Genomic DNA, 144,179 nt, shown 5'->3' on the forward strand with positions numbered 1-144,179 from the left:
CTTGTTATGAAGGAAAACCGCCAATCTGGCAACCCCGCTGTCAGCGTAGAGCCGAGCAAGTTTAAAAATATTTTCTAGACAAGGCTATATTTCCACCTTTTAATGCCGCTGTTGATATATTTTTTAAATAATTGTTTGTATTGTTTTTTTAAAATATCTGTATTCACTGCATGATCATATCACTTTATATTTTTACCGCCATGCGAGCCGCAAATAGAGGCTTGGCGAGCCGCATGTGGCTTGCGAGCCGCGCAATGAGTAATACTGCCCTAAGGCATCACTTTGCTTAACACTAAGTGAATAGTAGCAATTTGCTCGTGGATATGAATCATTAGGTCAGTCTTTGTGTATACAGACCATAAAAAACGGTTTCTTCAAATGGATCATAAAATCTATTGCTTATTTCCGCATCTTCTGCGAAGCCATCAGGCGACCACGATCGCCTGACCCATAATTGATATATAATGGATTGTATTATGTTTTTTCTGAAAACAATAATACAAAAGTTTGCAAGCAAGTAGAACACTGTTGTTCAAAGCTTTGTTGGTCTGTTAGTAAACATGCACTGAAAGCACGTGAATATATAACCGCGTTGTTCCCAGGCGCTCTGAACGCCTGGGACGGGATGCTTCAAATGGGCGCTAATGGCGAGGGAGAGGGCCTTACTTTCAGGTACACGGGTTTCGCGGTGTAGAGAGCGCAGACGGGATTGCCGATGGAGAGATATCAGTTTCCGTTACATGTTTCGGGTATTGCTTTGTCAAATTGTCCGTAAAAACTCCATATTAATTCTCACTGTCTTTGTTGTTGTTACTCTTTTCATGTTCCTGTGCCCTCTTTGGGGACTTTTTAGCGGCGTACACTACAGTCCATCGAAAGTACAAGACCGGATATTGCGTCGCGGTGGACCGGGATAACGTTACAATACCTGACCCTATGTAACCGCAGTGGCCAATAAAGACACGGGGGTGTGTGAAGAAGGCGGGATTTTAAGCTTTCCTGCTCCTGCGAAAATGTCGATGGATTAGCAGGTAAAGGAACGGCAGAACAAGCCGTGAGTCTAAATCATTTCACTGATGTGACAATTTATTGAAAGTGCTAACTGTAGTTGAGAAAGACAGCTGCAGCAATTGTTAACGCCTTCATTTCCCAACGGTGTTGTTTCTATTGGTAAAGTGCATCGGCCCTCATTAACGGTAAGTATCAAATAATCCACTTTAAACTCCTACTTTAATAAGCATCAGTGTTAATGTCTAGATAACCGTTCTAGATATATGCATGTTAAATATTACCATACTATGGCTGCTTGTTGGCCAACGTGTCCGATTAATAGTGTAATAGTGAACCAATTAAAACAATGGAACGCTGTGGTGTGCGTCATAATAGAAGATGTTGGAGGATGTTGCGCACTTCTATTTACCTTTTCATTTAGAACACGCGCACACTGCATTATGATCCAGTAGTGTATATGTAATAGAAATGCTTATCAGTTAAATATTACCTTTCATCGTCAGGGACCGTCTCTTTATCCATAAAATCTATTTATTATTATTATTATTATTATTATTATTAATAATAATAATAATAATAATAATAATAATAATAATAATAATAATAATATAATAATAAAAACTTCATACTAATGTGACAATTTCACAGGTCTATGCTGGTGTTATTCACCTTTTTATGTTAGTTGTAACATTACTGTAGAAAAAAAAGCATATTGACAATTTGAAATATTTGTGATTGAACAATAAAAACCGATCAATGTTCAGTTGTGTTTGGCCTATAAGTCCAAGTAGCCTAATTGTTATGCAATTACATTGGCCCAAAGTTAAAATATAAACGTGATGTGATGTATAACTGATTGTTGTTGGCTAAACAGCGTTGAAATAAAATCCACATAAATAAGCAAAGTAGGCCTGTAGTTTTAATAGTTGTGATACATTTTCTGTGAATGAAGGTGCGTAGAGTCTATGCCCATAGTGTACTTCTTCTATGTATTTCCATCCTTCCAGACGTTTCTATGCGATACGCACTTCTTATTACTGATGTAAACAAACCATCCAAAGCATTACTTGTGTTGACCTCGTGGTGGTGCCATTTTTCATGTTTTGACGTTTTTATTGTTATGATCGTCATGATTTAGAAAAATCATAGGCCCTACCTATCTGGGCGTCAAAGCCATTGATTTGGCATGTATTTACGTACAATGCTGTGACGCTAAAGTGACTATAAACAGCGGATCTGAATGAGGGTCTCCTGTTTGTTTCAAATCAAATCTGACAAAACGCTAAAAAATCCAATACAAATACGTCAGTCTTTTAAAAGTAAGTTAAAATGTTTTTTGGCCTTTAATCGTGGATCCCTGTGCCTTCTTTTTACTATTTTTTTCATAAAAGATCGAAAGAAGTTGAGCCCAGTGTCAGTGAAAGGTAAGTTTCTCTGCACCTTCCAGGAAATGCATGTGACAAACGTAACTATTACACAACCCTAAGACAGCCAACTAATTATCCAGCTGCATAGAATAATGCATTTCTGCTGCTAAATAATAGCCTTGGAATACATTTCAATCCCCACGAAACAATAACATTGAATGCTCAAACATTTAATTTCATGAAATCTGAAGAATCGAGGCCTTTGCTAGCAGAGGGTGCAGTCATTGTGGAAATCATGAATAACAGGAAACAAAATGCTGAGTCACAGAGGCAGCAAAATTCCACATCAATAAATATCTTGTTGTTTACGTCATGGGTACAACTGTTTATAGACAGAAAATGAAACAGAGAAACACAGATTATAGTAGTATTCTACACAGAATATAGTTGTAGTATAACACAGAATATAGTTGTAGTATTCTATATATACCCATGGACTTTTTTTAAAGAAATTATATATTTCTTGATGCGTAAAATTACATCCAAATTAGACAAACCCTGCCAGGAACATTTCATGGAAATTCAGATCATATCAAAACTTTTTTAAATAAGCGACAATAATTTCCATTCAGCTTTCTAATATCCAGATGTGACACTTGGAGGCAGCTCAGGAGGTAGAGTGGTTGACTTGTTACTGAAAGGTTGCTAGTTCGACCCCCTCCTAGTTGATTGTTGAGGTATCCCTGAGCAAGACACCTAACCTTGTAAGTTGCTTTGGACAAAAGTGTCTGGTGAATGCCCTAAATATAAACAAAAAATATGGGGTGGGTGTGCCTTAGCCTCTATATGGACAGAAAATGCAAAAATAGGGAAGAGTTTGTCTCTCACAGTCCGCAAAATAAGCACAATTCTGTCATATTGAATAATGTTAAGCCCAAAATCTTCCTGTACCTTCAACAGATTTATACAGAAAAAATGATTAGTTAATTATTAGGAACGCAGGCTGGAACAGTGCTGTGTTTGTGTACTTTAGGTAGGGCAACCAGAACAGGAAGTACAAAAATGGGTATTTTCCAGGGTCACATGGTTAAAGTCTGCCATTTCACACGAGCTGCATTCGTATCTACTCCGGCATTACACATAATCTGCACGGAAATTACACCAGGGTTATGTTTTTGAGACAAAAATAGTGCTTCCTTGAAGATACCTTACAAAAGAGCCCTTTGATGGTGTAAATCTGAATGCCGAAATGTCTTAGATGTTATACAAACGGTCATGTGCCTTTAAAACCAGAGGATTGAGAGGTGATCGCAGAGACACAGACAGCTGGGAGAGTCGCAGACAGAGGATCCAGGGTATATGTGTGTGTGTCTCGCTCGAGCTGGAGGAAAGAGGGGCAGCAGAGAGAGGGAGAGAGAGGAGAGAGAGAGACCCAATTAGAAGGAGCGTGAGGGGGGAAATGGGGACACGGCCGCGTCACAGAGCAGAGAAAAGGAAGCCATGGTAGCAGGTTCCCTTTAACTTGAGATCTGCATGCGCTCAGTCTGCCTGTTTGGCAGCTAGCAAGTGGGATACCAGAACTGGTTGAAGTCATGTTTATGTCAGCACAAAGATCTGAAAATTAAATGCTGCGTCACACTTGGGAAGAGGAATAGGTTGATAATGCATGCGCATGCCCAACTGTGTGTTTGTGTGTGTGTGTGTGACTTGGCGCCGGGCTGTTGGTGAGTTATGTGTGATCAGAATGAGTGGTGTTTACATGGGTATCGGTTTGGAGCAGCATTCTAAGAGGAGCAACATGGTTGTTACAACAAGATGAACATCGAGTGTGCCTGTTTTTCAAAGGCAAGGGGAGGAAAGAGAGAGGGAGGCAGGCAAGAGATAGAGCGAGTGAAGGGAGAGCAGGTCAGGGAGTGAGAGAGAAACAGAGGGAGAAAGATTGTGGATTAGTTGCTACGTCACTTTTTCACATCGGGGGGTAAACAGAAGCTAACATTACAGAAGCTCGGAGTCATCGGGTTCCTCCACCTGAGAGTGGACGCAACGCTTTTTCCGACATCCTCCTCCTCTTCATCCTCCTTGTCGGTAGTTCTGCTTTCTTTGCCTGTCGCTATTGTGTGTTTGTGTGTGTGTTTGTGTGTGTGTGTGTGTGTCTGTCTTTGTGTCTGTGTGTGTGCTGCCTCTGCTCTGCCTGTGAGCTGGATTCAGGAGTTTCACATGGATGCAGTAGAAGAGTGTTGTTTAGATGTGATGGCTAGGTGTATATCGAGGATGGGCACAAGTGCAGCAGAGGGGTTAACATCAGAACATTCTGGAGGGTTCTTGTTGTCGAGGCGAAGCGAATTCAGGAATGTTTTGCAGGGAATCATAGAGGTAACCGAGTGATGCTGTTTTGCCACAATCAATGTATTTGATGCAAAAGCTATATTTTAAACCAATTGCAGTCTAGCGCACTATGCGCTCTGATTGAAGGGATATTATGAAAGGTGTTTGCTGGTCTTTATTTTATATCGGAGTATAAATAGGTGCGAGGTAGAGGTAAACATCACGGTATTGTAGCAAATGACGCCTTTTTTTCTTTGACATTAAGCCTGGAGGATTTGGACATGTTGCTACGCAACAATTATACGGACATGTTTTATAATGCTGTTTTACCTGTAGTTCATTCTTGATTGAGTTCAAGGGCAGCCAAGAGGGTGCAGAGAAACACACATTTGTACATTTATTCTACACCCAGTTTGCCAGTATTTGATCTGGAAACAAACCTATTCTGAGTGTGTGGCTCGTGATACTTGTGTCATAAGGTTGTTTTTTCATGTCTCACAGGGCCACCGGGACTGGCTGAAGCCCTTCCCAGGACACATTTGTTTCTGCGTAGTTAGGAGAGAGGCTGAGGCTAGTGACGCAGTCATTTCTGGGCTGGACTTGTATCAGTACATGGTTTGTAGCCCTCTCTGGCCCTACCTCTCTCTCTCTCTCTCGCTCTCCCTCTCTCCCTCTCTTCCTCTCTCTCTCTCTCTCTCTCCAACTCTCTTTGAAAAAGGAAGGACTAAAACAGGCAAAATGTCATGGCTCATGATCAGAGACAAAGAGGGAAGAAGGGAGAAGAGTTGTTTACCTTGCATGCTTTGGTGACTCTGCACTGGCAACTCTCCAATTAACTGCACTTCATAAAGCTGGTGCATCGCAAGCCTTTGAGCAAAAGCAGAATTCTCATTGGCTAGGAGGATTTAATTTGGCTGCAAAAGCAGTGCTGGATTGGCCAGGCCCAAGCTCACATCCAGAATACAATAATCTGATTGGTTGTATGTTTCAAGTAACAATGGCTGCTTGGGTTAATAAAGTAAATTGACTGTAGTAAGGGTTATTGAGCGCTGAGCTAGTGAAGTTAACAGACACTGCGAACAGCGTCCATTCTTCAACTGTCTTTGATAATTACGTCCTTCAATGCAGACAACGGTACAGTCGCCAACAAAACTAACTTAATTAAACTTCTAATTAGTACTAATATTTACTTTAGCAGCGGCTTCCGCTGCGAAGAAGGCCGACCCCACAGCCTATCAGAGGTAGCGAGCAACTTAGAGCCCACCCAGCCTTTAGGACTCTTTCTATGTGCTTCAAGATGACACAGCAGAGGGGAACTTCTCAGTAACAAAGTGTTTTTGGGAGAGACATGCTGAATAAATACATCATGTTTTCAAACTCAAAAATAATTGTTTGAATAATCGTGATTTCAATATTGACCAAAATAATCGTGATTATGATTTTTTCCATAATCGAGCAGGCCTAGTCCTTTCTTTAGATCATTAACGAAAAAGTTTCCTAAAAGCTTAAATGGCGCATGCCTACTTAAGTCCACCGTTGCCTAACGATGGTCTGCATTGAGTGTTCCTCTTCTTAAGATTAGTTTTTTCGAGTTGTTTCTTCATTTCACTTTGGTTTACGAAACTGTACCAACTTTCAGAGTGAGTGGTTAAAACATATTATAGCAGTAATACTCTAATAATTATTTATTTATTTATTTATCGATACATATTAAAATGAGCTGATTTGTAACATGTTGGTGCTACAATGCGTTCAATGGAAAAAAATCGTAAAATTATGTGATATTCTGAATGTAACTGTGTAAAATATTGGGGGGGTCCTGAGGTTAACGCTGTATACGTTGAAAGCATTGGACAGAGACGATGACCACTATCTGACACTGCTTACTTACAGCCACATAAACACAACCTCATCACAGGCCACCATCGGATCACCAGGAATTGACCACGATGTGGCTTTGGTCTACGTCAAAGTGGATAAACTCATGTCTCAGGGGACTTGGTGGTTCTCGATTGTTATAATCAAAGGGGTCTGTCAGTTGGTGGTATTCTCACCATGGAGAGAAAGTGCCCAGTTTACCTAGGAACACCCGGGGCAGCAAGCCCATCAGTACAATAAAATGGAGGAAGAAAAGAGAATGTTCAGGAAAGACTAGTGTTAGCTAGCGTAGGCACCTGGCAGACACAATACCTGGCTGCTTTGTAGTTGGGCGGAAGTAGCTCTGGAGGTAGAGTGGATTAAATGTTAACCGGAAGGTTGCTAATTCGATCCCCGGCTCCTCCTAGCTGAGTGTCGAGGTGTCACTGAGCAAGACGCCTCACCCTGACTGCTCCTGGTGAGCTGGCTGTCGCCCTGTGTGGTTGAACTCGCCGTCGGTGTGTGAATGAATGGTTCTCAGTTGCTTTGGATAAAAGTGTCAGCAAGCTCTCACACAAAATGTGACGTAAATGTAGTGCTCATTGACACACTGCCTCCTCCTTGTCCCGCCCTGTAGCCGCAGGGGGAGTCGGGAGCCACTGCCACCATCGCTCCGCCCCAGCCGAGCAGAGGAAGAGGGGGGATGGCTTACATCAGTGAGGGCCGGTTGGGGCGCTCTGCTCAGATATACAGGTGAGACCATGACTGCATTACTCCACCTTCTAGCCGTTGATGTTTTAGATTTTTTCAAATGCAGATGTGCATCCGAAAATGTATTTTAGCTGTGTCTTAATACTTGGCTAATTCAAACAGCAGTGATTGCATGCAATATTTGTATGTTTTGAATAATGGGTTAACGTCATTCCTTCCCTCAGTTCAGCAGTACCACACCCATGACTAGTATAATGCTAGTATCAAAAATCGGACTGAAGATTCAGCTCTGAAGTCTGATAGCAAACTCTAATGTGGGTAAAATTACTTGCTTGTTTTGACCAAACACGTTGCTGGAGGCGGTGATCAATAAACACGTAAACGGCGTACACAAACTCGGCCAGCAGTAGTTAACTGTAAAAAAGTAAAAGTGTACAGGTTTCAAATCCACCCATTTTAGACGGGCTACTAGAGAATTACATTACAATCCTCTGCTTAAAATGTCATCCACTGGTGTGATTGAGTGTCTTCTGTAGAATATCTCTTAACGAAACAGGAAACCAGGTGTAACTCCGCCCCTTGCCACTGTTGGTTTCCTGCTTAGGCTTTGCCGTCTCCCCCAGAAGCACTACTATAACATGGGAGGATTTGTATTTTCCCACAGTATCTCTTATACCCAGTAGTAAGTCACCTAGGCCCTGAAAATGAATATGGCCACTGTATGTCTATTCCAGCTGTCCCAGTTTTGTTATCTTCCTCAAATATATCAAATAGCATTACTGTACTTGCACAATGCATTTAACTTTTTCCACACTCATTTCATTGTGAATTGCATTCCTTAAACCATACGTTGTTGTTGCACTCAGAGCCACGAGAGGCTGAGGATCCTGGGCCTGTATCACTGGATGATAATATCAAGTCTCTGGGGAGCTAGCACATAGGTTGGAGTCTGATGATCTGGTGGGTGTGACTTTCAAACTAACGCAGAAAATACCTAAGGTCAGCCTTATCATATGTGCCTAACTTTTTCCTTTGTAATGTTTCAGTTTGTTTGCGTCACAGGTGGAACAGACCCTCAGAAATACTCCCCTTGGAAGCTGGTTTCCGATGGTGGCTTAGAGTGCGGTCCTCCATCTAGCACCATTTGAAATCAGTGTTCTTGTGGTGGGATGTGAACTTCTCCCACAGATGCTGGATGCGTGCCAGCAACACTGCATCACACTTGGTGGGAGGGGAGGAAAATGGGATTTCATCACCCAGGAAGTGTCACCCACCCCATACGAACGTTCTGGAAGGACGCGGTTAGCAGTCACAGTGACTCAGTAGCAGTGACTTATGTGTTCCAGATGCCTCATACACCACCCGCACAAGTTGCTCTTGTGACGTAATTTCCTGGCTTGTAGCACTTATAGCGTTCCCGTTTGTCTTTGTGATTGTGTCATGTCATTGGCTAGTCATTGTTAGCTACATTAGCCTCTTTAGCAAACCAGCTAGAAAACAAACACAACTTTACATTGTATTTCACGCACAGCAAGACCGTGCAATGCATAAATTGGTTACCGGAATAACGAAGAAATGTAATCAAGTGTGTAAGAGCATTTAAATTCGACATTAACATGACCAACGTGGTACAAATACAAAGAAAATAAATCCAATTTTGGGCGCAGCCATTTTTGTTGTAGAGTTGTACGGTCAGCCGCACTGAACTTTGTATACTCTCAGAATCCCGAGTGGGGCCGACCAAAACCTTTGGTCGGTCCCAGCTGAAATGCCGCAAGAAAGCTGGGAGATTTCTCCACTTGCAACTCGTGCGGGTGGTGTACGACGAGGCATCTGGAACACACCATCAGTTAGCGTGAAGCAGTTAGCCGTGACTCAGTTAGCAGTGATTCAGTTAGCCATGACACAGTAGCAGTGACGCAGTAGCAGTGACTCAGTACCAGTGACGCAGTTAGCATTGACTCAGTAGCAGTGACGCAGTTGGCATTGACACAGTAGCAGTGGTGCTGTTAGCAGTGACTCAGTAGCAGTGATGCAATTAGCAAGCTTAAGGTCCTCTTTTCCAAGGTTGACTGATTTCTTTTGGTGTTCAGAGTCTTCTTGTGTTTCTAGCACCATTTGAAATCGGTTACAATGAAGGATACCTCATCGAGAGGGTGAGCTCCTCTGTGGCGGGCCCGTGGGCAGACTGGTGGCTGGAAGGGTTTAAAAAGGGGCCTTAGTTCTAAGATCACTAGTTCTCTTCAATTGAAGTAGCAGGGCTTTAGTGTAACTGAATGTGTTGAATGTGGGCTAATGGCCAAGAAGCATTCATCTGAAATCTTGGATTTTTAAGCGTTATACAGGAATGTAATATTTGGTATTAATACGTGATGAATGAAAATTAAATGCTGAATGGATTATAAAAAATGTAATCCATTTGTTGACCGATATTAAAGACTCAGAATCACTAACTACATTTCATACTTAAACAGATAGAGTACAGTTACATAAAACGTGGACGGAAGTACTTTAATCATTTTTATAATTTCAAGCTCATGTTCATATCAAATGGTTGTCAAGGCACAATGAAATACAATGCTAACAAATTATGGAAATTAATTGTTGAATGCAGTTGACCATTTTGATAGATATTTTTAAATGGCGTCAATAGATTTTTTTTCACTTTTTACATTTTGTCACATTTAGAATGTGGAAAATCGATAACAATCGATTGGAACACAATGATCAGAGGCTTCAGATTTGATCTGCACACACATATTTATATCTCATTTCAATTATTTACAACCACAGAATGTTAATTCCATGGCGCTACAGCCCCAGCAAAGCCTATAAGTGCAAATTGTTAAAAAATAAATACCATTGGGCGATGATTCATTTCAAAAAATGTTTTTTCTCCACGTTTAGAGATTTGAGTGGGGGACCACAGGAAAAAAAAAAGGAATTTACATTCACACATCCAACCCAATACCATCAACTCCACTATGACAACTAAACAACAATCCATTAGTTAAACACAAACCCCCCTAAAAACATGCCCGTTTACATGTTTTCTTATAAACATATTTTTGCTGATTTGATAATTCATCTGCTTACAACCATATATTGGGTTCAAAACGACCAAGGCCAAATAGACCAACCAAGAACGAGTAGCAATACAAAACGGCTCCATTTTCTTTTAACAAAAATAAATCTATAATACAGGGTTGATGGCGGAGTATTTAACCAAATAATTGTACTTTTGCAGCAAGTGCAGCCAGAAATGTTTCCATGAAACGCACTGACCTTTTCTCAAATATTAAAACATGGAAAATAAACATGTTGAAGGTGGAAGAGAAATAAATAATTGAAAGCAACACTATCAAACTAATGCAGCATTAATTCAGAAGCATTCATTAGAGTAAGCTATGCCTAAGGCAAATCAATACGATTTTGTGATCGATGTCCTTCAGATGCCAAGTGAACAGATTTCAGATTGGTTAGAAAAGTACAGCAGATACATGTGGATGAATACAGGATGCATTATATTTCCTGGCAAGCATCCAACTGTGCTAATTCTATTGACTGTGGACCCCAGTTGAATTGTTTGCATATGGCGGGAGATTACATTCAAATCCTGGTCTAGTGATAATTCTTCCCTCTCGGCTTGGTGTGGTAATCAGTGGAACATCGTCAGGGCAACCTTCCCCCGGAACAAAAATGGGGAAAAAAAGATAAGAGTATGAATGATCTCATGTAAAAAAAACTCAAATACAATGCAGCAGCAGGAAGGTGATGAACATGATGGTTAGAAATATTTTACAATGCACTTTTTAGTTTTGCGTTTTTTGGGGTTGAGGCATTTGATCCTCAAACCCCTACTCAAATGACATGTTGCATACTTTACTTTTCTCAATCCACTTCCTTACCAGCCATGCTACAATATCTTGTCTTCCTCTACTCGAACTGGAGCACGAAGAGGTTGAGAGCTGAAAGTCATACGTATGTGGTGACTAACATAAAAGAGACACAAGCAATATGCAAGACCCGAGACATGTTGTGGATCTATAGACAATAAAACATCAGATAACAGTACACTGAATATAAGGCCTCGAATATAAGGCCTATCATGCCGTCTTCACATCATTCAGTGAGCACAGCCTCATTTGTTCAAAGAAACTCACATGACTCCCCATTCACCTTGCCTCAGGATCCAAAACTCTTCATTCACAACAGCCAGTGCTTGATTTTTATTGTACGTAAAGTATAATTGTTGGTGTGCAGAAAGAGTTGAACAGAAATAAAAATCAAGCAAGGAGAGTTGAAGGCGCAAGAGCACAAAACAGTCAGAAAAAAGGAGTCCAGAAACCCAGCAAAGAAAGGTTTCTTTCTGCATGAACATGAACTCTTACCCTCTCTTTTTCCGAATTAGCCAAAAGGCGAGGGATATGATGATTATGACAATAACTATTTTGGGAAAAGAGTGAGATGCATGAATTGACATGGCAAAACAATGGCGAAATGGCTTCGGTAAAAAAAGAAATGCATTCATTGGGTAACCTGAGTAATTTGTCAGCAAAATAAGATTTGGTTTGAAGCTGCATCGTGAACATTTTTGTCCATCACTTTAATGACCAACTTGTTTGGTCATCATTTCCTCTCACTGTGTGTAGTTGGTGCTAAAGGGCTGGTTTCAAACCCTTTAGGTGGCTTGTCACACGTAGATTATCGACCATTAAGCTGACAGACATTTTTATTTGCACTTTTTAAGTAAGAACTTAATTTTCCTCAAGCATATGCAATATTTGTAGGACATGAAAAACTTTTTGTGAAATGTAACATCATTCGTTTGCATTGGCAGAAATGAAATCTCTAATTTCCAATCTATGATTTATCAGCCCGTGATTAGAATGTGAACCTTTCAACCCAATCTTTGTCCTTAGGCCTTCAATCGGAAAGATTAATGCAATTCAGAAAAATATAATGCAAGAACTTAAATAATGTGCATGCAGGTGTTAAAGACCATAAAACCTACCTATGATTAGTCCTATAAACCACCAGGACTGCGACCACGTATCGGAACCATCTAAAAAAAGAAGAAGATTCTTTATTTGTCACCGAGCGAGTACAAGTACTCCTTGATATCAAAAGGAGATCCCTGCATTTAAAGATCCCGTATCATGCTTTTTTAGGGTAAATAATTGCATTTGGGGGGACTACTAGAACGGGTCCAGGCCTACCGCCTGGGGCCTGGGTCCAGGCCTACCGCCTGGGGCCTGGGACTAGGCCTACCGCCTGGATCCAGGCCCACCGCCTGGGTCTGACTGATTACATAATGATCATCACTTGTGAACATTGGTGATTTTGACACATTTGACATTGGCTGAACACAGTCATGGTATGCAATATTGTAATGCTAATGCAGCTAAATAAGTAAGGAAGGATCATTCATCGGTATCAAAAGGAGATCCCTGCGTTTAAAGATCACATATCATGCTTTTTTAGGGTAAATAATTGCATTTGGGGGAACTACTAGAATAAGGTTACATGCATGTATGTTAGAAATACCCCTTATTCTCACACTGTTTATTTCAGCGTCTTTCAAAAATGTTCAGTTTTGTATCATGTCACTTTAAGGCACCCCTTCCGAATAGCCCAGTCTGCTGTGATTGGTCATTCTGTTGCAATTAGTCAAACGCTTTGCCCGTGCGTTGGAATAATTAACACCCTCTAGAAGTTTTAAACATTGCGGATAGCCGGGAGGCGCGACTTCTGCAATGCCCACTGTCTGATTGGACTGTTACGGAAGTAACGTTTGGGCTGTTTCACGCCTTTATTGAGGGGCGTTCTCAGTGGGTGCAAATACTCCCCCTGGCTCGGACTTAGAAATGTCTAGCTTTGCAGACGTAAAACGTATACATAAGTCATCGGTGGTTCCAGGCCTACCGCCTGGTGGCTGGGAGCAGGCCTACCGCCTGGTGGCTGGGAGCAGGCCTACCGCCTGGGGTCGGGGTCCAGGCCTACCGCCTGGGTCCAGGCCTGCCGCCTGGGACCAGGCCTGCCGCCTGGGTCCAGGCCTACCGCCTGGGTCCAGGCCTGCCGCCTGGGACCAGGCCTGCCGCCTGGGTCCAGGCCTACCGCCTGGTGCCTGGGTCCAGGCCTACCACCTGGGGCCAGGCGTAAGGGCACTAGCAGGAGGAAATGGATGTATTTTTGGTGTGGGTTTGTACATTCTCCCCGTATGAGCCAAACGATAAGGGTTCAAATGGGGGGGTCCTAACCTGTGCTCTCTCCACAGGCTGACCCGAGGCTGCTGTGTGACGCCGCAGACGCAACTTCCGGGTAGCCGGCTTGGTTTGTTTGGTTTGGTTAGCAGGACGCTTAGCGTCGACCTGCTACCTCGGTTTGTATCTTGGTTTGTATCTATTTTCCGGCATTTATATCTGCGACCTGTTCTGCATACTCTGTATTGTATTCGCTGTTTCCCCCGCTGGAGCTCCGTCTGCATCAACCACGGTAAGCATGGATTCCGGTTGCTCTTGTTCCGCCTTTCTCATAAATAAGATTGCTCTGTTAGAGAAACGTATATGTCAGTTGGAGGATGAAAGGGTGGCGAGCATAAAGAAGACAGATGCTCCAGAAAGTACAGAGAAGAGACCCGCCAGGCGGACTCGTAGAGCTAACGCTATCGTTAGCAGCGACTCCGTCAAGGCAATTCTGTCGGCAGCACCACCTGCGAGGCAGACTGCTGTCAGTAGCCTGCCTCGCAAGTCCTTTTCGGGGGTAAAAACGCTAGTCATAGGCGACTCTGTTACACGTAAAGTTAGACTACACTCGCCAGCAAAAATGATTTGCCTACCCGGGGCCAGGGCTCCAGACATTGAAGCTAATCTTAGGGTGCTGGCAAACACCGACACTACTTTCGACAACATTGTAGTTCATGTCGGCACCAACGATGCTAGGACAAGACAAACTGAGGTCACAAAAAGTAACATAGCTAGGCTTTGTGACTTCGCCAGAAAGATGTGTCGGCATCGATTAATCCTCTCTGGCCCTCTACCCGATAAGGGTAATGATGAGCGCTATAGTAGATTATTGTCTCTAAATCGCTGGCTGGCACGATTTAGTTCGGAGCAGGGCTTTGGTTTCATTGATAACTGGCCCTCCTTGTGGGGCCGCCCTGGTGTGCTCATGAGAGACGGCCTACACCCTACTGGGTTAGGCGCCTCAATTATGTCAAAAAACATAGACAGATGTCTTATCCAGGCGTGACTCATCCAATCACAGCACGCTGGGTTGCAGGAGCTTAGCAAACCTGCTAGCAACAGGTTAGCTGATCCAGTTTATCAGGAAGGTGTATCTATTGCACCAATCTTTTTAGAGTTGAGTGTTAACCAGACTCCCTCTGAAAATAACGCTGTTCCTATATGTACGGTGGTGCGGCCTCGCACTGTCTTGAGGTGTAAAACCCGCAGGCAAGGGCCGCGACCAGTATGTCGAAATCGCACCATCCCCTTGATCGCTTCAGAGCTGAGTGTTAATCGGACTCCCTCTGAAAATAATAAAATGGAAGCACTCAGAATAGGGTTCATGAATATAAGGTCGCTTTCATCTAAGGCGCTCTTGGTCCATGGTCTAATTGTTGATAATAAGATCGACATACTGGGCCTTTGTGAAACCTGGTTAAAACCAGATGAGTTTCTAGCCCTAAACGAAGCTACTCCCCCCAATTACGTCAGCGCTCAAGTATCTAGAGAAATTAAGAAAGGTGGTGGAGTAGCCCTGATATCTAATTCTAAGCTTAACTTAAAGCCAAAGAATAGATATACATTCAGATCCTTTGAGGTGCTTGCGTTCTGCTCCTCAGCTCCCTGACAAGCGAAACGAGTTCCAGACTCTTTCGTTTCAGCTATAGTATACCGTCCCCCAGGACCGTGTTCACTTTTTGTTGATGAGTTTTCTGACTTTGCAGCTGATCTGGCTACATATTCAGACAATATTTTGCTCATTGGGGATTTCAACATTCATGTGAATAACCCATCTGATGCCCTCGCAAGGGCTTTTCTGTCCATTACAGATACGCTTGGCTTCAAACAGCTCGTCCAGCACCCAACCCACATCGGTGGAAACACGCTGGACCTCGTTTTGACCCGCGGTGTAGACATCTCACAGCTAGTGGTCTCTCCCTACACCTCAGCTTTATCAGACCATTTTTTGCTCACTTTCCAGGTGGTGGTATCCTGCACCTGCAACGATCAGCAGGCTACTTTCAGCTGTCGCCGCATCACACCTGCAACCATTACAGCTATGGCAGATAAGTTACCCCGTTCACTTGCTCCTCTTTGTAACTATAGGGGTTCTGTGGACTGCCTTACTGATGACCTCAACTCTGCCCTGTCTGCTGCCATTGATTCAGTTGCCCCGCTCGTAATTAAAAAAACGATCATTGAAAAAACCAGCTCCCTGGTTTAATGCAGAAACGCGCACTATGAAGCGAAGCTGCAGAATCCTTGAACGCAAATGGCGCTCGACTAAACTTGAGGTCTTTCATCTTGAATGGCACAACAGTCTGCTCACCTATAAGGGTGCGCTGACTACTGCCAGGAACGCCTACTTTTCCCGTATCATCAACTTGAATAGAAACAATCCCAAGTTTCTTTTTGACACGGTGAAGAGTCTGACTCAGAATCAGACTGAGACAGTAAGTTCCTCCATCATGGCAGGTGAATTCATGGATTTCTTTGTGAATAAGATTCAATCGATTAGAGAGGAAATTGATGCTTGCCGTGCAGCTTGTCCTACACATCCTGTGGGGCAGGATGGGGTCCTGCCTAGTAGGATGGGGAATTCTGACGCAACTTTCTTGGAGTTCAAGGCAATTCCTCTGGTGGAACTTGAAAAGGTGATAAAGGCATCGAAACCAACAACTTGTATGTTGGATCCTCTCCCTTCCAAGGTTCTTAAAGAACTTCTTCCAACTGTGGGGCCTACTATCCTCTCGCTTATGAATCTTTCACTTTCAACAGGAATTGTTCCCTCCAATTTCAAGGCTGCGGTGATAAAACCGCTACTCAAAAAGCCTGGCCTAGACCCTGACTTAGTCAGGAACTATCGGCCTATATCGAACCTGCCCTTCCTGTCCAAGGTACAGGAAAGAATTGTAGCAAAGCAAATCGTCGATTATCTGACGAGGAACAATCTCTTCGAACCTTTCCAGTCAGGGTTCAGGAATTTCCACTCAACTGAAACTGCTGTTACAAGAGTTGTAAATGACATCCTTCTTGCCTTGGATAAAAATACAAGCTCAATGCTTGTGCTGCTGGACCTGAGTGCTGCGTTCGACACGATCGACCATAGCATTCTTCTTCACCGTCTTGAGCACTATGTTGGTTTTGGGGGTACGGCTCTTGGTTGGCTTGAACCGTACCTCACAGATAGAACCCAATTTGTGCTCCATGAGGGTTCAGAATCAAAACACTGCAAACTACGCTTTGGCTTACCACAAGGGTCGGTCCTTGGCCCATTACTTTTGGCAATCTATATGCTTCCCTTGGGCGACGTTATCCGCAGCTTCGGAATTAGTTTCCACTGCTACGCGGATGACACCCAGCTCTTCATTCCAGTGGATTCAGGGAACTCGCCCCAGATCCAGAGGGTTGAGTCCTGTCTAGCTGCGGTGAGGGGCTGGATGTCACAAAACTTCCTCCAGCTTAACACTGGGAAGACAGAGCTGATAATTATCGGCTCGAAGCGGGACCAGAGAGAGTTTGAGGATGTCTCACTGTGGTTGGATGGACTCGCCATCCTACAGAGTGCATCAGTCAAGAATCTTGGGGTCCTGTTCAACCCTCAACTGTGCTTCAACCAACATGTTAGAAGCATAACTAGAATTGCCTTTTTCCATCTGAGAAACATTGCAAGAATCAGACCAATGTTATCTGCAGCGGATGCAGAGACACTGATTCATGCATTTGTTTCATCAAGACTGGATTATTGCAATGCACTGTTCTCGGGACTACCAAAATCTACCACAAAAAGTCAAAAACAGCTTGTACAGAATGCTGCAGCTAGACTGCTGACCAGAACGAGAAGGTTTGATCATATCACACCTATTCTCGCCTCTCTGCACTGGCTACCAATAACTTTCAGATCGGACTTTAAGGTGCTACTGCTAACCTATAAAGCCGTGCATGGATCTTCTCCATCCTACCTGAAGGACCTGATCATTCCTTATAGTCCTTCTCGGTCCCTCCGGTCTTCGGGAGCTGGCCTTCTTTCACTGCCGAAGGTTAAAAAGAAATCGGCCGGACAGAGAGCGTTTGCCTATCGAGCCCCCTTCCTATGGAATAGGCTGCCACAAGTGATCAGGGAAGCTGACTCTGTGGAGCTATTCAAAGGAAAGCTCAAAACGCACCTCTACGATCTTGCATTTGGAACATAGGATTGTGAAAACGATTGTGAAAATGCGAAGTGAAGACCACTCTGGTTGTTTGTGTTTTGTTAATGCAGTATACATTCCCGCTATGTACTGTTCCGTTGTAATTCACTATTCTGTCTGTTCTAGCATGTTGCGGTGACTGGACTGGATGCCTGGACTCTCCTCATGGTCAACCGGCCAGCACCACATCACCATTTTTGTGCATGTATTTACCTGATGGTCAGGAGTGCACCCATTGCACTCCTGACCATCCCTGGAAGAAGGATCCCCCACTATGCGTTTCTTCTCAAGATTTCTTCCTTGCTAATTTCAAGGGAGTTTTTTCTTGCCCTTGTGGGGGCTTGGGTAAAGGGGGGTGTCATAAATATTTGACTTGTTAAGCCCTTTGAGACTGTAATGGTGATTAAGGGCTATACAAATAAAATTGAATTGAATTGAAATGCCTTCAATGACGGTTTAAACAATTCTTGCAGATATATTTAATGACATTACTTACCGGGAGAAATTGTTGGATCAACAGTGAGAACTAAAATCAACAGCACAGAAACAAAGATGCATTTTACTTGATCGAACATCGTCTGACTGATTACATAATGATCATCACTAGTGAACATTGGCTGAACACAGTCATGGTATGCAATCATGTAATGCTAATGCAGCTAAATAAGTAAGGAAGGATCACTCATCGGTATCAAAAGGAGATCCCTGTATTTAAAGATCGCATATCATGCTTTTTTAGGGTAAATAATTGCATTTGGGGGAACTACTAGAATAAGGTTACATGCATGTATGTTAGAAATACCCCTTATTCTCACATTGTTTATTTCAGCGTCTTTCAAAAATGTTCAGTTTTGTATCATGTCACTTTAAGGCCCCCCTCCCGAATAGCCCAGTCTGCTGTGATTGGTCATTCTGTCCACTCTGTTGCAATTAGTCGAACGCTTTGCGCGTGCGTTGGAATAATTAACACCCTCTAGAAGTTTTAAACATTGCGGATAGCCGGGAGGCGCGACTTCTGCACCGCCCACTGTCTGATTGGACTGTTACGGAAGTAACGTTTGGGCTGTTTCACGCCTTTATTGAGGGGCGTTCTCAGTGGGCGCAAATACTCCCCCTGGCTCGGACTTAGAAATGTCTAGCTTGGCAGACGTAAAACGTGTACATAAGTCATCGGTGGTTCCAGGCCTACCGCCTGGTGGCTGGGACCAGGCCTACCGCCTGGTGGCTGGGTCCAGGCCTACGGCCTGATGCGTGGGACCAGGCCTACTGCCTGGTTCCTGGGTTCAGGCCTACCGCCTGGGGCCAGGCGTAAGGGCACTAGCAGGAGGAAATGGATGTATTTTTGGTGTGGGTTTGTACATTCTCCCCGTATGAGCCAAACGATAAGGGTCCAAATGCCTTCAATGACTGTTTAAATGATTCTCGCAGATATATTTAAAGAAATGACTTGCTGGGAGGCCTTGGTGGAACAACATTCGCACCTTTCGAACCTGTGAACATTGTGATTGACACATTTGACATTGGCTGAACACAGTCATGGTATGCAATCATTTAATGCTAGTGCAGCTAAATTAGTAAGTAAGGATCATTCATCGAACCATGCTACACGCATACAGCCAAGCCCTAAAGGTTTGATGTCAAAGACAGCCAGGTAAAGGGGAAACTTTACCACACAAGGCAAATGCTTTTAAGAGGATACACCAATACCATTTCTTACTCCAAACTTGTTGACAATGTTCAGCATCACTGTATCAGTTAGTACTTTAGGGTCAGGATTATCGATTAACACATAATCAATTAATCATCTTATAGGGAGACGCGACGGCTCCATCTGTCAACAACCCGAATATCAAGATAGCAGCTTAATAGATCTGGTATTGTATCTCACACCAATATCTCCGATATTGGTTTTAATCAATATGGCTGAGCCCGAATATTCTTTGTTCGGTAGATCAAATTTCAACACTTTAGTATTAAAAAAGTATAAGCACATTTTAAAGTTTTTATGTCTATGCATATTTACGTACCACAGGTAAAAAAGGTACGGTTCCATTTGGTCTTAATATCCCAGCGATGGAATAATGTAATGGAGACATCCCTCAGACAGGAGTTGACACTAACGGTTGCCCGCTTGCCCGGGGCAACTAAAAATAATAGTTGGGCAAGTTGAGATGATTTCTGGTTGCCCAAAAGGGCAAGTGCATTTTTTTAGGGTTTGTTCATATAAAGGCTATTTATTTAAGACTTTATAAAAACTGCAGAACAACCATTTTCTTCCGCAAAATCACACCAAATAGATATATTTGCAATTGATCAGCGCGCTGTCTTCTTTTCTCTCGGACAGCGAGTTAACAGACACACAGCGCTACAGCGCGAACATAGCCCCGCCTCCTGTCACTCGCTCGCATTGCGGTCTCTGGCAGTGATTCGGCACTAGTCTCAATGCTCTGTGTGACGGACGGTGCTAGCTAAAGGTTAGCCAACACATCTAACATCTCAGTGCAGCGCAGCGACTTTAGATTAAAGCAGATTACCAAGGAAAGTCAAAATAATCATTTAAAGTCATATGCAAATGCAAGAACACGGTTTTGGGCTAAACTGTGCCCATGCACAGCAATAGCGATCTTTTTCACGAAATTGGACCTGCACTATATACTATATGAAAGCTGAGCCTCCACTGATTCCGACAATCTAAACCATATCATTCTGGGACTAAGTCTCGCAAATAACAATTTAAGAAGAAACTTCCCCTTTTCTTTTAACAACCAAAAATGAAATTTTACCTTTGTGAAATCTTTCCACAAAGTTGGATCTGATCTCATTAAACCACCATAAACAGATAATCCAGCGGCCATATTTTGCAACTAAACATGGTATTTACAATAAATTAGGTAAAATTGCCTTCAATCAGAACACATGTTCTTCAGCGCAATCTAGTGGCCATATGTGTATTTGCGAATGTTTGGCTGGGTGTCATTCGATTATATTTGCCAAGAACTTTAAATAGAGGTGTCAAGTGTCAAAATGGTAAGATATATACCTGTTTGTGTCTCTTAGCACAACCGTGATACCAACTGATAATTATTTTAGGTGGAAATCTAATCTTCGACTTATGCCGTAAAGTAGTATCCACATTGAATATTTCACTTGCACAACAATCTTTCTATTGGCACCAAGATGTAATATTATAGCCCTACCAGTTTGAGATATACTCTATTTACTTTGGTTACTTTCTTTCCTGGAAAAACCTTTTTTCCCCAGGTATCAAAAATGGTATAGAATATCAATATTTTTCCAGGTATAGTATCAAAGTTAGAAAATCCAGTATCGTGACAACACTACTATAAACGTGACTGAATGTTTAGTTAGACTTACAAGAAACGTGAAAGTTAAAAAATACATATCTTTGCTACTACCTTGGACATTTAGTTATTTACATTTGCATAAAATCCAGATGAAAGCATGCAGGTCTACATATAACTGGGCAATAGCTTTAATAGGATGCAACGGTGGACTGAAATCACTTCATGGCACGATGTGACCATTTGGTAAATAAGTAAACAAAGAAGTTTGTTATTTTTTAAACATGTACATATGTGGAAGCTAACATTCAGCTTCAGTCTGAGCTAGGATGAGTTTTCTGAGTTCCCCAAAATTAGGCCAGGTGCCTGGCAAAAAGAGGCCCGTTCACAATTCTATTTTAATTTGGGCACGTGCTTTTGAAACCTTAGTGTCAACCCCTGCCTCAGACCTAGTTTCCCCTAAACGCTTAAGCAGTCGTCAAACTGGCCAAACACGTTTCTATACGTTATGGTGATCGGTAATCCGCGATAGCGCCTGTGTCTCTTCTCTTCGTGTAAACAGCGCTAGTTATGCCGTGTCATTGCATCAGACCACCTTATTCATAGGCCTTCCCTCATGCTACGACGGCCACATGTTCTGGAACCCATCTGGCTCAGGAGGTAGAGTGGGTTGACTGGTAACTGGAAGGTTGCTAGTTCTATCTCCGGTTCCCCGGAGTGTCGAGACTCCTCACCCTAACTGCTCCTAATGAGCTGGCTGTTGCCCCGTGTGGTTGACTTCACCGTCGATGTGGATAAAAGCGTCAGCAAAATCCCTTTAATGTAAATTTAAAATGTGACCGAGTCAGACAGACCAATGAGAAGATCCTAAAGACACGAGGTCCATGCACTAATCCTACGTGATATTCCAGTTTTCCTTGAGGAAAAACGATGAGTTGATAAAATATGATTCTGCGGCAGAGGTCTCCATCGCGTCGGATCAGGGAAGGAATGATACGCACTAGGATTTATTTTATAGAAGAATATTCGTTTGGAAAACGAAACCAATATTCAAAGCTTAAAATTATGTATTTGGGCGAGCCCTAGACTCTGATTCTTTACATTTACAGATTACTGTATTGGTGGACCCCTAATAATATACAATATATAAATCAAGATTTTTATATAGCTCAAGAACAACGCTACCGTCTTTTGGGGTGGTGGCGATGGTCTTTGGGGTCATTGTTGTAGGGGTGGTAGTAATGGTACTGGGGGTTGTGGTGATGATAATTGCTAGAAGAAAATATCAACAGAATCAAATGAAAAGCCAACAATATACTAGTTGCGTGAACTGAAGTTCAAACATTTCCAAAGGAAAGCCCAAAAACTGCCACTTTATTCATATTGTGGTCTGATAAATTGTTTGGAACATAGAATTAGCAAACAAATGCGGTAATTATATATCAACTTCATTCATAAGCAGCCCTTACCTTTGCACACTGGCGTTGATGACCATGTGCTGGTCAGTTGGCAGGTCATGATCCCCGTCCCTTCCATCTTAAATCCAGGGTTACACTGGTACTCAACCGAACTCCTGTGTACAAACGGAGGGCGGCTACCAGACTTTTGCGAACCATTTGGAATGATCGGCACTTTGCAGCGAACCACTGCAGAAAAATGGTAATAGAAATGTGTTAACATGGATGCGTACCCTGGTTACTCTCTCAACAAGAGTATGCAACTCATCAAGAGAGGTTTAAGAAAAGCTGCCAAAAACATTATAACCTACTTAAACAAGTTGGAGGATTTGGTGTGAATTTTCCATTGCTTGAACATTTTAGTGACGCTGAGCCATTGATGGTGTAATCCTTCAGACATTTGTATCTCACAACGCTTGCATAATCATAGAAATCCCGGTTTGGAGATGGAGCTTCAGCATTATCAACTAAAGGCGCTCGGTCACATTTTACAACTGAAAAAACAAGATAGATATTAGATATGGGGGGGGTCCCAATATGTATGGTAACTAAATATATGCACAAATATGCTTTATATGGTTGGAAACCTGAACAGGTCGGCGTTCTGCCTAGCCAACCTCCAGCTCCACAGGTTAATTTGTCCGGCCTCCCCAAAATGTACCTTAAAGAAAGTCATACAGAAAATATACGTGATCATACATAATAAAAAAAGTATTGTATTATTGTGGTACATAATTTGGAAATGATCTAGAAATGTTCTAAAGATACTTCATAGATCACCAAAGTATGACATAAATGTGTGTAAATAAGAATAAGGCATAACTTTTGCTAAAATGTACTACAGTTAATAGCTTTTACTGATCAGGAAAAAAAGATGTAAAGGTAGAATTGTGATATAGTCGTTCGTACTTCTTAGTTTGGCACATGAGGAGTCTTTACCTCATCATCACTTCCCCATATCGCAAGGTACAGTACTTAACCCTAGCAAGGAAACACTAACCCTAACCCAAAAAAGTTAATTAATTAGTGGGAATAGATTGAGATAACCTCATTCTACATACCTACCTCCACGGTTTCCATTCCCACAGTATTGAATATCTCTGTGGCCAGACAATGTAGGTCTAAAAACAACCTTCAACAACTCCTTAGCCCTCTTAATTTAATTTAAGTGCCCATCTAATCTACCAAATCCAATTCCCGGTCAATGCTTAGTATTAAGTGCACGGAAAGGAACCAAATACGTCCTTGATATTTTATATTCCTACAAGATTTACATTTACATTTAGGGTTAGCAGACGCTTTTATCCAAAGCGACTTACAATAAGTGCATTTGTTACAATAAGTACATTTGTCATAAGAAGTGAAACAATATATCGCTGTCGGTACAGTAAAGATGTTCATAGAACCAAGTGCAAGTATTACAATCGCTAGGCTAACCCATTCCCCGTGTAAAGCAATGATAGCAGCTACTGTAGATGCTACACAATTAAGTACATTGAATAAGTGCAATGTACAAGTGCCTGGACGTACAACATTCAATGGTGGCTGTGCATTGGTTTCTATGCAGAGTCGAGGTGAACTCTGAACAGGTGAGTTTTGAGTCTTTTGCGGAAGCTGGTGAGCGACTCTGCGATCCCGACATCGGTAGGGAGCTCGTTCCACCACTGAGGTCCCAAAACAGAGAAAAGTTGTGACTTCGCTGATCGACCTTTGCTAGCTCTTAGCGATGGCAGTACCAGACGTCCAGCTGAGGTAATTGAGCGGAGGGATCGAGCTGGGGTGTGTGGCTTTACTAATGCTTGGAGGTAGGCAGGGGCAGTTCCATCGACTGCCTTGTATGCCAGCACCATCATCTTGAATCTGATGCGAACTATTACAGGAAGCCAGTGGAGGTCTCGGGAGAGGGGGATATTGAAGGAACATTTAAAATGAAATGGGGATGCAAATAAATAAAACTTGGTTAATCACCAACCCTTCGTTGCAGAAGAATGTAGCCACGTTCCCAAAAAAGGTTCCTTCACTGTGGTCCACTTGTCCGTTAAGTATCTCGAGACTCCCACAATTGAACTCTGCAGAAAAACACAAAAAGACATAATAAAGTCAGAAGGCCATAAACATTGATTTAAAGCAACAACTACGAGGGGAAAACACTTCATGGTTTAAACTGTCCGAATAGGTGAGGTGTGAACTAGGGCTGCTTGATTATGGAAAAAAAAATCATAATCACGATTATTTTGGTCAATATTGAAATCACAATTATTTATTTAAGCACCAGACCGGGCGAACAGCAAGGGACGCGGAGGGATTCCGCACAGCGCCGGGCAAGTGACACGGCGGGAGTGCTCGCTAGACCGGGAGAAGGGCGAAGCGACACGGAGGGATTCCGCACCACGCCGGCGATCTAGAGGCTCACGGAGACCCTAGCACGAGTATACAGACTATTGATTATTCTCGTGAAATAAACGCCGAATGCGGCTTTAACCCTTGATTTCTGTGTGATTCCTGCCGGGTATCTGACAATCGGGGAAACGGGTTGCCACATATGGTGGAGAATGCAGGCAACTCGACCGCGCTACGGGCCGGTATGTGAGGGAACCCCCTTCAGCCGGCATGCAGAACCCGGATGGGACCGCAGCGACGGCCGCCCAGCAGCAGCAGCGGGAGACCACGGAGAGTCTGGCCCTGCTCTACGAGGTCGTACTACGGCTCACCGAACTAAGCGCCGCGACCGCCGCCGCAACCGCCGCCCCGTTGCAGCCGGAGACGACGCCGCCAGAGATGACGCGGCCCGAGACGAGGCCGCGGGAGACGAGGCCGCGGGAGACGGGGCCGCGAGACGAGCCACGCCGGCAGCAGACGCAGCCATGCATGCGAGCGACCTGCTGGGCGCAGGGGAAAACGGGAAGCCCGACCATACCGGCGCGGGTAATGAACCAGGACGCGCAGGCCCTCGTGGATACCGGCAGCGTGGTCACTCTCCTCCGCCCCGACTTGGCGGGCGGGAAGGAGGGCGCACCCATAGAGGTGACCTGCATACACGGGGACACCCGGACGTTCGAGACCTGCCACGTCGTCATCCGGACCCCGCACGGGGTATTCACGACGCGGGCAGGGATCGTATCCCACCTACCGGTGCCGCTGCTAATCGGGAAGGACGGCCCGATCTTCCACCGGCTACAGGACCCGGCGCGTGAACTCTGGAGCCGGAGAGAACCACCCCGCAGAGGGGTGAGGGGAGCTCAACAGGCCCACGGGGCCACCAGGCCTCCGTCGCCCCCTGGAGGGCGAACAGAGGAGGCTGAGCCCGCGGCCTCACCGGCACCAGAGGCCGTGGCGCTGCTCGAGGCCGACTCGGAGCCAGAGCTCGAGGCCGACGTCGACACCGAGCCGGAGGCAGAGGCAGAGACGGAAGCGGCAGAGACGTCAGTTGAAGCAAGGGACTCAGCTAAAGAAGCTGAGGGCGATCACCTGTCCGGGTCGAACCCCAACGAAGACGCCGTCACGCTGGACGTGGATTGGGACGACCTCCTGGAGACAGGTAAACCTGTGAAGCCTCCAGATCCCGACAAGAGCGCTGACGACCACCTGGTCCCCTCTGGACCCACGGGCCACGACGATGACGACGACGACCTGATGGAGGAGGTGACCAAGGACCCCGGCCCCAAGAATGCGTAGACCGCCAAGCCGCTGCAGCAAATCACATTGGACCACGAGTGGGCCGATCAAGCCCAGAGCCGGTGGAGGGCGGAGGGAGGTCATCCTGGTCACCGACCACGCCCCCCTGAAGCGGAGGGCCGGAGCCAGGGACACCAACGCACGAGTGACGCGGTGGTTCCGGGCCCCCCGAAACATCAGGCATTATCTTCTAGGGAGGGAGGTCATCCTGGTCACCAACCACGCCCCCCTGAAGTGAATGGCCGGAGCCAAGGACGCCAACGCTCGAGTGACGCGGTGGTTCCCAGCCCTCCAGAACGTCAGGTACTATCTCCTAGGGAGGGAGGTCATCCTGGTCACCAACCACGCCCCCCTGAAGTGGATGGCCGGAGCCAGGAACGCCGACGCCCTGTCACGCCGGGATGCCTGCCTGAGCGGGTTCACCGACGACCAGGGGCCTGAGCAAGCGGTGGAGGAGTGTGGCATCCCGCCGCCGGACCTCGGACCGGGCGGGTCCGAGGACACGCAGTAGACAGGGGTTTACCGTCGTCACCCTCCAGCCGGCGACAGAAAGCACCACGTCTCTCCCCCCAATCAGCGCAATCGGAGACACCTGGCCGGAGGAAGGGAAAGGACCAGGAGCCGGGCTTAAAAGGCGCACCAGACCGGGCGAACCAGGAAGTGCCACGGAGAGAGTCCGCACCAACGGGAGAGTGACACGGCGGGAGTCCGCACCAACGGGAGAGTGACACGGCGGGAGTCCGCACCAACGGGAGAGTGACACGGAGGGAGTAAGCACCAGACCGGGCGAACGGCAAGGGACGCGGAGGGATTCCGCACAGCGCCGGGCAAGTGACACGGCGGGAGTGCTCGCTAGACCGGGAGAAGCGACACGGAGGGATTCCGCACCACGCCGGCGATCTAGAGGCTCACGGAGACCCTAGCACGAGTATACAGACTATTGATTATTCTCGTGAAATAAACGCTGAATGCGGCTTTAACCCTTGATTTCTGTGTGATTCCTGCCGGGTATCTGACAATCGGGGAAACGGGTGGCCACAGTACATGAATTTAGACGTATTCCCTGCTGACCGTCTGGGGTGGCTGTGCAGAGCCCTAAACACTAGGGACGCCGGTCGCCATTCACTTGTTCAAATTTCCAGGATTTATCTACGTAGAACAATCCAGATTTTCCATGTATGGTAATGCCCTTCGCAGGTCTTCCGGAAGGTAACCAATCACAACAGAGTGGAGTTGGCAGGAGGGGGGTGAGGGGGCGGAGAAGGACGAAGCCAAGTGTTGACAGAGAATGCTGAAAGCGCCCAGATGAGAGGAAGAGTTTCCCGAAAATCTACAGTTTTTTGTGCTGTGATTCGTGTCAAAACTCGATTAATCGCCCAGCCCTAGTGTGAACACAGCCTTAAATGTGTATGTTATGTATTCATGGTCTGAATAAGACTTAGAAGATTTGAGGGAAATTACCTAGATGGGTTATTTTATTCTTGAGAAAATGTCTGGTTCCAATTTGTTAATGGCAGTAAATAGCTGCAGTATAAGTTAAAAAGTCCAGATTTATAGTAAAGCGATCACAAATACAGCCACAGAATACGAGAGAAACGAAAGAAAACGTCTGCATTTTTCAACCTGGATTGTCTGATAATTTTTGCTTGCAGCCCTGTTCGACGTAAACGGGCGGCTATGTAATCCTTTGGGGCAAAAGCACTCATCGCTGTAGTCCTCTAAAAGTGATGTCTCTTGCCACTGACTCATATTATATTCTATCATTTTGGAACGGATCCCTACAAAGGAATGAAACTTGTCTCTTTGCCTTTCACCTGATTATGGTCTGTTTGTTATTGCGTCGAAGCGAGTCTCGCTCAATGAGAGTGGAGTTGTTGCAGGAAGATAATTGAAAACGTCAGTGAGCTGCACATGACATCTGAGAGTGTTCTCGCTCAATACTGGACCAATCTCAAAAAACATGGTCTGCATTATTCCTTTTGACCCATGATTGAAAAATAGGCTCCAGGTTAAAAAATCGTAAAAAAGTTATTAAGTTAAATAACAACAAATACTTGAGCAGAGCAAGAAGTTGTAATAACAAAATGATAATATCTGCGGTAAACCTAGGGATGGGAATCTGAGCATTTCGATCCCTTTCATCAATGCCAGCTTGTTTTTCTGACAGTTACACATGCGCATTTCAAAACATTGAACCCTTCATAGCATAGAGGAAGAAACGGTCCAAAGTAGGGATGCAAGAAATATCAAAAAAACTCTTAGCCAATACATGGTCCAAATCTCATCAAGTACACACATCGTGTACTCATGAGCAAAGAAGTCAGCAATAGTTACACCAGTGTAAGCTTACAAAGATTCTATATAAACCTGGGACCGTATTTACAAAGAATCTTAGGGCTAAAAGAAGCTAAGAAGTAGTGAATTTAGGAGAAACTCCTAAAATAATGGGCGTGTCAAACATAAATTTAGGACTCCTAATTTATTTTACTAAGAGTTCCACTCGCCTGCACTTGACAAACCAATCACTGTACTGACTGGCTTTATTTTGTACTATAAATTAATCTGGCTTCAAAACTTTACCAAAGTACATAACATAATACAAAATGCATAAGTTGTTGTAAAATGACGACCGTTACCGAGGCTAGTAATTCTATGTTAGAATTTAATGCCATGCAGGCAGGCTTAGCAGAAAAGGTATCAGGAATCTATCATGAAATCAAACCAATCGGAAGAATCGATAATGCCATCGGTGTCAAAAAAACTATATAAATTCAATTCTCATCCCTAGCAAAAACACGCCATTCCATATTGTGACTGTCACACTGCCGTTTAACTTATCAAAAACACACAATTACCAAGAAAGGACAACTTGACATTTATTAATTTTAAATTGTTAGGTCATGTTAAATGAAAGACAAAACAACATGGTCTTAGCCACCGTGACATGGCCCATGTGTCCGGTTTATACACATTTATTTTGGGAGAGTAGATTTATCTTCTATGCAGCCTTGACATTCTTGCACCCAACAGCAGAAATCATCCATATTTGGCACATTGAGGACACAACCTGAATGATTTTCTCAAACCAGTCCATGCCCCAAATTCTCATATTTATTTTACAGATATTCTCAAAAGAGCTTACAGTTTACTTACAGCATGAGGGCTACGGGATTCCAGCTAATTGTTTTCATCCACCAGACACAGTGGCTGGTGCACCAAAAATGTAGTTATAGTCCCTGTGTCAGTGCAGTAAACATTTAAAACAAATAATACTCACTCGTGCATCCAAGTGTCGAAGGTGTCCATGTCCCAGCCTCACAAGTGGTTTTACCAGATCCTCCAATACTCGTGTATCCCACTGCACACTCAAATGTTACTTCTGATCCGTCTGGAAAATTGTCTTTCAGGATGTCTGCATCTATTAAAGTCATGGTGTCTCTTATAGGTCTCTCACAATCTTGAGCTAAAAGGAAAAAGCACAATAAGACAAAATTTAGTTTTCATTTTGGCACAATAAGCCAAAACGAATACATGAGCATATTCGACATTAGCAGGAAAGCGCATACATTAGTCTACTTGGTCTATGGGGTCTTCCTTCGTGAAACAATGTAAACCAGTGTTTGAAGAAGTACTCTGATATTTTACTTTAGTAAATGTAAAGTACAAATGCTGAGACACAGAATTACTGCAGTAAAAGTCAAAGTACCACATTGGCATTTGTACTTAAGATTCAAGAGCATATTCATCCATTCTTTACTTGAGTAATTGTGGTAGATGTTCTTGCCATGTTAAATGCACTTATGTCCCTAAGATTAAATCAGGTTTGGAGTGGGGGTGAAGAACGCCACTGGATGGATTAATTTCAGCATTGAGTCACTGCTTGGACTGGCTATTGTAATGCTGCATCCCTCCTGGCTAAATAACTCATTAGCATTTAATAACTGTTCAGTGTTACTGTGTTGTGCATTGATGAACAGGTCATGGTCTCCTCATTATCTGTGTCACCCGAGGCTGCTTTCACATGCAGAGCAGAAAGTATTACCACAAATGTATTATTTTATGTCAATAAACCAACGTTTTGGATTTCTGACAGGGTCAAAGAAGAATTCGGTTTGACGTTCAGTATTCCCTAGTTTTTGCTTCCTCATCTCAATAAGTAATTGAGAGCTGATTAAATTCAGATTGGTTCTGTTTATACATGGAACAATGTTTCACACATATTTCCCAGAGTGCCTCAAAAAGTCCTTGATATGAAATATTGTCCAATGTCCACATTTGTCTCCCAATGTCATATCAAGGACATCGTTAGCCTGACATCACCCGACGGACCGCAAGGTCTGGTTTAGATAATTGGTTCCTCGTGCTTTGATTATATTTTGAAAAAGGCTACGTTATAAATATAAATCCAGATTTTTATTTTTAAACTAAAGTAACAGAAGTGCTCTAGAAATAAAATCTAGTATAAATAAAAGCACAAATATTTTCTAGACAATGCACTTGAGTGAAAGTGTTTGAAATTAGTACCGTTCGGTGAAGAATGTACCAAAGTACATTAACCGTGGGAGAGATAAAACACGGTTCATTCAGTCTCATATAATGTTCCGCTGATATAGGTTATGGAAAAAAACATGAAGGGACATTGTTATTCTTGACCGAGTGGGGGGTTGAGTTCCCCCACTCTGTATCAACAGAGCTTGTGAATGTTTTCACAAATCGCCCTTTGTCTCACACAAGTGGTTTCATGAAGGCCAGTGACGTCGCCGGAGGTTACAACGGGGATACAACTTAGCCCAAAACGCAGCTTCTCTTGGGAGTATGAGGTATCTCAAAATCCCAAGAGAAGCTGCGCTTTGGGCCCACACCACGTCAATAGTATGGCTCAAAACGTTATCTCAGCCAACTTTTGATTAAAACATCACATCATATAGATTAACAAATCAAGAATAACCATTTCCAGTCACGTATTCTTCCATAACTCCCAGCAGCGGAACATCATATGAGACTGGATGAACAGCCTCCCATCCCTACCATCTCGGTCCAGCCAGCAAGAGTGTCAACCTAAAAGACATCAGGCTGAAACAAGCTCAAAAAGACCTTGCGAGAATCAAAACCACAAATTTCTTCATATTTATTTTACTTCGTTAATTATTCAGGGAAGGTCATAGACCTCTGAAGAATGAGTCCCGCCTCTGAGGCTCCTGGTTCCATCGGTCAAATGTCTATGGGAAACAACGTGGGGTTTTTGAATGATCGTACAAAACAAACTCTGTAGGTGGCGAATAGGGCTGAACGATTTTAAGAAAAAATTGAAATTGCGATTTTTCTGGCAGAGATTGCGGTTTCGATTTCAACCACGATTTATTTTCTTTAAATCAAGTTTCAGTGTAAATTAATTCAAACAATGAATTTCATTAAGATAATGCAAGAATGAAACTGCTGGCAACAGATTTCAGATGCAAGACTGTTTATTAACATATCAGTTATATTAACCAAAAAATTAAAATAAAAAGAGAGCCCTCTTTCTTCAGCAGCATCAAAATAATAGCACTTTTGTAAAATAACGTACGCTTCATAAAAATGATAAATTATAACAACAAAGTGGAGCAAAAAAAGAAGTCTTACCTTAAAAGTAGTGCAAAATGGCTCAAAGGAGCTAGCTTATGAACATCAACATCAGCAGCAGTTACAGATATTCAACCCGTGTATTCAGAAACCTGTGCTTCTTCTTCAAATAAAGTGTCAAGAGGAAGTGAAATGTAAAGGTAGTAAAAATAAATAATAATAATAATAATTCAAAAAAGTTTAAATTACCCTACATTTTCCTCATCAACAAAAGATGTCAAACTGGTTAAATTATTTTACATCTAGTCTGTAAACAACAGATAAGTAAAAAAGAGTGAACACCTTTTTTAATGGAACAAAGACATGTCAGGGTAATGTGCCGATAAGAGATTTCAGGGTAAGGTGCAGAAGAACAACAACAAAAATCAATAAATCTTCCCCTTCATCCCTTCAGAGATTTTTGGCCAAGAAAACCAACATGTCAACCTTTGCTGGCTTCAGACTTGCACGCTGACATGTGACAATATTTCCACTGGCACTGAACAGTCTCTCTGATGGTGCACTCGTTGCTGGTATGCAAAGGTACTTACGAGCCAACTTGCTAAGCCATGGGAAGTTGACATTGTGCACTCTCCACCAGGCCAGTGGATCTTGCTCTCCATCAATGGTAGGAGTTATGAAGTAGTTGTCCAGTTCTGCTTTAATGGTATCCTCCAACTGCACAGTAGAGGAAGCAGGGACCGCCTTGGTCTTGAAAAAGCTGCCCAGTGACCGCTTTCGCTTTGTAGAGGTGGATGGTGGTTCTTCTTCTGCACTCAGGGGCATGGGATGGGTTGTGACACAAGCCCTCTGCTCCTGCAACACACAGTAATAAGAGGCATCAATGTTTTGCTATCAGTTGTGATTAAGACAAACAAGGCATTTTGTCTAAAAGTTTAAAATGTCAGTAGAGTATAGTTAAAAAAAAAAATTAAAAAAAAAACATACAACTTTTTGTTTTATTTTGAAACAACAAAGAAAAAGGACAGCTTACCTTTTGTGCCACCTGTTCCATTTCCATCTTCACTCTGTCTTTGATGTATGGGACATTCTCTTCACTTATGTAGCTTGTCTTGAATCTTGGATCAAGGAAGGATGTGATGTCCAAGAGCTCCTGTGTCACTGGGTCGCTGTATTTCTCTTCGATGTAGTGGAGAGCTCTTGATTTGATATCCTTGGTGAGATTCGTGTCCTGGTCAGTTTCAGCAAGCGTTGCTGTTTTGAGGAGATGGAGCACTGGCTTCAGGTATGACACGCTTACGTAGTCCTCACCTGAGAGGGCGTCTGTGAACTCCTGAAGAGGACCGAGGGCATTGTTTACAGATTCAAGGACATCTGTGTCTTGCCAAGTGGGGACCAGGTGCCGCGTCTTCCTGTCTTCAGACAGAACCTGGCACAGTGCCTTGCTCTGCTCCAACACCCTCCCAATCATTTTCTGCCGGGAGCCCCATCGTGTCGGACATTCAGTGACCAGTGACTGTTGAGGTAGGTTCAAGTCTTGCTGTGCCTGTTTTAGTGCCGCCTTCTTCTTCCAGCTGTGAGTGAAGACCGCAACCAGCTGCTTGCAAAGTCCTGTGGCCCGTTTGATTCTTTGCTCATCTTTGACAGCATTTTCTGGGGGAAATCATTACATGTATTACAAATTACAGTATGAAAAGCCATAAGGATAGCTCATAACACAGTATTCATAACATACCATTGATTACATCTGTTGTCATCTTGTATTAAGTTCAATGACGTTTTTTTTAGCAGCAGACGTCAGGTGGTACTACCACAGTAAGTTATTGCCCATAAATTAATTTGTAATTGGTAATTAATGTACAAGCAATTAATATGCTTCTTAGATATTCCACTAAAAACCAAAAACTCTAGTGCTCATAACTACTGTCCTGTCCTCTTCATAATAACTCAGAAATGCGGCGTGCAAGTGGACCCGATACGGTCCGCATCGCGGATCCGTTCCGAAAGCCGCGATACTCCGCGGCGGATTTGCGTGTGGGTTATTTACGTAGTTACGTTAGTTACGTTATTAACTTAGTTACGTGTGATGTATGACATGAAGCAGTACATTCCCTTGCACTAATCATATACCAAATTATAGAATAATGGCGTATTACTATTATAGCCTAATGACATTTAAAAAGTCGAGTCCTCGTCTTAATCCTCGACTCCCTAATGCTCGAGTCCAAGTCAAGTCACGAGTCTCTAAATTTAGCTCACGAGTCGGACTCGAGTCCGAGTCCCGGACTCGAGTACTACAACAATGACACTCGCACAAACACACATTTTTGTACTTACCAATTGCAAGATGCAGCCGGTGTCCGAAGCACTGCAGTCTGGTCCATTGGTTAAGTTCCATTGCTTTGACCATATTTGAAGCGTTGTCTGTTGTTATGCACGTTTGGGCCTCTTCTTTTAGACCCCAGTTGGCCAAGCACTCCCTCAGCCCCATGGCAATATTCTCCCCGGTATGGTCAGTGGGGAAGTATGCTGTCTGCAGGCATCGGCTACACAACTCGAAGTTGGCGTTGACGAAATGCACGGTCAAACTCATGTAGGGCTCGGTCGTTCTGCTTGACCACAGATAGTAGTATAGTTGACGCATAAAACTCTGTGTTTTCCAGCTCATTTACAACTTTGGCCTTACATTCTGCGTAGAGCTGTGGGATGGCAACTTGATTGAAGTATGTGCGGGAGGGCAGAACATACCTCTTATCCATTGCGCGTAGCAAACTTATAAATGCGTCTTTGGTCACTGTGTTTACAGACACCATGTTCTTTGATATGTAAGTCGTTACGGCAGCGGTAATCTCCTTGTGTCTTCGGCTAGTTCTTTCATAAGGCGTCACACTGGCGAACAATGATGTTATTGTTGGCTGTTTTGCCGAAGTATCGCTGCTGCTTGATGTTTCGCTGTTCTTTTTCGCCATGCACTCCTCGTACAAGTTCAGGTGGTGAACTCTCAAGTGGCGATATAAATTGGTGGTATTGCCAGCCGATGTAGCCACTTTTACACGACATGTTTGGCACATCACCTGTTTCTGGTGTTCATCAGTGGCCTCAAATCCAAAATACTGCCAAATGACCGACGTGCATTTTTTCTTTGATATTAATTTCGTCGGCTCCGCTTCTGCTCCCGCTTCAGCCATGCTTGAAATTGAATGACGAGAACACGTCATCTGGGCACGTGGAGAACACGTCATCTGGGCACGCGCAGCCTGCAGCTTTCAGATCGGTAGCTGACACAGCCTTGGGCATTCATGTGAAATTATTGACGGAATTATTATTATTATGCACCAAGAAAAACCGCAGCTTTGACGATCCCAAAATCGTGTTGTCTGAGATCGCGGTTTTCGGTCGAAAACGATAGATCGTTCAGCCCTAGTGGCGAATGATTAAAAGCTGCTCACATTTTGAACTACACACTTTTTCCATCTAGATTCCACTTGGGTTTTGGATTGTCGGTGCCGTTAAAGTAGCATTAATAATCGTTTACTACTTTAACGATACCGACAATCAAAAACGTGAGCAGCATTTACTTCTTCGCCACCTACAGAGTTTGTTATGTACGATCATTCAAAAACCCCATGTTATTTCCCCATAGACATTTGACGCCTTCGTACTTCGGCTTAATTTTCATTTCCCTTCAGTACTACGTATGGGTTTGCGGTATATTTGCGGGTTCAGACTCGACTCCTCCCAGACCCACGAGTCGCTGACTCAATGTTCGTTCACTGACTGTGAGTGGTAAATAGGAAAGAGGATTAGTGAGCGAGCGTCCGATAGGGCTGGGCGATATGGACCAAAAGTCATATCTCGATATCTTCAAGCAGAATATCGATATAAGATAAATATCGATATTTGTCGAAGGGGGGCGGGGGGGAATAGTAATTTACCATTAGTATTCCTACCGTTCGGAATTGAATACAGTTTGATGGTTGAATAAACTGTGGACTAGACACTGCCTCCTCCTCGTATTTGAGAACATTATAATATATAATATCAGGGCCAAAAGCTGTGTGCGTCTCCGAAATATTATGAATCGTAACGACTGCGTGGGGGGGCGGGGCGTTGCTAGGTTACTTGTTTATGTTTTATGTTTGGGTCTCGCGGAGTGAGAAACCTTGAAGTTAGTTACTGTGGAGTTACCGTTATTACTATACCTACCTACCGTTTTGTAATTCGTCAGACACCTTATATCCAAACAATTTCCATGCTATGGAGCCGTTGGTCTTTCGCTTACAAACAAGCTCCTCGGAGCCGCTTGTGCCGGCGGACTCCATGTTTCGCGATTTCAAAAAGTGACGTGAGTGGGGGGGGGGGGCAGAGACTGTGTGTGTGAGCCGGAGGCAGAGCGGGAGAGACATAAGCAGAGTTACGAAATAGCAGGCGCGGTTCGAAACTGCTGTTATTTGAAACAAATGTGCTGTAATTTCAACGCAAATTAAATTATATTGATGTTGACGATATGGTCTCGTTCCATATCGCATTTGAAAAAATATCGATATATTTTAAACATCGATATATCACCCAGCCCTAGCGTCCGATAATACGAAACGTAAATGCATGCTATCTTAGTATTTTCTGTGTCATGCCAGATTAATAAAATATTTGAATGTCTCGTCAATCGGTCTCGTTCTTTCATGGTTCGTTCTCCACCCGGGACCCCGACCATCATTGCTAAATTAAGTGTTATCTTGCTGATACGTTAAAAAAAAATCAACTACACCCCCCAGCCCGCTGCGTTTGGTTAAAGTTGTGATGTGATTGATGACCGATGTTAGTGCCATTTTGCCATATTGTAATTTAGACTTAGATATTATTAGGATTTCGATATTATAGCATTGAGGGAGAGTTAAACTGTTTTGTATCTTTTTATGGCATTCAGTAAAGACGGAGTGAACACTTCCGTCGTTTCAACAGTAAACACGCGTAGATGTCGTTCTTTCTGTCAAAGAGTGGTTAATCGACTGAATATGTTTAGAGCAATTTACAAATGCACAAGAAGGGAGTTTTAGCCACTACAACCGACTACCACGATCGTTTGAGAATGAGAACGAGGGAGGAGCCGAGTCAGACTGACTCAGCAAAGAACCGTGCATTCCATGATTCGATTCACCGCTACCGGAACCGCAACTGAACGAAGGAACAAACGATTTTGAACGATTCTTCTTGGCGAACTGACCGACCCGAACTGAATCAAGGAAAATAATCTTGAAATCCATCACTAGTGGCCAGACTCTGTGCAAATGAAATTAAGTAAGTGGCTGTTTCCCAATGTGAAGGAAGCATGCTCAACAGCCGCCTTTTAAAGGACGCTACGTCATAGAACGCTGACAAGCACTGTTCCAATGTTAAAAACACTCGGAAAGACGCGCCCTTTATTTATGATAATTCCGAGATTTTTCAAGGATGCATCCTCAACGAGCCATAATACCCACAATCCTTTGTGTTCACATGGTGGGTATTTAAAAAATGCGTATGAAAGCGATACACATTGCTTTACACAAGTGAAGTTATTTGAACGTTTTCAGAAATATTTTTTGCCGTATTGCTTGTTATAGATCAATCATGTAAATGCAAAAAATGTACCTATGCGATTTTTTTAAAACGTTTTTGCAACGTAATGATAGGCTGTATTTTGCATGGATTGATTTGTTTTAAAATGCAAGTAGCTGGTTTTTAAACAAACTACTGTCGCCAATAATAATTTAAACAATTAAAATATAAACATATTTACCACTGGAACAATATTAAAAAGCGGAAGCGTTTCAACACCAGCAAGTCGTTCCAAACTCTGAACGCTACAAACGCTAGGCAGCACTCTAGCCCAATCTTCATATGACGCAACTCGCATGGAAGTGTTCTAGCAAGGCTGCAGCTTTCACTTTCTTCCTCTTTTTAATGATGCCCTGATAACATACAAATAAAAACAGAAATACTAATGTACAATAGATAGATAATAGATAAACAGTAGTAGGTCAAACAACCTGAACTACATTTCAATATATAGCAATAATACAATGGGACAATTAAGAAAGCTTTTTAAAACACGAGCAATCCTTATTTTATGCGACTTCAGTCATCCCCTTGAACGTCTCAATTGAGTTTATAAAGTTCATAAAGTTACCGACTTCGATAGATAAATGCATTGCTTGCCTTGAACTTGTCCCAGAGGCCCCAGCAGGCTGAACAAGAGAAGCACCAGGACCAGCCCCATCGGGGCCTTACAGCCGAGGACCAGTTCCGAGTCCACCATGTCTGTCCTTACACTCTGCAGACAATAACCAGAACAAAGATAAACAGTCAAAAGGCTTAAATACATATAACACTGACCATGTACGTTACATGTTCTAAGCTTCCGCTTCATAATCGATCGGTATAATAGCCAAGACTGTTAGCTGACTTAACGTTACCGCTGAATTGGTATTAGTCCAGTATTCCCCAATCAAAGTAATCCTTATATATGTTAAATATATGTTACTTTTGTACACTAGATTGCTTACTTCTTGCTGCGTATATTCCAAGTGTAATGGGCGATGCGCAAATAAGTGTGGCGTCAGGACTGGCAGGAAGCAGTCCTTATTTGTGGTCATAAAGTAGGCTTGGCCTTAAAGCCACAGTACATCATTCCTGGAAACTTGGTATTAGCATTATTGGAAAGAGAGGGCGGGACTTTCAGTTGCATTTGGTTTACTGCCCGATGGCGAGAGAATTTCCGGTAGAGTTAAACCCGTTTCCATCCACTCATCATTGTTCTTCTTGTCATTCTTTTTTTTCCGTTCCGGGGACTGTTAACTGATGCACATAGCCTATAGGAAGTAAGGGACCGGAACCTGAGCTGCGGTAAACCAGGGATATGTTTACACTATATATGGTAAATAGAGCTCGTAAGTCTGCCCCTTCCGGTAGACCCCCATGGGACCTCTGAGAAAATAAAATATGAACGTGTTTCAATGGAGAGAAAGTATTTATTTTCTGGTCCCAGTCTTAATATGCCCTGGATTACACATATGTTGTTTCTGGATTTAAATGATAATTTTTCATGCAAAGAGTTTGTCCGTTTATTGTGCAATTGTTCAGTTAAAGGCTGTAGAGAAAACATGAGAAAGACTACACGTCTCGTATGTGACGTCACGCTCCCTACGACTGGCGTGGACACGACCAACAATCTCCCCATCGCATAACTGAAAATCGACACATGCCCCGACTTATAATGGTTTCACCACTTTCGATGCTGTTATCCTCCTCTTGGAAAAAGGCAGTGAAGTGGAGCAGAGAGATCGCCATGTCTGTACTAGAGTGGTGGTGACGTATATCATTCGCGTCGAGAGCAGCGAGGTGCTGTAGTTCATAAAGTGGCCTCACACAAAACCTAACATTATCTAACTTCTTCGAAAAAAATGTTTTGTTTCCTTTGCATGAAAGATTATAATTTAAATCCACAAACAACATATGCGTGATCTCTTATGTCCCATGGGTGTCTACCGGAAGGAGCAGACTTACGGAGAATAAGTCCCGCCTCCGAGGCTCCTGGTTCCATCGATCAAATGTCTATGGGAAATAACCATGGACATATTATAGAACAGCGGATTCCAAAATGGCGCCCATTCATTCCTATGAAAACTGCTCAATGTCGCAGGGCAACATCAAGGAGTGATTTGCTTCCGCATCGTGGGAGACTAGCCACGCCCTAGTTCATGACGTACCGGATGCAGAAATATTCATCGTTTTCTATCGTTAGCATTGTAGCATCATAAGCGAGAGGTCTGAGCGATAGAGGTGGATTCAATGATTCGTTTACGTGAACCAGTTCGCGTCAGTCAGTTCGCCAAGATGAGTCGTTCGCGAATCGTTCGTTCGTTCGTTCCGCCCAGTTTCCGGTTCAGTCCAGTTTCCGTTTCCGGTAGCGGTGAATCGCATCATGCAATGCACCCATTGCATGGTTCTCAGCTGAGTCAGTCAGACTCAGTGCTACCGGAAACTCGACTGAACTGGTTCAGTCCAGTTTCCGGTGAATCGAATGGCGAACCGAATCACTTTATCCTGAAAGTTGAGTCAATATCGTTAATTTTATATATCAAAAAAATACCCGAGATAAAGGAACAATGTGAAACCCTAACCCTAAAATGTAAACACCAGGCTACTTGACAAGAAAATGTAACGGACCACCTGAGGCTTTACTTCACCTCAGAGATAATGCGTTAGTTAATAATGATATGCCTTGCGGCATATCATGCGGCATCACCTGCGCATAGTGCTGCTGCGTAGGCCTACATGGACGTTCAAAGTATGTTTACTTCATGTATCGTTGAAGCTAACTAAGTAAAGCCTACTTATAACTATAACCTGCTCCTGGTGCAGTGCAAGCAACAGTGTGTGCCGTGAGTCGCCTCGGTCCCTCGTCTTCCTGAACGAACTGTCTGCGAGTCGTGGGTCTGGGAGGAGTCAATTCTGAGTCACGAACGACGCGAACGAGACGACCGACGAGAACGAGACGACCGATGCGAACGACGCGAACGAGAGAGAAGAACCAGTTCGGATCGTTCGTTCTAACGATTCGTTCGTTCGAACGAATCAGTTCGCGACCGAACCACCTCTACTGAGCGATCGCAGTCGCATTGTTTACCGACCATGGAAGTATAAGTTTACTTCATGAATATGAAAGATTGCTGCATATAACACCAAGAAACAGATTCCTTTCAACTATTTATAAAAAATGCAATCAATAATTTATATACAAATAAATGGTTACATATTGATCACCAATGAGGTTGGAGTAGCCTATCCACATAAATTATTGTAATACACCAACATTGTTAACTGTCACACAGCTAAACAAGCAAATTAATAATTAAATACTAACGCAACTGAAATGTTTATTAGGCTATTAACAATATTATGAAAATGATACCGTAATTCACCCGTTCCTTGTCTTTGGAGCTTTTGAATAAATGGATCAATACATAGTGAATCGCAATGATCTCAAGCAGAGGAACGTGAGAGTCATTGAGCAGCAGCTGAACCAGTCTAAAAATCCCTTTATCACTCAAACACTTTTAGTGATAAAAAGTCACCACAGTGCCTAAAAACCATCAACGTCATTCATGTTAAGTAAAAGGAAAAACCTCGGGCACGAGAAGTTAACGGAGCGGTGCACTAGGCCCTCTCGAATGCCGGGCCGAAACAACATTTGTTTCACTACGACTCCTTTCAGCTGCCCACCCCTCCTTCGCCAGCAAAAAATAATAACATAAAACGGCTAATAAAACGCTTGAGGTGAAAAAACGCTTGACGTTTTGAAAAAAAGAAAACTTACATTTTTTTAGTAAATGGCATAAAGATAATTATGAGCCTTTGATTGATATCCAGACATTTTTTTGCGGAGACACAATCCTGTTCCCCACTTGTATTGGAGTTAACGGAGATATCTACTTCTGGGCCCCTTGAATCGAGGGACCAATCCACAGCCCGCTTAAACAGCTGCAATACCAGGCTTGGCCGCTGAGCACTGGTGGATTGCGGAAGTAGGCACTGTTCCCGGGGGCTTGGAAATAACATGGGGTTTTTGAATGATCGTACATAACAAACTATGTAGGTGGCGAAGAAGTAAAAGCTGCTCACGTTTTGAACTACACAGTTTTTCCATCTAGATTCCACTTGGGTTTTGGATTGTCTGTGCCGTTAAAGTAGCACTTATAATTTTTCACTATACTTTAACGGCTCCGACAATCCAAAACCAAAGGGGAATCTATGGTATATCTTGTATTTATACTTGTTGTTTTTTTACATACTTTTAATAACTATTAATAATCTTTTTCTCATGAAATTACGATTCACAATTAATTTAAGTACAGTGAATCAGGCAAGATAACACGTCGTGAAAATGTTCATATGTTTCCTCTTTTATTAGATTCACGAGGTTATCTTAATCAACTTCACAGTAACATTCATAAATAATATATAATAATAATACATGTCTCTCATTTTTAAATATATAATTTAGCTGATGAGTCATTTCCGGTCAGGATGTAATGGGTTTGGTTCTCCATTGTGTGATGGAGGCTGTAAAACCTCACCCTGCCAAACATGCTGGCGGGATTCCTGGGAAGGCTATCATGGAGACCAAGCCACTGTGACTCAGCTTTGACTCAGTTGTTAGTCTAGAGCAATCACATCCGTTGTATTCTTCTGTATTGTGTGTCGAAATATGTTGAGAGAGGTGAAGGGAAGGAATGTTTCAAAATGTAGATTCTACCCTTTCATGGTATTAGTAATTCAATGGTAACTAAGGACCTAAGTCATCATGTTACTTTATGGCTAATGTTATCTTTAAGAATTTAAGATAGGCCAGAAGGAAACTGGATAGTGACTATAACGATTGCCAGCTGTAAGCACAATTGGTCAATGGACTAGCCACCAGCATGATAATGTAGTTAACGGTATAATATGTACGATTTCAGCAAATAATTACTAGACCTAGGTTATATGTTTGATTTTATTGTCTATTGACATTATCTCAAATGTATCCAACCATTTCTAAACTCAGAGAAGTTGTACTTTTATGCATAGTAATGTCCCGGGCCATTCTGTCGAATGTAAACAGCGTCCTCTGCCCTTTAACCCGCTACATTCAGAAACTTTGGGAAACACAGAGTGGGGAAGGAAGTCTGTACACTAAAAGAGCTGGCATGTGTTTTAGCCAGTACATTTACTTATGATAGATATATGAGGGAGTGAGAGAGATGAGATGAGAGTGAGATTTACTTATTAATGTTGAGTGCGAGAATCATTTATATATATATTTGTTGCGTTAGTCTTGATTCTGTTAATACTAAGTTTTGTATTTTTGGTGGGTGTCACTACATAAGTATGGTTTATAACATTTATTTTGTGCTAACGCAATTACAACAATTGGTTAAAGACCATGATTATGGCAATGACTTCTGTCGTGGCAATTTCCATAAACAGATAATGCGTCTAGGAAAGATGAGATTTCTAAATGCAAAAAGCAAAAACTTGTAGAACAAATATAACCTAGGTTTTATGCATGCATACATTAGACTCCTCTCTAGCAGAGTGAGTCCAGAATACAGGTTGAGGATGTCCTATCCCTTGTGATCGTTTTACCCAAGTACAAAGGTTAATATTAGATGCCACTGAGGAAGGTGGGACAGCTGACCAGAGCACAAAGGTTAATATTTTGATTGACTCAGAGGAAGGTAGGAAAGCTAACCAGAGCACAAGGGTTAACATTTTGACGACATCACTGAACCAAGCACAAAGGTCAGTACATAGAGGCCTAAGGAAAAGGGTGGCAAGACAATACACGGAATGGAAAACAAAGCCTATATGACTAAAAGGTAGCAACATATGAATTTTTCCTTCAGACTCCCCCCTTTAATTATTTATAGGAAATGGGATATTTTTTTGGTGTGGGTTTGTACATTCTCCCCATATGAGCCAAACGATAAGGGTTCAAATGCCTTCAATGACTGTTTAAACAATTCTTGCAGACATATTTAATGACATGACTTCCCGGGAGGCCTTGGTGGAACAACATCAGGGCCTTCCGAACCTGTGAACATTGTGATTGGCACATTTGACATTAGCTGAACACAGTCATGGTATGCAACCATGTAATGCTAGTGCAGCTAAATTAGTAAGTAAGGATCATTCATCGAACCATGCCACACGCATACACAGTGTGATGTCAAAGACAGCCAGGTAAAGGGGAAACTTTACCACACATGGCAATTACTGTTAATAGGATACAGCAATACCATTTTTTTCACTCAAAAACTTGTTGAAAATGTTCAGCATCACTGTATCAGATGGTACTTCAGGGTCAGGATTATCGATTAACACATAATCCACTAATTATCGATATTGGTTTTAATCTCTATGGCTGAGCCCAAATATTCTTTGTTCGATAGATCAAATTTCAACACTGTAGTATCAAATAAATATATATACATTTTACAGTTTTTATGTCTATGCATATTTAGGAATCACAGGTCAAAAAGGTACGGTTCCATTTGGTCTTAATATCCCAGTGATGGAATAATGTAATGGAGAAATCCCTCAGACCTAGATTCCCCTCAACGCTTCAGCAGTCATCAAACTGGCCTAACACATCTTTCTATATGTTATGGTGATCGGTAATCCGCAACAGCGCCTGTGTCTCTTCTCTTCGTGTGAACAGCGCTATTTATGCCGTGTCATTGCATCAGACCACCTTAGTCGTAGGCCTTCTCTCATGCTGAGTGTTGAGGTGTCCCTGAGCAAGACGCCTCACCCTCACTGCTCCTGACGAGCTGGCTGCCCCGTGTGGTTGACTCCACCGTCGGTGTGGATAAAAGCGTCAGCAAAAATCGCTTCAATGTAAAGGTACGGCCACACTGAACGCATACTGTGCGTTCACGTCAAACGCGATGGGGCGACAAGATCCCATACACAGTGAACGTAGAGACGCATATCGGGCGAATTATTCGCTAGAGAAAACCGGCGACAAGTTTTGATTGGTCGCGCCACACTTTCGCCCTGCACAGGCGAGCGCGTTCAAGAGGATTTGTGGCGCGACAAATTCGCTCGAATTGAAATATTTCAACTTTGACGCGACATTCGCGTGATGACAGCCAATCAGCGGTCTACAGCGTGGCCACTGAGTGACATGTGTAACGTAACAGCCAATCAGCGTTCAACCGGCCAACTCAGTGCAGTGCAGTTCGGGGTGAACCGCAGCATGGAGGAAAAAGTGATTGTTGCCGTTTGCGACTCCCGGAGCTCTATATATAATAGTATATAATATAATATAATTATATATATAATATCACGGCCAAAAGCTCTGTGCGCCTCCGGATGGCCGTAGCGCGGGGAGCTCTCGTAGGAAGTGACGTGCAGTCAGGGGAGGCAGGTGAGGCATCATAAAAAAGAAAAAACTAATTATGATAAAATTAAAAAAAAAGAAAAAAAATTATATTGTAGCGTCGGCCCGCTGTTGCTGCTCCAGCTGACTCGCCGTCAGCAGGAGCCACCCCTCCGCCTCCCCGATGGTCTGGTCAGCCTCGGTGGTCTGGAGAGCCGCCACCATCGGAGACTCATGGGCCCGCTCCTCCTGGCGCAGGCAGTAGCGACACTCCAGGACTGCACAGGGCCGTCGGGAGAGTGCGTCAGCATTGCTGTGGAGCCGCCCCGCCCGATGCTGGATCTCGAAGTCATACTCCTGCAAAACTTCCAGCCATCGAGCCACCTGGCCCTCAGGGTTCTTAAAGCTGAGGACCCAGGTGAGGGGGCGCATGCGCTCAACCCAGTTTGCTTTTTCACCGTTGTCACCAATGTAATGTTTGTAGACACTTTTATTGTATAATCGCACTTTACTTAAACTAATTAATGTATTTGATGTATGTATGTATGTATGTGTATAACATAGTCTTGCATCAAGACTAAATATTCTGATCTGACATAAAACCGCGCTGAAAAAGCATGAAATGAGGCAGCCAGTACCTCTGCCTCACTGAAGGGGGCGTATGCGTGAGCCCACAGTGTTTACAGGATGCTTCCTTTAACTTATTTTAAGCAGTCAAGTGCACTACATCAGTTTGTTTATTTAAAAAAAAAAACATTTCTGACTGCAAATATGCAAGATAATGATTCAAGGCCGGTACTATATAACAATTGGGTTCATATATTTGTAAATCTGACTCACCAGCCACGGACCTCACCGCACGTCTCTGCTCGTAGGGATTGGGCTTCGGGTGTCCTTGCAACAATACTGTGTTGTACACGGGAAAACCAGGGCAGAATGTTGATGGGCAATCTTCAATCTTCATCCTCCGCCATCCAGCGATGAGGACCGGCGTATGTGGCTAAAGGCGCTAAATTTGAAGAACCCTCCGAAAAAACCCTACTCTGTTCTTTTCATTTTGTGGACGGCAGACCATCTGACCAACACCCATACCCCGAGAAATGGATGGGAAATGTTATTCCTCCGGCGAATAAGGCTCGTCGGATGCTTGTGAGGCTCCAAGGTAAGATAACATTTTAGCACTAACAGCTATCAATATCGCTAGTCGTTAGCCAGCTAGCGTCTAATGAGTATGATCAGCATATACCCGTAACTATGCCTTGGCTTGACCTCAATAAATGGACAGCATTACAAGATAAGATCAGGTTGAGGCTTTCTAATTTGATGTCCAGGACTGGTTGTGTTGAAAGGCAGCAAAATGATTAACCTTATCGTCGATAACTTACTGATGTCTGAGGCTGTTATTTTTACAGAACCCTCAATCAGCTCTGCAATCCAGGAGACTGATGGGTTGACTGATGGGATGACACACCGTTATGCTTCTACACAGGGGAAGTATACATTCATGGAAGATCACATCTTTGCTGTCAGTGACTCACTCCATTGTCCTCACCTCCATGAACAGTCAAAACAGTGTCCTGAACAACATCTTGTACACACCAAACTTCTCCGGAATGATCGGCTGTGTCTACTGTACAAGTGGCTGCCTTTGAGGCTTTATCCGACGACCTGAAAGAAGGATGCAGCATCTCTCAGCTACATCCCAAGGATCAACTGTTGATGACCCTGATGGAGCTCCGGCTGAACCTATTGCAGGACGACATCGCAGAGAGGTTCAGAGTGTCTCAGTTTGTGGTTAGTAGGATAATCTCTCAGTGGCTGGACTTCATGGAGGAGAAGATGAGGTGCTATGTTCCATGGCTGCCCAGGGAGACGATCCAGGCAACGATGCCACAGAGCTTTAGGGAACATTATCCATTAACCACATGCGTAATCAACTGTTCTGAGACGCCTCTTCAGAAGGCTCACAATCTGGACTCAAGAGGCGAGTCTTACAGTCATTACTATGGACATAATACAATCAAGTTCCTCATAGCTATTGCACCATGTGGTTTGATTATGTTCATCTCTCCGGCATATGGTGGGAGATGCAGTGATAAGTTCATCACAGCCAACTCAGGGTTTCTGGAGTGTCTGCGTCCAGGTGATGAGGTGATGGCTGACCGAGGAGTTGTTATCCAAGATCTTCTGTTTGAACGTAAAGTCAAGCTCGTCCTGCCAGCTTTCACCAGAAGAGGCCTTCCCTTGTCCAAAGAAGACACCACCAACATGAGGCGCATAGCCAACATCCGAGTGCACGTTGAGAGGGTCATACGCTGCGTGAAGAACTACAGAATAGTCTCTCAAACAGTGCCCATTAACCTTGCCCCGAAATTTGACAAGATTCTAAGAGTCTGTGCAGGTCTATGTAATCTTCGTGGGGACATTATACAAGAAGATGAGGAATAAGATGTTCAATCAGTTATAAGTTAAATCAGTTGTAATGGTTACATGGTTAAAATGTTGTTTCTTTTGTTGTTTATATTGTTAATTTTTACAAATCTATAACACACTTTAACTGATATCTGTATTTTTATACACAAACATGATGTCTTTGTCAGAGAGGGTCAATAAAATAAACTTGACACATTTGAGGCATTTGCTAAATCCTTCAATGACTGAGTTAATGCTTTGACATAATACTAAAAACTAATTACATTAAAAACAATAGCCAATAATATGTACAAATATTAGTTAAAATATGTACAAGTAGTATAAAGTAATCATTTGCATAACTGCATATAACGCTCACAGAGCAACAGGCGACCTTCATTATACTCGTCTGAAACAAAAGGAAGCATGTCTCTGAAATAGAATGCTCTTAGTCTAGCCACAGTCTTTGCACAGAAAGCCTCATCATATGGGATGTGAAGCATTACCTGTTTTTAATGAGACCAAATCAGTAACTTGCATGCCTTTAGCTTTGTGCAGAACAAGCCAATTTGTACTTGCATGTAGAAGCCGCGGGTAATAATTAAAAATATCCCCATATGACACCTGAGGCCACTGCCGCATGTCATCCACCCACTCGGTGGAGTTCATTAACCTCGGGTGGTGAAGTACATTCCCTCCATCCAAACTTTTGACATGTTTTTTGTCTCTACCCATGTTAGCCTCTCCATCTTAATTCGCTGGGTATTTCAATGTAGCTATCTAGCCATATCTAGCTGACCGGAAGTTTCAACACAAAGCGGAAGACAATAACATTTAAAAAGGGGCGGAATGAGGTGAATTAGGTAGGCCCAGAGCCATAGAGAGAGAAGAGTTGCAACACTCTGATCTCGCCGGCAGGGTGGTCACGTGGTTCATGTAAGCCTGTATAGTTCCAAAACACGCCGCGCTCCCATGTTCTTCTATGGGACTGATAGCCGCGATTACAATATTGAATGGTAAATATAAATTTAAAAAACACATACCCAAGTACTTTTCTGACTGTTGTTCTGGTAGGGTGACAACTGAAAGCTACTTAGATACGTTTTTAAGTTCTAGGGAAAGCTTCACTTTCGTGTTAGCATGGGTAGCACTAGGCTACTGACTTTAGTGGCTTAACCTTAATTTACCTTACATCTGATAAATTAAAGACGATTCAAGATATTCATTTTTGCACAACTGGACTATTGGATTTCCTTTATTTTGCTTGTAGCCTAATTCCAATTCACTTACCCGTGGTCAGAGTGTGACTGAGAAAGCAGAGTAGCAACAGTCCATTTAGCATCTAGTTTCCAGGCAACTTCTTCTGATGAGGCAGGAGCTGACCACACAACCATGATACTTTTAAAAGCCATTCACAAAGTATCAAATATATTAAAGAATAACAGATCATTACACTTGGATGAATGAAATAGTATTTTTTTTTATTAAACAATGGTTGAGACAACAAGAATGTGTATGTGTGTATCCAACTTGAAAAACAAGAACAAAGTGAAGGAACAGGGATGAATATTGTGTATATATATATATACAGTGGGGCAAAAAAGTATTTAGTCAGCCACCAATTGTGCAAGTTCTCCCACTTAAAAAGACGAGAGAGGCCTGTAATTTTCATCATAGGTAAACCTCAGCTATGAGAGACAAAATGAAAAAAAAAAATCCAGAAAATCACATTGTCTGATTTTTTAAGAATTTATTTGCAAATTATGGTGGAAAATAAATATTTGGTCACCTACAAACCAGCAAGATTTCTGGCTGTCACAGACCTGTAACTTCTTCTTTAAGAGGCTCCTCTGTCCTCCACTTGTTACCTGTATTAATGGCACCTGTTTGAACTCCTTATCAGTATAAAAGACACCTGTCCACAACCTCACAGTCACACTCCAAACTCCACTATGGCCAAGACCAAAGAGCTGTCAAAGGACACCAGAAGCACAATTGTAGACCTGCACCAGGCTGGGAAGTCTGAATCTGCAATAGGTAAGCAGCTTGGTGTGAATAAATCAACTGTGGGAGCAATTATTAGGAAATGGAATACATACAAGATCACTGATAATCTCCCTCGATCTGGGGCTCCACGCAAGATCTCACCCTGTGGGGTCAAAATGATCACAAGAACGGTGAACAAAAATCCCAGAACCACACGGGGGGACCTAGTGAATGACCTCCAGAGAGCTGGGACCAAAGTAACAAAGGCTACCATCGCTAACACACTACGCCGCCAGGGACTCAAATCCTGCAGTGCCAGACGTGTCCCCCTGCTAAAGCCAGTGCATGTCCGGGCCCATTTGAAGTTTGCTAGAGAGCATTTGGATGATCCAGAACAGGATTGGGAGAATGTCATATGGTCAGATGAAACCAAAATAGAACTTTTTGGTAAAAACTCAACTCGTTGTGTTTGGAGGAGAAAGAATGCTGAGTTGCATCCAAAGAACACCATACCTACAGTGAAGCATGGGGGTGGAAACATCATGCTTTGGGGCTGTTTTTCTGCCAAGGGACCAGGACGTCTGATCCGTGTGACGGAAAGAATGAATGGGGCCATGTATCGTGAGATTTTGAGTGAAAACCTCCTTCCATCAGCAAGGGCACTGAAGATGAAACGTGGCTGGGTCTTTCAGCATGACAATGACCCCAAACACACCGCCCGGGCAACGAAGGAGTGGCTTCGTAAGAAGCATTTCAAGGTCCTGGAGTGGCCTAGCCAGTCTCCAGATCTCAACCCCATAGAAAATCTTTGGAGGGAGTTGAAAGTCTGTGTTGCCCAGCGAAGGCCCAAAAACATCACTGCTCTAGAGGAGATCTGCATGGAGGAATGGGCCAAAATACCAGCAGCAGTGTGTGAAAACCTTGTAAAGACTTACAGAAAACATTTGACCTCTGTCATTGCCAACAAAGGGCATGTAACAAAGTATTGAGATGACCTTTTGTTATTGACCAAATACTTATTTTCCACCATAATTTGCAAATAAATTCTTTAAAAATCAGACAGTGATTTTCTAGATTTTTTTTTTTTCATTTTGTCTCACATAGCTGAGGTATACCTATGATGAAAATTACAGGCCTCTCTCATCTTTTTAAGTGGGAGAACTTGCACAATTGGTGGCTGACTAAATACTTTTTTGCCCCACTGTATGTTGGTGCGTTGGGCGCGTTATTTAGGTGCGTAAAACGCGTGTAACGCATCTACGCGCCTAAACCAATGGTTCCCTAGGCAAAAATGCAGATTTTCAACGCCTCTAATGCGTGTAATGCGTTCAGTGTGGCCATACCTTAACACGTTCAGTGTAGCCGTACCTTAATCTGATGCTTTACATTTACAGATTACTGTATTGGTGGACCCCTAATAATATACAATATTATATATAGTCACGATATGATCATAAGTGTTAGGCTTTCACTGAGAAAGAGGCAGCAATTCAAATCAAGACAGGAGTAGCAGGGTGGAGTCAAAAGTACATGGCATTCCAAAACAAACAGAAAAGCACATGACACCACCGACTGACCTACAAAATGTAATTAAAAGCACATGTTGCCGAAAAAACAGGAACTTAAATATCAGGATCCCTTACAGTACCCCCCTCCTACAGACTTCTCCTGGCGTCTTAACTGGGGGAACTGGATGTTTCTCCAGAAGGTCAACAGTCAAACGGTCAAAAATGTCACAAACTTGAACCCAGCACCTTTCTTCTGGACCGTAACCCTCCCAGTCCACTAGGAACTGGAGGCTGTGGCCCCGGCGACGGACCTCTAAGAGCTGGTGAACACTGAAGGTCTCTGACTCGTGATGGAGGAGGGGGCTTGGGGGCAGGGCAGAGCTGGCTAAAGACAAAGGGCTTAACGCTGGAGACATGGAAGGTGGGATGGATGCAGTGGAGGTTGGGGGGAAGTTTTAGACGGACAGCAGCGGGGCCAATAATTCTCTCAATGGGTTAAGAACCAATGAAGCGGGGTGCAAGTTTCCGAGACTCCACCCTGAGCGGAATGTCCCGGGTCGCCAGCCAGACACGCTGTCCCACACGATAGGGAGGAGCCTTAGAGCGATGGCGGTCTGCCTGACTCTTCATCTTGACCGAGGCACGCTGGAGAATCGTCCGTGTCCTTCTCCATGTCTGCCGGCAATGGCGGACGAAGGCCAGGGCTGAGGGCACGCTGACCTCTACCTCCTGAGCAGGGAATAGGGGGGACTGGTAGCTGAGACAGCATTAAAAAGGAGTAGCTGGAAGCTCCAGAAGAACGGTCCCTCAGCTGCCAATGCAACGCAAAGTAGTCTAAAGTTGTTGGTTTGCCCGCTCCGTCTGGCCATTGCTTTGAGGATGGTACCCTGAAGACAAACTGACAGAAGCACCAATGAGAGTGCAAAAGGCTTTCCAGAAGTGAGACGTGAACTGTGGGCCCCTGTCGGAAACTACATCCAGAGGCAATCCATGGTACTTGAACACATGTGAAATGACTAAGTTGGCAGTCTCCTTGGCAGAAGGGATCTTGGTTAATGGAACAAGATGTACTGATTTGGAAAATCAATCAACAACTGTGAGAATAGTGGTGTTACCATCAGATGGTGGAAGACCAGTAACGAAATCCAGAGCAATGTGAGACCAGGGTCTCTTGGGTATGGGTAGGGGCTGCAACAGGCCGGAAGGGGGTTGTGTGGAGTTCTTACTCCGTGCACAGACAGAACAGGCAGAGACAAAGGCATGAACATCACCTCCAATGGTAGGCCACCAAAATTTTCTGTGGATGAAGGCTTGGGTGCGCCTAGCTCCAGGATGGCAGGAGAGCCGGGATGAATGACCCCACTGCAAGACCTGGGAATGGAGGGACACAGGAACAAACAGGCGGTTGACAGGGCACTGACTGGGTGCAGCATTGTCCGGTTGGGCGGAGCGCACCAGAGACTTAATGTCCCACTGTACTGCCCCAACAATACAGTGGCCAGAAAGGATATTCCTCGTTTCATCTGGGCTACTTGAGGCAGATGTTTAGCAGTGCCAATGTATTCAAGGTTTTTATGATCAGTCCAAACCAGTAATGGAACATTAGACCCCTCTAGCCAATGGCGCCACTCCTCTAGAGTCAACTTAACGGCCAGCAATTCTCGATTGCCAACATCATAGTTGTGCTTCGATGGAGTGAGTCGATGGGAGAAAAAAGCACAAGGGTGTACCCTCTCATCCTTTTCTGAACACTGGCTCCAACACCCACATCTGACGCGTCCACTTCCACGATGAACTGGCGGTTGGGGTCAAGCTGTGTCAGGATAGGGGCAGAGGTAAACCGCTTCTTGAGATCCTGGAAAGCTCTCTCCGCAGCAGGTGACCAGACAAACTGAACTGATGTTAAGGTAAGGGCAGTGAGAGGGGCAGCCAGCGTGCTGTAGTTTCTGATAAATCGCAGATAGAAATTGACAATTCCCAGAAAGCGTTGCAGCTCACGGCGGGTTGTCGGTTGGGATCAGTCAACGACTGCTTTCACCTTCTGTTTATCCATCTCAATGGCCCCGGCAGAGATAACATACCCCAGGAAGGGAACAGAGCTGCGGTGGAACTCACACTTCACTGCCTTGACATAGAGTTGATTCTCGAGGAGGCGCTGGAGAACCTGGCGGACATGGTGAACATGGTCAGTAGGGGAGCGAGAAAAAATTGAAATGTCATCTAAATAGACCAAAACAAATGTATTTAACATGTCTCTCAGGATGTCATTTACCAGTGCCTGGAAAACAGCCGGGGCATTGGTGAGGCCAAATGGCATGACGAGGTACTCTTAATGATACCGGAAGACACCGGTATCATACCGGATGACACCGGTATCATACCGGATGGTCTTCCATTCATCCCCCTCACGAGTCCGTATCAGGTGATAAGCACTCTGGAGGTCCAGTTTGGAGAAGATGGTTGATCCATGGAGTAGCTCGAATGCGGAAGACATGAGGGGAAGAGGGTACCGGTCTTTGACTGTGATGTCATTGAGACCACGATAATCAATAATACAGGGACGAAGGGAGCCATCTTTCTTAGCACCGAAAAAGAATCCTGCCCCCGCAGGAGAGGATGAGGGGCGAATTATGCCGTTAGTCAATGACTCCTGAATATACTTCTCCATGGACCGATATTCAGGTCGGAAGAGCGAGTAGGGTCAGCCCGTTGGTGGCACCTTACCTGGCAGGAGGTTGATATCACAATCATAGGGGCGATGAGGGGGAAGGGCAATGGCGTGGGATTTACTAAACGCGGCTTTGAGGTCCATGTACACAGAGCGAATGGCAGACAGATCAGGGAATTCACCAGGGGGGTCCACCACTGCAGGGACAGGGACATGAGCTTGGCAGAGGCAGGGTGACAAACAGGAAGGGCTCCAGGCCAGAACCTTGTTGCTGACCCAGTCAATGTGATGGTTATGTTTCTTCAACCAGGGACGACCAAGGACTACGGGAGCGTGAGGGGACTCAATAATGTGGAGCTGGATCTATTCACGATGGTTGCCAGAAACAAGAAGAGACACAGGAGCAGACACATGGGTAATATCAACAAGTTTCCTACCGTTCAAGGCATTGGCCACTAGGGGTGAATCTAAAGGAAGAATTTGCAGTCTCAATTGAAACGCTAGATTAATGTCTATGAAATTCTCATCAGCCCCAGAGTCAATGAGAATGGTGAGTGGTTGCTGCTGACCAGCCCACTCTATAGTAGCAGGAAGCAGGATCGAGGAGGACGTGAAAAGGGAAGCTCACCAGTACTCCTCGTCTCACTGATGAGCACCGCCTTTTGATGGACAAGCAACGGAGTAGTGGCCAGACTGACCACAATACAGGCACAAATTGCAATTGAGTCTCCGCTGCTTCTCTGTTGCTGTGAGGTGATAGCGGTTAATTTGCATTGGCTCTGGAGGTTGAGATGAGGTGGATGGCAGGGCAGGCCAGGGCGGATGAGGAGCTGCTCCTTCACCTGGTGCTTCGCCAAAGCTTCTTGGAGCTCTCCACTTGCAGCGCTTCTACAGCCGGGAGTCCACACGAACGGCCAGGTCCACAAGAGCATCGAAGCTGACGGGAGGTTCCTGGGTAATCACTTCATCCTTTATGTTCTCTAAGAGACCATTGAAGAAAACGTCGAACTGCGCGGCTCGCCAAGCCTCTATTTACGGCTCGCATGGCAGTAAAAATATACAGTGACATGATCATGCAGTGCACTATTCCACCATGTCCACTAGAGTGCGCCATGAGACCATGGTTGAGTGGTTAAAGTAAAACACACATTGTGCATACATAGGTTTGTACATTTATGTTAAAGTGTGTATTTAGGCCTTATTATTGATTTGTTTAATTCACAATGTAACTTTTTAAGAGAGGGAATGATTGGAATAACACAAGTAAATGGCTATAAGTGTAATATATATTTATTTGAGTTTACTTAAGTGAGAAAATGTGAAAGTAAAGAAGACAACCAGACTGTGAACTTCATATTTGAATGTGAAGAAATTGTATATTTTCTGTTTTGATATTTTCTTTAAAAACATATTGCACCTATGTAAATACTTTGGAATATTAATACATTCTTGTCAAAGCCATGACAAAGAGAGCACCGTGTCGAGCGTGATTATTTACTTCTCTCCTTTTCAGGGTGTTACACAGGCATGGTTCCCAATGCCTCTGAATTATTCCAGAAAATAATACTAAACAGCTCACATAGGACACAGTTGAATTAGCCTCTTAATTTTCCTCTCAAAGTGCACCAGATTAATGCATTTTACATTGAATGGTAAAATATCTATGAAAATTCTATGAACACACTCATTTTGATGATATTGAATTCATTAATTTATTACAAATATTTTAATAAAAAGTAATAACTTATTCTTCAATAGCTTCCATGTTATGTGACAAAGTGTCTCCACATTATTCCAGAAAAAAGTACAGTCACACAATTCTTAATTTTCCTCTCAAAGTGCACCAGATTGATGCATTCTAGGTTAAAAGGTACCAAATTTTCTTCCAGGGGAGCATGCCCCCGGAACCCGCTAAGGACCGGGTTCCCTCCACAGTTTAACAAAATTCTGTGGGAAACACTGCTTCAGGGATGACATATTAATAAGCAGGCATACTTATGTATAACTGGATTTATAGGTTTTGATACTTTGCAGTGAAAATGGCTCTCCTGTTGACTTTGTCCTGTCAGTGCGGCTCTCCTGAAAAAAAAAAATAGTGAATACCACTGCACTAGAAGAAGCCAGAGTCCGGAAATCTATGGCACAGTCCAACACAGAACGGTTTCCCTGACGGATATGCAGCATCTCCCGTGCCACCTCTCTGCCGTGTTTGGAACGATCAAACACCTTCTTCATCTCTTCAGAGAATGTGGAGAAGAGGTTGCAGAAGGTCTCCCTGGCTCCCCAGACTGCTGTGCCCCACTCTAGCTCGGCCGGACAACTGGGTAATGACATACACCACTCTTGCTTGATCAGTAGGGAAAGCTGACGGTTGTAGTTGGAAGATTAGTTCGCATTGGGCTAGGAAAGAACGACAGGTACTGGCTCCTCTGAATAGTGTTCAGGAGGGGGCAGACGGGGCTCTGAGACTGAAGGGTTGGGCCATGGTACAACGGAGTCCAGGGGAGCTGCTGCTGGAGGAGCCCTTGAGACTTGGAGTTGTTGAACCTGGGCTGCGAGATCAGTGAGCCCAGTTGAGATGGCCGTTACTGTTCTCCCAATCTCTTCCAGTTGCTGCTGTTGTCTCCCAAGAGCGACACCATGGTGTTCGAGGACCGTCTTCCACTGGCTGACTTCTGCTGGATCCATACTGGTTGGATTGTACTGTTAGGCTTTCAGTAGAAAAGGATCCAATTGCAGACAGAAGGCTTGGTTTCAAAACTTTCTCTGAGTTTATTTCCAGCAAGGCACAGGTAACATACTGGCACGATCCGACAGAGACTGATGGGCACACTGAGCTTAAATACCCACAAACCAATCAACACACATTAGCAACAGGTGTGTTCACAAAGAGGCAGCAATTCAAATCAAGAGTAGCAGGGTAGAGTCAAAAGTACATGGCAATCCAAAACAAACAGAAAAGCACAAGATACCACCAACTGACCTACAAAATGTAATTAAAAGCACATGTTGCCGAAAAACAGGAACTTAAATATCAGGATCCCTTACAATAAGGCTGACAGCAAAATCACTCAAACTAGTCGGACCACATTTGGTTCTATGGCTTCTCCCCGATAAGAGACAGGTTCAATGCATTTTGTGAAGCAGCAGTTGAAAAAACTTCAAAGATACTGAACATAAGGAGCCAAAACCAGAGTTTAAATGATAATCCCTTCTCTTGAGTTTGTTACATAATCTTTGTATACCATTTGCATTGCGATGGGAAGTTCCAGAGTAGAAATTCCAAAAAGAAGATTTCTCATGGATAACAAATGCAGTCCGAAAAATGAGCCTAATTTATATGGTGATTTAGCTCAAAAACATATCACTGTTTGTTTGTTTTTAGCTCAAAAACAATGTTACCTTTCTGGGTGGTGGCCGGGGTCTTTGGGGTCATGGTTGTATTGATGGTAGCAGTAGTGGTAGTGGGGGTTGTGGTGATGATAATTGCTAGAAGAAAATATCCTCTGAATCAAATCAAAAGCCAACAATATACTAAATGTTTGAACTGATGTTCAAACATTTCCAAAGGAAAGCCCAAAAAACTGCCACCTTATTCGTATTGTGGTCTGATAAATTGTTCGGAACACAGAAATAGTAAACAAATGCAGTAATTATATATCAACTTCATTCATAAGCAGCCCTTACCTTTGCACACTGGCGTTGATGACCATGTGCTGTTCAGTTGGCAGGTCATGACCCCCGCCCCGTCCATGTTAAATCCAGGGTTACACTCGTATTCAACCAAACTCCTGTGTACATACGGAGGGCGGGCTCCAGACTTTGGCGAACCATTTGGAATGATCGGCACTTTGCAGCGAACCACTACAAAAAAATGGTAATAGAAATGCGTTAACATGGATGAGTTCCCTGGTTACTCTCTCAACGAGAATATGCAACTCATCGAGAGAGGTTTAAGAAAAGCTGCTGAAAACATTATAACCTACTTAAACAAGTTGGAGGATTTGGTGTGAATTTTCCATTACTTGAACATTTTAGTGACGCTGAGCCATTGATGGTGTAATCCTTCAGACATTTGTATCTCACAACGCTTGCATAATCATAGACATCCTTGTTTGGAGATGGAGCTTCAGCATTATCAACTGAAGGCGCTGAATCACATTTTACAACTGAAAAAACAAGATAGATATTAGATATGGGGGGGGGGGGGGGGGGGTCGAATATGTGTGGAAACTAAATATATGCACAAACAGGCTTTATATGATTGGACACCTGAACAGGTCGGCGGTCTTATTTAATATATAAATAAATCAATGAAACCATCATTATTTATTTCAAATGATAATAGGAATAAATCACTTTAATAATAATAATGATCATTATTTAAACAGTAGAACTGTAAGTTCCAAGTAAAAAAAATATAATAACTACTTACTTATGATTACTATCTAATCATTTATTGTAAGCTGATTCATTGTATTAAGTTTATAATCAGCTCACTAGCAATTGGTCCTGGGACCAATTGGGGTTTGCTTGCGTTTCACGTCTTTGTCTTCGCTAACATATATCATGATAGGAGGACTTGAACGGCGGTATGGGATGATATTTAAAGAGTTTAAGTGCTGGAAATATGCTCATTGGATAATAGTTTGCAGGGTGCTTTATATTCCTCCTTGATACTGTATAATGCAATTTACATATTTATATTTTTTGCTTTGTCTCTCTCTTTAACGTGCATACAACGTCAATATCCTGGTCTACACAAACTCGTCATCATGTGTGTATTCTGCTAACTGCACTGCCCATAACTATTTCATACGACTTCATTTGTAGCCTTTGTATACCATTTGCATTGCGATGGGGAGTTCCAGAGTAGAAATTCCAAAAAGAAGATTTCTCATGGATAACAAATGCAGTCCGAATAATGAGCCTAATTTATATGGTTATTTAGCTCAAAAACAATGTTACCTTTCTGGGTGGTGGCGGGGGTCTTTGGGGTCATGGTTGTATTGATGGTAGCAGTAGTGGTAGTGGGGGTTGTGGTGATGATAATTGCTAGAAGAAAATATCGGCTGAATCAAATCAAAAGCCATCAATATACTAAATGTTTGAACTGAAGTTCAAACATTTCCAAAGGAAAGTCCAAAAACTGCCACCTTATTCATATTGTGGTCTGATAAATTGTTCGGAACACAGAAATAGTAAACAAATGCAGTAATTATATATCAACTTCATTCATAAGCAGCCCTTACCTTTGCACACTGGCGTTGATGACCATGTGCTGTTCAGTTGGCAGGTCATGACCCCCACCCCGTCCATCTTAAATCCAGGGTTACACTCGTACTCAACCAAACTCCTGTGTACATACGGAGGGCGGGCTCCAGACTTTGGCGAACCATTTGGAATGATCGGCACTTTGCAGCGAACCACTACAGAAAAATGGTAATAGAAATGCGTTAACATGGATGAGTTCCCTGGTTATTCTCTCAACGAGAATATGCAACTCATCGAGAGAGGTTTAAGAAAAGCTGCTGAAAACATTATAACCTACTTAAACAAGTTGGAGGATTTGGTGTGAATTTTCCATTACTTGAACATTTTAGTGACGCTGAGCCATTGATGGTGTAATCCTTCAGACATTTGTATCTCACAACGCTTGCATAATCATAGACATCCTGGTTTGGAGTTGAGAAGTAAAAAATAATATAATAACTACTTACTTATGATTACTATCTAATTATTTATTGTAAGCTGATTTATTGTATTAAGTTTATAATCAGCTCACTAGCAATTGGTCCTGGGACCAATTGGGGTTTGCTTGCGTTTCACGTCTTTGTCTTCGCCAACATATATCATGATAGGCGGACTTGACGAGTCATGATTGACTCGTGCTTGAGAATCGACAATAGCCACTACTCCAAAATAAAAGGCTTTAATTACTTATCTGGCTTCAAAGCTTTACCGAAGTACATAATATAATACAAAATGCATAAATTGTTGTAAAATGACGACCGTTACATAGGCTAGTAATTCTATGTTATAGTTAATGCCATGCAGGCAGGCTTAGCAGAAAAGGTATCAGGAATATATCATGAAATCAAACCAATCGGAAGAATCGATAATGCCATCGATATTAAAAAAACATATCAATAATCACCCCTAGCAAAAACACGCCATTCCATATTGTGACACTGTCACACTGCCGTTTAACTTATCAAAAACGCAGCTTACTTACATTATGAGGGCTACAGGATTCCAGCTATTGTTTTCATCCACCAGACACAGTGGCGGGTGCACCAATACACAGTCCCTGTGTATGAGCAGTAAACATTTAAAACAAATAATACTCACTCTTGCATGTAAGTGTCAAAGGTGTCCACGTCCCTGCCTCACAAGTGGTTTTACTAGATCCTCCAATTCTCCTGTATCCCATTGCACACTCAAATGTTACTAATGCTCCATCTGGAAAATGCACTTTCAGGATGTCTTCATCTATTAAACTCATGGTGTCTCTCATAGGTTTCTCACAATCTTGAGCTAAAAGGAAAAAACACAATTAGACCAAATTGAGTTCTCATTTTGGCACAATAAGCCAAAATGAATACATGAGCATCACTGCTTGGACCGGCGATTGTAATGCTGCCCTCCTGGCTAAATAAGTCATTACCATTTAATAACTGTTACCATGTTGTGCATTGCTGAACAGGTTATGGTCTCCTCATTATCTGTGTCACCTGAGGCTGCTTTCACATGCAGAGCAGAAAAGGAAGCCTTTCGGACCATTGCATTTGATGTATTACCACAAATGTATTATTTTATGGCAATAAACCAAGGGTTTGGATTTCTGACAGGGTCAATGAAGAATTCGGTTTGACGTTCAGTATTCCCTAGTTTTTGCTTCCTCATCTCAATAAGTAACCTCAGTGCTGCATTCGACACTGTAGACCATACAATACAGGACAGGTTAGAAAACTGGGTGTGGGTTTCAGGCACAGTCTTAAATTGGTTCAGGTCCTACCTACAAAATAGGAACTACTTTGTGCCATTGGCGACTTTGTATCAGAATCAACCAACATGACATGTGGAGTCTGACAAGGTTCGATCTTAGGACCCTCTTTATTTGACATCTACATGCTCCCACTAGGGCAAATCATGCAAAATAACAATATTGACCATCATTGCTATGCTGATGACACGCAAATCTATGTATCGCTATCACCAAATGTCTATTGGCCCGTAGATCTGCTGTGCCAGTGCATTGAGCAAGTGAAAGACTGGATGTGCCGAAATTTCCTTAAACTAAATGAGGACAAAACCGTGATAATTGTATTTACTGCTAAAATAGAAAGGCTTAAAGTAACCCAACACCTTCCCTCTCTGTCCCTGAAAACCTCAATCAAAGCAAGAAATCTAGGGGTTATCATGGATTCAGATTTAGACATTTCGACAGTCACATCAAATCAGTTACAAAATCTGCATATTATCATCTAAATGTAGCAAGTCTTAGAGTGCTCATGTCCACCGAAGACTTACAAAAACATGTACATGCCTTTATCACTAGTAAGCTTGATTACTGCAATGGTCTCCTTACAGGTCACCAAGAAAAAACTTTAAGGAAACTTCAGCTTGTTCAGAATGCTGCTGCTAGAGTTCTAACAAAGACCAAAAGATTTGAACATTATTACACCAATTCTTAAATCGTTACATTGGCTTCCTGTAGGTCAGAGAATTGATTTTAAAATCATGTTGCTAACCTATAAATCCCTACATGGTTTAGGCCCAAAATATTTAACTGATATGCTTCCACTACACAAGCCTTCTAGACCACTAAGATCTTCTGAGACCAATCTGTTAATTATCCCCAGTGTAAACATGAAACATGGGAAGCAGGATTTAGTAACTATGTAACAAATAGCTGGAATTATCTCCCTGATGATTTAAGACTTGCCCCAACTATGACCACCTTTAAAACAAGAATGAAGACTTTTATGTTTGCTTTAGCTTTCTGCTAAATCTTGAATACATTGCATCATTGCATGCATTGCTTTCTAAAATGCTTTTTTAACTTTGTCTTTAGTTTCTATTTCATTACTAAAATGCCTTTTTAACTTTCCCTTTATTTTCTATTTTTACCAGGAAGATACATGATCTGATACCAGAGAGAAAGGATAAGGGTTTGAGACCCAAGTTCTGTCTTGGTTAGAGTCCAAGAGTCTGGGTTGGAGTCCCAGAGAAAGGACCAAGTTCCTTTAGGTCGGGTTGGAGTCCCAGAGAAAGGACCAAGTTCCTTTAGGTCGGGTTGGAGTCCCAGAGAAAGGACCAAGTTCCTTTAGGTCAGGTTGGAGTCCCAGAGAAAGGACCAAGTTCCTTTAGGTCGGGTTGGAGTCCGAGAGAAAGGACCAAGTTCCATTAGGTCAGGTTGGAGTCCCAGAGAAAGGACCAAGTTCCTTTAGGTCGGGTTGGAGTCCCAGAGAAAGGACCAAGTTCCTTTAGGTCAGGTTGGAGTCCCAGAGAAAGGCCTTAGTTCTGTCTGGGTTAGAGTCCCGACGTCTGCCTGGGTTGGAGTCCCAGAATAAGGCGTTTGGTTCGTGGTTAGAGTCCCAACGTCTGTCTGGGTTAGAGTCCTAGAATCTGGGTTAGACTCCTAGAATAGAAATTGGTTAGAATTGGGGTTGGAGTCCCAGAGAAAGGACCAAGTTCCTTTAGGTCGGGTTGGAGTCCCGATGTGGGTACCAAATTCCTTTAGGTCGGGTTGGAGTCCTGACATGGGTAACTTTGAAGGGTTTGAGACCCGAGTTCTGTCTGGGTTAGAGTCCTAGAGTCCAGGTTGGAGTCCCAGAGAAAGGACCAAGTTCCTTTAGGTCGGGTTGGCATTCCCGGCGTGGCTCCACGAGAGACTGTTGATCTGATCTTAAATACATTACACTTTTAAAAATACTGATCTATTTCACTCATTTCTTTGCATATGTTTTCTTTTACTTATCTATTATTTTATTTTATTGTATGACAATGTTTATATGTGAAGCACTTTGTGTTGTGTTTCAAACACTGTATAGTTATACACTGTTTAAGCAGAACTTGAAGCGCACGAGGCAGACTTATGACTCAATCCAATACTTTATTGAAATCCACACGTGCAACCAGCACATGCTATTTAGGCTGAGCGGAGTACCCAGAGAGCACCCTGGTGGCGATTCTGCCTAAGCAAAATCAAGATGTACCCTTTCCCATGGACTCAAAGACCATTTCCATGTATGTACTGGTGCTGTAGCAGGCATACTACGCTGCTGCTGTCAAATAGTACACTTATTCACTTCACGTTCTATACTGTCATCTAATGTAGGCCACCAGAATAGACTTCTAGCGAGGGATTTCATTTTAACTATTCCCCAGTGGTACTCATGTAATTCAGACAATAACTTGTATCTCAGTTTATCAGGGACTACCACGCGGTAACCCATAGTAAACAATCATCTTCAATGCTAAACTCTAATCATCTCTGAAAATAAGGCTTCAGTGACTCATCCTGTACATGTTTAGGCCACCCAGTTAACACCAGCTGTTTAACCACTCTTAACACAGGATCTCTGTCTGTTTCTTTGGCTATTTCTCTAGCAGTAAAAGGTAAGTCTTCCAAGTAAGACACTCTGTAAATTGGGTTTGACACATCTACATCAGGCTCGACAGGTAATCTTGATAAGGCATCTGCATTGCTATGCTGCTCTGACTTCATGTATTGGATTTCGTATGTATACGCTGCCAAAATTAGAGCCCATCTTTGTAATCTAGCAGCGGCAAGGGTTGGCACACCTGTCTTAGGCCCAAAAAATTTTAACAGCGGCTTGTGGTCTGTCAATAACAGGAATTTCCTTCCATAAAGATAATCATGGAATTTCATAACTCCAAACACAAGACCAGTGCCTCTTTTTCCAGTTTACAGTAATTCTGTTCTGTTTTCATTAGCATTCTCGATGCAATGTCTCTCGCTTCCATCTTTCATTTTGTGGCTGATTACAGCCCCTACCCCATAAGGAGAAGCATCACTTGCTTGTATGATTTGTAAATCTGCATCAAAATGTACTAACAATTTATCTGACTGAAGAGATGTCTTTGCACTTTCAAATGCACTTTGACATTTCTCTGACCATTCCCAGGTTGCATCTTTATATGAAAATGCCGTCATTGGCTGAATCAGAGTAGATAGATTAGGGATAAACTTCCCATAGTAGTTTAACAGAGCTAAAAATGACCTCAGTTCAGTTAGATTTTTTGGAACTGCAGCCCTCTGAATAGCATCTGTATTTTCCTTCATTGGATGTATGCCCATGGCATCAATGACATGTCCTAAGTATGAAACGCTGTTCTGCATGAATGCACACTTCTCTCTTTTTACCCTGAGATTGTAAGTTGGAAGTCTGCTAAGAACCTCTTCCAAGTTAGTCAGGTGACTTTCTGCATCTTTTCCCGTACATAATATGTCACCTAAATAACATATGACACCTTCCATGCCCTGAAGAACCTGATCCAGAATCTTTTGAAAAATAGCAGGTGCGCTAGCGACACCATAGGGTAACCTATTGTAATGATACAACCCTTTGTGTGTGTTGAAAGTTAGGTAATGTCTTGAATTTTCCTCTAGCAGAACTTGCTGATAAGCCTGTGACAAGTTTAATTTGGTAAACTGCTGACCTCCTGCTAGTTTAGCAAACAAATCTGAGTTTTGGGTATAGAATAATGTTCCACATTCAACCATGAATTTATGGTGACCTTGTAGTCTCCACATATTCTCACAGTATCATCCTTTTTAGGTACACAAACTATTGGAGCTGCCCACTCACTGTAATTAATGGGTGAAATGACACCTTCAGCTTCCAATTTTGCCAGTTCCCTCTCTACGGCTTCTCTAAGTGCATAAGGCACATTTCTAGGCTTACAGAATTTGGGCACAGCATCTGGAACTACATGTAGTCTGGCTTCAATACCTTTAAGCTTGCCCAGATCCGGTTTGAATACTGATGCATGTCTGACACACACATCATCAACTGTATCAGGAGCCACTCTGTTGACTCCTGACCAGTCTAGCTTTTATTGACTTATCCAGTCTCTGCCCATTAATGCAGGAACTCTACCTTTCACTACAAGTATTTCTAGCCTTTCAGAGCGTTCTTTGCATTTCACCTTTGCTGTGAATTTTCCTAACAATTTCAATGATTCCTCACTGTAGGTTTTCAGCACACAATTTGCAAGTCTAACTTCTTTAAACCTGTGTCTAAGCAGAGTTTCAGATATCACTGACACGGCTGCGCCAGTGTCTACCTCCATTTTAACCCTGTTACGTTTTTTAAGCACACAAGCTGCCCCCACATAGCCACAAGGAAGCAGGATCGAACACACAAGCTGCATTACCTCTACATAGCCACAAAGGGAGCAGGACCAACATATAAGCTGCAATAACTACTCCAGCCACAGATGGCAGCACCTTTAGACAGGTGAGGAAGCCGGAGCCAATACGTTACAGAGGCCACGCCTACTTCACATAGTCCACGCCTACTTCACATAGGCCACGCCTACTTGATACAAACGGGGAGCGGGAGTCAGATGAGGTCAGACATATGGCAGACCCGTTGAGAGCCCCGGGGAAAGCCTCCCGGTGCTGGAAGGTAGCTCTGCGGTATCTCTCTCCACGCGTGTTAAATACAATTCCCTCCTTTTGCTTCATAGTTACCATACCGAAATACTTTAACAAAAAAAGTGAGTTAAAAGCAACCCGGATTGAACTACTTTCTTCAAGAACACGACAACCCTTGTACCATTTACACTGACATACACATAGTAGTTGACAATGTCAACTTTACCCGTGTCCATTGCAAAAAGATCAGACCCTCCACTGTCCAATGTCTGACCAGTGTCAATGTTCTTTACTGCCTCCACGATGCACCTTTTCGGCACACTACAGTCTTCTCTACTACTGGGGAGAGTTGCAAACATGTCTTCCCTGCTGCTTGAGAGTTCTTCAATCCGTACATGTCTCATGCTTGAGAGCGTTGCAGCATTCCAAATGCCTGGTCCCTTTCCATGCCTTGCCATAGCCTCTTTCCTTATGTCCGCGGCATGCTTTTGCGATGTGTCCCTTTTTCTTACAATGGTGACACTGCGTCCTTGAACCTGCATTCATCCGGTCTGTGACCTTTTCCATTGCAGCGATAGCAGGACTTTCCGTTAGCTGTAGACTTTTCCGTAGCCTCTCAATGCTTTATTGGGGCTTTCTTCTCTACCACATTAGCTTTATAACCTTTCTGTGCAAACTGTTGCGCACTGTCCTTTGTTACTTCAAAAGAAAGCCCCATTTCAACTGCGAGCTGTAACGTTAAGTATTTTGTGTGGGCCGCATTGAGTAACCGATCTCTTAGTTTACTGCTCTTAATTCCACAGACAACCCTATCAGGCAGTGCTTCGTATAAAAACGTTCCAAATTTGCATGTGGCTGCTAACTTTCTCAAACTTGCAATGTACTCACTCATTGTTTCGTTTTCCTTTTGGTTTCTTCCGTGAAACTTGCATCTCTCAGCAATAAAGATGGTTTTCGAGACGTAGTGCTTTTCCAGCATTTCCACCAGTACTTCCTACGTTTTTCCCGATGGCTTTTCTGGCGCGCACAAATCCATCAGCAAGCTATGCGCCCTTTTGCCTATCACCGTAAGGAAAACCGCTTCGGTTCTCTCTTCTTTAGTGTCCAATCCATTTGCTGCAAAGTACTGCTCTAACCGCTCTCGATAACTACCTGAACTTTCCTCACTTTCCTCGAAGTGGAAATCTTCTGGCTTACCAAATGCCATCTTCTGTTCGACGATCCTTTCACTCGCCGAACGTCTCTCTGGTTGTTCGTCGTCATCTTCTGCCTCACTTACAGCCAAAATGAACTTTAAAAGCTCAACAACGCTGCATTTCGCCAACTCCCAGCCGACTTCAACATCCCAGGCGAGATCACCAGATCACCATCCAGCACTCCTGAGGCCGAGAAGCGTAGGAGGAGACACTGTGAGCGGCTGCAGAAGAGGGGAAAACGCGGAGGTACGTAGGCTAGGCTCAAAGCTAACCTATTCATACCCCCGCTACCTACCATCTTTCTCTCGAACACCCGTTCGATCCGCAACAAGATGGATGAGATCAGACTGAAACTAGCTACACAAAAACACATCGAGAACTGCTGCAGCTTAATTTTTACGGAAACCTGGCTGGATAACAAGACCCTGGCCTTGGCTATTGAGCCGCACTGCCTATCGAGCGGACAGAACAGCTGACTCGGGTAAGAAGCTAGGAGGAGGTCTGTGTATCTATACCAATGACTCGTGGTGTACCAATGTCACAGTTGTTGGCAAACATTGTTGCCCTGATGTGGAATTTTTACTGCTTCAATACAGACCGTTTTACTTACCAAGAGAATTCTCTTCTGTTTACATCTGTGCTGTTTACATTCCACCCGAAGCAATGCTAAGCTGGCACTAGCTAGGCTACAGGACATTGTAAACAAAAGCCTGGTGGCACATCCCGACAGTATCTTTATTGTGGCGGGGGATTTTAATCATGCCGACTTAAAGTCTGTACTCCACTCTTACCACCGTAACGTGAAATGTGCTACCAGAGGGAGCAACACACTTGATCAGGTTTATACTAACATAGCCCATGCATACAGAACACAGGCGTACCCCCACCTAGGTCTCTCAAATCATGTTTCGCTCCTCCTGCACCCCTTGCACACACCCAAAATCAGAGCCAGTAGGCCCGAAGTCAGGTTTGTCAGGTTTTGGCCCGAGGACGCCATCCCCTCCAGGACTGCTTCAGCTCCACAGACATTTTCAGTGGACTGGGAGTGTTGACACGTAGGTCTCTGAATAATTCTCTTGTCTCAGTCCTTGACTACATCATTTTTTGTGTGGATATTGTTACATCCTGGAAGCAGATCCGTGTCTTCCCAAACGTTAAACCCTGGATGACGCCAAAAGTCAAATCATTACTACGAGCCAGGACTGCAGTGTACAGAACCGATGAAACCAATGCACTCACCCCTATCGTCGCAAAATGCTTTGAGAAACTGGTCATGAAACACACTAAAGCCTCCATACCACCATCATTAGATCATAATCAGTTTGCTTACAGGAAGAACAGGTCTACAGAGGATGCCATTGCCATTGTGTTACACACTCTACTACAGTGGTATTCACTATTATTTTCAGGAGAGCCGCACTGACAGGACGACGTCAACAGGAGAGCCATTTTTACCGCAAAGTATCAAAAGCTATAAATCCAGTCATAAATAAGTATGCCTGCTTAATAATATGTCCTCCCTGAAGCAGTGTTTCCCACAGAATTTTGTGAAACTGTGGAGGGAACCCGGTCCTTAGCGGGGTCCGGGGGCATGCTCCCCCGGAAGAAAATTTGGTACCTTTTAACCTGGAACGCATCAATCTGGTGCACTTTGAGAGGAAAATTAAGACTTGTGTGACTGTGTGCTATTTTCTGGAATAATGTGGAGACACTGGGTCACATAACATGGAAGCTATTGAAGAATAAGTTAATAAGAATAAGTCCATCCAAAGAGCACATTCTCTCTTGTTATGCAGGAAAACCGCCAATCTGGCAACCCCGCTGTCAGTGTAGAGCCGAGCAAGTTTAAAAATATTTTCTAGACAAGGCTATATTTCCACCTTTTAATGCCGCTGTTGATTTATTTTTTAAATAATTGTTTGTATTGTTTTTTTAAATATCTGTATTCACTGCATGATCATATCACTGTATATTTTTACCGCCATGCGAGCCGCAAATAGAGGCTTGGCGAGCCGCATGTGGCTTGCGAGCCGCGCAATGAGTAATGCTGCTCTACTAGAACATCTTGAGCACAGGAACAAATATGGGAGACTCCTTTTTGTTGACTTTAGTTTAGCCTTCAACACTATCCTGCCAAACAAGCTACACAGCAATATCCCAATCCCTGAACACCACATTGTGCAACTGGATTTTGGACTTTCTAACACACTGCACACAACATGTCAGGATTGGCAAGCACGTCTCCCCCACCCTGCCCATGAACACCGGGACCCCTCAGGGTTGCGTGCTCAGCCCACTTCTCTACACTCTTTTCACTCACGACTGCTGCTCCACTTCTCCATCTAACCTCATAGTGAAATTTGCTGACGACACAACAGTACTTGGCCTCATCACAGGAAATGATGAGACCTCATACAGGAGGGAGGCCAAGAGACTGGTAGAGTGGTGCGGTGATCACAATCTGGTTCTCAACACCACCAAGACCAAGGAAGTGATCATCGATTTCCGCAGGGCCAGACACCTCAGCCACTCACCACTCCTAATTAGAGGGGAGGAGGTAGAGAGGGCGTCCAACTTCACGTTTCTGGGCGTGACTGTGGCCGACGATCTGTCCTGGAGGACCAACATCACCTCTGCTGTGGGTAAGGCACAACAACGCCTCTTCTACCTGCGGAAACTTAAAAGGGCAAAACTTTCACAGGGACTCATGGTCAACTTCTTCCACTGCGCAGTAGAGAGCGTACTCACCTACGGACTACTGGTGTGGTTCTCCAGCTGCACCAATGCAGAAAAGGAGGCCCTCCACAGAGTGGTCAAGACTGCGGGGAGGATCATTGGGATAAGCTCCCCAGAGATCTCCATAGTCTTCACCTCCCACTGCCTACGCCGGGTAAACAACATCCTACAGGACCAGTTCCACCCAGCGCACCATCTCTTCCAGCAACTGCCCTCTGGACGTAGATACCATTCCATCCGCTCCAGGACAAACAGACTGACCAACAGGCTCTATCCACAGGCTGTCAGACTACTGAACGAACACCCCCCACCCCACCCCCAACCCCTCTGTCACAAAACTCCCACTATAACTCCCACTCAATAACTGTGAACTGGACTGCATTGCTGCCCTGTACACTATTTCCCCCCCCCCCCCCCCCCCGACCACTCATCCAATACACTCACACATCACAATAACTATGGACTGGACTTGCATAGCTGCATTCTCATTCTCTTTCCTCCCACACATTGTAGCTATAACTGGACTGTTGAGATTTCAACTTCACTAGCACTATTGCACTTTTGGTTTATTGTTATTATTATTTATTATTAATATTTATATACTATAGCATATGGGAGATCTATCTTTATAGTGGGTAATGTATGCTATCAGGTACTTGTATGCCAGTGGTGGTGGTGGTGATGCTCTAAACATAATTTTGTTGTTAACTCTGTTGAACAAGGACAATAAATAAATCTAATCTAATCTATTCTAATACTAACTCTGACTTCTTCCAATTTAAACATCCCATCCTCGTCGCCAAACTGTTACGTTTCAAACACTGTATAGTTATAAACTGCTTAAGCAGAACTTGAAGCACACACGGCAGACTTATGACTCAATCCAATACTATTGAAATCCATGCGTGCAACCAGCAGGTGCTATTTAGGCCGAGCGGAGTACCCAGAGAGCCCCTGATGGCGATTCTGCCGAATATACCTACACGAACAACCAATAGATGCCCTCCACCTAATACCAACCAATCACATTGGAGAACATGCAAACTGATAAAAACTACTGTATAACATTCTGTGTTGGGAACACCACACTTTGAGTCTGCCTTGTGTATGAAAAGTGCTATATAAATAAAGTTTCCTTGCCTTGCCTAAGTAATTGAGAGTCGATTTAATTCAGATTGGTACTGTTTACACATGGAAAAATGTTTCACACATATTTCCCCAAGTGCCTCACAAAGTCCTTGATATGAGGATAAAACTGGTTGAAAATCGATCTCAACGGTAAGGGTTAGGTTTGAAATATTGTCCAATGTCCACATTTGTCACCCAATATCATATCAATGACATCGTTAGCCTGGCATCACCTGGCAAGGTTTGGTTTAGATAATTGGTTCCTCGTGCCTTTGATTACATTTTGAAATAGGCTACGTTATAAATATAAATCCAGATTTTTTTTGCTCTAGAAGTGCTCTAGAAATAAAATCTAGTATAAATAAAAGTACAAATATTTTCTAGACAATGCACTTCAGCAAAAGTAGAAAGCGTTTGGAATTATTGAAGCACCGATCGGTGAAGAATGTACCAAAGTGCAGTAACCATGGAAGAGATAAAACACCGTTCATTCAGTCTCATTTAATGCTCCGTTGGTATAAGTTATGGAAGAAAACATGAAGGGACAATGTTATTAATGACCGAGTGGGGGGTTGGGTTCAGCCACTCTGTATCAACAGAGCTTGTGAATATTTTCACAAATCGCCCTTTGTCTCACACAAGTGGTTTCATGAAGGCCAGTGCCGTCGCCTCAGAAGTCACAACGGGGATACAAATCAGACCAAAACGCAGCTTCTCTTGGGAGTTTGAGGTATCTCCTCAGCTTTCCCAAGTAAATGCATTACGCTTGCTTAAAAACATAATGCATTCACTTGAGAAAATAAATTCTGCTCGGTTTTTCAGAATTAACGAGATACCTCAAAATTCCAAGAGAAGCTGTGTTTTGGGCAAGCACCACGGCGTTGATCCTGGAAGAACTCTGCAATGTTCAGCAGATCAGACAGGTTTAACCCTAACCCTAAGTCCTGAGGTGCCTGCGCAAAGTTGGCAAACTAATAACAATGCCTTACCTTACTAATACTTAAGGACACAAGTATCTCCCAACTACGGAAGTATAATGCATAACCAAAATAAAACTGGCAGGACATCTTTGCTTCTATGATATAAAGCTCTTATGTGAATCAGAGCTTCTCTTGGGATTTTGAGCTATCTCGTTAATTCAGTCAAAAGCAGAATAATAATTTGCCATGAAAACTTATCAGAGATAATAAACTCGTTCATTCAGAAAAACAGAGCTGAAATTATTCTCAAAGTCATTTTTAATTGGTTTGACAATTGTGGGTGGCCTATCTTTGAGGTTATATGGCATTCAATAGTATGGGTCAAAACGTTATCTCAGCCGACTTTTGATTAAAACAGCACATCATATAAATTCACAAATCAAGAATAACCATTTCCATTCACGTATCTTCCATAACTCCTATAACTCAAAAATAAATGTGTTGCTTACCTTGTACTTGTCCCAGAGGCCCCAGCAGGCTGAACAAGAGAAGCATCAGGACCAGCCCCATCGGGGCCTTACAGCCCAGGACCTGTTCCGAGTCAACCATGTCTGTCCTTACACTCTGCAGACAATAACCAGAACAAAGGTCAACAGTCAAAAGGCTTTTATACATATAACATTGAGCATGTACGTTACATGTTATAAGCTTCCGCTTCATAATCGATCGGTATAATAGCCAAGACTGTTAGCTGACTTAACGTTACCGCTGAATTGGTATTAGTCCAGTATTCCCCAATCAAAGTAATCCTTATATATTAAAGATATGTTACATTTGTACACTAGGTTGCTTACTTCTTGCTGCGTGTATTCCAAGTGTAATGGTCGATGTGCAAATAAGTGTGGCGTCAGGACTGACAGGAAGCAGTCCTTATATGTGGTTGTCGGAGGAGAAATTATGTATTGTGGTTTTAAGGCCAAGCCTACCTTACAAGTGTAATCCAAGTGTAATGGTCGATGTGCAAATAAGTGGTGACAGGACTGACAGGAAGCAGTCCTTATTTGTGGTTGTAAGGTAGGCTTGGCCTTAAAACCACAGTACATAATTTCTCCTCCGACAACCACATATAAGGACTGCTTCCTGTCAGTCCTGTCACCACTTATTTGCACATGGACCATTCAGAAACTTTGGGAAACCAAGAGATTGTTTCCCGAAGTTTCTGAATGTTACGGGTTAGACGGGTTACGGGTTAAAGGACAAATCCGGTGTAAAATGGATCTGGGATATGTTTAGTATGGTAATGAGTTGGAATGTTCATTTGGGAGCAAAAAAGCGTGCTTTGGCACATTCTTAAGTTGGCTGTTTTTAGCAGATTCTACCAAAACGCTATAAACTTGGAACGATGGGGGCATTTGTTATGGTAAAAACTAAATCGCTATTTTAAACCCCTTAAAATGCTAGAAGTAGCCCGACACTTCTTTGGTAGTATAAGGTCACTTTGTAATTGCACAGATTGTTTATTAAAAAGGACATTTTATACACACATTACCATCAGTAGTTCACCCGTCGAGGCCATCTTGTTTTGAAGACTCGATAAGTAGATTGGCGAACACAGAGCTTGCGTGTTGCTGACGGATGTCTCAATCTCTGTGTTCGTCAATCTACCTATCAAGTCTTAAAAACAAAATGGCGTCGACGGGTGCTCTACTGATGGATTTGTGTGTATTAAAAGTCCTTTTTAATAAACAATCTGTACACTTACAAAGTTATCAATGCCTAATTTTATATGTTAAGATCCTTATTGTACTACCAAAGAAATGTCTGGCTACTTCTAGCCTTTTTATGGTTTAAAATAGCGATTGAGTTTTTACCATAACACATGCCCCAATCGTTCCAAGTTTATAGCGTTTTGATAGAATCGGCTAAGAACAGCCAACTGAAGAATGCGTCTATATGCGTTTTTTGTGATCCAAAAGGAACGTTCCAACTCGTTATCATACCAAACATATCCCAAATCCATTTTACACCGGATTTGTCCTTTAAAGGGCAGAAGACGCCGTTAATACTCGACAGAATGGGCCAGGATGCTTCCATTTGAAAAAGTACGGACAGAGTTTAGAAATGGTTCAAAGAGGTTTGGATAATTTAAAGGGGACATATTATACCACCTGGTGTGAGTGTGATTAGCCATTACAAGCCGTTTTGAAAATGTGCCGCTTCTTACATCACAGGTGGGCGTGTCCACCTAGATGTATGACGGATAGATGAGCAACGTTTGCTACAGTCCACTGGGTAGGCTGATAGACTGATCTATCCAGCACACATCTAGGTGGACACGCCAACCTGTGATGTCAGAAGCGGCATATTTTCAAAGTGGCTTGTAATGGCCAATCACACTCACACCTGCTGGTGTGATATGTCACCTTTAAGCACAAGAAATATATAACATTGGTTTAGACGTTTTAAGATATTTGAATGCCAAAATCCTTCTTTATGTAGGCTATCAATTACTGGGATCGAAACATAACAGGTAAATAAACATGTGTTTTAAGCTATTCATGATCCTGTGTGGATTTCCTTCATTCATATGTATCCAGACACAAACGGTCGGTGGTGATACCAACTTATAAAATGTACAAAAAAATGACAAACCGTTCACTTCTATCAAAAGGACGATATTTCTACAGAAGTTAACAGGAGTGATGTTGCAAACATTAATCATATTATTGGTCCCGCTTGCTCTTCCTGTCCCTTTCCCTTTCTCTGTGGCCGTCCTTCATGTGTTCCCCTGTGAACAGTATTGCCCTCTGCTGTAGGCGGTTCTCCAAGTATCTTTAAAAGTGGACATTTATACATTCAATCAGTCTTCCTGCAAAATACTGTATTGACATGTCAACAGCTGCACTTCTACAAATCTTGAGAAAAAGAGAGAACATGATCAGCTGACAGTATTCATGTGGCTACACTAAAAGAGCTGGCATGTGTTTTAGCCAGTACATTTACTTGTGATAGATATATGGGGGAGTGAGAGAGATGAGAGTTAGAGTGAGTGAGTGAGAGATTTACTTATTAATGTTGAGTGCGTGAATCATTTAGCAATATATTTGTTGCGTTAGTCTTGATTCTGTTAATACTAAGTTTTTATTCTAACGTTATGACAATGTTCATACAATGTTCGTACATAATAAAAAAGCTATTTTTAGTATGATTGTTCTGTATGAAGGTATTATTGTAGCATAAGTCTTTATCACTTGTAACTGCAGATTTTGTATGCGTACACTAAACTCACAAATGTGTAACAGTAAATTTGAAGTCTTAAATATTTATTTTGCATGTGTACTCTAAAGTCCCAAATGTGTAACAGTACATTTGATGTCGTATATATTTTTTCCACAATTGTAAACACTAAATAGGGTCTACAAGTTCACAAGTCTGTGTTACAGGTGCACAAATCCTATCCTGTGCATCACAACTTCAAAGAGTCATGCACTTAACACTTTTGCTACAATCATTACAGTGTGGTGACCCGCAAGTACGATTAAGAGACATTCACCAAGGGACTGTACCTTTAAGGCAGGGGTCGGCAACACTAGGCACGCGTGCCACCACTGGCACGGGGCAGCATAATCATTGGCACACTTAATTTTTATTTTTTAATTATTATTAAAAAAATTAGCCGCACAATGCGGCAGCATAATCATTACTACCGATTTCTTTTTGCACTTTATTCGGTTTGGGGCATTTCCTCCCAGTGCAAATATGTTTCAATTAGTTACAGAAAGCAGTGTTCTGAAATGGAATCAATTAATAGTTTTTAAACCTATGTTGTGAGTAATAGAGAAGATAATATTAAAAATATTGTTGCAAGTGGCCTGTATGCATCGCATTCACATGGTTTTGCAAAGCTGTACATGTCTTAAAGATATTGATGTGGATGGTTCCAACATTCTCATATATTCTCGTTTTTTACATTTCTCACTGTCCAAATATGTTTTTGAATGAGTTTCTGAAAATGGTGTTTTAAGATGGGACATATGTAATTATAATTTGTAAGCCCATGTTGCAAATATAACAACCAAAAAAACCTTTAAAATGTTGATGCATGATTGTGGACTATATGGAAATAATACAATTCCAGGTCTTCATGAAATGCTTTTGGTCGCTGTGTCATAATTCAGCTTAATTTTTAATATATTGTTTCTTAAGGCACACTCATTAACGAGTAAATGTCAAACTGGCACTGCCTGTTGAAAAGGTTGCTGACCCCTGCTTTAAGGGAAAGGGTTACGTAACAGAGTTGCGGTTTTAACCTGGTGTCCCCGTTTGACCTCACTCGCGTTTGATGTGAAGCTGTATATTGAAGTGGAGAGTTAAGCCGAATCGACGCATCTCTTGTCTCCTCATTTATTGCCCTCCACAATTGGTGACCCTGACGCGAGTTGGATATGGCTGGGTTATGTCTCACATCGACGGTGGTGAACATGCTGCTGCTGCGGCGCCGGCCGCTGCGGTGCCAGCCGCTGCTGGCAGCGTGGCTGACGTCGCGGCTAATGTCGGTGCTATCTACGCTGCCACCGTCAAGTTACCAGACTTTTGGCAGCACAACCCACAGCCGTGGTTTCAACACATCGAGGCCCAGTTCCAGCTGAGAGGAATAACGCAGGACGATACAAAGTATTTCCACGTTGTAGCGGCCTTAGATGCCTCGACGACGGCCACGGCTATGGCGCGGTTGGAGGGTCCTCCAGCTGTCAGCTGTCGGGGCTCAGCGCAGCATCCTGCCGGCAAAGCCTGTGGACACCATGGCTGGCGGGCGTGGCCCCCCGATGGACGCCGCCAATGGCACACCCATTCGTACCTATGGCACGAGGTATGTGGAAGTGTGTTTTGCTGGGACTTCATCATGGCCGCCGTGTCTACACCACTCCTGGGGGCAGATTTCCTCTGCGCTTACAGACTGTTGGTGGATGTTACGAACTGCCGCCTGATCGACGCTCTCTCTTTTGCTTCGTACCCCTGCACGCTGGGAGGGGTGGGGGCGCTTTGTCTCTCGAACACGTTTGCCACCGGGGACCGGTATCAACGCCTGCTTACTGAGTTTCCCGACATCACCACGCCCACGTTTTCATCGGCGGTGGCTAAGTATGGCGTGGAGCACTACATCACCACGGTTGGCCCCCCAGTCTATGCACGAGCCCGGTGCCTCGACTGCCAAGCTCGCCAGGGAGGAGTTTGCCACCATGGAGCGCCTCGGCATCGTGCGCCGTTCCAACAGTCTGTGGATCTCCCCCCTTCACATGGTGACCAAGGCTGATGGCGGTTGGCGTCCCTGTGGTGATTTCCGTCGACTGAACAACGACACCACCCCCGACCGGTACCCAGTGCCACACATTCAGGACTTCTCCGCCCACCTGGCCGGCGCCGCCATCTTTTCGAATGTGGACCTGGTGTGCGGTTACCATCAGGTGCCCTTCCGCCCGCAGGATGTCCCCAATACGGCAGTCATCACACCCTTTGGCCTTTTTGAATTTCTGCGGATGCCTTTCGGCCTCAAGGGTGCGGCGCAGACGTTTCAGCGCCTCATGGACTCTGTGCTGCGGGACATGCCGTTCCTGTTTGTTTACTTGGACGACATTCTCGTCGCCAGTGCGTCCGCAGACGACCACCTGACGCATCTACTGCAGCTGTTCGGTCGGCTCAGTGAGCATGGTCTCATCGTCAACCCGGCCAAATGCGAGTTTGGCCGGTCGTCCATCACTTTCCTCGGCCACCACGTCACACCGCAGGAGGACGTTCCCCTCCCTGCCAAGGTGGACGCCGTCGCCAGTTTCCCACGCCCTCGCACTGTGGAGTCCCTGCAGGAGTTCCTGGGCATGGTGAACTTCTACAACCGTTTCCTCCCCCATGCGGCTCAACTCATGCGACCCTTGTACGACGCCTTGCGGGGCAGGAGGCCGGCGGACGTGTTGGATTGGTCCCCAGAGATGACTGCTGCCTTCGATGCTGCCACGAACGCGCTGGCCAACGCTGCTCTGCTGGCGCACCTGTCTCCGACCGCCCCTGTTGCTCTTACTACGGACGCCTCTGATTACGCTGTGGGTGCTGTCTGTGAACAGTGGGTGGGCGGAGCCTGGCAACCGTTGGCCTTTTTCAGCAGGAAGCTCCGTGACAACGAGAGGAAATACAGCGCCTTCGACAGGGAGCTCCTGGCTCTTTTCCTCGCCACCCGTCATTTCCGTTTCCTGTTGGAGGGCTGTCGGTTCACGGCTTTCGTTGACCACAAGCCACTGACGTTCACCATGGCCAAGTCTTCGGAGCCATGGTCTGGTCGACAGCAGCGTCAGCTCCCCGCCATCTCTGAGTACACCACTGACATTCAGCACATGGCCGGCAAAGACAATTTTGTAGCCGACTGCCTCTCCAGGGTGGTTACTGGGTCCGTCCACTTGGGCCTCGACTACACAGCCATGGCTGAGGATCAGGCTGTGGACTCTGAGGTGCAGGCCTACAGGACGGCCCCCACGGCACTGCTCATGGAAGATGTGGTGTTTGGCGCGTCAAACGCTACACACCTCTGCGACGTCTCCACCGGCCAACCGCGCCCCATGGTACCTGCTGGCTGGAGGTGTAAGGTCTTTGACACTATCCACGGCCTTTCCCACCCAGGGGTTAAGGCCTCTGCTAAGCTGGTGGGGGCCAAGTTCGTCTGGCCGGGCCTGCGGAGGGATGTCAGGGCCTGGGCTGCTGTCTGTGTAGGGTGCCAGCGTGCAAAGGTGACTCGTCATACGAGGGTGGACAGGACCACCCGGTGGCCAGAAGAGGTTTCCCTGTCCTCCATTACATCAGCGGAAGTGGCCCGGGCGTTCATTATGGCTTGGGTGGCCCGTTTCGGCACACCGTCCGACCTTTCCTCGGACTGGGGTCCGCAGTTCACATCGGAGCTTTGGACTGTGGTCGCCGGGATGCTGGGGGTGAAGGTCCACCGTACCACAGCCTATAACCAACAGAGCAAAGGACTCTGTGAGCGGTTTCATCGTGACATGAAGGCCGCGCTCAGGGCCGGTGACTGGGCTGACCGCCTCCCATGGGTTATGCTGGGCCTTCGCTCCGCCCCCAAGGAAGATCTTCAAGCCTCATCGGCCGAGCTGGTGGGACCATCCAAGCAAACTCTTACTTTCTGGAGTCTTGAAGGTTGACAAGAGGGCATCCTACACGACGGAGTTGGGTATCTTACATTATGCCAAATTAAATGACCTAGTTCAACTGGATTCCCCCCAAATTATTGCATTAACATGTCGCAAGTGTCCTTCAATGTATTTTAATGGTCTGCTTGGATGGTCCAAGTGTAGTTTGAAAAATGCACCCCCTGCCGGCGACTTTCATTGGTTACTGCTGCAATTTTGTCCCGCCCACGGACGCTCTGCCTCATACGAATACAAATCACTTTTGCTACACATGTACCACCTAGACGTGTTCCAAAACTACCTTCAAAAAACCCCACAGCTGAGACTTGCAGGAGCAGATTCGAGCAATTGTAACGATTCTATATCATTTTATTTGTGAGGAATTTTTTTTCAGATGTGCAACTTCTGATGCATTAGTTCACTTTTGGGTTTACGAATGCACACATTTTGGGCATGTTCTCAGATTATGAAACACGGGTGTGCGAATGTGTTTTGCACCAACTGCGCTGCAATGATTGAAGCAAAAGTGTCAATTGCATGACTCTTTGAAGTTCTGATGCACAGGATAGGATTTGTGCACCTGTCTGGTTCAGACTACAAGATTTCAGCCCGATTTTGCCCCGATTCGTTCGTCGCAGACAAATTTGCAAGACGTACACGATTTTGAAAGGTCGAGGACGAGACAAGGTCTTGTAATGTGACATGCTTGCGATCTGCGATGTTTTTGTCTGTGACGAAAACCCCACGACGAAAAGTTTGGCATGTCAGAATTTTTTGGGGAATCGCATGACGTATCCATTGTTGACATGAGGGAACCCCGCCCCCAGTTGCGTGAGGGAACCCCACGAACAGCTGGAGCTCACGGACAGTGTTTACCAACTGACTTCACTGCACTATGTTGAGTACACAGTAACTACTACAAAAATGAATACGATCAATAGCAAGAAGAAGAATGCTAATAAAGAAAACGAGAGAAAATGGAACAACATAATGGAGACAACTTTGGTCGAAATGTGGCAGCAACGTCCCTGTATTTTCGTCGTGTCCACAAAGGAGTTCCACATAGGGTGAAGGGATACAGCCTGGCGAGAAATAGCCGAAGCTGTTGACCTACCTGGTAAGTTTGGAGCCAACAGCTGTTGACGTGCTAATAGCTATCATAACCAATCATAAACCTCAAACCGCCAGCATAATGCCTAGTGCTAGGTACTCGGGATCCATTGTTGACGCTCTGTTGCTAGGCTACGTTGTTGCTGCGGGTACTTTGTATCGCTCATGTCATGCGCAACCAACTACTGTGAGGAGTTGCTGCATTGAGCAGATATAAAAACTACTGGAACCTTTATGACAAAACTGTAAAAAACATTTATGTCAGTTCTAAACCTTAGATTTTCCACAATAATACCTTCATAAAAACGAGGGCTCCCATGAGCCCATGCTACTACACGACGCCGTCAAACAAAGACTTTTGTTATTGTTTTCAGTGAGAACCCCCTAGCGGCAGAAAAGTACATATCATGCCTTTAAGGTTGTACAAATGCATTGCAAATAATTGGAATTAAATTAATCTTTCTGGTTACAATTGTTATGCACCCTTCATTTATTAATATATACATTGATAGACATTGTATATTCAAATTCAAAACAACTTTATTGTTCACTTATTGCTGACAAAAGTCTGTCATATCTGTTGAAAATCTTGATAAATGTTAATATACAATTTGTGAAATCTATTTACAGTTTAAAGTTGCATACATCAGATAATCATAATACTCAGATATAATAAAAAGATGTTGTCTTGCTCACCGTTGAAGCTTAATTGGAATATTGTACTGACCCTTATCATTGTAGCGATAAAGGCAGCGTGGTGACACATAACAATTACTTTATATGCACTATCCTTGTCACGCACAAGCATGCCATCAAGACAGTTAACAAAGTCCAACGCAGCACTGTGTACCACAATGGGAATCCCATCCATGTGCTGGAAAGACAAGATGAGGGAAAATGCTTACATATTTGATTAAACTATGAACTACTTCAAATGAGTTAGTCAGTTAGAAGTCCAACAAACAAGGTCTTACCTGCTGTCTATCAGTTGATATTTTCCATTAATATTAACAGTCTGGTGCATGACCTCTGACAAAGTCATTTGGGTAGATTGGGGACCATCGGTTACAGGGGGTGTAGGTGTAGGTAGAACACACTGATACATAGGGTAGTCTGCAGAATAAAAATTAAACTATGTTACAAACTAATCATTAACCTTTGTGTTGTAAACATAAATGTATCTACATGCCCCTACCTTGAATATGAATGACATAGCTACAGTTGACCGCTGCCACCACCAGAACCTCCACAGAGAGAGAAGAACTTTTCTGACTGCTATTTGTGTTATTGGCCCTACAGTAGAAATGGCTGTCCCCTTCCAAATTGGCACAGTCCAGACGTAGGTCAGCCTCAGCCAGGCTGAGGAGTGGTGTGTTCTGCCGCTCGCTGTGCTGATACCAGGCGTAACCCACACGGCTTCCCCGGGTGCAACTACAGCGCACTGTCACTGGGCGACCCCAGCAACTATGTGCCAGAGGGACCAAGGGCCAAAGGCCAGGTTTGGAGACGGACACTTTGACAGAGACGCAGGGGGCCACAGATTAGTATCCTTCAGCCGAGTTCAAAGTAAGGATTGTGTGTAACGAGTGGGGTTCTTACCTTCAGTGACCTCCATGTCAACCGAGACCATAATGTCTGCATAGGGTTTTTCAATGCCAACCCAGTACACTCCAGTATCTTCCAAACGCAGAGCCCTGATTTCAACAAAGAGCATTCTACTTTTATAATTGAGGATGCGGAAACGTTTGCTTTCTGTTTTGACAATATTGTCAGAGTCCGATAAAACATCACAGGTTTTTCTTGAGCTACCTCTGCACCAGTATTTTTTAAAGTACCGATACATTTGGTCATAGCTGCAGGCCATAGTTAACTCTTCCCCAATGGTTGCCTTGATTTGTCTTCTATCACATTGAAGCTGCACACTCACTGCAAAACAGGCACACATTCATCTGTTTTGTTAATAAATAGAAATACTCAAACAAACATAAATACCGAAAAATATCTGGATATAAATTAACCTATGACAACTATGTATGAATATAATAAATATTATTCCTCTCACCAGTGATGAGAAACATCAGACCAAGAATCTTCATGGTGTCAAAGCACATACCTACAAACAATACGTGATAAAGATAAAAAAGTGGTGTGGTTGAGGCTTCCTGTAAGCCTTTTGTTTCCGTTGGTGTTGAGGCTTTTTTACTTTAGCAGAAATGTGACAGACACAACACAAAGGGTGGTTGGTCTGCCAGTGTTAGTGTGGTTTAATATGTGAAAGATGTACATAGAAGTCACAGTTCATACCTAAAATGAAAGAAAATTGCCTGTCGTGTGAACAATTGTCTTATAAGAATATTAATAGTTAATGTCATGATGATCAAAAATAATCTGTTATTTTACAGCACTTTCACTTTCCCCATCTGTGAATTGTCCCTCCTCTTTCCGCACACTCTGTATCAAGAATGTTCATGCCTTTTCCCCGCAGAGAAGACGGCTGGCCAAATTCATTAAAGGGGTCGTATTATTGAATAGATGTGGTCAATATTTTCATGTGGAGGTGCTTCTAGAATAGGTGTACATGCTTTAATGTAAAAAACAACACTCACACTTTATTGCTGCAGAACCGCTTTCAGCCTACACTCGGTTTTGTCTTTTTAAGGCCCATACGTTGTATATCTTACTCCCCTGAGTTCCGAGGAACTGAAAACATTTAGACTGAACAATCGGTTCAACCCGTTACACCATCACAACCAAGAGTGGTTCTGGACATTTCACAGTTGTCAGTAGTTATGTAGCTATCTTATATTTCAGATGGAACATTCTAACTGTAATTCCTCTATATCAAGGAAGCAACCATATGTTCCTTGACTGACCTGAGTGTATATTTTATTTTTCTTAATTGGGTGCGCTAGAGGCCAGGCAAAATGGACAACGTTTGCTGCAAAGCGATGAAAAATTAAGCTCACAGTTAGTATAATCAATTATGACATTACTACAGCCTCTGCTTTGCGTCGGGTACACAGTATGTCTATCCAAATTATGTATATGTCTAATCACATCTTTCATGCAATTTTAAAGGATTACAATATATAGATGTGTATATATATATATATGTTTATATATATATATATATATATATACATATCGATAATATACTAAGGTAAGGCACTACTTAAGATAGTCATCCATCTCCATTTTGCTGTTTCTCCTAATTAAGAATGATCCTCCAACTACGTATTTAACCCTCACACCGAAATATATATGTGTATATATATATAAACCAGGAAAAACTATAACCAATGAGTAAAAACACTAAAAACACCAACAAGTTTCGACAACCACAACATTGCAATCTGAGAATAGACATGAAGGACTAGCGTGAAAGGTTAGGGAAACACTAAATAAGTAGAGTTTGACTAATATAGCACTTTGTTAATGACACAGTTACAAGTTTCTGTTAAAATAAGTTAAAATAAAAACATAGCCCAATAAAAGAAAAAAGGAAATTAAAACAAAAACAACAAAAAGTGAAAACGGGAATGAATGTCAATAGAAAGGTTTATCTAAAATGATGTGTTTTTAGAAGTCGCTTTAAACAATTAAAAGATTCAGCAAATCTGATTTGGGTTCACCTTTGGTTTTAGGATTAGAGCATGGGATGGATAAAGTGAAGAACAAGAGGAGAAAGGAGGACATCTACAGGACAGAACATGTCCTGCAGATAGCTATAGACATTCTGCTGTTATGAGACCTTATTTCCTCAAGATGAGATCTTTTTACTGAATATCCGAGGCTTAATCATAAGAAAATGTCATGTTAAGAAACTGTATATACATTATTTCCCCATTTCAATTGATCAGAAGTGGGTCCCCTATGTCTGCAACTCATTGTTTATCTGTAAGAGACATGCTGTGAGTGAAACATCATAAAGGGTTAAGAAAGAGTTTCCCACATAGAGAGAGAGAGAGAGAGAGAGAGAGAGAGAGAGAGAGAGAGAGAGAGAGAGAGAGAGAGAGGCGTCTTTGCTCCACCTCTTCAGTGTCTCTGCTCCCATCTGAATGGCTGGCCCCCCTCCATGACTGGCCCTGCTAAATGACGTCCAACTGGCTCAACCGCCTGCTTGTCTGCTTGAAACCGACCGTATCCAGCCGCTCCATCCTGTTCCATGCACAGCTACACCCACACAACTCATCAACACCTCCCTCCCTCCCTCCTTCTCTCTCTCTCTCTCTCTCTGACAGACAGTTAGTCTATTAAATCACATATGCGACTCAATCTAGGACCCAGTGAGAGGGTGAGAGAGAGACAGAAAAAAACCAAAAACCTATGTTTGAAAGGGGAGGGGTGGATGGATTGGGGGGGTGGGGGTTGTGTGTGTGCGTCTGTGTTCACGTGTGTGCGTGCATTGGAGTTGTTCTTTTTTTCAATCTGACCACAGAACCTGTTGGCTCACTGTTTGCTTCCTCTTAGAGCACACACAAACACACACACACATACACACACACACACACACACACACACACACACACACAAACACACACACACACACAAACGCATCACACCATACAATTGATAGTGAGGCAGACACAGGCAGAAGTATCTTGATGTTAGAGTTGCATTAGATAAGTTGTCAGGGGAAACTCTCTCCCGGTTGAACTGCCACGCAACAAACCATTTGGAGTCATTTGGAGATGTGCCTTCAATGAGAAGGAGTAGAGTTCAACTTTGGGGAATTTTCCTGGCATAGCTGGAGGACACAAGGTGCCTGTTGGGCTAGTCATGGAGGAGCAGGCCATGGTACTCAGGCGCCTCCTGGTTCATCTGGAGCACAAGGAGGCACAGGAGGATTCGGAGGACGGACTTGCTGAGGAGTTCTCGGTGAGTCTCTCGCCACGTCGTTTATCGTTGAACAGCATCGTGGTGCTTCCATTTTAGTAGCTAGTTCCTGAAATACACAAGAATGGTGTTTGTCAGTGTGTAGCATAGCTGATATCATTGAGCTGTGTTATGGTCTGCCCTCAATAAGTAGACAGTTCCAACAACTGGGCCTTTTATGGCAAAATGAAAATTAAAACTTCAGCGTTTGATTATGCAACTCTTTATATTGACAAGAAGGTCCAGTGTGTGTGCAAGTCAAGTCATGCTGTGGCACTTTGATTGCTTCCTCTTTAGATAAATGCATCAGGCATTCGAGGAAGGACTGTAGGCAAATGCAATGAAACTGGTGTCAAAAGCAACTGTCACCATGAGAGTTGCGTGCATATAACAGCGCATGCCATGCAAAAGTTAAATAAACTCAAAAGTCTTGTGGTGCTGGATGACATCAGCGGGGATCCATCTCCACGACGATCCTCCTCGGAGCCAGCCACATGTCGCTGTCATGATTCTGTCCTTAGGACCATCCCCGGGGGTTGGGGGGAAACAACAAACCCATTGCATCACTTCCTCTTAGAACAAAAAGCACTCTGTGGTGTCAGTGCCACAGATAGTCTGACAGGCCTTTTACAAGCTGCTCTAGAGCTGAGAGATCGGAATAACTTGGAACAAAAAGGCCTGTGTGTTTGGATAAAATAGAGAAAGAGAGCTAGATAGGGAGAATCAGGCGAGGCTGTGTTGTGTTCTGCGAGTTTTGCACTCCCTGGCATGTCATTGGTGGATGCATGTGCTGTCAAAACTGTTTGGAAGTCAGAAAGGTGACTCATGGTTTGTATGGCTCAGCCAGAAGTGCAGGGCATGAGTAACTGGCACTGCATGTGTTCTGGTCTCTGCCATAATGCACAATTTGAAATGCACAGCTTGCCACAGCCCACGACAAACCTTTTTTTTTGTATGTCAACTGTAAATATTTCCAGAGAATAATGAGCAGCTCTTCCTTTAATTTGACTCATGTGTCTAATGTTTAAGCAATAAACCCACAAGAGAACACTGTCTTATGTCTATGAATCATAAAGAGGACACATTGGAAAATTGGTGATGTTGAAACTTGCAGAGTATGTCTTGGATTTTGTTCAAGATCAAACATTTGTAGGGTTGGTATTGAGTAGTAAAGATTGGGAGAAATGAAATGCTTGATGGAATTTGACAGTATTGGTGTGGATCCGCAGGGAATACCCGTCTTGTATTCTCCAGCAGAAGTCGCAGTGGCAATGAAAGTTATTGGCATTCGTTTGTGTTTCCAGAGGTTGAAAGTGCAGTCCATCCAGTACCGCAATGACAACACCTTCCCGAGCAAGGCGGCGGTGATTAAGGACAACGTCAAGAAGAACCGATACAAGGACATTGTTCCCTGTGAGAAAACTCTTTCAACGTTCTCACTGGGCGAGCTGGTGTATTCAATATTATATCTAACTATGAATCCCTATTGTACAATAATAATTATGCTACATTGAGCCAGTAATTTAGATTAAATATATATATATATATATATATATATATATATATATATATATATATATACCATTAACAGGACATTAAACCATAGAATACATGTACGGATACATTCAGTATGTTTCCTTAAAAGACAGTATGTTAAATTCTATCATAAAATGTATTTACTTCAATTTGACCCAGGAATAATGTGAAAAGGGTCATATTATATATTACACATTATGTTCGGTGATTATTACCACCACATCAAATCAGTAACAAATCGATATTATTAGGTTGTATCAATATAAAACAAAATGTAAAAAAGAAACAAAAGACTATATAAATATGTTTCCCACCCCCTCAGTCGATCACACAAGAGTAAAACTCTCTCTGAACACCAGCAAAAATGATGAAGACTACATCAACGCTAGCTTCATCAAGGTAGTGTCATCCTTCCAAAAATATGCTGTTCTGTGCATGTTTCTTATTACAAGTTCAACATTTCTCTAGAGCTGCATTCAGCAAATTCTGCTCGCCCCACATTATTTTGATTGAAGGGCACCCATTTTACTATCAGGTGTAAGCATGATTAGATATTACAAACCATTTCAAAATCTGCCTTGCTATGTGACATAGTGACATAACAATTGTCAGGGTTTTCACCGAGATGTATGATGGATAGATAAGACCAGTACCAGTTCTTCCATTCCACTGGGTAGGCTGGTAGACTGATCTATCCTATCATACATCTCATACATCAAATGTCTTGTCATGTCTAATCAAGCTCACATCCGGTGGTAAAATAGGGGCTCTTTAAATTGTGACTTGATTGAGACTTATTGTTATCATGCATTCAAATCTACAGCACTGGCCAGCAGACAGACAAGTCCAAATAACTCTGAGCACAAAGCGAGACCAGCAGAACCGCCCGAGTGCAGCTTTAAGTTTGCAATAAATATGTGGTATGTTATGACATCGGCCGATGCTGAGGGTGATCTTTTTCTCCATCTAAAGGGAGTCTCGGACTCCAGAGCATACATTGCTACTCAAGGTCCTCTTCCTCATACGGTGCTGGACTTCTTGAGGATGATCTGGGAGTACAAAGTAGAGGTGAGAACGGACCTATACTAGGACCATTAGAATCCTACTGCACTGACTCTCATTAACATTGAACATTGTTTGTCCCTGTGCTGTCATTGTCTTCACTCAATCTTCGTCCTTTCACATATTATTTGTCCAGCACCTTGCAGATGTTTCGTGCTTGATTTGTGTCAATGTAGTGACTGAACACTGTTTTTGAATACATTGGGCTAGGCGTGTGCTGATGTTATACGCATGTTGAATGTTGCATCTCTCATAGTCTTGTTTCATGCTAGGTCGTAGTGATGGCCTGTCGGGAGTTTGAGATGGGGAGGGTAAGTCTCTTTCATCACCTTCATTACATTCAACTCTCTCCCTCTTTCTTTCTGTCAAACTGCAGAGTAAAAGTGTGCATAGACATCTTGACAGCATAGTATACGTGTCAGGCGTAATTAACCACACAATTAAAAAATGAAATAGCTACCAGCCCAAACCAGTTTTGAACCTCACAGATGAGAGCGAAGATAGACAAACAATCTTCAGATGCCATGTCAGTAGGCAACAATAGATACAGACTCAAGATTAAGAGCAGGTCCATTTCTTTAGAGGTTCAGTTAGAGCACATGTCCATAGGTAAGGCGGGCCGGGTCACATTAAAATAGGGCATGGCTTCCTGTTTGATCAGCAGCACATCAGACCTTCTCCATCAGCTCACCGCCAACCGCTCTCAGTTGAGTGTATATGTAATTTGTATACATACAAATATATATATATATAGTATCACTCCAAAACTAAAAAGAAATTCAAACCATATAGGAAAAAACAAAGCTAAAGTTATAATTTGAGAATAGATAAAAAAAGATTAAGGATTACAGTGAAGATATAAAAAGTTTTTGACATAAGGGTATTTCCAATTGTGCCATATTACTTTCGAAATTGCAAATTCCAAGTCACAAACAAGTACAAACAAATCATATTTTGAGGTGTATTGTGTTGCTTTCAGTTGAAACTCTGCTATTTCCCAGAAAAAGTGTGAGCGCTACTGGCCAGAGACACAAGCAGAACAGTTTATATGTGGGCCTTTCACAATTGACTGTGTGAGTACTTCTTTAACATCACTTCCTTTTTTGACTCACTTCTCTAAGCACCCTTCCCCTTGTGCGATGCCACTGGCCGATGATAAACTCCTGGGGGAACCACCAATAATAAGGACATTTCAATATGAACCTACAATAGTGTTTGCTGATTAATACAAAACGAATGCCAATGTTGAATCCAAATAATATGTGCATTGCTTTTTTACCCATGCTGACTTGTACAGTATATTCTGTTCTATTTATTACATAAATCTCAACTACCTTCTTATGTTCAGGATTACGATGAAAATAAAGGGGACTATCAGGCAAGAAAATTAAGGATTACCTATCAAAATGTAAGTAAAGTAGTATCATATTTTATAGGATATTATATCACATCAAATAATCCCAAATAATGCAGATGTGCTGTGGGTTTTTGTCGTAGCCGACAATAGAATATATCATATGTTCAGTGATTGCCGCATACATTCTGTTTTAAATGTGTTTATGCACACTCATCAGTAACTGAGAGTTTAACATGTGAGCTTTTATCAGACCTTGACTAGTTACAGATGTTGACCATAGCTTTACTGTTTGCTCACCGCAGTGTAGTCGGGTGCTGCATCAGCTGCACTACTACAACTGGCCTGACCACGGCGTGCCCGATTCCATCCCCCCCATCCTGGCGATGCTGGAGGAGATGCGGATATGCCAGGATCACGATGACGTACCCATCGTCATTCACTGCAGGTGACCACTTCTCTATCAACATGGGCTATCTCCTAGTATCCTCTTCTGTCTGCTCCATCTTTTCTCTTCTCATCTCTTCTCCTCTCTTCGGCTTAAAAACTTTAAAAAGAGATTTAGATTAAGGAAAGGGTTGGAGAACCAACAGACTTTGTGTGTGACGCAGGAAGTCTGTTGTTGGGTGTTTGAGCCTACAGCCTATAGCCCACTCGGAATGAAAGCACACACACTCCATTTCCCCCACAGCCGGTTTCACAGTACAGCTGTGGCTGGCTGTTTGGTCTCCGTATGAAAGACTTTCTCACATTCTTATTTGATACCCCATTATCTGAAAGTACTACGACACATATCTGAGAAAGCTTGCAATGCTGCCTTAGCAACAAGCACTGAGCAACCATTGAAACAATTAAAACTAAGGCTTTGTAGTTGATATTACTGGTCATGAGGATCTAGATAGTTAGTCACAATTCTTTTTTAAAGAAAGCTTTCCATAAAATGTCAAGTGGAAATCCCGATCCTCTTTGAGGGATGAGTTGGTAGAAATAGAATGTAACCCTGGCAACAGGCTCCACCCAGAAGCCAGTCAGTCACTCCACAGTACGAGTTAAGGCTCTCCTCTGAATGCTGTTCACGACACAGTCAGAAATAATTGATTTATTTGTAAACATAGATAAACAATCTTCAGGTGTTATGTCAGCAGGCAGACATGGATACAGACTAAAGATTAGGTCAAGGAATCACAAATAATACAATTGTTCCATTTCTTTAGAAATTTAGTAATAGTTCATGTCCATAGGTAAGGAGGGCAAGGTCACATTAAAATAGATTCAGAGCATTGCTTCCTGTCTGCAACACAGTCCTCCTCCAGTAGCTCACCACCAACCGCTCTCAGTTGAGTGTGTATGTATTTTTTTTTTACTGTGTTAACGATACAGTCAAAAACTAAATATTTTTAAACTAAACTAAACACCCAAAAAAGTTTCCCTCCCTCACTGCTCCCTTCCTTCATTTCTACACTTTTTAAACAGATATTCTCGCAGAGCATTACATTTATTAATAGCTGACGAATGGCTTCCATTTCTTACAAATTATACACAAATAATAGCTCTTAGCTAATCTTAGCTACAGCACCTTTTAAACTTTTAAATGATTTCAAATATCAGCATGTGTTGAAACCCATGCCCAAGTGTACTGAGTTGGATGCCTAAATATCTCCAGATGAACATTGGATGTGATATTAATGGCGGGGATGATGATGATAATTATTGCTGTTTTTGATGTTGTGGTTATCATAATACCAGGCAAACCAGACCTGTTGCTGTAGGCATAGGCCCTTGACATAATATATTGAATATGAACTGTGTGTGCCTGCTGCAGTGCTGGCTGTGGGCGGACAGGAGCGCTGTGTGTCATCGATTACACCTGGAACCTTGTGAAGAGACAGGTAACCCTTCGCACTTCGTTTCGCAACATCCATCTTATCTCGCCGCACGCATCTTGACAGTTATGGACTTGTACATTTCTCCCTGTTTGCAGACGCTCCCACAAGACTTCAGCATCTACGATCTCGTCCAACACATGCGCACGCAGAGGCCCTCTGTGGTTCAGACTAAGGTGGCAGTCGCTTTTTTCTGTCTTTAACTTCCTCTTATTAGAAGAAACAACGGTTTAGATAAAAACATCCTTCATTACAGCACCTGTTTTTATGGGGTCAGTTTTAAAGGTAATTTGCTTCATTTTTTCCCCCATTATGTCTTTATTGTAAATATTTGTATTATGTTTGGGAAATTAGGAGCAATATGTGCTGGTCTACAAAACAGTCAAGTTCCTGTTTGAGAGATATTTGCAGTCATTCGATTCGATGGCCTGTCAAAACAAGGTAAGCATGGAAGGGAAACTTTAAATAGGCAAATGTTACAGTTTCTCAAGTTCCTGCCTTTCAATACTGGATGCATTATTCTTTCCTTTGATTACTTAAAAACATCCACTCACAAAGAGGCCCAGAGTAGTGGGGTCACAGTAGATTAATGAGGTGCTTTGAATTTAAATAATATAAGAAAATACATAACGGAATGTGTGATTAGTGATGATTGTGATGATTAAGTTAATGCTTACCAGTCGTACATTGCATAGAGCCAAGGCCTGCTTCATGAGAACATGGTTTGTGAATGTTATTCCCCTTGATCTAACCAACTTGTGGTTGAACGACGGGCTGCAGGTGCAGCCGGCCCCTTTCCCCAGCCCAGCCAACGAGAAATCAGACCTGAGCCAAGAGTCAGAATCTGACTTAAAGCCAGCCTCACAGTGTCTGCTGGATCCAGAGCCACAGGATACAGGGTGCAGCACTAAGACCACACTTATGCCATATGCGATGTTGTACTGTATCACAAAACATCATTTGCATTTAATCTTGAATTTATCGTTTCTATTTATTATTATTTAATTATTATTATTTTGTATATATTTACTTTGATTATGTTTTCACCAACATTTAAACCTTGCATCCAGGTTGACGCTAATGGAGGAGCAGGGGCTTGGACCTGCTCAGCTCGGGCCTTCAGCACAGGAAAGGATTTCAGCACATTCCAGCAGAGACGACTACCACTGGAGGGAAGGAGAAGAACAACAACAACCACAACCACAACCAGCCCACCACCAACGACATCCACCACCACTTGAACTTTTACAGAGAACCCCTGAGGTTGTGACCCCGGCCCAGGTGCGAGACCAGGTGGGCCACGGCCTGGGACTTATAAGCAGAGCAAGAGAGGAAGAGAGGCATGAGCCAGAGGACAGCGACCCGCCACCCAAACCCGCCATACTTCGCCTGGCCACCGCCTGCCTGACAGTGGAGGACCCCTACTTTGGAAGCCCGAACAGAACCTCTTTTCTGGCAGAACCACCAGAGTATTTGATGGAAGACTTGGTCAGCTGCCACGCCCCGACTTTAGCCCTGAACGACCTCGACCTCCCCTGCTCCGGTAACCTCTCGTCTGCTTTCACTCATCACCTCCTCATAACCTCCTCAATGTAGGGTTAGGATTAGGGTTACCTTCTTGTAAAGATAAGTTGTGTTCTGAGAGGGTGTGCTTTGTTTTTGTTGGTGTGACTGGAAGTATTTTTTGTGCTTTTATTCAAAATTTGTGCTTTTATTCAAAATTTAAAAGATCAGGTCACTCAGTTTTATTCCTGAGTAAATTTATATCATGAATTTTGTTTGTTTTGTGGTCTTGCTATTGCTGTTTGGTAATGTTTTTTGTGAGTTTCAAACAGTCTTCTCTCTATGTATTTATATTTATATCCTGTTTACACAACCAGGCATACAATATAAAGACACACAGGCTGTATCTTTGTGCTGTTGTTAACAGGCTTGTGATTACTGTTTCTCTTTTGTAGCAGGTCATTCATTGCAGGTCATCATCCCCCCAAATGCTGCTGCTCTGGCCATAAGTGAAATGGGAGGTGAGAAAAATGGGCAGACATAACTTAATTTTAACCATTACAAACTTAATTTAATAAGACTGTACAGTTTGAACCATGGCGATAAGTGCTGATTAAGCTGCTCTTCCCTCAAGCCACAGGGAGCCCCCCCTCACCTGTCCCCCCACTCCCAGAGCGAACCCCAGAATCCTATGAGTTGGCCCATGATGATGGTAGGTGGGAACACACTGTGGCCATGACGCCATCCCCCAAGACATTGCTTAAAGCACCCCATTATAAAAATATATAAATTATATATATTGAAAACGTAATGAATGACGCATTGAGTGTAAATATGAAGGCTATGGTTCGTCTCTCAGCCCTCCTTGAGCAGTTTACCTCCGGCCACCCGGTAGGTCAGAACAGAGTGGGCTTGTCCTCAGAGTGGTCCTGTGATTCATTGAGGCCCCCTGCCACTCAACATGAGGTCAAATCCTGGACCAGGAGCAAGGTCAGTTCTTTACATCGCTGTACATGCCACCAGAGTTAGGGCTGTTTTGCCGCGAATGGTTCACAGTGCCGATAAATATAAACATATAAATACATCATTCATAATAACTAAGTATGTAAAAAAAATATTGAATAATAGTTAGTCTGGTAGTCAATTTACAGACTCCACAACAAAGAATATCTTCTGATGGACTGATGTCTGGATTTCTCTTTTTTTCAGAGCCTAAAAGTATCAATGACTTCCCCTGGTATGTTTATTTTTATTTAAAAACAGAGCTATAACATTTTTTTGTGTTCCACTAGTGTGTGTGTGACAATGAGTGTTGTTTGACTACATGACATGTAAAAATATATATTTAGCCCTGCCCACTGCTTTCTGTTCAGCTGCCCGGTCCAATATGAGTTCTAGCCACCTTCCTCCTCCTCCTCCTCCTCCTGCACCAATACAACCAGAGTTGGATCCCCTTCTACAAGGTACAATTAAGATTGGAGACCATTACTGGCAAGCTCCTAAAATGGAATTGTAGTACAACTATAACCTCAACACTGTTACCTTACCTTGGAACAGTTACAACATGGTTCTTAACATAATATTTAGGAGCAGACACTGCTAACTTGTGTTGGGAAATGCTGTCAGTTGTGGTAACCCTGCGTGTCTTCACAGAGGGTATGAACCCTCCTCTTCCTCACAGAACTCCAGAGTCCTTCATCTTGGCCACTGAGGAAGGTAGGCATGTTTATCATCTAACACTTTCTAATGCACTACTGTAACTGCATGTCACATTTAGTATAACCCCGCCAAAGTCATTCCATTTGGAGTGGTTTGAAGTTGACTTGAGAGGTACCAGAAAGGAGCTTGAGAAACAACACAACATATATTATAGATGTCTAAAGATGCAGGTTTTCCATCTCAGGAGCCAAAGGGCCATTTCAGCGTGTCCTTGGGACCCAAAAGCACACACCCCTACAATACTCTGACCACGCAATATTTTGGTGATCCTTTTGTTCATGGAAAGCGACCCACTTCGAAGGATCACCATCCATTCTGGGTCCCAGCGACCAATCAGTGATTGAGTCTCTTCTGTTTTGTATTCCCAAACAGTGGATGAAAACCCCGGCTCCCTGCTGCAGGTGTCCGACCTGGGGCCGCGGATAGGAATCTCCTCGGAGTGGGCAGGCAGCCCTCAGCCCAAGAAGTTCCTGGATTTCGTTTTCATGACCAGGAGCAAGGTGATTGGGATTCTGAAAACTGATCAATTGTATATCAGATGTATCTTGAGGCCTTTATTTATAGCAGAGAGGGATAAAGGAATTTCATTTATGAGTCATACTCTTTAGTTTGAGGATTTCATTTTATGACTAGCCAAATTTAAGCAGTATTCCTATTGAGGAAATGATTGCACCCCATGTGATTGAACCCGTGATTCATGCTCTCTGACACCCCCCACCCCCCCAAAAAAAAAAAACACACACACAACACACTGTAACACTAATATTAGCTTATTTTCCGTTCTGTCAGAGTGTTCGTGCAAAGAGTTCAAGACAAGGTGAGCAGTACAAAACTATTAACATAACAGTAAATAACAGCTTTGTAAACAACGTCATTAGATCATTGAATAGTAGGCATTATTCTTCCCATAACAACTTATTTGAAGTTATTATCTCCAGGTTCTAAACATAAGCTGTGCCTGTCTGTGTGTCAGAACCCTTGGCTGTAGTTCGGCAGCTGGCTCCTCCCTCTGTGGTGTTCAGCGGAGCGGGAAGTGGTGAGCCGGCCTTTAGACTGCACCTCATATCATTAGTCACATCTGAGCAGCATACAGGAAGCACATGTTCTTAAAACAAACACCTATATAAGACCGCTGGAAATACTATGTATTCACATACACATATTCAAAATCGGTTTCTCATTTTTTTTAAATAACTATGTGTGTATACTATATACTGTGTATGTGTGTGTGTGTGTGTCTGTGTGTGTGTGTGTGTGTCTGTGTGTGTGTGTGTGTGTGATAACTGAATCCAGGTGTGGAGCAGCATGTTGACTTTGTGAGCACTGAGACCTCAGAGAATAAAACAGTACACACCAACAATGGGAAGGTCATGCCTAGAACCAGGGTAAGACAGAAGCCAAACATGAACGCTCAGCGCCAAGCCCTTTCCTAAGAGTCTATTTTGAGTGGTATTGACTAACCTATATTGTACTAATTTATTAGTTGCTTGTTGTCCTTCTCTCTAGAGTTTGAAATTCTTCAGATCCAGAGGTAAATGTAGGTATATGATTTTATTTTTCTTCCTCTTCTTGCAAATGCACAGGAGGTGTTTTTTTAGGGATAGGAAACAAACATGTCTGACGTGTTGTGTACCGCTAGCTAAACCAGCAGCTCCACCTGCACCGTTGCAGTCCGGACAGCCACCTCCTTCCACGAACGGGACCTCCAGCTCTGGGTTTAAATTTGGTACAATTAACACCACACTTTACATACAAGATACACATGATAATGTGTTACATTACATCCTGGATTCAAACACAAACCCATTTGCAGGATTTGGGAACCGGTTCGCGAAGCCCAAGGGGCCGAGAAGTTACCCTGAACCCTGGATTTGAACCCCGGACCTCTCTCTCGCCTGCTCTTGCTTTTCTAAAACTCTGGTTTAAACCCCCCATCCTGGAGATTGGGAACCTATTTTATCAACAGAATGGGCATGGAAGCTTTTAAGATGTGTTCTGATAGTGTCTACCTCCTTTGTTCATTAAGGTTTTACAAAACCAACCCCTTTACTCTCAGGAACAAAAGGCTACATATCCATGATCTGTAATGGAAAGTTAGTCGATCAAGTGAACATGTTTTTGGTTTACATTGATGTGTGTATGCCATTTTGTTCTTATTTATTGCTGACAAACTGCATTTTGCTGTTGATCTTTAAACAAAGCAAATCATTTTATTGTTTTAATTGCAAATATTCAAGTGGCAATAGCCTTATTAATACCATTCAGCAATGTATTTATTGTTCGACGACACTGTACAGTTGAATTGAATATACTGCCTGCACAAAATAATTTATTAAATGTATACAAATAATTGGAATTCCCAGTTGTTGTTTTTTTATATCCTTCCATAAAAGGTCTCAATACTTCTAGACACCAATATTTCTGTTAAGACGCCAACGACAAACAAGGAAACAAGGCAGACGGTGTAGTTCCAGCAGGTTGGCAAAGTAAAGACTACATCGTTTTAGTAAAACGTCTGCTTAATAGCTCCACCCAGTGGTAAAACCAAAAGCTGCAATGAGCTCTTACTGAAAAGGTAGGTGGAATATATACTAGTGTGGTGACCCACAAGTACAATTAAGAGACATTCACCAAAGGACTGTACCTTTAAGAGAAAGGGTTATGTCTTAGCAGTTCCGGTTTAACCTGGTGTGTCCGTTTGACCTCACTCTCGTTTGAGGTGAAGTTTTATATTGAAGTGGAGAGTAAAGCTGACTCAACGCCTCTCCGTCTCTTGTCTCATTTATTGCACTCCACAATTGATGGCCCCCCGATGGACGCCGCCAACGGCACACCCATTCGTACCTATGGCACGAGGTATGTGGAAGTGTGTTTCGGCGGGCAGTGTTTTGGCTGGGACTTCGTCATGGCCGCCGTGTCTACACCACTCCTGGGGGCGGATTTCCTCTGCGCTTACAGACTGTTGGTGGATGTTACAAACTGCCGCCTGATTGACGCTCTCTCTTTTGCTTCGTACCCCTGCACGCTGGGAGGGGTGGGGGCGCTTTGTCTGTCGAACACGTTTGCCACCGGGGACCTGTATCAACGCCTGCTTGCTGAGTTTCCTGACATCACCACATCCACGTTTTCATCGGCAGTGGCTAAACATGGCGTGGAGCACTACATCACCACGGTTGGCCCCCCAGTCTATGCACGAGCCCGGCGCCTCAACTCTGCCAAGCTTGCGATCGCCAGGGAGGAGTTCGCCACCACGGAGCGCCTCGGCATCATGCACCGTTCCAACAGTCCGTGGGCCTCCCCCCTGCACATGGTTACCAAGGCTGATGGCGGTTGGCGTACCTGTGGTGATTTCCATCACCTGAACAACGCCACCATCCCCGACCGGTACCCAGTGCCGCACATACAGGACCTGGCCGGCTCGCCATCTTTTCGAAGATGGACCTGGTGCGCGGTTACCATCAGGTGCCCATCCGCCCGCAGGATGTCCCCAAGACGGCAGTCATCACACCCTTTCGCCTTTTCGAATTTCTACGGATGCCTTTCGGCCTCAAGGGTGTCGCACAGACGTTTCAGCGCCTCATGGACTCTGTGCTGCGGGACATGCCGTTCCTGTTTGTTTACTTGGACGACATTCTCGTGGCCAGTGCGTCCGCAGACGACCACCTGACGCATCTACGGCAGCTGTTCGGTCGGCTCAGTGAGCACGGTCTCATCGTCAACCCAGCCAAGTGGTCGATGGACGACCAGGCCGGTCGTCCATCACTTTCCTTGGCCACCATGTCACCTCGCAGGGGGCTGTACCCCTCCCTGCCAAGGTGAACACCATCGCCAGTTTCCCACGCCCGCACACTGTGAAGTCCCTGCAGGAGTTCCTGGGCATGGTGAACTTCTACAACCGTTTCCTCCGCCATGCGGCCCAACTCATGCGACCCTTGTACGACGCCTTGTGGGGCAGGAGGCCGGCGGACGTGTTGGATTGGTCACCAGAGATGACTGATGCCTTCGATGCTGCCAAGACCGCGCTGGCCAACGCTGCTCTGCTGGGGCACCCGTCTCCGACCACCCTTGTTGCTCTTACTAGGGACGCCTCTGATTACGCTGTGGGGGCTGTGTGTGAACAGTGGGTGGGCGGAGTCTGGCAACCGCTGGCCTTTTTCAGCAGGAACCTCCGTGACAACGAGAGGAAATACAGCGCCTTCGACAGGGAGCTCCTGGCTCTTTTCCTCACCACCCGTCATTTCCGTTTCCTGTTGGAGGGCCGTCGTACCTTTAAGGGAAAGGGTAATGTCATAGCAGTTCCGGTTTAACCTGGTGTATCCGTTTTGACCTCACTCTCGGTTGAGATTAAGTTTTATATTGAAGTGGAGAGTCTCGTCTCCTCATTTATTGCACTCCACACTAGAACATTTACTTTCCGAACCGGAAACTTTGATAGAGTTACATACAATCACTGATACTCATTGTTTTTCAAATAAAATAAATGTGCATAAAATATTCTACCCATGAAGATAGAAATACCTTATATATGATTAAATCCATATAAAATGGCATTGACTCCAATTAAATTCATGTTGGAAGGAAATGTATTAAAAAGTTAAACTAACAGATGAAGAAAAGATGCCCCCGTACAATGTTAAGAACAAAATCTGACTATAGGGTACAATTATTATGATTCGCCTGTAGTTATAATTAACTACTGGGTACATATTTTATTATTATAATGGGTAAAGAATCATTATTAGACAGGAAAGAAAACGACAGTGGAGGCCAGTCCCACATTGGCGCCAGCTTTGGCTGATTCCGGGGGGTCCAGCGGGGGCCCGGGATCCCCCTCTGCCTGGCCCTGCTGCGGCAGTGAAGGGGGTGGAGGTGGAGGCGGTGTGCTGGTTTGGGGGGACCGTGAAAGACCCCGCTTTCTGGCGGCATTGTGGAAGGAGCGTGTGACAAACGGCCCAAACCAGGACTGATTCTCTCGGAAAGTCTGCTGGTGCGCTAGGACCTCCATGGGCCGTGGCCCAGACAGCCCGTCCGGGGCTAGCAGGCCCTGGATGAGGCCTGCCCTGTCGCAGATGGGATCTGATGTCTGGGAAAGGCAGATGGACCGGTGACCCATGGTGGCCAACCCCATTTGACGCTGTAGAATGTTGGTTTTTTGGTGTATCTCTGTGTTCCCATTTCTAAGTCTGGGAACAGGCCAGTGCCTCTCCCACTGATATCAGGTGTTAACAAACCTCCGTTTGTTTATTTCATTTACATTTACATTTAGGGCATTAAGCAGACGCTTTTATCCAAAGCGACTTACAATAAGTGCATTTGTTACATTAAGTACATTTGTCATAAGAAGTGAAACAATATATCGCTGTCGGTACAGTAAAGATGTTCATAGAACCAAGTGCAAGTATTACAATCGCTAGGCTAACCCATTCCCCGTGTAAAGCAAAGATAGCAGCTACTGTAGATGCTACATAATTAAGTACCTTGAATAAGTGCAATGTACAAGTGCCAGGACGTATAACATTCAATAGTGGCTGTGCATTGGTTTCTATGCAGAGTCGAGGTGAACTCTGAACAGGTGAGTTTTAAGTCTTTTGCGGAAGCTGGTGAGCGACTCTGCGATCCTGACATCGGTAGGGAGCTCGTTCAACCACTGAGGTCCCAAAACAGAGAAAAGTTGTGACTTCGCTGATCGACCTTTGCTTGCTCTTAGCAATGGCGATACCAGACGTCCGGCTGAGGTAGTTGAGCGGAGGGATCGAGCTGGGGTGTGTGGCTTTACTAATTCTTGGAGGTAGGCAGGGGCAGTTCCATCGACTGCCTTGTATGCCAGTACCATCATCTTGAATCTGATGCGAGCTATTACAGGGAGCCAGTGGAGGTCTCGGAAGAGGGGGGTTACATGTGAGAACTTTGGTAGGTTAAACACGAGGCGCGCTGCCGCATTCTGGATGCGCTGCAAGGGTTTAATCGCAGAGGCAGGGAGTCCAGCCAGGAGCGAGTTGCAGTAGTCGAGGCGGGAGATGACCAGTGATTGGACTAGAAGCTGAGCTGCTTCCCTTGTGAGGAAGGGCCGGATCCTGCGGATGTTGTAAAGTGCAAATCTGCAGGATCGGGCCACCGCAGTGATGTTTGCGGTGCAGCATAACTGATTGTCCAACACTACACCGAGGTTTTTGGCAGTTGGAGAAGGAGATACAGTGATGTTCTCAACAGTGACCAGTAAGTCCATGTGTGGGCAATCTTTCCCTGGTATAAGGAGGAGCTCAGTCTTGTTGAGGTTAAGCCTCAAGTGATGGGCAGTTGTCCAGGTGCTGACTTCTGCCAGACATTCAGATATGCGTGTTGCAATCAGGGCTTTGTCAGATGAGGGAAAGGAGAGAAATAGCTGAGTGTCGTCAGCATAGCAGTGATAGGAAAAGCCGTGGGATGTAATTACAGAGCCCAGAGATCTGGTGTAGAGGGAGAACAGAAGAGGCCCCAGTACAGAGCCTTGAGGGACACCTGTATCAAGCGTGCAAGGTTTGGACAAGGAGCCATTCCATGTTACCTGATAAGTGCGATTCATCAGGTAGGATGTGAACCAGGAAAGGGCAGATTCAGCTATGCCAAGTTCGGCGAGAGTGGCGAGGAGGATCTGGTGGTTCACAGTGTCAAATGCTGCAGACAGGTCAAGGAGAATGAGAACCGATGAGAGGGACGAGGCTCTGGCCGCACGGAGGGACTCAGTCACCGCGAGGAGAGCCATCTCAGTGGAGTGTGCTTTTTTGAAGCCTGACTGGTGAGGGTCAAGCAGGTTGTTAGATGAGAGATAGGAGGACAGTTGGTTAGCGACGGCACGTTCCAATGTTTTAGAGAGGAATGATTTCCCAACAAGGACAATGATATTTCCCAACAAGGACGAATCAACCAGGCTGTCTGGGACATAGCCAGGGCCACATACTTTATCAAGGTAGAGACTGCTTCTGTTCTTTTGTTATTCACGTTTTCTTACGTATAATACTCGCCCGAAACCTTTGGTTCGGTGAGTAGAGGGATCGACAGCCAAGGAGCACGTCTGGAGACTGCTCCTCACCCGCCTACACTATAGATTATTCTGTATCCTGCTGTACTACATCCTGGAATAAACCATCTATTCAACCCTCTGATCCAACCTGTCAAGTTGTCTTGACTTAAAGAATTACTACTACAACAGAGAAATACACAACGCAGAGTCTATACGAACAGTTTAGAAATAAGCTGAAATCTAACAACGCCCCGCTGTCACAACCTGACTACCTCCATGTCGTCTGGACCAAAATACTCCTTGCCAACTGTCATGGCCGACAGCACAGAGGAGAGCAAGGACAGCCGCTCTGTTGGGCCCAGACAAAAGACATGTACCACAGCTGTCTCTGCAGGCGGTAAGGTGGCAGGTCTGTCACTCGGACAGAGGAGCGCTGCCAGGGGAGACATCAGGCGAGGTATCCCCCTGGCCTGTGTGGTGGTCCACCCCTTCAGCCTGGTGTAGTCGCTGAAGGCCGACTTCACTGTGTGCCAACAATGGTCATTGGTTGGAAGTGGGTTCTTGGTACTCCCTTAGCTGTAGTGAGCCGGCGTGTTTAACATATACAATATTTACACTTGAGTATACATCCCTGGTCATAAAAAGTGTCTAGCTATCCTGCAGAAGGTTTTATTGAAACCCAGGTTACCTATCAATGGAACTGAATGACCACAATTCATAACGGTTATTGTTAGTGACCGTGGTAAAGCAATCGCCTCATTCTTCCCGTTACGCTAGCAAAGCACACAATCTCACGATCTCTGAGGTTTCCAACTCTGGTGCATCTGGTGTGTCACCCGGGCTTTCAGCATCAATCTCATGCTCTCACGCACACGCAAGAACGCCAAAATCCATTTTTCTCCCGTCTAAAGCCGTTGATTTTCTGTTGATGACTAGACTAGACATCTGCCTAAAATATTCTCACTGCGGTATTCTGTAATCGTTGATTCACTGAAAACCTTGAAGCTGATATGTCAGTTGCATATGAAAAGTTCAGAGAAAAATCAGAGCATAGTAGTAGAATCCAATGTTCAGTCTACAGGAAACTTGTGAGTTGTGGCTTTCTGGGGAAGTGGGTTAACTATTATGTGTCACTTTTCTTTTGTTGATTTCTTATTGTTTTGATGTTGTTTTATAGTGCAATCCATAACTTAATTTTACATTTTGAAAAAGCGTTTCCATTCTATTTGTTTTTTCAGGGTTTTTAAAATTAGGGTTAGGGTTACCAAATATTTTCTATCCCTGAGACCTTATCAAACCAGGGTTTAATGCTAGGTCTGCTTTCTGCAACTGTTTGATGTCAGAGGAAAGGTCAAGCTCTATTAGCCTATCCGGTTGCTGCACATCGTGATCTCTTCTCCTAGCTGTGCCCTGATCCTTATCCTTACACCTCAAAGTTTTTGACTAAAGGGTTCTGACTGGTCCTGGTCCTGACTCTAGTCTGCGTCATCACAAAATAAATATAATCGAGTTTTTCGATTTAAAAAAAAAAAAAAAAAAAATGTTTTAAAGGGCAGAACAGCTGATACATATCTGTATATTATTTTAGATTGGAAGATTTTCTTTTTGACCATTTTGTGTAATTCTTTAAGGCAAAAAGGTTCTCAGTTACAACGTTTTTTTTGGGAAAGACATGCTGAAATACAACATGTTTTCAAACTCAAAAATAATTGTTTGAATAATCGTGATTTCAATATTGACCAAAATAATCGTGATTATGATTTTTCCCATAATCGAGAAGCCCTAGTTCCAGGGTAAGGGTTAGACATCATTGCGGCATTATACCATCCACATTGGCTTATACCGAGCAGTGCAAAGTTGCTATGTGCTAAGACTATGTGCATGTGTAAGTGGATACGTAAGTATGGGGGGCCTTTTGTAAACTTTTGCTGCTCAAAAACCTGCTTCACTTGTTCCAGATTTAGCCCAAGCATTTTTCTCCTCACAGATTTAGCAAATAAACACCCCCCTCCAACATTCACTGCAATTACATTTTATATCTACATTTGAATCCTAAATCGAAAAGCTAAACCCTAAATCAAAATCCTAAATCTATTAACAGATAACACCTGCAGGGGTGTAGTGGGCCTCTGATAAATGTGGTTAATAAATTGTAATTGTACTTTTTGTTTGTTTGTTTTCACTATGAAATATGACTGGTTAGGAGTCAGAGCTAATAGGATTCAGGATTTCGATTTAGATAGAAGATTTAGCATTTACATTTAGATAGAAGATTACGATTTAGATGTAAGATTTATATCTTGATTTAGGATTTATATTTAACATGTCATTCTAATGATATATAGCCTAGTTCCAAAAAGTGACGTGATTTAAATTGGAGTGCATTTTGGACGGGTGTTTTTTTGTATTTGCTAAACATCTCGACAAATCTGGAATAATTGAGAAACGTCTTTGTCAGAGCCAAAGTTTCAAACAGCCCCCATAGCCTATAGCAGGGGTACTCAATTAGAAAATCAAAAGGTCCACTCACCAAATTTCCAATCGGTCCAGGGTCCGGAACAGTGATGATGTAATTCAAATATTAGAACTCAGAAAAAAAAAAGGCAGTAAAACCACAAAGAATATTTGAACTATGCACAAAGGATGATGTGTTCTGTCCACATCAGTGTGAAAAGTGACACCTTTTTCGTGCCACCAGTTCTTTAAACTTGGACCTCACACAAAAGGTGTGAGGGCCAGGCGTAGACACTGGGTGTAAGTGTTCATTAGTGAGTGTACTCCTGTACTTGTTCTTCCCCATAGTCATCGTTGAAAAGGCTGACTCACATGAGCATGGTGAAGGGAACATGGTGAGAATGTTCAGGGTCATTTCTTGCAAGACGGGGACACCTGCTGCAGGGACCATCTTCATCCAAAAGGTGCCTGGGTCACAAAGAGATTCCTGCAGTGCAAGGTTTTCCTGAAGCTCAATCAGCTCTGATTGAAGAGAAGCAGCACTAGCCCATGGGCAGACCTTCAGGGCTTCAATTGAGAATTCTTTGATATTTTTCACCAGGAATGGATTTTCAATACACAGTAAGACCTGTTTTCCCAGAGGGAAATCTTCAAACCGGTTTTCAAATATTTAATCAATTTTTCCAGGAATTCCACATAATTGTGATGCTATGTTCCTGAAGCTTGACTTTTCAGTTTTGGGAAGTGAAGCAGGCCCTCTTCCTGTATATCACTTTTGAAAAGTGTTGGAACTAACGCGTTATTAAGTAACGCGTTACAGTAACTACGTTACTTTTGCGGTAACGAGCACTGTAACCAATTACTTTGTCAAAATCAGTAACGCGTTATCGTTACTGCGATTTAAACAGGCTCGTTACTCGTTACTTCACGTGCATAACCTAGGACTACAGTTTCCGTGGTGGACGTGAAGCGGACGTGCGTCACGTTGCGCAGCGACACGCAAGTAAATGAATTAAAACAATGGCGGCAGTCGACGACGGTCCAGGCGTTGCTTTTTTCTCATGGAAATATGCACATTATTTTTCCTTTCTGACAGTAAAAGACATAAGGAATATTTTGGTGACCTGTCATCTTTGTGGAGGTTCGAAAACTCTAGCCACATCAAAAAATAGCAATTCTAATCTGATGAAACATCTTCAGAAACAACAGGCATCTACCAAGCTAGTTGAAAAAGACCCTGAAGGTAACACAGGTGATGCTGCTGCTAACGTCAGCTCCGCCGACGCTAAAGGAGAAGCCACTCCAGCCAAACAACAAAAGCTTGATTTTACAAAGCCTGTTGCACAGTCTATAACCCAGACACAGCTAAACAAATGATGGAGATGTATGGACAAAGACTGATATAGACATAGACATACTAACATAGACTACTAAAGCACTTTATCCACCATTATTGATTTCATCAGTTGTTTTATTTATCTAAACGGCCAGAGTGGAGGAAATATTATTTTTGTTAAACATTAACTATGTTTGTGAGGCTGAAAGTACTTTTTATTTATTTAGTTTCTCTTTGTGAGGCTGAAAATACTTTTAAGTTTGCCCATCATTATTGATGATGAGGTCTCCAGTTGGTGGAGTTTAGCTGTTTCGAGTTAAGGTTAACTTACAAAGAACGGATAAACCTCACTGTGTTTACATTGAAAACATCTATTGTATCAGTTTTGCACTATTGATTCCTACAGTTGCTAAATGGTCTGAGGCACAGTTTAATTTTTGCACTGCCACAACTATACTTTGTACCTGTTTAAATGGCTACGATATATGCTTATCAAAAGTTTCAAAACATACTGTATGTTGTGTTTTGTTGATTCACTGCTTCATCGTAGTGATACTGGGTACAATGATCAAATTACAGTTGTTTTGTCGAACACTATGCCACATCAACCCTAAAATAATGTGTGTGCATTTGTAGAGGGTTGGAAACTGTTGGAAACAATGGAAATATTTCATTTATTTACACTCACACTACTACACTGCTATGGCACGTTCAGGTCACTATGTGGCGCATTGCGCTTGTGGTAGGATAGGACTTACGTGTAAGCAAGCCAGAGGACTGGCAGCCTCCCTAGCTATCCAGTTAGGGAGGTCCTTTGCCACATTAACACAATAAGATAATTTAGAAAAAAAAAGTTACTTTCCCTAGTAACTAGTTACCTTGAAAGTAACGAGTAACTTAAAGTAACTGAGTTACTTTTGAAAGAAGTAACTACTAACTGTAACTAAGTTACTAATTTAAAGTAACTTGCCCAACACTGCTTTTGAATATTTCCAGTTTCCTTTGAAAGGCACGGATAGCTGATATGAGGATGCACACTGTGTTATTTTTGCCCTGGAGCTTCAAATTCAGATCATTGAGGTGGCAAGAGATGTCTGACAGAAATGCAACAATTTCCATTTTTTTAATTGTTTTGCAGGAATTCCACAAATGGTTTTGCTTTTGGACTCTTCTGATTCAACATAAACGTTTCTAGCTCTTTCCGTAGTGTCCAAAAATGCTCCAGTACTTTGCCTTTACTAAGCCACCTGACATTGTTGTGTAGAAGCAAATCGTCAAATTCTGCATGAACCTCTGTGAGGAATGAGCACAGCAAGCGATGCTGCAGAGCAGATGATGCCCTCAAAAACTGTACAAGTCTCATTACTGTTGCCATGATTTCTGAGTACTCCTTTCCAAGGCTGGCACACAAAACCATCTGATGAATGACACAGTGGTATGCTATGAGGTCAGGGTGATGAACCTTTAAGCGGGCCACTAGTCCCCTCTCTCTCCCATTCATACTTGGGGCTCCAGCAGTTGCAATGGAAACAACATGCTTCAGGTCTATCTCTCTATCTCTCAACATCTCCATCACTGCTTCATAAATGTCATCCCCTCTTGTATAGCCATGAAGGGTTGTGAGGCCCAACACATCTTCGAAGAATTCCCCCTTCTCTTCATCAAAAAATTTGGCAAACACCAGAAGTTGGGCATCATCTGTGTTGTCTGTGGATTCATCCAAAGCCAATGAAATGCATTTAGCCTTTTTAACACCAGATTCCAGTTGGTCCAATAAATCATCAGCCAGGATTTCAGTTCGTCTCACTGAAGTGGAAATAGAGAGGGGTATGCGATTTATTTTTTGTATGATGTCATCTTTTTCAGTTCCCTCAAACAGAGCGATTGCTACTTCATTCATGCACTCCTTCACGATTTCCCCATCAGTAAATGTTTTTTTGCGCTTGCCTAAGACCCATGCCACTTGTAGTGGGGCTTCAGTTCCACGCTCCTGTTGTGTGGGTGACCAGACTATAATAGTGCATGTTGCTTGGTATGATGCTTGCATTTGGCTTATTTTTCTGGTCCTTACCTCAGAGTTTTGTGGGGTAATTCTGCTCGAAGTGGCCATGCCCTGTTTCATAATGACGTTTCACGTTTCCACTTTTTACAAGGGCAACTGTCTCATTACAGATTAAATACATTGGTTTTGTGCTCCCTGCAGGCAGCACAAATGCATATTTGTCTGTCCAATCTGTCTTAAATTCACGATTTTCGGAATCCACCTTTTTTTTTCCAGTTTGGAGCACGCCATGATGTTTTGCTAGCTAAAGAAACAGGTACCATTCGCAAATCTGACCGCGTTGTTGTAGCCAATGATGACCTGTGTGGCGCCAGTGCCACTATAATTGACAGCTGGCCAACCCTCATTAGAAGTTCCCGGCATCAACTTGAAATTCAAGGAACAAGAAAATAGTCCATATTATAATGTCTTACAAAATTGGGTGCGATACATTTTGTTTAAATTAAATATCATTATGTTACAAATATTTACAGAAATGCTATTTTTTTTCATTTGTAATATTCTGTGCTTAATTTTGATTGGGTAAAGCTATGTAGGCGGCCGCAGTGTGCGTCCGTTCTATAAAATATTCTGATCTAGATATTCTAATCTAGCTCCGGAGTTGAGCACCCGCCGGACAATCTCCGGCGGTAGTCCGTGAGTCCGCACCAGCAATAATCCCTTTCTCCTCCATGTAGATCTGGGATTCAGGGAGTCAAAGCTCCTTTCCCCCAATTCCTTCTCAACCATACATGCATCCGTGCCTTAAATTCCCCCTGGGGAATGTGGCCCGAACGGGCCGACAGACTGCGGGGGGGGAAAAAGCACTGGCAGATCTTGCTTGCGCTCGCTGCCACGATGTCGTAGTGATGTTATTAAACAACCGCTGATAGGACATTTGGATTGGGCACGAGGTAGATACGTGATTGGAAACACATCCAGAAATCACACGCCAGTGAAATCTCGCTTGCATCATATTAAAAAAAATTGAATATTGATTTTCGTCTCTGGGGCGAATTTCATTACGTTTGGGTCCGGATCCGGACCGGACTCCGACAATTGAGCCTGGGTATACCCATGCTGCCTTGCACACGATTTCATTTTGCGCTGCTAGGCAGCCTGGATTCCATGGATCCGATTTTCGCCTGAGATAGGGAACCACTCACAGAACGGGGAGGGACGGCAAGACGATGACGACGTCTACGCGACACACAAAGCTTGTCGTTTACGGATCCAAAATTGCAGCAGACGTGTTACCTTTCGATGCAGCCTTAGATAGTGTTCTAAGTAGTTTAGAACGCAAGTTTATTTTGAAAAAATAGCAACTTTTCGCCGTGATTGGCAATGATATACGTACAGACTCATATGATAGACATTCGTAGCGCCCATTAAACGGCTCCGGGCAATCGTAAACCACGCCTAAAATAGAGGGTTTTCACCAACGTCACGTCTTGGGCAGTAACCCGGATGCGCGGCCATGTTGGAGGCACTCGATGTAAACACTGCGCTGTAATGCATGTAAACTCTGCGCTGGATAAACGAAAACGCTGCGATGGATAAAGGTCATAAACCCAAGAAAAGCTCGTCAAAAGGCGTTATAGATGCAAAGGCATACAGGGAAGGACTTGGACCGGGCGAAAAAGCACGATATTTGAGGAAGTTAGATTTGATTGGTGGTGCAGATCCCTACGAGTTGGCTCCCTCGTCTTGGATCAATGACGACCCGGAGAGTCTTCCGTCTGTTTGTTATCCTGACATCGTCAACTACCTGGTTTTCTCGCCAAGCCCATACACAGCGGAAGACCTTAAAGCGTACAAAAGTTTGGAGGCCTATAACCAGATGGTGTGTGGATGGGTGAGGGAGATTCAATACCAAGTCATCGACGACAGATGTGTTGCGAAGGCCAAAGTAAGTAATGCAATAATGTCTTTAATCAACCTAACCATAACTGTATGATATCATTGCAATACCCAAGGTGTAGCCAGGTGATTCTCAACCGTTTTTCATTTCAAGGACTCCCAGTTTGATATGCAGTCCACAGACCACAGTCTAGATTGCTATGTACACTGTACACTATCAACTTTATTTATGGTGCATTTATCACTATCAGAGTTTATAACCTCTGGGGGCCTGTGTGGCCACATTGTGAACAAGTGATGCAGTTAAGCCTAACTGTTATTCATTTTTTTAAAGTGAAACGGTGAGAAACTATTTTGTTATTCTTACTTATTTGGTTGTCATGTCTTTTATTCAGGTTCTCCATTCTCAATCAATCCGAGAAACACCCCTGGAACCCTGGATAATCGCTGAGAAGTCTGGTCGGATACTTGGAGCCCACTGCACGTGTATGGCTGGCCTCGGAGAGACGTGCACACATGTTGCTGCATTATTGTTTCTCATAGAAGAAACAGTGAAGTTGAGGGACTCAAAGACAGTGACGCAAGAGAAGGCGTATTGGCTGTTATCTACTGCACTGTCTAAGGTGGAATACAGGGAATGCCGGAAGATTGACTTCACTGTAACCAAGAGGTCTCAAGTAAAAGAGCTGGCAGGATGAAATGTGCTGCTCTTGGACAGCCACTTGAGGACCCAAGTGATACTTCCACTTATTCTACTGTTACAGTTGGGAAACCGCAACAGCCAACCAGTGATGAACTGTCATCATTATTCAGTGCTCTTAGCGCGACTGGATCAAAGTCTGCTATTTTGTCCCTGATTGAGCCTTACTCTGACAGTTTTGTTCCAAAATCAATTGGAGAAAATTTACCTCTTGTGTTGACGGAATTGCGAAAAGACGAAGCAGTTCACATGGACTATAGTGAGCTATTGTCCACATGCAAAGATGTTGAAATTTCTGTTTCAGAGGAGCAAGCAAAGGAAGTTGAGGCCGCTACAAGGGATCAAGCTTCCTCTAAACTGTGGTTTAGATTTCGTGCTGGTCGAATCACAGCATCTAAAATGAAAACTGCATGTTGCACTGATCCAAAACAGCCAGCTCAGAGCTTAATCAAAAGTGTATGCTATCCTGAGTCATACAGATTCACATCAAAAGCCACTACCTGGGGATGTAATCATGAGAAATTTGCACGTGATACGTTTATAGATGTACATAAGGAATCTCATGAAAATGTTAAAGTACACGACACAGGTTTTTTCATAAATCCAAGTGTGCCATTCTTGGGTGCTTCTCCCGATGGCCTTGTTTCTTGTGATTGTTGTGGTGTCAGTGTAATTGAAGTGAAATGTCCATTCTGTGTGAAAAGTGACATGTTGGACAGTGTATCCTATTTGGAGAAGGACATTGAAGGGAAACTGACACTTAACCGAAACCACCAGTATTTCTACCAGGTGCAAACTCAACTTGGGGTGTGCAAACTGGAATCTGCCTATTTAGTTGTTTGGACAGAAAAGGATTTGCATGTTGAGTGCATTTTATTTGATGAAGAGTTTTGGGACACAATATGCCAGAAAAGCAAGAATATTTTTGACACAGCCATTATGCCAGAGTTAGTTGGCAAGCTTTACACAAGGCTTTCATCTACCATGGCCAATGTGTCCTCGCAACCTGGAGTATCTACCTCGGCTGAATCACATGGCTCTGATTGTGCTGCAAGTGCCAGTGGCCAAGAAGAAACCTGGTGTTTCTGTGGCCAGGTTGAGTTTGGAAAGATGATTTTGTGTGACAATGCAAAATGTCATATTAAGTGGTTTCACTACTCGTGCATTAATGTCAAGGTTGCACCAAAGGGAAAATGGTATTGCCCAAAGTGCCAAAAGCTACCTAAGTTTGAGCCAAAAAAGGGAAAGAAACCTTTGAAGTAAAAAAACAAAACTGTATTTTTTAGTGGACTGTTGTGAAGTTACGCACTTCAGGCACTTTGTTTTAATGTTGGTTAAAACAATATTTAATTTATTTAGAAACGTGTACCTTTTTTGAAACTGTTCTTTAAATATTTTTAGCATTTGATTTCAAGTTGGTGAGATTTTGCAATGCTATACTGACAAAAAAAGTTGTAAAACTCAAATTACATACAAAATTATGTTCGCACTATAGTATACTGTATATACTATAATTTATAGTACTGTATAGTTTATAAGCTATCTGTTCTGATAACTGTGTGGTTTTCCTTTAATAAATCTGTGTTCTGATGATAGTGTTATGATGTGTTCTCTTCCACAACAATACATTAACACAAACTGTAAATTAACAACCATTTATAAATAATTTTAGGCTATATAGTCTTTTTATTGACAAAGTGCATATAAAAATATTCTTCAGTCAAAATCAACAATGGATGGGCAAAGGTTCACCAGAGCACAACAGACAAGTCCAATCTTATCAATGGTACAATAACCATCACTATCTTTGCACATCAAGAAATCAATTGGTAATATCCCCCCCAAGATGGTATATTTCTGGCGCACGCTACCAATTACACGCTCAACATGAATCCTGACATGGGCAATTTTTCTTGTGGTTTCTAAGTCAACAGGAGCCAACTGTGACTTTCCACGAGTGAAGGCTGGAATTTTTACATGAGCCATAATACAACCCAAAGTGGCTTGAATATTAAAGCCACGGTCAGCAAGGACAAGATCACCAGGAACTAGGTTGTCCAAAAAGCCACAGTTTTCAGTTAGGTATTTGTCACTGACTCTTCCTCCCCATGCATTTGAAATGTAAGACACTGTGCCCTGTAGTGTAATACCAATCAAGAATTGAACTGTGTTATGGTGCTTGTAGGAAGACCATGTTTCTGCTCTGGCTATAAGGTTAGACGGACGTTCTATAAAAACCTCAAAACAGTCAATAATAACAGCACATTTTTTCCCAAAATGTTTCCTGAATTGCATTGGCATAGTTTTTTGTAAATGCTCTCTTTCTGGCCATATGATAAGGTTTCATACGAATAAACATGACATCAATGACATCAGTGACTATCCTAGAAGCAGTGGCTATTGATATGTTAAATGCATATGACAGGAAGGTCGTGGAAACATTAAGCCTAAGGCGCATCAGTGTCAGCATCAACTGCTTAAACTTATCAAGTGACTTCTTCACAGGGAGGTGGGGACTAAGGAATGTGAAGAGTACCAACAGTATCTGGTATGTAGGTAGGCCAGTGAGAAATAAAACCTTTTCATCATTATCAACAAATGCACTTTGGTCATAGGTAGTGGACAAATGTGCAACATCAGAGCACAACTGGATGTTTTCAGTTCTAAGATTTTGAAGTTCGCTGGTCATAGCCTCAATTAAATCACCAGTCAATTCACTTTGAGTCTCTGTGCTGCACAAATTGCTGCTGATATAACCACTTGTAGTAGGGTCATCAGTCTCAGAATCATCAGTCTCTGCAGCAACTCCAGCACCAGCAGCAGCATCAGCAGCAGCTTCTCTCAGTCTCTGCTGGGTTCTATTCCCACGACGGCTGCAGCGTGATGATGTCCCATCTTTTTCAGGAGACCTTTGCTGACCTGTCATTCCGACAGATGGCACCCAATCTGGGTCATCCTTTTGATAAAGGTCAGACCTTTTACCTGGAATGCAATGAGAAATACAGCACATTGTAGCTCTACATTTTAAGAACTGTGTTGCTACTGTAGCAGGCTATTAAATATGATCCTAATCAGATATTAAGTCAATAATGCAACATATAAACATGTCACTTACCTGACAAGAAATGGGCCGAACAAATTCGGACGTTGTCCAGATTTTTGCCACGTAGATCCTGGTTCAGCTTCGCTAACCACAAGCGCCTCCTTTCCTCTGACAACTTTTGGCATTGTTCTCCTTGATTAGTTATAACTTTTGGCAGTCTGTAATACTCCAAATGTTTTTCGCGGTCTGACCAATTGGTACAGCCAAAAACACGGCAATAATTTACCATTTTCCACGAAGATATTCGGGATCTACTGCGGCGTGCGCTTTATTTACCTTGGCGTGCGGTTTATTTACCTTGCCGAGTACCTCCAACATGGCGACTGCCGGATTGATGACGCGCTGATGACGCGCCGTGAAAACCCTCTATACGAGAAAATGAATGTGCGGTTCCCAGACCTCATCTCAATGTAGATTGAGATGAGGTCTGGCGTTAGCCAGGCTACATAGCCTACGTAAGTGCATTACTACCGGATAACTGCTCCGCTGTCAATAGGATGGTTGTCCATGTATAAGTGGATGCGTAAGTGCATTGCACATCACATGCACGCATCCACTTACCATGCACAAAACAGTCTACATATGCAGCGGCATTTACATCGTCATATACATTAATTAAGATCCTTTTCCCCTTGCCATACTGATAACGACAGAATAAAACATGTATATGTAGGGTAGTTGCCTTTTCGCGACCATGGATGGCGCTGTTGTGTTGTTGTTGGTCCTCAGCGGTTTAGCGATTGTGGCCTTTTGGCCTTACAGGCCACCGTTTTGTTGCAGGGATTTGCCCGCGCAAGCGCCATTTTTGTCAGTTGTTTGTTTCTCTGCCGTAAGGTAAGCTGCATAAACGGTGCTCTGTGTAAATGTAAAGTACTTATGTTTTATCCGTATGTTTTGTGGTAGAATGCTAGCCGTAGGTGAATCCTTCTCTTCTTTCTTTTCTTTTTTATACTTATGTCAGTTGTTTGTTTCTCTGCCGTAAGGTTGAACGTTTGAGCTCTGAATGAGAGAAATAAACGGCGGCGTGGTCCGAGCCATAAATCAAGAAAACCATCCGTGTGTCCCTCCTTCCGCACCCCCCCCAACACCTACACCAAACACAACGCAGAGTCCGGGTGTGGAGTGGCGTGAGCTCGCACGGCCTGGGTTACATCTTTGGTGCCGTGACCCGGATTTGTGGCGCTCCGAGGCCGAAGAGGATGCGAGGCTGGCCGCAGCCCCTCAACGCCGCCGCCGTACTGAACTGTGTGTGACGAACTGAGTTATTCCTGTGAAGGTGCATTGCCAGGATCTTCATCCTATCCAGCATATCCTTTGAAAGTTGAAGTGCATCTTATTTTGTTGTGTTTCCTATTTAAGACATTTCCATGATATTCTAAAGAGACGAAAAAAAAAAAAAGTCTTAAAGCTACAGTACCTAAATGAATATTCTGTGTGAAACATTTCTATAAGGATAATTTGTGATTGATATTAAGCAAGTGTTGTTGTTTTTTTTCTCATTCATATTCTCTGTGCTGAACATAGAGTAGTGTAATCACGTTTTGAGTTGAATTAATGTTTTGTGTGAGCTTTTGGGTTATTAAGTGATAATTGTGCCTGCCACACATTTTATTTTGTTTATTACATTCAACCACAGCTACACCCATTCACAGTCAAGCATAACAAGTAATTCGCACACACACTTACATTTTATTCTGCTGCTTAAATCTGAGACAGAGAATATTGAAGATGATGAGTGACCATGCAGACTCTCCACTGAAGCAGGGTCTCACTGCAGCAACATCAGGCCCACCCACCCCTGTGCCTGCAACAACCCACAGCTATGACTCCCCAAGCAGAACGCATACTCACTTCCCCAGTGAAGGAGCTTCCACCAGTCACCAACAACTATCTGTGAGGTCAAAGCTAACCACCCAGTTCCTCAGGTCCCCTACTCAGCAGCTGCAGTACCACACTCCAGTCCGGCTGCCCACAGACTTTGGACTGGGCGCACAGCTCACCCCATCACCCCCAATTCTGTCCCCCTATACTGATCCCCGTGCAACTCCCCCAGTGTTCCAGCCGGCTGTGCACATTACCATGCCCCCTGTCCTCCTGCCCCAGACCAGTGTGCAAAGGCCCCCCACAGTCACCCTGCCACCTCAAAGCCCCCCATATCCCAACTTCCCAGAGACACAAGTCATACAGCAGCCCACCATGAACCAGCCAGCTGTCTCCCCTTATCCAACGCAAGTTTATCAGCCAAGCCCCCAGGTCCCCACCAGCGATACTGTTCCCTTACCTGCACCCCAAGCCCCCATGTTGAGTTTCCCAACACCACACACAATGAACACTATGAATAACCCCTCTACAGCTGAACAGACCTTCCAAGGCACAGACTATGGACAAATCCCCCAGTTGCACATGTCACAAGCTGCTGCACACCATGCTCAGATTCCCCTGCACTCATCTGCCACCAGTGCATGGGGCCCCACTTCAGCTGCGCCCACCTCTCTGAATGTTGCCCATGCTGCTTTCAACTACACATCTTCTCCCCACACCCAAGTCCCAGTATATCTACAGCCCCCTGCCTCAGTCCCTCAAGTCAGCATGTATCCAGATGCAGTCCCCCAACACGCCCTCCTGCCTCCATCTTCCATCCAGCACATGCTTGCACCTCTAAACGCCCCTGTCAGAGCCACAGCCACCCCAAGCCCCCCACCAGCAGCCTATGGCAGTTTCCTGCAGACTCATCAAGTGAAGAATGTCCAAGTCTTCACTGGTAACGCTGACAGCAAGATGCTTATAGAGGACTGGGTTCGTGACATGCAATATCTCCTGGAGGCAATAGAGCTCCCGCCCCATCTCCGCTTCTCCACTGTGGTACGTCACCTGAGTGGTGAGGCCAGGAAGCTGATCCTGAATCTACCCCCCCATAACCAAACCCCTGAGAAGGCATTTGAAGAGCTGAGGGCAGAGTACGGTGACACACAGGGCTCCCTGGACCCACTGGCCGACTTCTATGAACGTGGCCAGCGGCCAGGTGAGTCTGCCTGCTCTTATGCTATAGCACTAGAGGCAACACTGCGAGCTGTAGAAGAAACCCAAAGTGGGGGCAAGCTTTTCCCTGACCGTGACAGTAAACTCACCCGACAGTTTCTAAGAGGACTAAATGAGGAGGAGGTGTACATGAGGATTGCTCCAATGAAACCTCGGCTTCTGAGCTTCCGGGAGCTGCAAGATGAGCTCAGAAATCTGGCAAAAGAGACAAAAAAGTTCCAGTCATTAAACAAGTCAAAGAAAACCTATGCACAGGTCCAGGTTGCATCAGAGTGTACTTTAAATATGAAGACAGACAAAGCTAAACATACATCAGAGTGGTCAGAGCTAACAGATCTCGTCAAGAAATTAGCCCTTTGTCAAGAGGAGCAGATGGCTAAGCTGACGCACCTTGAATCAAGAATGGCTGCTCCCTTCTCTGCCCCTGTCCCCCCACCAAGAGCCCGGCCGCCCCCCGGACCCACAACCCAGACTTTAGCTGTCACATGCTACCGTTGTGGGAAGCAAGGACATATAGCCCGGGTTTGCAGAGCAGTCTTCCCAGATCCCAATCAGATATGGGCCCAACAACCTCAGCCCATGACCCCTGCAGAAGAGACCACACCTCACCCCACTCTGCCTTTAAACGGCTAGAGCCCATGGTCACCGGGGCGACTATGGGCAAGCAGCAAGACCCCCCACTGCAGGTGAGCAAGACTGGTGATGGAGAAGAGGATACCCCTTTAGTGGGCCCCAGGAATGAGGGGGAGGTGGAAGTCAATGGAATGAAGTGCAGGGCGCTCATTGACTCAGGCTCTCAGATAACCAGTATTACACACCAATACTGGTGCAACCACCCCATCCTCCAGACACAAAAGCTCCAGCCCTCTAAAATTCCCATTGAAGGTGCAGCCGGTCAGAGTGTAACTTACCATGGTGTCCTGCGCATCAACTTGACTGTGTTGGGAAAAGAGTTCAAGAATGTGCCAGCTTTTGTTGTAACTGACTCTGAGTATCGCTCCTCTGTCCCTCTGCTTGTGGGAACTAATGTCCTCCGTGCCTCCAGAACCCATCTCCGAGCAACCTATGGCCAGCAGTTTCTCCACCAGGTCAAGCAGAGCCATCCAGAGTGGTACACTTCTCTGCTGGAGATTGGGGGCATAGAACATAACGATGTGGATGACGTGGTGGGCCCTGCTGTGTACACTTGCCGCAAGGTACACATTCCTGGGGGAAAAGAGATGGATTTAATGTGCAAGATAAAGGCTGGCCCACAAAGAAAGACTTACACTGCAATGATTGAAGGTCACTCCTGCCTGCAGCTCCCCCAAGACCTCTTAGTCGCCAAAGTCCTCGCTGATGTAAAGAGAGGATGTGCCCCTGTCAGGGTAATGAACCTGTCCCAGCAGACTATTACCATCAAGCCTCACACACATCTGGCCAAAGTTTCCCTGGTGAACAGCGTGGTGGACTTTTCAGACAAAAAGCAGGGCCAATGTCACGAGAGCAAGAGCAAAGAGACGTGCATGAGTCTGGATCAAGTTGTGGCGAGCTGTGGAGTGGACTTGGGTGAAGCAGCAGTTGAGAATGAGCACCAGCGCTCCCTCCTTAAAGATCTTGTGGAGAGGAATGTAAGTGTGTTTTCCCAGCATCCCATGGATTATGGCCACACAAAGACAGTGCAGCACGACATCCCTCTAGTTGATTCCAAGCCTTTTCGGCTCCCTTATCGCAAGATTCCCCCAGCACAGTGGCAAGATGTGAGAAAGTTGTTGATTGAGATGGAGGCTACAGGAGTCATCAGGCCCAGTAAGAGTCCGTATGCTTCACCTGTAGTGCTTGTGACCAAGAAGGACGGCTCTTTAAGGTTGTGTATTGACTACAGAAAGTTAAACTCCTGCAGCACAAGAGACGCCTTCCCCCTGCCCAGAATAGAAGAGGCCCTGGAAGCTCTGGGGCAAGCAAAGTTCTTCTCTACACTGGACCTCACGTCGGGTTACTGGCAGGTGGAGGTGGCGGAGCATGACAAACACAAGACAGCATTCAGCACACCGATGGGGCTGTTTGAGGCCAACAGGACGCCCTTTGGACTGCAGAACGCCCCCTCCACCTTCCAGAGACTCATGACCTGCTGCTTCGGAGATCTGAACTTCACTCACCTGTTGATTTACCTTGATGACCTCATCATATTCTCCAAAACTTTTGATGAGCATCTGGAGAGGCTGCAGCTGGTGTTTGATCGGCTCCAGGAGCATGGCTTGAAGTTAAAACCCTCCAAATGCCAGCTGATGAGGCAGGAAGTGCAGTATCTGGGTCACTTGGTGTCTGCTGAGGGAGTCCGGACAGACCCAGAGAAGATCAACAGGGTTAAGGACTGGGTGAGACCCACAAACCGGAAGGAAGTGCTGCAATTCCTGGGGTTCGCTGGTTATTACCGCCGGTATGTGAGTGGATACTCCGCCCTAGCTGCTCCCTTGTACCGCCTCACTACTGGTGACCCAAGGAAGAAGAAAAGAGGCGGGAAGAAAAGTCTGGCACCTGACCCACCCTTCTTGTGGACTTGTGATTGTGAAGAGGCTTTCCAGACCCTGAAAGAAAGGCTGACGACCGCTCCAGTCCTGGGCTATCCTGATTACAGCCTGCCTTTTGTCCTTCAGACGGACGCCTCAGGGGAGGGGCTCGGCGCCGTCTTGGTGCAAGTTCAGAGTGGAGCAGAGAGGGTCATAGCATTCGCCAGCAGGGGTTTGAGTCCAGCTGAGACGAGGTATCCTGCACACAAACTCGAGTTCCTCGCTTTAAAATGGGCGGTGACAGACAAATTCTATGACCACCTCTATGGGCGTAGATTCTCAGTCCAGACAGACAATAACCCTCTTAAATATGTCATGTCCTCTGCAAAGCTAGATGCTACGGGCCAGCGGTGGGTGTCTCGGCTGGCTGCCTTTGACTTCGATGTCCAGTATAGGAGGGGCCAGAGCAACGCTAACGCGGATGCCCTCTCCCGTATGTCCAACCAGGAGGTCACCGAGGTCCTGCAAACGTGCCCCCAGCAGGTGAGGTCCAGTGAGCCCAGGCATGGTGTGGGACAGCCCACACAGGACCCAGTAAACCCCACAGCCAGGAGCACGTCTGCCTCAGAGAAACCCCAGTCTGAACCCCCCACACTTAATGAGCCCTACAGAGACATAGGAGTGGAGTCACTGCCTGCCATGACGAAACAGGAGATCCGCGCAGGGCAGAAAGAAGATCCTGTCATCGGCCCTGTCCTGCACTACAAGAGTCTCGACCAGAAGCCGAGCCGCAGCGAGAGGATCAGTGGTGGTGGGCAGGTGTGCCTTCTCTTAAAGGAGTGGAGGAGGTTAGTGATCAGAGATGGTATCATGTACCGCCGCATCCGAGACAGCCAAAGGGGAGCAGTGGAGCAGCTAGTACTGCCAGAGAAGCTGCGTGAATCAGTCAAGACGGCTCTTCACAATGACTCAGGGCACTTAGGTTTGGAGAGGACTGTGCAGATGATAAGAGAGAGATTTCATTGGCCACGCATGTTCCAGGAGATAAAGGCTTGGTGTGAGCAGTGTGAGAGGTGCTGCCTGAGAAAGACCCCAACTGCAGGAGTAAAGGCTCCCCTGGTCAGCATTCACAGCAGTGCCCCCATGGAGCTCGTATGTGTGGACTTTCTGACTCTGGAGAGGTCAAAGGGCGGCATAGAAAATGTTCTCATTGTCACTGACCACTTCTCACGCTACGCACAGGCGTACCCCACTAAAGACCAGAAGGCCAACACTGTTGCCAGAGTGCTGTGGAAAAACTTCTTCTGTCGGTTTGGTTTCCCTGCGAAATTGCATGCAGACCAGGGGCGCAATTTTGAAAGTGCTGTTGTGAAGGAGCTGTGTAAGTGTACTGGCATCACCAAGACCCACACAACCCCCTATCACCCCCAGGGCAACGGAACCACTGAAAGGTTTAACCGCACCCTCATGAACATGCTTGGGACACTGGAGCCTCACCTGAAGCCGCGGTGGCATGAATATGTGGATGCAATGACACACGCCTACAACTGCACACGCCATGACTCTACTGGTTACACGCCGTATTACCTGATGTTTGGCAGGCATCCCCGGCTCCCTGTCGACCTGATCTTCGGGCTGCAGACCACTAATGAGCCATGTGAGTATAGTGAGTATGTCCAGACTCTGCATGACTGTCTGTCACAAGCTTATGCCCAGGCTAATCAGACCTCTCACCAAGCCAAGGGACAACAGAAAAAATATTACGACCAGAGAGCAAAGAGTCAAGTCTTCAACCCAGGTGACAGAGTTCTGGTTAAAGTGTGTCATGTGGAGGGGCGGCAGAAACTCGGAGACAAGTGGGAGCCCCGGCCATACATTGTGGTGAAGAAGCAGCCCAGCATTCCTGTGTATGTGGTGCGCTCAGAAAATGGCAACACAGAGAGAGTGGTCCATCGCAATCTCCTCACACAGTGTATGTTTCTTCCAGTCGATCGGGCTGGTGGGATGACAAGAGGAGAGGTAGAACCGGACACAGAGGAGAACATGGAGGATACAGAGAACATGGAGATGGAGAATACAGAGGACATGGGAGAGCAAGCCGGAGAGGAGTCAGACAGAGTGGAGGACTTGGAAGTGGATAACCCGGAGGACAATGTGGAGAAGTGTGTACCTGGGACAATAAATGGACAGTGTGAACACACAGAACTGGAGGAAGTGGATACAGAGACGGGACGAGTGAGTGAAGGAGAGGAGGGACATTTAACAGCCAGGGGCACCAGCCTGCCTCCCAGGCCCAATGTTCCGAGGAGGAACGCGCCGAGAAATCGACGTCCCCCCAAAAAGCTGTCCTGTGAGCTACGAGTCGTGGAGTCAGAGGAGGATCGGCAGAAGATAGAGAGAGGATGGAAGTTGTGGCAGAGAGCCAAAGCAAGAAGAGCAGCAGGACACATGTAGCTTAACACAGCAAAAGCACCCACCTTAATGGGGGGGTACATGCACACATTTTCATCATAAAACACTGCACACCACACTTATTCATTCTTCACATGTTTATTTTGGCAGTTCTTTGTTTATGTTTAATAGGTGGTCCTTATTTTGCTTATTTTGTTATGATGACTGAGACGCCATCAATTAAAGAAGGGGTGGATGTAGGGTAGTTGCCTTTTCGCGACCATGGATGGCGCTGTTGTGTTGTTGTTGGTCCTCAGCGGTTTAGCGATTGTGGCCTTTTGGCCTTACAGGCCACCGTTTTGTTGCAGGGATTTGCCCGCGCAAGCGCCATTTTTGTCAGTTGTTTGTTTCTCTGCCGTAAGGTAAGCTGCATAAACGGTGCTCTGTGTAAATGTAAAGTACTTATGTTTTATCCGTATGTTTTGTGGTAGAATGCTAGCCGTAGGTGAATCCTTCTCTTCTTTCTTTTCTTTTTTATACTTATGTCAGTTGTTTGTTTCTCTGCCGTAAGGTTGAACGTTTGAGCTCTGAATGAGAGAAATAAACGGCGGCGTGGTCCGAGCCATAAATCAAGAAAACCATCCGTGTGTCCCTCCTTCCGCACCCCCCCCAACACCTACACCAAACACAACGCAGAGTCCGGGTGTGGAGTGGCGTGAGCTCGCACGGCCTGGGTTACATATACTTGTCATTTATTCAGCCTATGAGCTATAACATCCTTTCTGGACACCGATGTTCTCCTTGTAATGTGTCTTTAAATTCATAATTCTCAATACGCACAGTTAGACATTCATAAGAAGATAGAATAACATGTATGATCAACATTTATTTACATTAAAGTGTTTAGTGGGGAGAGGCGAAGGTCAACCAGATAAATAGAGTCCTTGCATTGCATTTCATCGCTGTTCATAAGTTAAATATGTCAAGATATTTACTTAAATTTGACAACTTTCTTACTCCATTATAACACCATCAGACGTTTCTCAAGAATAAATGCCTTTTTTGTTAATTATTTTATTCTGGTTCTTTTCAACATCAGTAACTGGCTGACATAGCTTTGAATGGCTAACACTGTAGGTTTATAATAGGAAATCTTGAAACCAAACATGAAATTGATTCATACTGCCAGCTACACATCCAGTGATTGAATGTGTTTCAAGAAGCAGTCCTCCCCAGGGTGGTCGTCCCAGTGACAGGAGGCTGTAGAGCAGCCATTTCCAATGACCTTCATCTGCTCTGAGGGCAAAGGAAGACTAGGAGCTGGTCTGCACTAGGTGTGAGACAGGGCCCCTGCACCCAGTCCATAGCCGAATCCTTTGGGTCCAAAGTTTTTTGCATAACATGCTGCAGAAACAAAGGTAAATAGTCACACATCACAGTCCAAAAGCAGTGCAAACAAGACTGCTATCCTTGAGTTTCCCAAGTTAATCAGTTGTATTGGAAATCAATCAATTAGCGTACATTTACCAAAGCCTAAAGGTCCTTTAACATGGGAGTCAATAAAACCATTACATTACAAATCATGGAGTTCAACGGGACCAAAACCATGGTAATGTCATGCCTCTGGTGGTACACTACATTCATCTGTCCTTTTCACTGGTGCGATTATCATTGGAAAATGATGCATATCTGTGTTTAGCTTTGATATATTTGTGTTTTAGGCGAGCTTTTCCTGGTTAACTCGCGTGTCTGATGTATAAGGACCTTAAGAACTGTGGCCTAAAATGCAGCTGCAATCTGTTCACAGATTGCAGCACATTCCTTTGAATGGCGTTTGACATGCATATTGTGTTGTGATTTGAAACATCTAACAGATGGCTAGGGGGTACCTTTGCAGTAGATTTCTCCGTCCTTGTCAGCCAATGTAGTTGACTCTAGCCCTTTCCCACACAAGGCGCAGCGGAAGCATCCATTCTTATGCCATGCCTAAATAAAAATAGTGCAGAAGATAAATATGTTTAATGTTTATGGGCGGGTGTAGTGAATTCAAAATTTGTTTAAAATATAGGAATATATATTCTATGATCTTCAACATAGTTTTTTATACCATACAGAAAATGTTACTAAAATAATAGTGTACAGCAGTGCTGAACATTTGTGAACATTCTACTCATACCCCCCAAAACATTTTTGGGTTCACAGGAACTCTAGGTGTGTATTTGTCTATGAGGGGTGTTTGTCTAAAAGTTGTGTTTTCTTACACTGCCGGCTCCGATCACTTTCTCAGCGGCGTAGACTGCCTTGCCGCATCGTGGGCACTTATCGGACCCACCGAACTTCTGGGCCAGCTTGGACGCGTTGGTGTTGGTGGTGGGCTGATGAAGAGTAGCTCTGAAAGAGGAACAATGAATTGAGCCCATCAGGTAAATACTACAAGAGTTAGCTGTAATAAGAGTCCCTTATTTATGTGTGTATGTGTGTGTGTGTGTGTGTGTGTGTGTGTGTGGGTGTGTGTGTGTGTGTGTTTGTGCGCTTGTTTTCGCGTGCAGCAAAGTCCCACCGTCTTGACTTACGCCGCAGGTTGAATTCCCAGAGACTCTCCAGTGTCCATGCTCAGCGTGCCGGCTCCCTGTCCGAAGCCATAGCCTTTTGGCCCATACTTCTTGCCATAGCAGGCTTTGCAATAGATTTCGTCACTGTGGACCGCTATTGTGGTGCTGTCCAAGTTCTTCCTACACACCACTTTATTGTGTACACACACATCAAAACACATACACACATTGAAACAATGCACGGAAACATCTACAGTTAAGCCAGAATGGTAGGAGGCAGTTGCAGTTACAAGTATATTATAATAAAAGTATAATAAATGTTGAGCTGCAACCGTTTTCTTATATGGACAAGTATGTTGTCATTGTTGAAAACATATGTTGCAACAATGACAAAATATGTTTCATTTGAAGTATTGTTGGCCATAGTTCCTGGAAACTAATTTGAAAACACAAGTTTGAACATGTTATTAATGAACATTTGGTACAGCTTTTCTGCCACCCTTATCTTGCATTGTTTTAGTTTCATGCATCTAATTCATCTCAGAGAAGCAGCATGCATTTGAATTCAAAACCAGATCGTCAGACACATTTCCCCACCAATCCCTGGTCGGTTATTGAGGAGGCCGTCACTCACTGCACAGGAAGCAGGACTTGTGGAAGCTCCGCCCATCGCACTGCACCTCTTCTGCAAAGTACACCGACTTCTGGCAAGAGCCACACTTGTTCCCTCCTCCCAAGGACATTCTTAACACACACAAACATACACACACAGACACACATGCACACGCGCACACACACACACACACACACACACACTCAAACAAAGTTGGGCAAATGTAGCATGTAGAGGCCTTGTGGATAGAGTTGTTTTGAGATTGTAATATCAACTCAATCTTTCTTTTCCCCGCTCACATCTGCTTTTAATTTAATAAACATGAGGAAAGCCTTTTAAGTTTGAGAAGGGAACAGCTCAAAGTAATAAAAAACCTTGAGGACAATACCTAAACATGGAATAAAAGTGGGGTCATGGAAAAGATAAGGGACCAACCAGATGTAGATGGTAAACCATGAGTCCAAAAGAATGTTGCCGAAAAGGGACAATATTTAATCTAAAGTCTACCACTTTTAACCAGACCCCTGCGTATGTTATTTGTGAAATGACATTAGAGGAGGTGCTTATTTTTATTTAAAGATAATTGCAACATATATAAATAAAGTATATAAATATGTGTAATGTGCTATGGAAAAGTACTTTTTTAAATGATTACTGGAATTCCTTTACATCTTTACATTTAGTACCCTGAGGTTTAGTCGTGAAATTTGCTTTCCATCTAATTCAATACTACTACTTCATTACCTTCTACAAATGTTTTGTTGCGGCGAGAGAGAGCCCAACGCCACAGTACAAAAACATCTCTGTCAGGATTCTCGTATGGACTGTTGTTTTTGTCTCCCCCTACCTGTTGGAGTGTGATAATTCTGGACTTTGTCTATGTTTGTAGTCATGTGTTGGTCATGTGCCCGGAGTAACACCCATGTCCTTATTTGGGCAACTTCCTGCCTTTGTTTGTTTCCCTCCATTTTCTCTGTTCACCTGTCTCTCATTGGGTATTGATTGGTGGAGTATTTAAACACTGCCCTTTCTGTTCACTTTGTCAGATTGTCATGGTATGTACTGTTTGCTACCTGACTGCCGCGTCAGTGAGACTAGCGTGAAGCTTTTTAAAGAGAAGCTATAGTTTACTGTTCTTCCTAGTTTTGAACCCTGCCTGTTTTCGACTAAGTCTTCTGCCTATCGGTTTTGGATCTCTTGCCCGTACCTGTCCGTCTGTGTCTGCCTGCCTGCCTGTTTACGAACCCTGCCTGTACCTGGAATCGGATTTGCCTGCTGGACTGTTTGGAAATATATCCTCCCCTAACCGCTCTAACCTCCCCCAGGGTGAAATTCTCTTGGACACCAGCTGCCGAAGCAGCGTTCAACGACCTGAAGAGTTGTTTCACATCGGCCCCGATCTTGAGCCAACCTGACCCTGACCATCAATTTATCGTTGAGGTGGATGCCTCAAATGTTGGTGGGTGCTATTCTCTCTCAGAAGTCTGGGGCAGATCAGAAGATCCACCCCTGTGCATTCTACTCCCACAAACTCACTCCCACTGAACGCAATTACGACACTGGGGACAGAGCTATTGGCAGTAAAATTGGCCCTAGAGGAGTGGCGTCACTGGCTGGAGGGAGCTAAGGAGCCATTTTTAGTTTGGACGGATCATAAGAATCTGGAATATCTCCGTTCGGCTAAATGTTTAAACCCCAGACAATCTCGTTGGTCTCTGTTTTTCTCCCCAGTTTTAACTTTTGTCTGTCCTACCGACCTGGCTCCAAGAATGGTAAACCGGATGCCCTGTCTCGTCAGTTCCCAGATTCGGATCCTGCACCTAGCACCGTCCTGTCTCCACAGTGCCTCATAGGAGCTGCTAGATGGGATATTGAGACCATTGTCCGCACAGCCCTGTCTGGTGAGTCCGGCCCCAGGGCTTGCCCTCCTGACCGTCTTTTTGTACCACAATCCGCCCGCCCCCAGGTCCTGCAATGGGGTCACTCATCCAAGCTGGCCTGCCACCCGGGTGTCAGACGCACCACTGCGTTAATCAAACAACGCTTCTGGTGGCCTGCTATGGAGGGGAGTGTGCGTGAGTTTGTGGTGGCCTGTTCTGTATGTGCCTGGAATAAACCACTCAATCACTCCAACCACCTGCCGGCTTACTGCGACCCCTACCAGTACCCAGGAGACCCTGGTCCCACATTGCCCTGGACTTTGTCACTGGTTTGCCACCTTCTCACGGTAAAACAACAATCCTCACCATTGTTGACCGCTTTTCCAAATCCGTGCACTTGGTCCCCTTAGCCAAGTTACTCTCTGCCAAAGAGACAGCAGACTTACTTGTGCAGCATGTCTTCAGGCTACACAGGCTTCCAGTGGATGTGATCTCAGACAGAGGTCCCCAGTTCACCTCTAATTTTTGGCGTGCTTTTTGCAACCTTGTCGGTGCTATAGTCAGTCTGTCCTCAGGTTTTCATCCCCAGTCAAATGGCCAGACGGAGCGAGCCAACCAGCAGATGGAGACAGCATTGCGGTGCCTGACGTCACAGGACCCTACAGCCTGGAGCCTTCAGCTGCCATGGGTGGAGTACTCCATGAACTCCTTACCATCTGCATCAACGGGTCTGTCACCGTTCCAGTGCTGCCTCGGCTACCAGCCTCCATTGTTCCCGGCCCAGGAGGAGGAGGTTGGGGTTCCCTCAGCACAGACATTCATCAGACGCTGTCGCAGAACGTGGAGGCGGACCCGGGCCGCCATTCTTCGCACACAGACCAGAACAAAGAGTCAGGCAGACCGTCGCCGCAGCAGGTCTCCCCACTACACCCAGGGGCAGCGGGTGTGGCTTTCCACACGTGACCTTCCTCTGAAGGTGACTTCCCCAAAACTGAACCCACGCTTCATCGGCCCCTACACCATCTCCAAGGTGGTCAATCCCTCTGCGGTTCGCTTGAACCTCCCTCCTGCCCTCAGCCGCATCCACCCCCACCTTCCATGTGTCCCATGTCAAGCCCTTCCGGGGTAGGCATCTGGGCCCCAAACCCCCCCCACCCCCCAGACTCGTTGATGGGTCTGAGGTTTACACTGTTCGCCGCCTGCTCGACGTCCGCCGTCGGGGACACCAGTACCTGGTGGACTGGGAGGGCTACGGCCCCGAAGAGAGGAGCTGGGTCCCTGCCTGGAACATTGTTGACCTCGCTCATCAAAGACTTTCACTGTCAGCACCCTGCTCCTTCCACGGTCAACGCCAGGAGGCGTTGGTAGAGGAGGGGGTACTGTCAGGATTCTCGTATGGACTGTTTTTGTCTCCCCCTACCTGTTGGAGTGTGATAATTCTGGACTTTGTCTATGTTTGTAGTCATGTGTTGGTCATGTGCCCAGAGTAACACCCATGTCCTTATTTGGGCAACTTCCTGCCTTTGATGGAAGGCTGATTGATGCGCAATCCGGTCTTAAAGGTAAACACGCACAGATGCGTGATCCGGTCTGAATGGGTTAAATCATTGGACAAAAAGGTCTGGGGCGTTGTAAAGCGTTAAAGAAAAAGGGGGGGGGGGGGGGGGAGCACCAGTGAAAGTAAACAATCATGGATATCCAGCGTGATATACATTGATCTACGGACTGGTCCAACTCCTTCTCCCTCATCCTGACTCGGAATGTGTTAAATGCATCGGCATTTTTAAGTTATGTTTTTCAGCATACTTTTTACTTGCTTTTGTCGGACCGTCGGGTGGTGGCTCAACATGGAGCAAAGAGGAGACGGAATGTCTTTTGGATATCGGACCCAAATATCCAAAAGACGTTCCGTCTCCTCTTTGCTCCATGTTGAGCAACGTCTCCGAGACCACCTCTCCGGCTGGGTCAACCTCCTTTTGATGGTTAAAAATATCATGTAATCGACAAATCTTAACAATCAATGATCGATCATCAATTAATCATGCCCATCCCTAATTGTCAGTACAGTGTCTGTTCCTTATCTAGAAAGACACCCGTTTTTCCTGTTCTCTGCATCTTGGGTGGCATTTAAGAACCAAGGACTTAAACTAAGTGTAGTGCCTTTTAGAATGGTTTGCACTAAAGGAAAGAAACCCAATACTAATTTTATTTGTCTGCAACATTATGTTGTATGATTACAGTGTTTCACAATAAATGTTCTCGAAATGACATTTAGCAGTTTGGCTTTCCTTAGGGTCTATGTAACCTGTTCTGAAACGGTTATTTTATGATTTTACATCGTTATCGCAAGAGGCTGCAATGTATATCGCAATATGGATTTTAGGCCATATCGCCCATCTCAACTGCCTGCCTGTATACGAACCCTGTCTGTACCTGGAATCGGATTTGCCTGCTGCACTGTTTGGGAATAAATCCTTTTTGATTTGCAATTGATTCCCGCTCTGAGTCGTGACAATCTCGATTCAACATATGCTCTGCTATTTCTTGCTTGGCTGAGCAGTGTGGTCTAATGGTTTGTTTTATTGCTAAAGGGAGTCATGTGAAAGTAATTTCAATAGAGACACGCTGAGATCTAATCAAGCAGTAAAATGTGGTGAGGTAGAAGTTTCTGGAATCCAGGCCAATTCTACCATAGCTTCCCAGCATAACCCTCCCTTTTCATTCTTTATTTCCACATCCACATTCCTAACTGTGAGGAACCTTCCCTTCACTACCCCAACTCCAGCTCACTGCCTCTCTGTCTGCCTGCCGCTCTGTCTACCCTTCTTTCGATCTTTCTGTCTGCGTGCCTATCTGTCTCTTTGCCATTGCAGAGCTCTGGGTTGGAGTTGGAGAGGCCATTGTTGAACAACTCATTCCCACTATGACAAAACAATAGACTGCAGGTTAATTAGCTCTGAGGTGTAACCTCAACCGTCCCCACACACCCCCTCTCTCAGCCTGTTGACATGAACACGACTCAATACAAAGACAATCTAGTACTACATGTAAATTTACTTGAATGTTCGCACTCTTTTGACAAGTGATCACATCAATGACCAATATAGATTAGTCAATGTGGCTGTCGACTTGTTTGTGACGTGTTTATGACTGAGTTAATCTCTGAAATGCTGATTTATATCCTTGATTGTGAAATTATACAAAACATTTGTTTAAAGTGTTCGGTTTTTGGATTTGTGAATCACGTTTTGCAGAAAACAAGCACGCAAGATACATCACGAATAGTGGGTGACATATTTGCAATGCAAAATAAATGTGACAAATAGATTTTTCAAGAGAGAATCATTACTTCTATTAATACTGGCCTCTTAAGAAGTTAATGTGTTGCTAGTGTGCAGAAGTAGAGCTTACTCACTTCCTGCCAACATCCAATGACATACATCCTGGTCTATTGAATCTGCACTAACACCATCCTGTGACTAAAGATCTAAAGATAATCTTACTTGACAGAATAAACCGGTTGGAAGTTGGTCCTATTTCATTAAAATTGAAACCAACATACATGTTTACACCACATTGATATCCTCAATGTGTGTCGCTATGCTGCATATTAAAGTGTGTTTACACACTTTTATTGTCTTCACACTTCAGTCGGGTGAACAACATTGGTTTGACGCAGAGTATTTAAGTCATGGAGTGGAACCAATATCCTGCCAGTGAATATCCTGCAAGTTTTTAAAAATGTGCTTTCAAACCAGGCACAGAAACGTTGTGACTGGCGTTATACAAAACAGTTTCTCCAACAGTGGCTACGCTGGCAGCCACCCTTCAGGCAGAGGCCACACCTATCATGTAGAACTTTAACTCCCTGCTGATTTGGAGAAGCTGTTCAGACTGAAAGACGCACAGGGAAGTTTCCAATATAAATAGACTTAACGGGGGACATAATGACAGTGGAAAGCAAGCCAGAGCTATGGAGGAATGTGAGCAGAACTTACCTGTGATAAAAGATCAAACGTGTCGGTCCCTTATTTAAACCAGGGGGAGGTACAGCTCCTAAAGCCAGAGGCTCACCAGGTAAAGGGTAGCAGCAGGAAGGTCTATCCCCGGGTCAACAGGAGCAGTGGAGATGAGGGGGTAAACGCAAAGAGAAGTAAGCCTGTGACGCTGCGTGTACTGTGCTCTCTGCACAGGAGTCAAGTAACTGTGGTGGGAGGGAGGAGCCTTTGGGGTGGTGCTTGTCATGCCTGGGAGCTCATGCAGTGTGGACGGTCATGAGCAGACTGGCCCAGAGAGAGGCAGGGAGTGGATGGGAGGAGGAGAAGAAAGGAAGGAATATAAAATAAATATAAAGAAGCAGAATATAAAAAAGAAAGAGACAGAAAGAAGGAGGGGAAAACACATAGTCAATGGAAATAGTTCAGCAACAATAAATAATTTTTCAATCAATTTCAATGAGATTCGTCTTAACGCAAAAAATAAGGAAATGGTAAAAAAGAAACTGTCAAAGAGGAAGGGAGAACCAACACTGAGAATATGAAGAAGTGAAGGGAAATTTCTTTGGATGACAATCAAAATATTTTTAAACTTCCGGTGTAAAGAAATTATTTTGTCCTGTTTTAAGCCTGAGGGCAAGGCGATGACACCAAACTAGCTCGACTGACAAAGAATGTTTCAGAGGTTTTTCTTGAATGTTTTCCCTAGTTGTCAATGTGTGTGTGATCAATTCTATACTATCTATCCAAGGCTAACCTTCAATCACAATGCTTCTTAATCATACCCCTGATAAACACAGCCTAACAACTTCCCCCGTACACTTTCTCATCATCTTGACCTTTATTTAATTATTGAATGACATTTAAATGTCACTGTAACGTGCTTAATTGTGATGGAAATGTTTTCTAGTTGGGCTGCCTGTTGGTTCTTGGATGGAGAAGTGTGTGTGGTTTGGCCTCTGCTCTGTTGTGTCTGGCTCACATTTGCCACTGTGTGGACACTTTGGGTGCTGCACCCTTCACAGCAATAGAGCTCAACAGTAAGGCAGAAGGGAAATATAGTAAATAATATAATATTCTGAATCAAGGATTTATACTATTAGCCATAATGTTGTAACCATCCATGGTAGAGCTATTATATTTTTGAAGGTTGTAGAAGCCACATCAATTTTTTTAAGAAAACATTTTTATTCACAATATCCCAGAGACCTACTACATGACCCATAATCCTGAAGTATAGTACAGTGAAGACTGTTGGAGCTCACGTAACCATGGACATGTTTACCAACCGCAGCGTCATGTTGGCTAGATAGTTTCTGCCACCACTTAACTGCTCCAGTGGTTTATGTTATATTTGCCACAGAGCAACCATGATTTCTCTTTCTGACATGCTGCATTTTGTTACCATTTTAATTAAAGTGATTCTCTTATATAACCGATCCAGCAATTCCTCACGTAACACTAGCTGTAACTGGCTTTGATGGACGCCAGAGACAAAGCAGAGTACCATGTCGATGACGACACTATACAACTCTATACTATGCACTTTATGAAACAATCTATAGCTAAACACACACACAACGCAAACTAAAATATGTTACAACACTTTTATAAGCGGGACATTGAAACCTATGTACGACACACGGTGTGTGAGGACCTGCTTCTGAGATGGGGTTACACTTCTCGGACACTTTTATATAATACTAGGGTGTGTGTGGATGTTTGGAGCTTTGTCTGGCCAGCGGTGATTTTGATGTCCGTGCCTGAGAGAGATTAGCATCTTGGATACATATTATAACACCACGGTGTGTGCCACACTTGATATACAACATCGCTCATTATAACACTGCTACACAGCGACGGTGCTAAACAAAAGTATCACACATAGGTCGTAGCCATAGGAAGAACATGCCCCACTCCTTCCTACAAACCTTTAAACGTGTTCTCTCTACAGCAATTTGTCCCTTCTGGACTACTGTAGAACCATGGGAGTGCAACATTGCGGCCTCCATGAAAGAGGACCCGCCCCCCATGGAAGAGGAGCAGTCCCCCATGGAAGAGGACCCGCCCCCCATGGAAGAGGACCAGTCCCCCATGAAAGAGGACCAGTCCCCCATGAAAGAGGACCCGCCCCCCATGGAAGAGGACCAGTCCCCCATGAAAGAGGAGCAGTCCCCTATGGAAGAGGACCAGTCTTGCATAGGGGAAGAGGAAGAGGACCAGTCCCCCATGGAAGAGGACCAGTCCCCTATGGAAGAGGACCCGTCACCCTGTTGATATAAAGGGCTCAAACTAAGGTAATGACAACTCAATAATACATATTTTCACGTGAATATACACTTATTAAAACATACTTATGAATGGTATGTTCCATTTCTTCAAAGTTTGTACCGCTATATTTAAGTCAATTCTACACACTGGACTTTTAATGTAGGATTTCAGAGTGAGAACTCTTCAAAAAATTGAGGATCACCAACAACAAATCAAATTATACATTCTGATGCACAAACCTTTTATGTAGTATATTTAGTGACAGAGCTATTCACACTATTCACGGAGCCTGAGGTAAATAATTGTTTTAGTATATACACTACAGGTGAACACTCCAAACATAGATAACACTTTTTGCTGGGATTTATTTGTTTTACTAGCAGTTTAATTGTTTTTATTAACGTGACGAGACGACAGTCACGCGTGCTCAAACAATATCCCGAGTTTGTGATCTCAATCATGGGATATTGCCCAATATCCCGAGATAGCGAACCATTCAAATTGCGCCGTCTTAGGAGGTACACGTGTAGCATATACTTAATGTATATATATATATATATATATATATATATATATATATATATATATATATATATATATATATATCATACATATACAGTAAGAAAATATTATTTTGACTCAACTCTGTACTTTGATATGTAAATAGTTAGTTTGAGCTTCTCTCACTCTTCCGCTCCAGATATCTAGATTTGCAAATGATCGCACGACGTCATCTGGAGACTTAGTGGGAAATAGTGCTAGCTACTGTCATTGGAAAAGTTATAATGTGATTAAATATGGGATGGGCCACACTCCTTGGCGTTAGGAATCAGAGAAGCAGACAATCTCTCAGACGAAGTGCAGTGATGTACACAAATCCACACACGCTGGGGAGGTGGCCTACCCTCTAGTAAGTTTGACATGACGTTGAAGAGTTTGTGTAAAGTACCCTTTTCCACCAACACAAAGATCTGAAACATGAGAGGCTATTATTTATTTATCGATTATGTTGAGGATCATATACGACATATAACCAGGTTTAAAAACAAATATACCGCCCTACTATGATAATAGTAAAACATATTCTACATGACACTAGCCTACTGCTGCGTTATGTTTAATATTAGATATAATAACTTAATTTATTTGTATATTTGAATGATGCTTTCCAAAAATAATATCCTTATATTTATTTGATATAATCACATGTGGTACTTCAGATGTACCAGGGACACGTCTGTTATCAAGAGAATTCAAAGCTACTGTGAACAGTGGATAAGCAGGCCTGCAGCTCATTGCTGAACGTGTTGAATTTGACGTAATGTCTTGGCAGCCGCAGCTTCTCGAAGCAAGCGAGCGATGAGGGCAGTGCAGCGTCGAGTATCTCCACCTTCATCTTCTCTGCAGGCATCTCCCAACCGGTCCAGAACTTTAACAAGCTCTTCAGCTCTGCTGACGAGGCTGCATGTCAACAAAGATAGATAACAAGCATAAGTTTTAACTGTTCAGAGAAGTTAAACAGTCAAAGAAGTTTACGTTTAGAGGACACATTTACCCATCATGACTAACTAGTGAGGCAGAGAACAGCCAAAGTCTACATTCAAAATTGAATTGAACACAAAAATATTCCAAGTTGGATGAACGCATCCACCAAATTACTGTATAATTTTTTCATGATAACTTATTTATATACCATTTTCGATAAACATTCTCAGGTAACCAGAAATTCGGCAAATATCTCCTTTATCCTCTTCTTCATCTTCGTCGTCCTTCAGCTCAATGTAGTTCTCATAAATAACAGTGATGGCCGACGGCCACACGATGTGGTCCAGAAGCATCTATCATGAAATAAACCAGGAATGTAAATCGATAATTTAATAGAAAGATTCAATTATAAAATGTCGTCCATCAACATTGACTTACAATTCTCAACCAACTCACTTTGAGTTACATAAAAATACATGGAATGGACGTGCTATTGAATACCAGACAGACAACAGGTTGAAAACAGTATCATATTATAGGGTATAGTGTTCAGGAAAAACAAAACAATTACTCTGTAATTGGGGATCATTGGTGCAACGATACCCATGAGCAATCACGACCTGATTGTTGGTCAAACGTACGTGTGACGTGATCTGTGCCTCTGACTCCCTGGGGAAGAGAAGCAGTGCCACGTCCGGTCTCTGGGTGAGGAGCGGCCACACCCCCGTCTCCTCCAGCCCCCGTCTGAAGCAGCTGATCTGGGTCATGGTCCGCCCCAGCACCTGTACACAGGAGATGCGCTGAACATGGTGCCGAGTCATTCAGCAGACACCTGTATCCAAAGCAACCTGAAAATGAGGCTGACGATATTTAGAGTATACCATCAGAATTGACGTTTATCAATGTGATGCACAGACAACTTTCAAAAACACAACTGGACCTAATGTAGAGCTGTTGAACTCGCCCCAGTCATTTTCCGTTAGCTGCTAAAGAAATAAGAAAGACGATGCATCATTTTTGTGTACAAAGTGTGTTTGAAATTCCACATATAAGCCTTAATCATTAGGAACGAATGGAGAAACAATACAGTATTTACAGAAAAATATCATAACTATATGGACTGTAATGCCCTTTGAGACTGTATCTGTGATTAAGGGCTATACAAATAAAATTGAATTGAATTGTATGTAAATACCACGAGATAATAACATAAAAAAACAATGAAGGGTGAAGGGTTACGTTCTTGATTGTTAGACCTTTTTCATTACCGGCTGGGCAATGTAAAAATGCCAGAATAAGTAGCCATTTTTACATTGCCCGGCCGGTATGGACGGCTTGGTACACCCTGCAATTTCACTATCTTGCCTGCGTAAAACCGCTGGGAAATATCGTCAAGGAACCGATTTTCTTGGTTCATTGGAGTAGGCGGGGATATGCAAGGAGAGGAGACCTCTTTAGAATAATTTGCATGCTCCTAAACAAAAGTGTTTATTTTTCATTTTTCTTCAAGCCACTCGCCTGCAATAATGAGTATACAACATCTGAGTGTAGGCTACAAACGCGATTTACCAGTGCAAAGTCGCCAACATATTCTTTATTTAGCTGACCGCTTGTTTTTATCCAGACAAAAGCCTCGTAAGGAAAGTTCCTCTGCTGCTTTCACGTAGATCACACCATCTTTCCCCGTCTTCGTTAATTGTGACTGCATCTCCTCTCCCATGACTGTCAGCAGCTCGCGGATTTCACTGTCTCTCCAGTTAGAACTACTCAGGTTGATATCGCTGCGTTGTCTCAGTTGAAGAGAAAATCCAGCAAAAGACCACTTTCCAAGTCACGACCCTGGAACCGTGATGCTGTCTAATCGCATTTACATGAAAATGAAACCCCCAATATGTGTAGGGTCCGAGAGGGTAAATTGGGGTGCGAAATCAAGCAGGTACGTTGCCTCGGTCAGAGTAAACGAAGGGACCATGCCGGGGAAAAAGGCGGACAGGCATATTTGGCAACAACTAATGTGACCTTACGGCATGTCGCAGAAGCTGCTTGGAAAGGCAGTTTCTGTCTGCTGCGTTTGGTGCTGGTAGATTCCACGACATGCAGAGAGGAGAGATGGAGTCACAGAATTCTGCTTTGTCGTTTGAATCCAGCTAAAAACACAGATAGAAGTAAGGTATGTTTTGTATACAAATAAATGCTGACACCGATTTTTTGTTATTACATATACCATGATAAAAAAACTGATGTAATCTGTATGCACCAAAACACAAAATTCCTATAATATCTTTGGGGGAATTCATTTTCCAAAAAAGCTATTCAATTCATTTTGAAGGCAAAGTAATTTCTCGTGACATTGATAAAGTAAATACCCTCCATTGTGTCTCAGCTACTGCAACTATCATTAATGAATTAAAGCATTAACATAATAAACAAGGGATCTCAACTCAGCATGGTCACCAAACACTTCATCAACACATAATTCACTGGATTTAATCAGACACATTGCTGTCTCTTTCAGTTACCACCAGCAGACCCATATCAAAACATTTCTATTCATGAAGACTTTGTAGACTGATTCCTAGTTTGCAAGTTTGCACTCTACCAACATTCATTGTATCCATGCGTCAAAGCAACTAAAACATGACACCATATGACAACACTATCGCTGACCTAGTGAGCTACCTTCTGTACAGCCTGTTCTCCCACCTAAACGACAGGTAGTTTGTCAATATGAGCCAAAATGACCCATACAAACATTTGCTGGTACAGAGCCCCTAAAGACTGGTCGAACAAACCGCCATACGTCATTTATGTCAAGGATCTGTCTTGCCAAAACAAAATGGTCAAAAAACAAAACAGTTGTAGTGACCTAGAGATTACTTTTATTCTACTTTGGGACGGGCTATAGTGAAGGCTAAATGCACGTATCTGACGCACCTCCTACATTTCTGAAATAGCGTTTACACACCTCTAACTAGTATTTACAAATCTCTAAGAATGACTTGAGAGTTTGAGTCATCCGGTCTCTTTTATATGAATCAGGGCATTCGATTTCACAAAAAAATATCTAAATAAATCTAGCCCTACAGGAAGTGATGTAATTGGTAGGTGCCCTAGGGGTCCCTAAAGACACTAGGAAGGTAGAGACCTAGGTCTGTTTTATATGAAAGAGGTCCTCAAGATAATATACAGTATTCAATTTGGGGTTTAGCCCTAAAGGAAGTAGTTCACACAGCATCATCTGATGCGCCATCTTTCCAACACATTGGAAATAAAAGGCATTGCAATCAATGATTTCAAAGTCATTGTAAGATAGGAACTTCGCCATTACACCCATCCACCATTTTTTTTACTCATTTTTATGTTCAAGCGCTAGAAATGTTTGCAAATTTACTGCAAAAAAAAATCGGTTTGAAATATCAGTTATCAGTCTCCTTATCAATAACTGATAATTGTTATTGGTATGTGGACAACAACCGGGAGTTGAAGTTTTTCATCCATTTTTTCTCTATCGGTTTCTATTGGTATTTTAAAAAAGTATTACTTCTGGAAAGCCGTTTTGAGACTTTGACTCACCAGTGTTATGCTGTCGCGGATGTCCATATCTGGACAGTCCTCGAGCGTTACAGGGGCGCTCCCTGGTGAACCCCCAAAGAGGACATGCAGCACAGCGGGACTGATGCCTGGGAGGCTGGGCCCACCGTGCAGGAAGGAGTGTCCGACCATCCGGCCTGCGACGGTGAACGCCTCACTGCTGACAAGCGCTTCAGAGGTGGAAGGAACCAGGTGGTCCGCCTCCCCTTCAAACACCTTAGTGAGGACTGCATCTTCTGTAGACCGCCATCATTAAAACTAAATATCTATCAATATAATCCGATATAATAATGATATGCTCACAAAACACATGGAATGTAACGTTTATCTACTTCATAATAAGTTTTCCATTTTCATCGACCAGTTGTGCATTTGAGTCGGTTGAAAAACCATAGTTATAAAAAAATAAGCTAACTATTGGGATGTAACCCATAATATAGGAAAACAATCAGAACAAATAAAGTTCCTACCTAAATTGAAATGCAATCCACTTCTTAGTTTGAAAATCACTGTTGAGAACAGGTGGCGGCAAACACTAGGTCCGGTCGCGCAGTCACCTGTCAGTGGCACAAGTTTCAACATATCATTTGGTACACAGTCACAAGCACAATGCCCAACAACCCACAGGTTTTAGTCGTCTGATATCTGAATTAAAGGGATTGTGAGTAGTACTTCACACTCAGCAATAAATATTATTTTATATGTTTAAGTCTTTCATGCAATATGTCGTTACATGCGTACACATATATAGCAAACATTCACACACGCGCACACTAACCTTTGAGTTCGCAAATGACAGGTGATGCCCACTGAATGCAAGGTCTCTTGTAGAATGTGATCAAGGCATTGTCCTGTTGCTGTCTCTCTTTCCTGACATCAACATTCAAATACAGGCTCTTTAAATGCCTGTTTCTTTGCAGAAGTTCCTTTGAGAACAGCCAAGCGGCTCTTGCTGGCTCTGACACTGAACTCCATTCTATAGTTTAGCCAAGAGAACGCAGAGTAAACCAACCAGACCATCATTGTTGGAATACACCATCTAGACCCCATCCCCAGAAATGTATACACATTATAGCTATTGATGATACAATTGATCGGGAATCAATCCTCATTGATTTCTTGATTTAAACTGATCCAAACAACAAAAAAGGTAACATTTGGGTGATTGAGCACATTCTACCATTGATTTAGGCTGGTTTCACGCAGTTTCAATGCAGATTTCATCGTGCACCTCATGCTGCCAATATAGTCTAAAGAATGTAGAACTAGTTTCATGTTTTTTTAATAAAACGTTTCGAAAGCATGGCTTGCTTTTGAAACAATGGCAGTCAATGGCTCTTTCAGGGGTAGGCTACTAATACATATTTAGCTATCTTATGGCTAATTATGTGCCAGACTTAGCTTAGGTTTTTTGAACATGTTGAACATACTAACTTTATTTCTAGTTATGACTGCAACAAAAAATATTTTTCTAGCATGTTGAACATAATGTGGATAATTTTGCTTAATTTAAAATACTTGAATATCAATCGCTGCTGACTTGCATGGTAATGCAAAAGCAGGACTAAACGATGCGATAGAAGAAGGGACATGCACACAAAAACCAACCATTATAAGGTAAACATATCTGACTTCAGCATTTCCACAGTTCCCTGCAGCTCGAAAGATCTAAAATACTTAACATATTTGACAAAAAAAACACTGCGATTACGTATGAGCACTACTCCCTTTAACACAGCCCTCAGTAAACAAATGTTTTTCGTTTTGTGCTTGCTTTGGTGCACTGTGAAACAAAACCACAGCTAAGCTTGTGAAAGGGCCCTAAACACAGAACCTCTGTGGTGTTCACCAATGTGAACAATCAAGGCAAAACATTGTAACCCAGCAACAACATGTTTTTTTAACAAAACATAATAATTCAGCATTCTTAGTACACAGGCCTACTTAACTTATCCTATCTCTTTAAAAGTAGGAAGTATTGATCCCATGTTGAATATAGACAAACAGGATGAACATATAATAAATTGAGTCAGCCAGTGTTGGTCTGTGCATGAGGCCCACATTCCTAGGAAGTTATTTACCTGCTGGCAAACTAGTTCCTTCTCCGCTCTCTTTGGTGATCTCCATTCTGCACTAATAAAGAACCCTATTGAAAACCATACATTTGAGGCAGATCATATATTAACCTGCTGGAAGACATAGTTATAACAAGTTATTTTAGCTACACACATATTCAAATTACTTAAAAATCTAAAAGTTCATCCTGAACACACTATATCTCAGAAAAGTATTACATCTAAAAAGACTTTCAGGAGTGACAGAAGACTATTAATAAGCTGTAGGCCTCCATATCACACTTGAATAGGTTAACTACAACAACACGCTGGATACATCTAACCATAAATGTGTACTGTGTGGGTTCCCTTACCTGACTCTCCAAATTGTGCTCTGAACATTTTGCAGTATTTACTGTTATTTTGGAAGGCGCCAGAAATGAACCCTAACTAGTTTCCCTTGTTTTGACCTGTTTTCTGCACCATAGTATGCAGATAGTTAGTCCCGCCCCTTCTGCTAAACCCCCATTGAACCTATAGGCTAGGAAAATTAGAATTGGAGTCAATGTAATGTAATTTATTATTTTCTGGTCCCTGTAATTAAATGCCTTGGATAACACATATGTTTTGTGTGAGTCTAAATAATATTTTTTATTTTTATGTATGATTCTTCGGCTAATGGCTGTGTTAAAGACGTAACGAGAAAGACTGTGACGTCACCTCATAACACATTCCAGACTTGTAGTGGTTATCGCCATGCTCAAGGCTTTTGTCCTTTCCCTGAAAAAAGGCGGTGAAGTGCACCAAAGACACAGCCAAGTTCCGAGCGGGATCCGTTTGCACTTGGTGGCGTATATCATACGCGTCGAGAGCAGCGAAGAATTTTAACAAAGCGCTCTCACACAAAACCTAACCGTACCAAACTTCTTCCCGCTAAATTGTATCATTCTTTGCATGAAAAATTATATTAGAAATTCACAGAAAACATATGTTGACATTCATGGCCCAATTGAAACAGGACCAGAAAATCCTTTTCATCTGGTCGCTAAATGCATTATGAGAAATCGATCATAACGGAAACGGAAGCATGCAACTACGTCATGTCAACGCTTTGTAGAGGATGTATTGAGAGGTTTTTTTCTCTGCTTTCGCCAAAACTAAAAGTAATAGATCATAGGGGCCACACTTGACCAGTACCAACACAGATGCACGCACAGACATTTGAAGGTCTTATTATCAGGAGAAGGCTCATTCCTTGAGGAAATGCTAAAATAGCAATCCTGAAACTTTATTTCTACAATGATCAGAACAAAAAAATATTAAATAAAATATAACTCCTTAACTCCTTGTAGAAATAGTCTTTATGTTATTACTTCAGCAGAACAGAGAGGATATTATTTAAATGTATATTATCTTTTTGATTGAACAATTGATGTAGCTTATCTATCTTCTAAATATAATGTCATGGGAGGACAGGCCTTGAGTTTTTGTGACGCGTACTCTGGGCGGTTGATGTTTCCGTTCAAGAGAAGAGCTGTGGATGGGGGAGGGGAGGAACGGGGGAGGGGAACGTGTGTCCTTCTAGAGGAACTGCATTCTGTTTGGATGCAAAAAGTAAGCTGGGAACCGCCTCATTTTGCGGTTTTACTTACAACTAACCTACACAATATAAACTTTATACTGACTCCTTTCAAATATGTCTGAAGTAGAACGTTTCAAAATAATTAAATCTTCCAATCCACGAGTCATTCCATTCAGGGCAATCTTTTGTTCAATCGTTTTATTCTGGTCCTAGTTTGGACGGTTGTCTACAACTGAAGCCACTAGAGGCTGCTAATGGGAGAACTAACGTCATGCAGGTGAAATGATTGGGTGAGAGTTTGTTAATTTAGCCCTCACTGAGCTGATAAATAATCTGTTCTGGTGTAAAGAGTAATGCATCTACGACAGTGTCAGCATTAAAATGATTTGCTAACTTCTGCTTTACAGAACATCATCACCGCTTCATAATTCATAATCACTAAATGATGCAGACTTTTGGGCAGTAAAGTTATAAAGGCAATTTTGAATGAGCACTACAATTGTAGTAATGTCCTTGGCCTGGACTGATGGTCTGTTTATTGATTGATTCTCAGGGTTTCTGGAACTGGTGTTGAACATCAACTATATTGCAGATGAGCTTTGTTGAAGACCTTCAATTTCTTTCAGTTTTTTTTTACATTTCTACTAGTGATGGGTCAGTCGCGATCGATTCGGTCAGAACAAACGAATCCCAAAGGTGAACGCGGGAACTGATTCCCAAAACAAGAGAACTGATTCTTTCTTTTTTTAAACATTTAACAAAAATATGGTCACATAAATAAAATATACAAAAAAACAGAGCTTCTTCTCCCCGCGACCTTATATTGATTGAGTCTAAAATGTTTTCATAGATTCAGCCAATGAGAGTACTACAGCAGGTAGCAATCGCGTTGCCATGGCACATGGGTAAACAAATGATAAGGCACCGCCACATAAGTTAACTAACAATCGCTGTAGGCTTCAATATCATGCAAGCACTTTAAGTTTTCTTTTTATTTTGTTCCACATCACAATTGCATGCTTTAATAAAGTATTGTTTTTACCTAGTCTCGTTTGGTCTAGTTGGGAATTCGCACAATGGTGCTTCACTTCTTATTAGCGCTTCTTGGAAGACGCCATTTAATTCTTACTCCACCCCATTATGTATTAAGGATATTTATGGAAAAAAGGCATGTATGTGCTTTATGTATATGCTTAATATTTACACTGGGTAATTTTGCCAGAACATTAGAAAGTAGTAGGCTACATGCATGTTGATAAACATTTATTCCATCATCTCCAATCCCTGTCAAATGACGTAACAGACCATCTGACTTAACGAACAAATCAAACGAACAAATCAAACGAACGAATTGTGATAGTGAACGGAACTGAAAGAACTGATTCCCAGAAAAGAATCGTTTTGCCCATCCCTTATTTCTATAGATAAAGTGATAAATATATGTATAATTTGTAATCGCTAGATTTTTTTTTTAACCGGGATGTTGCAGTGTTTTCCCTTTCAAAAACACACCATCCAAAACATATTTTTCAGATGAGAGATTATTTGAGAGAGTAATGACAAAAATTCAGATAAAGATAAAAACTGTTAAATGCTTGATCGTTTTCTTCATGTTCTTCCTTTATTCCCTTCGGTAGTCGTTCTGTCTTGCTTTTACACCATGCTTACACTCTAATGCCAGGATAAAGGGCGGAGGCCTATCTCTTCCAAAATCAGGGCATGTCAGGGGGAAACCCCACCTTCCCCCTCCACCACCACCACCACACCCACATCTCAGCTCTGGGAAGACAGTGGCACAAGTGGCCTTTTGTCACAGCAGCATCTGTCAAGCTATTACTCCCTTGAGGACATCAGAAGATTAGCTTTGACATTAACCCATCCCCCTTTAGACCCAGACCCAGACACACATGCACACAAACACACACACACACGCACGCACGCACGCATGCACGCACGCACGCACGCACGCACACACACACACACACACACACACACACACACACACACACATACACACACACACACACAAACACACCTAGAAACACACACATGAACACCCCACTACCCACAATCCCTTCGTTAGGAGTCACTTCCCGTTTCAAAATCTAGATGATAAACGCAAGCCATCATGTGATTGTGTGTTTGTGTGTGTGCTGCTTAAGTCTTTAGTGTTGAGACTGTCTAATAGGGTGCACAGATCTCCTCCCCTGGGGATTTAATGCAACAGACTCACGGCCAGCAGCCGTCATTGAGAGCCCCTGATGGTGGTCCACTTCATGTAAGTGATTGCTTCTTCCTTAAGTATAGATGTTGGGCTTTGTCTATGGTGCCATATTCTGTGCATGTGTGCGGTGGGGGTATGGCAGCACAACTGGTTCATCCCCGGTAAACAACATCTATACATTGTCAAAGTCAATATTATATAGAGTCTATATTCTTAAAAAGTTATTTCATTAGTGATTCATCTAACATGCTTGGACAATCAGTTTATTGTGGGAATTTGGGGAAGCATTTCCTCTCTATCGTCTTTCATTGTTGTGTATTTCTTCCTTCAGCGCAGACAGTCTGTGGTTTATTACTTGTTGATGCCCCCTGCTTCCACCAGTTCTCAGTCAAAACCTGATCAATATGTGATCAGCCAGAAAGCTGTTAGGCTGCAAGTTACTGCATGATGAATTTCACGGCCATTCGCTGGCTACACAAATACACTCAAACGTGTTTACACAGAAGGCACTATTATTGTGAACCTGAATCCAGCATTTGTGAATTGTCTACGCAATCCTTATTAAGTATTCAGTCCTGTCGCCTGTATGTGTGTACATTTGTGTGCGTGTGGTTGTGTGTGTGTGTGTGTGTGTGGTTGTGTGTGTGTGTGTGTGTGTGTGCGTGTGTGTGTGTGTGTGTGTGTGTGTGTGTGTGTGTGTGTGTGTGTGTGTGTGAGAGTGAGTGTGGGGCTGACGGATCGTAAGCCAGCACTGCAGTAATATGAGACCTCCCTCACTAGGGGGAAGAAGGCAAGCGATCCAAGTATCAAGGGGAATCTGACATCACATCCATCCGCGTGTGATCAGAAATACATTGAAAGGGGAGAGAAGATCTCACCTGTGTGAGGGAAGCAGAACTGACATGGATATACCTTTCTTATTGTTGCAAAGAACATAAACCATGTTTATACAATGTGAAGGTCCAAAAAGAGGAAGGCTTTATACAAAGTGTTAGTTGTGTTACAACAAGACGTTTCCCCTTTTGGCTGTAAATGCGGTATGGTGTATCGGTGGATGAGATACTCCTTCTGGCTGACTGCTAAATACTGGGGCTGTGTGTCCTTACTCTGCGTCACGAGCCCCGCAGCGGTCCTCTGCTTTGAACCAGGCTGGTTTGATGGGTTCACTGGGAGATGGTGGAGCATGTAAGCCCTACAGCCTGAGGAGATGAGAGATTTACAACGCGCCGCGGTCCAGCCGGGATGAGGTGGGACCACGGGACGCTGAGCCCAGCCCAAGGTCAGAGCGCTGGTTTATGCGACGGATCCTGTGTGCCACTCCACTCTGTGCACACGGATCCCTCCTCGGCGGGCACTTGGGAAACGATCGGCTGGTGTCCCAATTTAAACCTTTCCAGGGGTCATCGTCCCTGCCTCCACCCCCCTCCTGTCCTCCTGTCCTCCTGTCCTCCTGTCCCCCTGTCCTCCTGTCCTCCTGTCGCGCTGTCCTCCTGTCCTGCTGTCCCCCTGTCCTCCTGTCCTCCTGCCTCGCCTCCACCCCCTCCTGTCCTCCTGTCCTCCTGTCCCCCTGTCCTCCTGCCTCTCCTCCACCCCCTGCTGTCCTCCTGTCCTCCTGTCCTCCTGTCCTGCTGTCCTGCTGTCCTGCTGTCCTTCTGCCTCTCTTTCAGCCTTGGTGGACCGGTGGTGGGCTCCTGTGTTGGTCCCTCAGGGCATGTTCAGCATATAAATGCATCGGGTGTGTCTCACTGCTCTCATTATTTATCACAGTGTGTGTGTGTGTGTGTGTGTGTGTGTGTGTGTGTGTGTGTGTGTGTGTGTGTGTGTGTGACTGTGTGTGAATGGACAGTATATATGTACTTCAAATGGCGATCAGTATATGGGGGGACTTCGCATCCTTGTTACCCCGACCCACTCACCAGAGCGGAGATGGAGCTGGTGGTACATTCAACGCATGTGGCCAGAGGGATATTTAATCATTTTTAATGATCCATCATGACACATTTACTTTATAGGCGCTGACAAACACACGCACACTCGTGCGCACACGCACACCCGAGGTCCCTGCCGTGCTGCGAGTGCAGGCAGATCGGCGGGCACTACGTGCATCACGTGCACTCGCATCCTGCTAAATGGCCACCGGGCCTCTGCTTTAACTGGACTCATATTTCAATCCGTGAGAGAGGGGAGACGGCCAGCACGGAGCCAACAGGTCCATTACTGAGAGGGAGAGAGAGAGAGGGAGAGGTAGAGGGGGAGAGAGAGAGGGAGAGGGAGAGGGGGAGAGAGAGAGAGGGAGAGGGAGAGGGGGAGAGGGAGAGGGAGAGGGAGAGGGAGAGGGAGAGACAGGGGGGATGGAGATATCAATTGCAAGGGGATGGGCGAGACAGAGAGAGAGGGAGAGGGAGAAAGAGAGATGGGGAGGGGGAGAGAGAGATGGGGGGAGGTATACGAATAGCAAGGGGATGGGGGAGAGAGAGCGCAGAGAGAGAGAGGAGGATGCAGGCGTACTGCGGCAGCCA

The 144,179-nt window shown here is 43.7% G+C and overlaps 6 protein-coding genes and 2 long non-coding RNA genes across 17 annotated transcripts in view; 3 read left to right on the forward strand and 5 right to left on the reverse strand.

Moving 5' to 3' along the window:
- The first annotated feature begins 1,066 nt into the window (after positions 1 to 1,066).
- LOC307079391 lies at positions 1,067 to 9,724 on the forward strand. 2 transcript variants are annotated; one of them, XR_013812047.1, is made up of 5 exons: positions 1,067 to 1,196; positions 2,403 to 2,435; positions 7,198 to 7,313; positions 8,138 to 8,231; positions 8,318 to 9,724. It is a non-coding gene; the product is annotated as an uncharacterized lncRNA (long non-coding RNA). The 2 variants fall into 2 exon arrangements; XR_013812048.1 differs by lacking the exon at positions 1,067 to 1,196 and having other exon boundaries at positions 2,261 to 2,435.
- Positions 9,725 to 9,768: 44 nt separating this feature from the next.
- On the reverse strand, positions 9,769 to 38,306 carry LOC307079390 (membrane cofactor protein-like). Its single transcript, XM_079741698.1, has 13 exons — positions 38,230 to 38,306; positions 37,883 to 37,997; positions 29,400 to 29,585; positions 24,420 to 24,516; positions 23,035 to 23,108; positions 22,759 to 22,941; positions 22,460 to 22,636; positions 22,176 to 22,262; positions 18,185 to 18,214; positions 12,286 to 12,336; positions 11,663 to 11,717; positions 11,180 to 11,239; positions 9,769 to 10,953 (listed from the first exon to the last, which is right to left on the reverse strand). The coding sequence occupies exons 2-12, from the start codon at positions 37,980 to 37,982 to the stop codon at positions 11,188 to 11,190; spliced, it is 1,092 nt and encodes a 363-aa protein (XP_079597824.1). The 5' UTR covers positions 37,983 to 37,997; positions 38,230 to 38,306; the 3' UTR covers positions 9,769 to 10,953; positions 11,180 to 11,187.
- Positions 31,645 to 37,443, reverse strand: LOC307079389 (E3 SUMO-protein ligase ZBED1-like). The gene is made up of 3 exons (XM_079741697.1): positions 34,022 to 37,443; positions 32,718 to 33,337; positions 31,645 to 32,539 (listed from the first exon to the last, which is right to left on the reverse strand). The coding sequence occupies exons 1-3, from the start codon at positions 34,350 to 34,352 to the stop codon at positions 32,135 to 32,137; spliced, it is 1,356 nt and encodes a 451-aa protein (XP_079597823.1). The 5' UTR covers positions 34,353 to 37,443; the 3' UTR covers positions 31,645 to 32,134.
- A 16,735-nt stretch (positions 38,307 to 55,041) lies between the features above and the next one.
- On the reverse strand, positions 55,042 to 71,493 carry LOC307078808 (membrane cofactor protein-like). Of its 4 annotated transcripts, none has more exons than XM_079740798.1 (8): positions 71,284 to 71,493; positions 59,517 to 59,702; positions 58,418 to 58,594; positions 58,134 to 58,220; positions 57,152 to 57,334; positions 56,853 to 57,029; positions 56,568 to 56,654; positions 55,042 to 55,244 (listed from the first exon to the last, which is right to left on the reverse strand). In XM_079740798.1, exons 1-8 carry the CDS (start codon positions 71,447 to 71,449, stop codon positions 55,231 to 55,233), a joined length of 1,077 nt encoding a protein of 358 aa, XP_079596924.1. In that variant the 5' UTR covers positions 71,450 to 71,493; the 3' UTR covers positions 55,042 to 55,230. The 4 variants fall into 4 exon arrangements, 3 of the variants coding, with proteins under 3 accessions (XP_079596924.1, XP_079596925.1, XP_079596923.1); XM_079740799.1 differs by having other exon boundaries at positions 55,042 to 55,876; XR_013812008.1 differs by having other exon boundaries at positions 55,042 to 56,654; positions 59,401 to 59,702.
- Positions 71,494 to 79,619: 8,126 nt separating this feature from the next.
- LOC307079622 lies at positions 79,620 to 81,202 on the reverse strand. Its single transcript, XR_013812062.1, has 5 exons — positions 81,131 to 81,202; positions 80,668 to 80,994; positions 80,264 to 80,581; positions 80,043 to 80,181; positions 79,620 to 79,942 (listed from the first exon to the last, which is right to left on the reverse strand). It is a non-coding gene; the product is annotated as an uncharacterized lncRNA (long non-coding RNA).
- Positions 81,203 to 83,497: 2,295 nt separating this feature from the next.
- On the forward strand, positions 83,498 to 95,344 carry LOC307079951 (tyrosine-protein phosphatase non-receptor type 22-like). 5 transcript variants are annotated; one of them, XR_013812077.1, is made up of 26 exons: positions 83,498 to 83,946; positions 85,248 to 85,356; positions 85,802 to 85,878; positions 86,452 to 86,547; positions 86,814 to 86,852; positions 87,543 to 87,614; positions 87,890 to 87,949; positions 88,201 to 88,343; positions 89,718 to 89,784; positions 89,877 to 89,954; positions 90,133 to 90,219; positions 90,559 to 90,677; positions 90,849 to 91,321; positions 91,737 to 91,802; positions 91,916 to 91,993; positions 92,141 to 92,271; positions 92,491 to 92,518; positions 92,655 to 92,744; positions 92,935 to 92,997; positions 93,373 to 93,500; positions 93,790 to 93,817; positions 93,974 to 94,036; positions 94,294 to 94,385; positions 94,507 to 94,541; positions 94,640 to 94,726; positions 94,814 to 94,831. XR_013812077.1 is itself a non-coding variant. In XM_079742488.1 (26 exons), exons 1-26 carry the CDS (start codon positions 83,848 to 83,850, stop codon positions 94,873 to 94,875), a joined length of 2,460 nt encoding a protein of 819 aa, XP_079598614.1. In that variant the 5' UTR covers positions 83,498 to 83,847; the 3' UTR covers positions 94,876 to 95,344. The 5 variants fall into 5 exon arrangements, 3 of the variants coding, with proteins under 3 accessions (XP_079598614.1, XP_079598612.1, XP_079598613.1); XM_079742488.1 differs by having other exon boundaries at positions 94,507 to 94,531; positions 94,814 to 95,344; XM_079742486.1 differs by having other exon boundaries at positions 83,499 to 83,946; positions 94,507 to 94,537; positions 94,814 to 95,344.
- A 24,935-nt stretch (positions 95,345 to 120,279) lies between these two features.
- Positions 120,280 to 128,639, reverse strand: LOC307079068 (cysteine and glycine-rich protein 1-like). 2 transcript variants are annotated; one of them, XM_079741141.1, is made up of 6 exons: positions 128,457 to 128,639; positions 122,600 to 122,709; positions 121,987 to 122,155; positions 121,675 to 121,804; positions 121,303 to 121,399; positions 120,280 to 120,817 (listed from the first exon to the last, which is right to left on the reverse strand). In XM_079741141.1, the coding sequence occupies exons 2-6, from the start codon at positions 122,706 to 122,708 to the stop codon at positions 120,744 to 120,746; spliced, it is 579 nt and encodes a 192-aa protein (XP_079597267.1). In that variant the 5' UTR covers position 122,709; positions 128,457 to 128,639; the 3' UTR covers positions 120,280 to 120,743. The 2 variants fall into 2 exon arrangements, with proteins under 2 accessions (XP_079597267.1, XP_079597268.1); XM_079741142.1 differs by having other exon boundaries at positions 122,600 to 128,639.
- Positions 128,640 to 135,866: 7,227 nt separating this feature from the next.
- LOC307079084 (uncharacterized protein) overlaps positions 135,867 to 144,179 on the forward strand; it is a gene marked incomplete at both ends in the record, with an annotated part of 30,591 nt that continues 22,278 nt past the window's right edge. The window contains one exon of the mRNA XM_079741177.1: positions 135,867 to 136,038. Within this exon, the coding sequence (XP_079597303.1) occupies positions 135,867 to 136,038 (172 nt within the window). The remainder of the gene's footprint in view (positions 136,039 to 144,179) is intronic.

Source organism: Pollachius pollachius (genome assembly GCF_949987615.1).
Source record: "Pollachius pollachius genome assembly, chromosome: 8".
NCBI lineage: Eukaryota > Metazoa > Chordata > Actinopteri > Gadiformes > Gadidae > Pollachius > Pollachius pollachius.

Bases quoted from the DNA above. Each gene is read 5' to 3' on its own strand.
- LOC307079951 (XM_079742486.1), top strand. From the start codon at position 83,848: ATGGAGGAGCAGGCCATGGTACTCAGGCGCCTCCTGGTTCATCTGGAG. The intron at 92,519-92,654 runs GTATGTTTATTT...CTTTCTGTTCAG, and splicing joins AGTATCAATGACTTCCCCTG to CTGCCCGGTCCAATATGAGT. The intron at 92,998-93,372 runs GTAGGCATGTTT...ATTCCCAAACAG, and splicing joins CATCTTGGCCACTGAGGAAG to TGGATGAAAACCCCGGCTCC.
- LOC307079389 (XM_079741697.1), bottom strand. From the start codon at position 34,352: ATGAGCTGGAAAACACAGAGTTTTATGCGTCAACTATACTACTATCTG. The intron at 33,338-34,021 runs GTAAGTACAAAA...GATTTCCCCCAG, and splicing joins CCGGCTGCATCTTGCAATTG to AAAATGCTGTCAAAGATGAG. The intron at 32,540-32,717 runs GTAAGCTGTCCT...TGTGTGTTGCAG, and splicing joins TGGAACAGGTGGCACAAAAG to GAGCAGAGGGCTTGTGTCAC.
- LOC307079390 (XM_079741698.1), bottom strand. From the start codon at position 37,982: ATGGTGGACTCGGAACTGGTCCTCGGCTGTAAGGCCCCGATGGGGCTG. The intron at 22,942-23,034 runs GTTTCCAACCAT...TTGTTTTTTCAG, and splicing joins CAGAACGCCGACCTGTTCAG to TTGTAAAATGTGACCGAGCG. The intron at 11,240-11,662 runs GTAAGAGTTCAT...TATGACTTTCAG, and splicing joins CTAATTCGGAAAAAGAGAGG to CTCTCAACCTCTTCGTGCTC.
- LOC307079068 (XM_079741141.1), bottom strand. From the start codon at position 122,708: ATGTCCTTGGGAGGAGGGAACAAGTGTGGCTCTTGCCAGAAGTCGGTG. The intron at 121,805-121,986 runs GTAAGTCAAGAC...TTCCTCTTTCAG, and splicing joins CTGGGAATTCAACCTGCGGC to AGCTACTCTTCATCAGCCCA. The intron at 121,400-121,674 runs GTAAGAAAACAC...ATTTTTATTTAG, and splicing joins AAGTGATCGGAGCCGGCAGT to GCATGGCATAAGAATGGATG.
- LOC307078808 (XM_079740797.1), bottom strand. From the start codon at position 71,449: ATGTATAAAAGCCTTTTGACTGTTGACCTTTGTTCTGGTTATTGTCTG. The intron at 58,595-59,516 runs GTGAGTATTATT...ATTTTTCTGTAG, and splicing joins TTTGACACTTACATGCAAGA to TGGTTCGCTGCAAAGTGCCG. The intron at 58,221-58,417 runs GTAAGGGCTGCT...ATTTTCTTCTAG, and splicing joins ATCAACGCCAGTGTGCAAAG to CAATTATCATCACCACAACC.